Source organism: Martes martes (assembly GCF_963455335.1).
Source record: "Martes martes genome assembly, chromosome: 1".
In the NCBI taxonomy this organism is placed as follows: Eukaryota; Metazoa; Chordata; class Mammalia; order Carnivora; family Mustelidae; genus Martes; species Martes martes.
In genome coordinates, this window is record NC_137888.1 from 17109542 (window position 1) to 17253720 (window position 144179).

The 144179-nt window shown below is 39.0% G+C and overlaps 1 protein-coding gene across 1 annotated transcript; it reads left to right on the top strand.

The window, feature by feature from the left end:
• Window positions 1-54384: 54384 nt before the first annotated feature.
• ADAMTS5 (ADAM metallopeptidase with thrombospondin type 1 motif 5) lies at window positions 54385-97866 on the top strand. Its single transcript, XM_080818184.1, has 8 exons — window positions 54385-55713; window positions 66803-66935; window positions 78318-78485; window positions 87282-87565; window positions 88785-88968; window positions 89348-89523; window positions 91746-91921; window positions 96038-97866. Exons 1-8 carry the CDS (start codon window positions 54610-54612, stop codon window positions 96603-96605), a joined length of 2793 nt encoding a protein of 930 aa, XP_080674310.1. The 5' UTR covers window positions 54385-54609; the 3' UTR covers window positions 96606-97866.
• Window positions 97867-144179: the final 46313 nt, after the last annotated feature.

Below are 144179 nucleotides of genomic sequence, written 5' to 3' on the forward strand. Positions count from 1 at the left end.
TAGATATTTTTGGTATAACATAACATTACCTCAAGGAATTCCACAAGCTGTCCCTCCCCACATCTGTTAGCAAAGTTTTTGTCAAACATGGGTCACGAAATGTAGCTGAGGGCTGCAACCTTAGCTCAATTCATTTGAGTTTAACCTTAGCTCAATGAATTTGTAATTAGCAGAGAATCTGAAAATTCAAGCATAGTAGTAATGGAAAGGGCTGGGAATGTTATATAGCAGTCTTCTTCAAAAAAAAAAAAAAAAAAAGATTTTGTTTATTTATTGAGAGAGAGAGAGAAAAAGTGTAAGTTGGGGGAAGGGAGAAGCAGGCTCCCTCCGGAGTAGGGAGCTCCATGCAGGGCTCCGTTCCAGGATCCTTAGATCATGACCTGAGCTGAAGGCAGAGGCTTAACCAACAGAGCCACCCCAGGTGCCCCGTTATATGGCAGTCTTCTTGCTGTCAGTACTCAGCTGTTCGGAGTTGTCATCACCTGTGGCTTTTTTTTTTTTTAATTTTTTTTTTAAATTTTATTTATTTATTTATTTGTTAGAGAGAGAGAGTGAGCGAGCACAGGCAGAGTGGTAGGCAGAAGCAGAGGGAGAAGCAGGCTCCCTGCCAAGCAAGGAGCCCGATGTGGGACTCGATCCCAGTACGCTGGGATCATGACCTGAGCCGAAGGCAGCCGCTTAACCAACTGAGCCACCCAGGCATCCCCACCTGTGGCTTTTGAGGCTATCTTCTTCCAAGCCAGTTTTCTTACCAAGGTGAGGGGAAAGCCAAAAAGCAGGACTGCCTTGATTTTAGAAAAAAAAATTTTTTAAGGTCTCTGTGTCTCCCCGTATGATTGGCCCCTGCACTCTCAATGCTTGTGAGTCCGAGTTGCCTGCTTCATTGCCCTATAAAGTTTTCTTATGAGACTCTGCTTCCCAGTCCCTTTTGACTAGGTGCTGCTCAAGGTCCAGAGGATGAAAAAGCCCATCTCACTTGGGGAAGAGAATTCTGAGCCAGCTTTCTTCATGCAGTAGTCTGGCTTTGCCTCCAACTTGTCTGTGGAAAATTATCATGGTGCTGTGCCTGGTTCCACTTTTGCAGGCTTTCAACTGCTTACAAAGAATGATAACAATTAATTCTGTTTGTAAGATGGGGGGCAGCTGGGAGGGTTCACTTGATATGATATAAGTTTCCTCTAAGGAGAGGTTATTAATGAAAAAATTGCTGATTTGAGTCCACATGTATTCCTTGAGGAGTTAAGCAATTTCACCTGCTAACTGGCCAATATGGATATGGATAATTAAAAGCAGACAATTCACAAAATATTAACAGCCAGCAATTTGAAACCTATAAGAAGGGTGTTGACCTATCTTCACAATGTTTCCACCCTTTGGATACCCTGGAGAAATTAAGAAATATTGGCTGATACTGATCCTTGCTGTAAAGAGCAACTTTTGTGGGTTATTCTGCCAAGAATCTGTTGTTTTAAGCAATTCACAAAGAGGGCCGGATTGGTATGCATTCTCCCTACTTGAGTATTTCTGGTTTGAATTATTCCTTGCAACAATCAGTTCTGGCGGAAGAGTGAATTTACAGTGTACCGGTATTTAGATGGTGGGAGTAGGGGGCTGTTTTCAATTCCAAGCTATATTGAGGAGTAATTAGTTGCAGTGGAATAGATCTTTCCAGAGATAAGGCCAATGGCTTCCTTTTTAAAATGCTTTTCATCAGCAAGATTGTTTTCTTTTAAATGTGGTCCATCGCCCCTCTCTTCCGTGTAAGTGTGTGTGTGTGTGTGTGTGTTTCATTTTCCAAAGCATAACAAACAACATTCTGAAGGTTACATTAAAATAGAGGTTCATTTACATGTGTGAAAGTACATAGATAACATTGGTAATCTGACATGCCAATGTACAAAAAAAATTTTATCCTGAAATTTTGGGGAAAATCTTATTTTTTACTCTATATTTATACAATGAAGAATTTAAAGCTTTATTTTTCTCTTTATTACTTTAAAATTCTTTGCTATTTGTCTTTCTCTGAAAGATAAATTAGTGACCTACTAACATTCTTACACCATTGCAGGAGTCTTATTTCAAAAAAGTCCAGATCTTATCCAATTAGCAATTACTAAAAATGAAACTATTAAATAGACACTTTTTTTTTAAGACTTGGTGTGTGATAGTATCATTTTCTGGAAATTAAGGCACTTATGTAGAACTGTCAAAAAGAACCAAGTTTTAACCATTCTTTTGAAAACTGGGTTTGCAAAATCCCTAAAATGGTCCAGTAAGTACCTACTCTGAGTTGAAGATTTTGTCACTTTAATCTTGGCCTCTGCTTCACAGAAATTTCATATAAACTGAAATTGGTGCAGTATTGGAGCTCTAACTTATCCACTTGAAATTCTTACTGTTATTGAATTATTTACACTTGAAACATAGGTGTTTTAATTAGCCATGTAAAGGATGTATGTGTTTTCCCAGTACTTTCTGCAGACACCAAACCAACTGAAATCTTCCTTCTCAACGTAGCCTAGCATAAGAGCAAAATTTTTAATTTTGTAAGCTTTGATTTTTCTGTCAACTTTATATTTATCCATTGTAGTTATAATCTAATAACTTCACAGAAATGATGCAGGGATGTGATAAAATATAGGTTGAATTTATCACCTATCTTATCAACAGTCAGATGATTCAAATAATAGTGATTTAAGAATAATGAAAAATATTTATTATTAAACTAACTTCTACCAGGTTTTTTGATAAATATTATACATACACTTAAAAATTTGTACTTCACCTCCAAATAATAAAGGAAAAATAAAGCACAATTTTAGCCTTTTTTCCTCTAGACTGATAGCGATATGTTGCATCAGGGAAGTCTAGGGTCTAGGGAAGTCTATAGTCTATAGTCTAGAATATGTCTAGGGTCTTACAGTGAGTAAGTAGGAAAAGGAATATTTTGGCTATATTCCTTACCACCACACCATTAGATTTTGTATTTATATCATCAGTGAATTCCGGAAAAAAATATACAGAAAATATACAGTGAATTCCAGAAAAAATATACAGAAAAAAAAGAGAAAAGGGCAATGATTGAACAACACAGGGGTTAGGGGCACTGATTGCTTACATAGTCAAAAATCAGGGGCGCCTGGGTGGCTCAGTGGGTTAAAGCCTCTGCCTTTGGCTCCAGTCATGATCTCAGGGTCCTGGGATGGAGCCCCGCATCGGGCTCTCTGCTCAGCGGGAACCTGCTTCCTCCTCTCTCTCTGCCTGCCTCTCTGCCTACTTGTGATCTCTGTCTGTCAAATAAATAAATAAATCTTTAAAAAAAAATCACATATAACTTTTGACTCCCCCAAAACCTCACCTAATAAGAGCCTTGTGTTGGCTGGAAGTCTTACTGATAATATAGATTGTCCATTAACTCATATTTTGTATGTTATGTGTATTATATATTGTATTCTTATAATAAAGTAAGTTAGATAAAGAGTGTTATTAAGAAAATCATAAGGAAAAGAAAATCCACTTAGGGGTTCCTCGATGGCATAGTCAGTTAAGCAGCCACCTCTCAATTTCAGCCCAGGGTCCTGGGATCAAGCCCTGAGTCGGGCTCTGTACTCAGCTCATAGCCTGCTTGAGATTCTCTCCCTCCCTCTGCCCTTTCCCCCACTTGCATAGGCCTTCTCTCTCTCTCTCTCTCTCTCTCTCTCAAACAAATAAATCTTTTTTTTTAAAGAAAATATGTTTACCATACTATAGGTATATTTACTAAAAACAAACACACACACACACACACACACACACACACACACATATATTTAAGTGTGGCACAACCAGGCCTGTGCTGTCCAAGGGTCACCTGTGTATATATAGGCATAAAATATATAACCATATATTAATTCCCTGAATAAAAGAAGTAATTATGGAAGTAGAAAGAGGGTTGGTTCTAAGGAGAGAAACAAAGCAGAAGGTAGGGATAAGGAGGGTCTGGCTTGGGATGGGACTTGCATTTTAAGAAGAGAGGACTAGAGGGGCACCTGGGTGGCTCAGTGGGTTAAAGCCTCTGCCTTTGGCTCAGGTCATGATCCCAGGGTCCCGCATCGGGTTCCCTGCTCAGCAGGGAGCCTTCCTCTCGTCTAGTTGTGATCTCTGTCTGTCAAATAAATAAAATCTTAAAAAAAAAAAAATCCCTGAACCTTAAAAAAAGAAGAAGAAGAAGAAGAAGAGAGGACTAGAGGGGTGCCTGGGTGGCTCAGGGGTTAAGTGCCTGACTTCGGCTCAGGTCATGATCCCAGGGTCCTGGGATTGAGCCCCACATTGGGTTCCCTGATCAGCAGGAAGCCTCCTTCTCCCTCTCCCACTCCCCTGCTTGTATTCCTCTGTTTCTCTATCAAATAAAATCTTGAAGAAGAAGAAGAAGAAGAAGAAGAAGAAGAAGAAGAAGAAGAAGAAGAAGGAGGAGGAGGAGGAGGAGAAAAAGGAAGAGGAGGAGAAGGAGAAGAGAGGACTAGAGCAGCATTATGGAAAGGATGTCCTTGTGACTCAAGTCCTTACGGCATTAGGCCTGGAAGACAGAAAATACCTGAGGGACAGGAAACCTTCAGTGAAAAATCCCTAAGGGAGCAAGATTCCTGGAGTGTTCGAGGAGTAGCAAGAAAGCCGATGTGGCTGAGGGATAATAAATAAGAACTGGATAATGGAAGATAAAACCAGAAAGGTAAGGGCATTCATAGGCCTTCGTAAGTCATTGTTGAGTTTTGGCTTTTATTTGGAATGGAATACAAAGCCATTGGGAGGATTTGAAAAGAGAAATTATATGATGTAACTTACAGCTGAATAATATCACTTAACACATGCGTTGCAAATAGGCGAGGAAATGTGGGTTAGTTAAAAAAAAAAGGGCAATGATTCAGCTAATATAGTTGTTCAGTTGAGAGATGTGAGCGATGTCAATGTCTTGGATCAGAATAAAGGCAGTGAAAATGGAAGAAGGTTATTCTGAAGATGAGCTAATTGTATTTGGAAGTAGCTTGTGCCTGGGATATGAGAAAGAGAAGGTGAGATAGGGTGTGGTCTAGAGCACAAGTGGAGAGTTTGGTGTTAGGTAGGTCTGCCCTTGGGGGTGCAATTTGGTTAAAGTTCTTTTCTGATTGCTTCACTTTTCTCGGTCAAATAGAAGTTCATCAGTTCACTGTGAAAATGTGTTAGGAAGTTCTAGAAGTCGAAGGAGAGAAGAGATATGAAAGGATCATCTGGGAAAGCAGAAAGGCAAATGGACCAGCAGATGCAGTACTCAACAGCTTGAAATTCAGGGTGGTAAACCTAGTATGAGATCAGACAGAACAGTTTTGTGTTTGATTCCAGCCACATCAAGATGCAGGTGCAGATGTAAAGTATTTGCAGGGTTGGGTTTAACCAAGGTTGGGATTTTGCCAAAGTATCAATTATGGGAAAGAGGGACAAGGCGGTTGAAAATTACATGCAAAGAAAAGCTCTTAATTGATTATAGAATTGAGTCTGAGTAAGAAGAAAAGTGAGAACATCAAGTAAAGCGACCATATGAGTTATTGTGTAAACTAGGATGTTTTTCATTCTTATGCTGAGATAACTAGCAGGTTTAACCCAACCCTCTCCTATGCAAACCAGAACATAGGGCCCTTGTAACCTGAAGGGACATGGGACAAGGAAAAGACCTTGGGACTGTTGGAATCAGAGTGTTGGAAGAGATGGGTTAGAAAGGTGGGAGGTGAAGCTCAGAAGGTGTTACTTGAAGTTGATAGTATGGAAGGTTTGCAGCTGCTGTTAGCAGCAAAATCATGCCTACATGGCTGAGCAGCCGAGTAGGTGGAGGGCAAAATACTGTAAAGGAAGTCAAAACTGGAGAGAATAATCTACGGAAAGGTCCACACAGTTGTTTTCAAGCACAAAAACTAGGAAAAGAGTTCTTTGGAGAGAGTGGTATTTACTAGGGGCTGATATTTTCAGAGAATTAAGGGCTCTGTCTTGGGATCAGTAGATACTTGCTGACACTAATAATGTTATAATCTGAAGACTTGATATTTAAAACTGGGATAATTTAGAGAGGAGGAAGGAAGAATTGACTCAAAGAAGCAGAGAAAGCAAAGAGCATGCCTACTCCTCTCCAGGCCCATGAGACCAATTTTGTTGGAACAACACAGCTGCACTTGACACCACAAGAGAAGCTGTGTGCCAATGAGCCAGGTTTCCGAGCAAGAAGGCAAAGAAAACCGTCATAAAATGATTAAGGATATGAGGAATTTGGCTGTGTCATCAAAACGGGGGAAAGGATGAAAATAATCCTGAGTGGGAGGGATGGAAGTCGGGAGTGAGAGGTGGGCTCAGAGTCACAATGTTCACTCTGAAGAGAGAGTAGAGACACAGGAAAATGAGGCGACTGACATCTCAGAGATAAAAGGGGTGATGAGGTTGAGTCTTTTAGTCCCATGGCAGATAATGATGTTCAATCCATTTTTAGCAAAATGAAGTTTGTTTTGTGTTGCATTTTAAGGAGTCTTTAAAGCTCTCATTCTTCTTAATCTAAGAAAATAGTAATACAATTTTAATTTGGGGCCACACTGTTATCTATTTCAATATTTTAATAAATATAAAACCATTGGAAAAATATTTTAATTAGCATAGATTTGAATAAACTATCAAACAAACACTGCTGCGTGACACATTCAAATTTTTAATTAAAAACTCTACCAGTACTTAATAGTGTGTTACTTATTTTAACATATTGAAAGCTATTTAGACTAAAACCCTAAGTCAAGGGGAACGCAAATATTTGGATGACTAATAACAGCAAAGGAAAAATTCAGTTTGGATACCTCTGTTTTTTCATTTAGACAAACAGAATGACAAAAATAAAGTTGTCTGTGTAAATGTATGGTTATTAACACACTTTCAGCGACTCTTCAGAACAACTGATATTTTATCTCTGTGCTGTTTCTCTTTTGAGGAGGGGAAAAAAACAAGAAGGAATTCCAGGTTCTAGAACTGGACAAAGCAAAATAAGTTCACATAATTTTGTAAAAGGAGACTAACTGAATCCGTACATTTGGATGGGCTGTCTCGTCTCTGGTCAATGGCTAAAACCAGTGATTCTGCATTCCTATGGTTTCCACTTTGGCATTGTTATTTACTCTTGATTCCACGTGTACATATTTTTTCTACATTTGTTATTTTCCCAGATTTCTGCTAATAACTTAAGAACTCTTCCGCCGTTATGTTGTTACAGAATTAGTGGGTGCTAGTCTAATATCTGTCTCAATAAAAATGAATATGAAAATAGATTGGTTGCAAATATATGCCTGAATGAGTTAAGCGGAGGGTTATCCCAAAGTACTCACGAATGACCACGCTGTTTTCCAAATATGTGTTTTATTATACTTTGAAGAGTAGAAGGATCTCTTCAGATGCTGTCTTAGTATGAATGCCAACAGGAATTGCCTGTGGCTAAGACATTCCTTCCCACACAAGCCCCAAATGCTAGGGCAGCTGCCTTCATAACAGGTTAAGATGTCCCTTAAAATGTCTCTTTACTCTGAATGGTCAATGTGAAATTTAAAAAGAGCCAGAGTGGGAAGTGGGAAAGCAACAGTAAAAAAAAAAAAAAGGTCATGTAAATAGCTTCCACTCTTCACCAAATTTAATATGCCTAGCTTTGGCTCACTGCTTCTTTCCAATCTTTGATGAAGAGAAGAAAAACTGACGAGCAATGGGGTTCTTTCAAGGAAGTATGGGAAAACTCCCCCCTCAACCACTTCAGGATTTGGCACATGCTGTACTGTTTTATATGTTTTACTGATATGGAGTCAAAGACCCATCTATATCAAAGGTGATAAATTTTGTTCCAGAAATTCACTGTGGAAGCCAATGTAAAATTATTTTACCCTTTATCCTTAGCTTGTATGTTGGGATGGCATTTCTGCTGGACTGTGTGTCTCCTGAGCACTTCCTCAGTCATGAGTTTCCCATCCTATCTTATGATTGCCTGCGGGTAGAAAGGCGAGAAAATAAGACAATATGTATTCCCAATAGTTGATATATCCCGTGTCTTTTATTTTTTTATTTTTTAAAGGTTTATTTATTTATTTATTTATTTATTTATTTGAGAGTCAGAAAAAGCATGGGCAGGGGAAGAGAAGGGAGAAGCAGACTCCCCACTGAACAGGTAGCCTGATGCAGGGCTTTATCCCAGGACTGTGGGATCATGACCTGACCTGAAGGCAGACCTTAACTGACTGAGCCACCCAGGGACCCTAGCCTGTGTCTTTCAGTCTTTCAGGCTAAACTGTTCCCCACTTTTTTTTTTTTTTTTTAGGTTCTTGGACCCCTACTCTTAAGTTGGGTATGAATGTCTCTAACTTTCCATTAAAATTACTAAGAGCCTTGTTTTAATATTAGGGGAGTAGATAAGGGCCTAGAAAAATGTGTCTTGTCACCCATAACTTGATCATGTGAAACATTTGAGTAGGAGCTATTAGGTTCCAGCAATTGGTATCTTCAAAATGGAAACATTTTATGAATTAACTCAACTTTCGTAGGAATACATTCTCTTCCAGAAACTTCCCCTACACTTGTGCACATAGGCACACACACACACATACACACACACACACACACACATATACATCTGTGTTTCAGTAATAAATGTTCTAGACGCCACTCAGATCTTTCTAACTGCAGATGTCAAAACAGAATCTCTTCCCTGTTTTAGTGGAATCTTACTGTGAAGAGATGTTGTCTGAGCTACTGACTTTGCTCAAGAACTTCTACCAACTTTTATAGATCAGATTAGTATTAACAACTCCTGGTTTTCTAGGGCTGCCATACCATAACGAGTACCACAAACTAGATGACTTACACAACAGAAAGTTATTCCTCAGAGTTCTAGAGACTAGAAACTCAAAATCAAGATGCCAGCACCATTGGTTTCTTCCGAGGGCTATGAGGAAGAATACATTCAATGCCTTTCTCTTAGTTCCTGATGATTTTCCAGAAATCTTTGGCCTTCTTTGGTTTGTGGCAGATTATCTCCAATCTTCATATGGTATGTTCCCTGTCTGCCTGACTGTGACTAAATCTCCCTTTTTTATGAAGCCATCAGTCATATTGTACTAGGGGCCAACCCCACTCACCTATAACCTTATCTATAATAATTGCATCTGCAATGACCTATTTTCAAATAAGGTCACACTGTAAAATACCAAAGGTTAGGATTTCAGCATATAAATTTAAGGGAGAAAAAAATTCAACACCTAAAACTGACCAGTAAGTCCTTGGAGATAACAACTCTTCGATTCATCATTTGATATTGCTTCTAGTCTCCCAAATTCAAGTTTCTCCATTCCTGTTACTTATTTATGCTTGGAATACACAGGGCTCCAATGCATTCTCATCTACTCTTTGAAACAGGGCAGTCACTTATTTATTCAATAAACATATTTTTCAAGCCTATAATATCTTCTAGGTACAAGGGACAATGTGTAAAAAAAACACGAAACACCTCCAGCTCCTATAGATGTTCGGTCAAATTAGAAAGTCAAGAAAGCATAGAGAATTTTGTAATTGAGAAATTGTAGATATTAAAGAAACTACATTTGTCTTCTACATACAAAACACTAAAGAAGTCAAGAATTTGAATTTCCATGCCTTCCCCAAAGTTTAATTTTTCATTCTTAATCATCAGTTTAGGGGACAATCTGACATTCCAAAGGGAATAGTTCCTAGCAAGAGGAAACAGACTCAACAAGAGTGTATACAAGAGGGCTCATGAGCATCTGTGGTCCAGCAGCCACAGGAAGTTTTTTGTTTTTTTTGGTTTTTTTTGGCTTGGATTATATTCTCTCTCTTTTTTTAAAAGATTTTATTTATTATTTGATAGAGAAAGACACAACGAGAAAGGGAACACAAGCAGGGAAGTGGAAGAGGGAGAAGCAGGCTTCCCACTGAGCAGGGAGCCCAATGCAGGGCTCCATCCCAGGACCCTGGGATCATGACCTGAGCTGAAGGCAGACGCTTAACCACTGGGCCACCCAGGTGCCCCTTGGATTATACTCTTAAGACTGTGAGCAAATGTTCAAAAATGTGAATAGAGAAGTTTCACTCCAGAAGTGATTTCCCTTTTATGCTTTGTTCTTTGCCACAAGTAGTTTAAGCAAGCCATTCTTCAAGAAGCACACTGGGATAAGATTCAAATGGACCGCAGAGCCCACGGGAATCATGCAAATAAAGCAAATGGAGAAAAATTCATTAAGTACCAAAATAGCAACAAGGATACAGAGAAGCTAGGCAAGACTAGAATCTCTGACTTGATGGTGACTATGACCTCAAGGTAAGAAGGAAGATACTATTCTGAAACCAGGAGTAGGTAACTTAATATCACAATTTGTCATGTATTATTAGGAAATATCTATATCTATAACTTAATATCACTATTTGTCATGTATTATTAGGAAATATCTATATTTTTGTTTACAACAAAAAATGACATCTTAAAAAAATCAACTGCAAAAGAAAAATGTTTCATTCTTTAATAAAGATCAAAAAAGTTTTAAGTATCTCACTTCATTGGTATTGGTAGTACTAAAGCAAGGATATTTTTTTTCAGTTTCTAAGAGGGTCTAATTTACATTAGATGGGTATACTAGGTTACAAAACTGAGACCCTACAGCATTTCAGGCTGAAAGTAATTAAGAGATGTTTGTCTTCAGTCTGAAAGGCAGAAACATTAAAAAGTCACTAATCTTGGGAAGAGAATGGAGCTATAACTTACTTGGCTAGATATTGTCATGTTATTCTGCAAAATGAATACAGCTGTCTTGACTTCCACCAGAAATGCATGAAGGTTCCTTTGATTCCATGTGACTGGGGACATATGACTACTTCTGACCAATAATTAGGGTAGAAATGTCATATGTAATTTACTTGCCAGTCCAAATGCCCACCTCCTTCCAAATCCGAGCTCTATTCCTACCCACGCTCTCTGCGCAGAGGGATCTCCTTTTCCCACTGACATGACCAACAATTTTTACTGTGCCTTATCAGCCTGGGTCTCTGAGTACAGTGACCAGAGGACTGCTGTTGACTCTGTAGTATACATGTAGCATGAGCAATAAATAAACCCTCAGTGAATCAGCCTCCAACTCTTTGCTGTCATTCACCTTCACACCTTACACTCGTCCATCCAGACAGACTTCATAACCATGTCAAAACTTGACGTTAGCTGGATTTGTAATTTTTTCCAGTCTTGGATGTATAAATGTATATTCCTATTGTTGTTTTAATGTGAATTTCTCAGATGCAAAATATTCTGTGTATCTTATACGATTATGAGATTTTTGTGTTTCCTCTTCAGCTTTACTATTCATTGACACTACCCATTTTATATTGCTCTCTTTACATACCATGGATTTTCATGAGTTTTACTAATTTTTTTTATTAACCTCTTTTTAGTTTTAGGCATTGCAAATATCTTCTTCCACTCTGGCAACTTGTCTTTAACTTTGTAGGTACTGTCCTTTTTGGAAAAGAAATCCTTAATTTTTATAGCATCAAATTGTTATTTTGCCATCAGTGTTTTAAGAAATCCTTTTTAATCTCTATGCCAAATAGATAAGTTCCTAAAAAAAAAAAAGAATTCTTATTTTTTCTTTTAATAACTTTATAATTTTCTGCTTTTCATATTTACTTCTTTAAACAGTCTAAAGTTTTATTTTCTTTCATAAAAGTAGTTTTCTCAATACAGTGTATTTAAGCAACCTGCCCTTTAACCATTGATTTGTAAAATCAGATTTCTTGTATTCTAAGTTCTCATATATTTGCAATGTGATCACTGACTCAAGTTTGTTAAGTATTTCCACTTGGGGATCTCATTTGGCAAGCAAGTTCATCTCCTTCCTCTGTTTCTTGTTGTTTTTTTGTTTGTTTGTTTGTTTGTTTTTGTGGCTGGCGGTGCCCACCTATAAGAATTAGAACAAGACAGGTGAACACAAACACTTTCATCACTGTATAAACAACAACCTCAGTTGATAACCTTTCATACTGGGTTAATTAGGTTAGCTGAACACCAAAATTGCATGAATATTCTACACCACGTTAGGAAGAGGTAAAGTTAAGGTGTTTGATTTGGGTTCCTTAGAAGCAAAACCAGTGATAAGAATTTATATAGAAGACATTTATTTTTGGAGGTAAAAGAGTCCTGGTAGGAAAATTGGGAAGTAAGAGAGAGGAGGCAGGTAACAAAGGGTAGCTACCTGTGTTGGGACTAGCGCTTAACCCCTTTGGGAAAACTCTGGGATTCAATGCAGAACACAGGCTTTGCAGTTATCACACATGAGTTCAAGGGGCTTGGGGTATTTCCAAACAAAAAATCATTTTGAGGACTGCATTCCTGTACTTCACTGGGCAGAAAAGAAGTTCTAGCACAAGGAGAAAGCTCTTAGGACCAGATGCTGGTAGTTGACAGTATGCAGGTACATGGTGTGCACTGAGGAAGCAAGGGTGGGTGTAGATCATAACTGGATAACCCGGTTTCATAAGAAGGGAAACACAGGACCTTAGAGCAGGGTTTCTCAAGTTTAATTAATAAGTGTACCCCTTGGAAATCCTAACAAAACCCTACAAAGTGGATACTATTAATATTCCTCTTTTACACATGAAAACGCTAAGGTGCCGAGGTGTTGGGGATATTTCCCCAGATTTCAGAGCCAGCATTGGTTTTTACTCCCCTCCACTCCAGAGATGCAGGTCACTGAGATATTGAGACTCTTGGTATAAATATTTCATCATTTGTCTTGATTCCCCCACTGCATTTGCAAAATACTCTGTGGGGAAAAAATACTACATATATGTACACGTCAATAATGAAAATATTTTGTTTCTACAAAATGAAAGAAACAAATAGGTAAGATGTGAAATCCAAATGCCAAATTATTTTATGGTTGAAATGTACTAACACAAACAGGAAATATTATCCAAGCAGTGAGTGGACCTCATATTTAATGTTCTCTCTTCTTATTTCCTCATATTACCCACAAAGAAAATAGTACTCCAAAGCTCTGACCTAAGAGGCTATTTACCATACTTTGTCCTCAAAATCTCTCAAATCAAATCTTGGCTTTAGATATTTTAAAACATAAACACAATGACAGCTTTCAAAAACTAATTTCCCCACTCTAATGTTTAGTTACAATCATTCACTGCTCTTTATTAAAAAGAATAATGTAGTGTGGCAGACTATCGCCCTATTTTTGAGGTTTTAGATCCATCGCCAGCCTGTTTGCAACATAGTCTATGTTAGACTGTTCTGGCTGTTCTCCGCCTATATATTTTTTCCCCCTTGGTTTGATGGTAGGTTCTGAAATTCTTCTCTAGGATCTACTATCTAAAAGCTAATAAAAGAAGACAGAGCGCCTGGGTGGCTTAGTAAAGTAAACATCCAAGTCTTGATTTTGGCTCAAGTCATGATCTTGAGATGGTGGGATTGAGCCCTGCATCAGGCTCTGTGCTCAGCATGGAGTCCACTTGTTCCTCTCCCTCCCCCTGCTTGCTCTCTCTCTCTCCCCCTCACAACCTCTAAAATAAATAAATAATATCTTGAAAAAGAAAAAAGAAGACATATATCTTGGTCATAAAAAGCTTGAATAGAACACTCTAAAATTTCATAGATTTTTTTTTTCAATTTCCCCCAGGGAAAGTGATGTTTAGTTGTCAGTTTTCACATATTGCTATCTACACTCACGCAGCATGACCTCTGAGCTGAAATACCATATAATGACATCCTTGGGTTAGGCAATGTATCTTTGTTTATGTGTATTTTGGTGTACCAAAGATATTTTGAAAAAGAGCATTGTATTTCATTACTGAAAAATGTATTCCATGTTGTAGACTTTTACAAAAGAGAAGATTGAGGTTGCTATTCCAGAATCAAAGAAAACCAGCAATTGCCAGATATGTAAGTTGAATTCAGGATTGCTCATTCTACCATGAATGTAACATCAGTGTTCTTCCCAATAAGTCGTGTTTCAGGACTATGTTTCTAAGTGAAGCATGGGACACTATTACTTTAAAATCGAGCCTGCATATGTAATCTCATAGAAGTTCCTCCCAATGCCTGTAAGTGATCATTCATTTCTGGATATTTGCTTTTCAAGTATGTCTGCCAAGTGAAGTATGAGATAACATTTAACAAAGATGAGATGTTTGTATGATAATTACCACAAGGAATCTCTCTTGGTAATTCTTACCAATGAGGCGGAAAAGGAAAAATGTGCCATAAAGTGTGCCAGATAGAGAATATATTGAAAAATAATTTACTCTCAGAAAGTAAGTGGCAATGGGGGTAAATGAAGGGACTGTTATTTCTTGTGCATGCTGTTACTTATGTGTTGCTTTAAGCAGGATTCTGTTAGGGTATGGCACATACCTACATACAAAAAGCAAAAAGATGTCATCTCTGGTATCATGAAACATGCACACACACACAGACACACACACACGGGAACACATATATTCACTGGTCATTAGTGAATAATTGGTGCAGATATGTTTTAGAAACTGAGATGAGATATTCCTGTGGCCTGATAAACAGTGGTGGCAATTCAACAGATTCCCAAAATGAGATTTCTTGAGAAAGCAGCAGAAATAAGATATAGATTCTTAATAAATTCATTCATGGTTCAGAGAGCAACAGGATTCTCAGCTAAGAAAAGGTGCCAATAAACACTGCTTAATAAACACAACCTGCCAGTAAATATTTTTTAATAACAAGGCTTTATTTCATGCTGAATACTCCCTGAAATCCAAGGACATAATGCTGGCAGGGCCATCAAAGAAGAGGCTTAACATCATTGGATTATACTGCAAAAGCCTGTAGTTATGCCACAGACTTGCGTTGAAGGGACAAGATGAACATTTCATGGGGTATGCAATGAAATTAACCCATCTAAAGTCTGCCTGTAATTTTCAGATGGTGTTCCTTTATTAGCAATTAGGACTCCTTTAGTTTTCACTTGGCTTTTTCTTTTTCAGGTAAAGCTGTGTACTGGTTAAAATAATATGCTTTGCTCAACGAAAACGATATCATTTGCCTCCTTACTTTAGACATCTAAATTTGATGAGAGTAGAGTGAATTGAACCCTAAGTGAGTATTATTCTGGAGGCATGCATTATATATTCTTACCTTTTATATACTCTTGGACTAATTTAATCTATATTCAAATGATTTCCTAAATTTCTTTTTCTTATGTCAAAACTTCTTTGCTCTTAGCCATACAAAGCCATACTTCTTAGCCACACAAATAGCTAACAGACACATGAAAAAATGTTCATCATCATTAGCCATCAGGGAGATTCCTATCAAAACCACATTGAGATACCACTTTACACCAGTTAGAATGGCCAAAATTAACAAGACTAGAAACAAGTGTTGAAGAGGATATGGGGAAAGGGGAACCCTCTTACACTGCTGGTGGGAATGCAAGTTGGTGTAGCCACGTTGGAAAACAATGTGGAGATACCTTAAGAAATTAAAAATAGACCTACCCTGTGACCCTACAAATGCACTACTGGGTATTTACCCCAAAGATACTGATGTAGTGAAAAGGGCCATACATACCCCAATTTTCATAGCCACTATGGCCACAGTTGCCAAACTGTGGAAAGAGCCAAGATGCCCTTCAACAGACGATTGGATAAGGAAGATGTGACCCATATATACAATGGAGTATTATGCCTCCATCAGAAAGGATGAATACCCAACTTTTGTATCAACATGGATGGGACTAGAGGAGATTATGCTGAGTGAAATAAGTCAAGCAGAGAGAGTCAATTATCATACAGTATCACTTACTTGTGGAGCATAAGGAATAACACGGAGGACATTAGGAGAAGGAAAGGAAAAGTGAATTGTGGGAAATTGGAAGGGGGAGATAAAGCATGAGAGACGGTGGACTCTGAGAAACAAACTGAGGGTTTTGGAGGGGAGTAGAGTGGGGGGATAGGTGAGCCTGGTGGTGGGTATTAAGGAGGGCACATATTGGATGGAGCAATGGGTGTGGTGCATAAACAATGAATCTTGGGACACTGAAAAATTTAAATTAAATTAAAACAAAACAAAACAAACAAACAAAAAAAACTTCTTCGCTTGGCTGTTTGCTCTCTCAATGAAACTTGGTAATATGTAACTTGATCATGGTAGGACAGGCTCAATAATTGTTTAAGTAAGTTGAAACATCCCATTATCTAAACAAATTAATCCAGATTTTTCCCAGAAAGAGTAATCATTCATCCAACTTTGGAAGAAATTAGCTGTTTTCCACTCTTTCTTACACTCAACCATGCATGGAAAGTGCATCCTAGACAAATGATATTATTTGTTCTGGACAAACTTAAATCAAAGATCACTCATGTATCTCACAAATAATCACTGATTATTTGTGTTTATTAGATGTGTGTTTCACATTCTCATAGGAACTGTGGAGAAAAGCAAAAGTCCTCACCATCCTGAAATTTGTAACATAGGACAGGAAACTAAGTCAGATATATAACTCATTTTCTGTGATCAATAAAATTTTAGCTCATGTAGTCTCATCAGACCTTGTAATCTAATTCATTGTGATATAATTCATCATGACAACCAGAAGAATCTATGAAAATAAGACACAAGAATCTTGCAGGGATCTAAGGCTTGGTCCATGGCAACCCCTACAGCATTATAATTGCACCTTCCACGTCCCCAGAATTAAAATCGGTATCACAATTTCTATGGTGAGAATTTTTTTTAATTGAGAAATATTAATATGTTCCTCCCAAAGAGTGATCCAAGTTTTGAAGGTCTTTTCCTTATATCATCGTGGGGGTCTGCTTGAAAAAAATAAGAAGACACACATGAATACGAAATTCGATAAAGAGATTTGGAAAGTGCTAATGCTAGGGAAGCTCTGAAAGCCGAGTTTTGTCAGCTTCCCAATAAATGTTTCCATTAGTAAATGAGAATAGAGCACACAATCCCTCTCCTAGACACCTTCATACACACACACGATTGAGTGTAGGACTCTCTCCCCTATAAATAAGGCTATGAAAATCCCATGGCAATATTTGCAGATTTAGTCCAGTTGTATATTAGAATCACACTATGGGAAACTGCCAAACTGTCTTCCAAAGTGGCTGTACCATTTTGCATTTCCACCAGCAGTGAATGTGACTTCCTGTTGTTCCACATCCTCACCAGCATTTAGTGTTGTCAGTATTACAGGTTTTGGCCATTCTGATGGGTGTGTAGCTGTAATGTCATTGTCATTTTAATCTGTGTATCCATGTTATATGATGTTGAACATCCTTTTGTATATTTATTTGCCTTCTCTTTATCTGCTTTGAGTATGTGTCTGTTAAGGTCCTTGGCCCATTTTTTATGGGGTTGTTTGTTTTCTTATTACTGAGTTTGAACACTTCTTTGCATATTTTGGACATAGTCCTTTATCAGTTATTTCTTTTGAAAATATTTTTTCTCAGTATGTGGTTTGCATTTTCTTGACAGTGTCCTTCAGAGGGCAGAAATTTTAAATTTTATAGAAGTCTAGCTCATCAATTCTTTCTCTCATAGATCATACCATAGGTTTGTATCTAAAAGTCATCACTATTTGCAGAGGGAAGGAAACCACCAACAAAACAAAAAGACAATTTACTGACTGGATGAAGATATTTTCAAATAATATATCCAGTAAGGGTTAATATCTAAAATGTATAAAGAATTATACAACTCAATACCCCCAAAAAACACAATTCAATTAAAAAATTAACAGAGGACCTGAACAGACATTTTTCAAAGAAGACATACAAATGGCCAAAAGATACATGAAAAGATGCTGAGCATCACTAATCATTAGGGAAATGCAAATGAAGACCACAAGGAAACATCACCTCACTCCTGTTAAACTGACTAGTATCAAAGACAAAAAATAACAAGTATTGGTGAGGATGTGGAGAAAAGAATACCTTTGTGCACTGTTTGTAGAAATGTGGGGGCACCTGGGTGGCTCAGTCAGTTAAGCATCTGCCTTTGGCTCAGGTCATGATCCCACTGGGATGGAGCCCTACATCAGGCTCCCTGCTCAATGAGAGGTTTTGTCCTCTCCCTCTGTCCCTCCAACCCCACCAGCTCTATATTTGCTATATCTGCCGTCTCTCTCTCAAATAAAGAAATAAAATATATTTTTTTTAAAAAGTAAATTGGTGCAGCTACTGTGAAACACAGTATGGAGTTTCCTCAAAAATTTAAATTAGAAATACTATGTGCTCCAGTAATTTTACTACTGGGTGTTTACCCAAGGAAAACAAAAACAATCAAAAAGATAAATGCACCCTATGTTTATCCCAGCATTGTTTACAACAGCCAAACTATGGAAGCAGCCCAAGTGTCCATCGAATAACGAATGGATACAGAAGATGTGGTGTGTATGTACAATCGGAATAATACTCAGCCATAAAAAGAATGAGATCTTGCACTTTGTGACAAGATGCATGGACCTAGAGGGTATTATGTGAGGGGAAATAAGTCAGACAGAAAAAGCTAAACCCCATATGATTTCACTTATATGTGGAATCTGAAAAGCAAAACAAATGAACAATCAAAGAAGTAAACAAAAAACAGACCCTTAAATACAGAGAACAAACTGCGGGTTGTCAGAGGGTAAGTGAATGGGGGGATGGGCAAAATAGGTGAAGGGGATTTAGAGATACAAACGTCCAGTTATAAAATAAATACGTCACAGAGATGAAAAGTATGGCATAGGGAATATAGTTGATAGGATCGTGGTAACATCGTACGGTTACAGATGGTGAACGTGTGGATTATAGTGAGCGTGAATGATGTGCAGAATTGTCAAATGTAGAAAATTGTCGAATATGTTGTGTACCTAAAAGTAATATAACATTGTATGTTGATTATATGTCAATAAAAAATAAATAAAAATAAAAATGATTGTTATTATTTTTAACCAAATCAAGATATTTTCAAAATAGCCCTACCTATGAATGTTTTTATTAAATCTGTCAATTGGGAGTTCTTTCAATCTAAAAGCAAAGAGCACTATTATCAAAGTAGTTTAGTTTTAAAGTCTAATTCTCTTTCAAAATGTTTGGCTACTAGTGAGAGTTTCTCTCACCATCCATCACGGAGGCTAATAATTCACTTGAAATACAATTGAGTTTATGTATTAGGAATATCTATGTATGAAAGAATTTGGGATTAAAACAATTGCCTCTTTATCTTGAAAGAGCTGTGTGTTTGAAGTAAAAGTGCCACTTTATTTTTTAAATTTTTTTATTATGTTCAGTTAGCCAGCATATAATACATCATTAGTTTTGAGGTAGTATTCAATGATTCATTAGTTACGTATAACACCCAGTGCTCATCACTTTACTAGAACCATCCAAATAATTTGTTTCTGCTCCCCTTCTATTTTGTCAGTGTATCTGGAAAATTTGTAAATAAAATTATTTTATTCAGATTCCAAACACATACTGACACACACACATGAATACACACATTCATATACATCCATAACCCCTACAATTAAAATAAGACCATTCCTTTCAAAATAATTCCAGCCTTTAAGGTAAACCACCAGAACGCTAATGTGTTTGTGGATGAGTTAGAGAAAGAGCAGCTTCCCAAACTCATGTGTGGTGTTTACAAGCCAGTGCCATCTGTTTACCCCTAAACGTTTCCTGAGGCCACTTCCCACCACTTTTAAGACACTCCATCAAAGGGAATATCCAACTACCATTCTAAAATGTGAATGTTACAAATCATTCCATTCTAGCAAAATATTTTGCTCTTCAAATTCATGTTTGAAAAGCCACATAGCAAGGGCAGAAACAACAACCCAAAAGACATAATTTCTAAATAGCAAAAGTAACAAATTCTCATTGTTGCTCTCATTAAGTCATTCAGCATAATTCTTTCTTCTGCTTCACAAAAGCTCTGGCCAGCCATTCACCAATAATTGTCAAGATGTCAGCTAATAAAATTTATTTTAACTTTAAGTGCAGTTGGATTTTAGTGTGAGATTCTAAATGAATTAAAATCCCTTAAGAATCACAGAAATAAATATCCTTTGGGGAAATTTCAAGCATCATAATCATTGGTGAAAGAATATTTGGAGTAGGAACCTTCCCAGAAACCACTTTCTGAAAACATTCACCTGCTTGACTCCATTTCACTGAGCTGGGGGCAGCAGGGTGGTGGAAAAAGAACCCTGTATTAGCATCAGAAATAACTGGATTCCAACAGCAATTCAAGTGTTGATTACAAACAGGACTACTACGGATAAATGATAAAACCTTTCTAATCATTGGTTGGATTAAATGCATAATAAGAATAAGAATATTTATGCCTTAAGGATATTGTAACAGTTGAATGTTTAAATGCATATGAAGTGTCTGGAGGATAGTAGGTGCTTAATAAATGAAAATTAATAGCCATAGCATTTACCCATTTGCTTCTTCAAGTAAACATCAAAATGTGATCTGTATTGTCATAATTTTGGCTCTTTTTCATAACTATAGTTTAACATTCCGTTATTTAGTATTTATAAATTTGAAGTGAACATAACAGAAACTGGTTGCAGATGTTGCTCTGTTTTGTTTTTTTTTTTTATTTTTTAGAGATTTCACCTATTTATTTGGCGGGGGAGGGACCAAGGGAGAGGGACAAGCAGGGTCCCCACTGAGCAGGGAACCAGACAAGGAACTCCATCCCAGAACCCTGAAATCATGACCCGAGCTGAAGACAGACGCTTACCCAACTGAACCACCCCTGTGTCTCCCATTGTTGCTTTGTTATTGTGGAACTTTTTCTCAGTGATTAAAAACATATCCGTTGCCCTCACACCTATCGGAATGGCTAAAATAAAAAACACAAGAAAAACAAATGTTGGTGTGGATGTGGAGAAAAAGGAACCTTCTCGTGTTGTTGGTGGGATTGCAAACTGGTGCAGCTCCTGTGGAAGAGTATGGAGGCTTCTCAGAACTACCCTATGATCCAGTAATACCACTAATGGGTATTTACAAAAAAAAAAAACCAAAACATTAAGTCAAAGGGATACATGTGTAAGGGTCTATTCAGCCAGAGCGGCCCCACTCCGGTTGAACTGCCATTTTGTTGTAAAACTTAAATTGACTCTGCCCCCTCCAGGGGAACTTACTTAAAAACAAGTCCAGGAGACCAGTCCCAGGTAACAAAGTCCAAATACAAGGGTGGGTCAAGCCAGGTGGAGGTATTCAATCAGTGGGGGTGCATACTGTCTCCTAGCTACCAAGGAGTATGGGCCCAGCCCTTTGGGCACCTTTTGGGCACCAATTCTGACCGAGATGATAGGCTGGTTCAAATGTCTACTAGGGTAAATTGTAATTCAATTGGTCACCTAGCATGACTGCAGCTTTCTCTGTGTGTTAAAATTTCATTGGCCACCTGTGCGTGGCCAGGCCCAACCACATGGCCTTTGCTCTATAAAAGTTAGTCTGTGAAACAGAGATGGGTCGCCCTCTCTGTAAGAGGTGTGGCCCCGAATGTTTAGTTTGATTCTTGATGCTTGGCACGAAATAAAGCTTTGCTTTACCTTCATTTTGTATCAGTCTCGCTCCTTTAATCATGGACCCATTATTGGGGGACCCAACATTGGGGACCCAACACATGCACTTCGATGTTTATTGCAGCATTATTTACAATAGCCAAACTATGAAACCAGCCCAAGTGTCCACTGATAGTTGAATGGATAAAGAAGATGTGGGATATGTCCCACATCTGAGATATATATATATATATAGATAGATATATCTATCTATCTATATATATATATATAGATATATCTATCTCACATCTTCTTTATCTTTATAATATATATTAATATATATTTTATATATATATGAATAGATGTAAATGATATATAAATATATATTTTATCTTTATTATATATATATTAGAATATTAATATACAATAAGAAAGAATGAAATCTTGTCATTTCCAACAACACGGACAGTGCTAGAGAGTATAATGCTAAGCAAAATAAGTCAGTCAGGGAAAGACAAATATCACATAATCTCACTCATATGTGGAATTTAAGAAACAAAACAAACAAGCAAAGGAAAAAAGAGAAGTGAGACAAAGGAAAAAGGGAGTGAGACAAACCAAGAAACAGAGTCTTAACTATAGAGAACAAACTGATGGTTACCACAGGGGAGGCAGGTTAAATAAGTGATGGGTATTAGAGAGTACGCTTATCATGATGAAACAAATAAAATAAAAATAATTTTAGAAAACACGTTCTTGCTAAGCCCTTTCAATTTCTACTCTGTAGTGGCATTTTGGATAAAAATGGAACAATATCATTTACTACTTGGATTTGAGTATAAGCGGTATGGCAATTCTACATGCTTCTGAAATCAGTTTTTTTTGTTTTTTTTTTTTTGTATAATCTGAGAGCTAAGTGAAAAAGGAAATGCACACAAAGAGGATTTTATGTTGTTGATAAATTCAACATCATAAAAGTATGCCTCTATTCTATAAAATATCCATGTTCAGTATCTAAACAACACTTTTTTTTTTAATAACTGGACAGTCCAAAAAAGGGAGACAATGGAAAAAGAAATTATTTTTGTTTGCTTTTTAAAATTTCTATTTGGAAGTAGCATTGTCACCAAAATAATAAATAAACAATTTACTATTTCATGAAGGGATAACTTAGCAGGAATTTTTTCATAAGCCATTTATGTACAAATTATGGATATCTGGTTATGATATCACAATATGAGCCAAATTTGCATATATATAAGTTATTCTCCAAAAAATGAATTATTCCTAATGAGTCTATTGTTTTGTTTGTTCTACGTTATTTTCCTAGTAAGTCTATTATAAAGTTTGTGAACTTTTGGGAGTCTGGTTGATATAATTTCTGTGAATAATTTTTTATGGGGTAAGAACAAAAATTCTTATGATTTCAAGTTTTTTCCATGTACTAGATACTGTTCTAAGCACCTCATTTAATCCTTAGAACAATCTGTAAGACAAGTATTACTATTCTCATTTTTAAAAGGAGCAACTGATTATTTTTAGAGACAAAAGAGATCCATTTTTCCAATATCACAAATGTAGGGCCAGAACCCAAACCTGTTTAATCTGATTCCAAAGCTTTCATTCTCCTTAGATAGCCATGAGCTTATACCAGTGATCCCATTCATCTTCTGTATAGGATAGCTTTTATAGGGTTCTCACCTTCTTTGGGAAGCTGTTGGTAGAGCTGCCAGCCTTGGTCATGGTCAAAGTGAGAAAAGTCTCTTAACGTCCAAAACAGCTCTCATAATAGCCTGCCATGGCTTACCATGTGCAAATCACCAGAAAATTAGGAAACAAAGTAAGAGCTCTACCTGAAAAGAAAAAAGAAAAAGAAAAAAAAGTCATATAGGTGACAGCTAGGGTGAGCTGACAGTAGGTGTGAACAATTATGTGTGTTTGGTTTACAACAGAGAGACTGGTGTGCGTGTCAGTGCTGAGGGGAAATTAGGTGAGCATAATGGATAGATGTTGATTTTTTTCAATCATTATAGCTTTCATTGGCATCCCATTATACTTTCCAGGTGTTTCCCCATGGCCATCCTGTAATGCAGATAGAGCCAGAATGACCCCTTGTGACAAATTAAACATCAAACTTAGATTGATCATTTGACTTACCTAAGGTTTTATCACCGTGTGATAACGATAAGATAGGGTAGAAGTGCTCAAACGTTTGGTGTGACTAAAATTAAGAGGAGATCTGCTAAAATTCAGATTCCTAGGTGCCACCCTAGAGATTCAGCTTCCTAGACGACGCCCCAGGAGCTACATTTTTAATGTTACCTCAGCTATTTTTGTGGTAAATGACCCAGTCTGTGTTTGAGAAACAGAGCCTGTCGATGAGCTGCTTCGTCTGCAAATGTTAAGCTGATTAAGGACAGTCTCTTTTTTTTTAACATTCTTTTTTTTTTTTAAGATTTTATTTATTTATTTGACAAAGAGAGATCACAAGTAGGCAGAGAGAGAAGGGGAGGGGGGAAGCAGGCTCCCTGCTGAGCAGAGAGCCCGATGTGGGGCTCGATCCCAGGACCCTGGGATCATGACCTGACCCGAAGGCAGAGGCTTTAACTCAATGAGCCATCCAGGCACCCCGATTAAGGACAGTCTTGAGGAAGAATTGTGGCCTGGAGTTTCCTGGAGTGTCGGACTCCCATTGGAGATATTACTTAAAGTATTTAACAAACTGTTTATAACGGCTTAAATCAAGCCATCTAGCAAGGAACTAGCTATCCAGGACAGTGGACAAAGAAAGGCGTCTCAGATACCAGGTCCTAGGGACATCACAGGCAAGCTCTGTCCACAAAGGAAAAGGGATTAACTGATCACACAGCTAAGTTCTCCAGACAGACCAGCCTACCTGCTTGGTCACTATCAGGTGGTGGGTATACCTACAGCCAAGTCCTCCGTCTGGTCTCCCTCATTCTTCTGTCTTAGGGATGGCTAACTCTTTAATGAGAATTGTTCTAAGGGAAATTTTTGGTGTTCATAAGAAACAGAGAATTAAACCAAAACACCTTCTAAAAATTTTTTGACATATTTTCTTATAAAGACTTTCCTGATCCTGCCTGCTGAAAGCAATCATTTTTCCCCTCATTTCCTATTGCACTGGATGCTCAACCCAATCATCACTATGATTGCTCTATGAGGCATGTTAATTTATGTGTCTTTCCTATCCCTGCATATAACTATGGGCACATTATGGACAAGACCCATTGTGGATTCACTGTTTTATCCCCCAAGTATGTGTGGCACATACCTGGAACTTCTATGCTATTGTGTTCTGGGGATTTGAGTTAGTGAAGTTTTCATTTCTTAGAGACCAACTTCTTGCAGAACTGTTATCAACAGCCCTGAAAAGATAATTGGAGATTCTTGCCAAGCATGTGATATTCCAAAACTTCTTGCCAAAGAAAGAACAGAGTGAAAATCTCATGTACCAGATATCTCATGTACCAGATATGTTTTTCCTCTGATCTGAGACTTAAGATACTGCAATTTTTGAAAACAGTGAATCCAACTTGAAGTCCTTAGAAAGAAAATCATTATCATTAAGGAGAGTAGGATTCTAGGATTTTTAACTCTCTCCAAGAGACAAGAAGCAGAGTTTCCATGGACATGGACTTGGCAAGAAGAAATTGGTTAAAGGTCTTAGCTTACTTGCCAAACCTTAACCTGAGCTTGGATTGAGGGGAAGGCAGTGCACATACCATTGCAAGGCTAAGTGCATTCATTTAGTCTAAGGGTCAATCATCAGGCAAAGAGGAAGAGGAATCTTTTTCAGCTATTGCAACAACAAAGACTTGTGGGTTGGGTGTGGTGGTCAGAATGGACTTATCCCCTTGTGCATTTATAGAAGGTTCATGGAATCTAGTGTTGTTTAACAACTGGTGAGCCCTCTGACTTCTGTTTGTGGCCAGTTTGGCATAGGAATGTCATGGTCGATGCTAAAGAATTGTGGTTTGGTCTCAGTGACACCTTGGTCCAATAGTGTATCTTGGCCCAATATGATGCATCTTAGACAATTTGGTTAATTCCCCTAGTATGCTGCTCCAGAGGCAAGAATTTGTGGTGCCTTAGCAGTGCTTGAAACCTGATAACATTTTCCCCTTGTACTTCAGTCGGGATGAAGTTTTAGCTGGATAGTCAGGTCATAGTAAAAGCTTGTAAAGCTCTCACTGAAATGTGTTCTAGTATCCCAGTTATGATAACTTTTAGACTATTGATTTGGGTCAATATGTAGGATTTAGAAACAACTCCACAATGTGATTTGTTTGAGTGAGGGGGGCAACATTAGCTTTCTGGTCAGTTTTTCCTACAGTTGGTAACCAACGCCCCCCTTAGGAGCTCTTTTTTCCCCTGCGGGTGATGCCTACCTAGGGGGATCCTAGGCCTGGTAATCAAAGTCTAATGAAGCCCTGGTTCTACGGCCCTTAAATTATGAGGCCTCTCTCTGGTAATGGGATAATAGTACAATGACAAATTTAGAAGGTCTTCAAATATATTGATAAAGCCTGTAGAGTCATCAAAAAGCCAACAATTCCTAAAGAATTCTCAGTGTCTACTATTGTATGCACCTGGACACTTGCATTTGAAATGTGAGAAGAGATACCAAAAACGCTTGCCACTTTTAGAACTTGTGTTATTTCAGAAACTGTAACAATGGAAAGTTTGCCACAGTGACTCCATTACTCTCTAATCATTACTGGTGGCTGATAATAGTCATGTGGGTCCCACATTTGGAACCTGGTAATAATATCCCAGTAATCACACATCGATGTTACTGTGTGTAATGGAGTAATGGTAGAGCTTGTCAGTTAGGTAGTCAAATATAGCCATAGCTCTGGACACCTGAATCATCTTGGTGTTGTAGCTGTATAATTTTATGATGAAGATATAGTACGGGCTACATTTTATATAGATGGTAACGTGTTTAGGAGGTGACTAAATATGAGAAGCTTATGTTTTTCCTATGTTAAGACTTATCTGGGAGCCCAAATTTCAAATGCTTTGTTAAATGACAGGTATATTTTGGTTTCTACCAATTACCTATCCTTCTCAAATATCACATTCCTATTATGGAGCGAAATTTATCCACTTCCCAGAATATATACATAACATAAGTTTTTGGTGTCCTACCAAGATTCCTTTCACTGAGGCACTGTATTTACCCCTCCGAAGCTGGAGAAGTTTTCTGTTAACAGTTCACACCAGCACCCTTCTCCAGAAGAGCACCACTGGAGAATGGGAGAAGACTCATCTGGAGACGCATAGGGTTACTCCAGAACCAATGACGAATAGAACAGGGGTCTAATAATCCAGTCTCCCTTGCCTCTGGGCAGGGCGACCTCTGTGTGAATCATGCTCCAGAGTGTCCTATGGGTCAGTCCAGACTTTTGTGGGACAACATGCTTGCCTAGTTTCTTCCCTGATCCATCCAATTTTCCTGATTCCTTCAAAGTTCTTCCTAAGACCACTCCATCAGTAAGCCACTCGTACAGGAATCTCAATCTCAGTTCTCTTTCTAAACACCTGAAATAGGGATGCCTGGGTGACTCAGTGGGTTAAGCACCAGACTCTTGGCTTTGGCTCAGGTCATGATCTCATTGTTGTGAAATCAGCCCCTTGAGGATCTCAACTCTTAGCACGGTGTCTGCTTGGGATTCCTTCCCTCTTCCTCTCCCTCCCCCTCTGACCTCACCCACCACCTCCCACAAGCACATTCCCTCTCTCTCTCTCCCTCAAATAAATAAAATAAACATGTGAAATAAAACAGGTTAGAAGCCAGGCAGACTGAGACAGAAATGAAAAAAATAGAGAATTTATTTTAAAAGAGAAAGATGCAATTGTGGCCACCAAGGCATAACTAGCCAACTCATCATATACATTTATCCTTTTTTGGCCTATTAAACAATGCCTTCTCCATGGAAACAAATCTATAAGATCTATATTTAGAAAAATTTTGTTTTTTAGCAAAGAGAATTGCCTACTAAATAAAATCACACTCATACACTCACTGAAATTCACAATCAGTAAAAAAGAATATTGGTGTGAATTTATCTGCTAAGTTAAAACTTATGGCAGAGTTATGGGCACCTGAGTGGCTCAGTGGGTTAAGCCTCTGCCTTCTGCTCAGGTCATGATCTCAGGGTCCTGGAATCGGGCCCCTCATAGGGCTCTCTGCTCAGCAGGGAGCCTGCTTCCTTCTCTCTCTCCCTCTACCTACTTGTGATATCTCTCTGTCAAATAAATAAATAAAATCTTAAAAAAAAAAAAAACTTATGGCAGAGTTAATCAATAAGAAAATGGAACTGTGTTAACTAAAAAAAAAAATAAAAATAAAAAAATAAGTGTGGATTTCGCATGTTTGTTTCTATCTCATATGAACCAAAGTATTTTATTTATTTTTCCATAGTGCTTTTGAGAAAATATGGACACACACAAATAAGCAGTTGTAATGTCACCAGTTTTTATTGACTCACTTTGTAATCCCAGCACACTCTTAAACTAACTCGAAATCTTGAAAAAACTCCTAGTAAAAAATCCCTGTTTCAAAGTTGAATCATTTAAAGTCTAAATTGGTATACTTTACCTATAACAAACATCGACGATCACTACCAAACTGTAATAATGAGAGGTTATTAGAATACCTGTTATTTCACAAGGGAAATTAAGCTGTGATCCAATCATCCATGGAATAAGTGCCCTTAGTATTTTTTCTCTGGTCATAAATATGGAAGAAGTGTTTTTTGTTATTTGTTGTTGTTGTTGTTTTTGTTTCCCTTACCAAGTATGTATTAAACTTTTTTGTTCAAAAACAGTATAATAGTAAAGCTTATTTAATCAATGTTACATTTATTAGACATTTAAATTTTTATAAAGATGCTACAGAAAAGGGCACCTGGGTGGCTCAGTCAGTAAGCATCTGCCTTCGGCTCAGGTCATGATCTCAGCGTCCTGGGATGGAGTCCCACAGGACTCCCTGCTCACCCAGGAGTCTGCTTCTCCCTCCACCTGCCGCTGCCTCTGCTTGTGCTCTTTTCTTTCTCTCTGTCAAATAAGAAAAGAAGAAAAGATACTACAGAAAAAAAAAAAAAAATTCCAATGCTCTTTCCATCAGAAGTGGTTCTCTTAAGGGCTGTGCAGGGTCAGGGGGTGAATGATGCCTTTAAGAATCAGATCTGAGGATCTCGATCCAAGGAAATTTGATGCAACCCAGGGTAAAACCCGAGTATATTCTTCCATGGCCATGACCTCCCGCCGGATAGTCCTTCTCAGCCTTATATTCATACTGAGCATTATGTTCCCCATTCCTGATTAGAGACCTGACGTTACCCTGGTATTACACAGGCCCATTGCCCATGTACAGTACATGTCAACCAACAAGACCTGAGAAACAGCGAAAGTAAATGAATTGCATAGGTGTTGAAGTTACCTAGAGCCATTCAGCGTAGGAATTCTGGTCAACACTCTTTGTATCTACACTGAACAGGAGACGTGGATGGCCCTTTCAGTATGTCCCAGATTATTTTCTGATTATCCTTCCAAATCTCTTTCTCAATCTTTTTCTCTCAACTTTCTATATTTGGAGGCTAACCTGTATGGACTATATTAGTAGGCATCATTGCCTTCTGGCTTTTGTTGGATTCGGTCAACAAGAGGAGGTAAGGTATTTACCTCCACAGCTATCTTCTGTTGTGGTTGCCTCAGACTGGCTGCATTTCTCAACCAAAGGGCAAAGGTCATGGCTCCTTTCTGCCAGGTAACCCTGTCTATAGGCTCTTTCCTCCCCAGCTTCTAGAAACTGATCTCACCTCTTTTCTGCACATGCAGGCTCCACGGTTACCACTGTCATTATGCCATTACCACGCCCTATCTTTTGATTCCTCACATCTTTCCCATTCATTTGCAAACAGTCCCTTATTAAAGCTTCCTGGAATAATCGCCATTAAAATGTGTCATTTATTTCAGGCTGCCTGGCCTGATTGATAAATAGTACCATGCTCACTTTCTATGGAATTTTTAACATAGCTGAAGTTTCTCCCTGAGCTCAGGGTCTAGGATTATATTTGTATATTGTCATAGTTAAGTGGATTTGATTTCATTCATTAGAAATTTTAATATCTATGCAAGCTAAAATTGAGCAATGATTTCCGGATACCAATTACTTTCCTAATCTTGTGGGGATTTAAATCTATATATCTGTTTTTGGAATTGAGATAATTTCAATGAGGTCTGAATAAAGAACCCAACACAATTCTTAGTGCTGTGGCTGGCTGGGGGAGGTGTGGAGGCTGGCTGGGGGAGGTGTGGAGGAGATGGACATAAGACTCATGTTGAAAGAGACCCACTGAGTGATGATGAGGAACGTGGTCACAATGCGGTGATGGTGGTAGGGGTACATTCAGGAAAACACACTGGACAAAAGTTAATTTGAATGGCGATAGGACAAATTAATATGAAAGAGGAAAAAAAAAGTCAATACTTAGTACAAGAACTAGTGATCCTAGACCTCAAGATTGAACTTCAAGTAAAAGCTTCTATTTTATGTGGAAAAAAATGAAAAGAATCTCAATGAATGCTACTTGAAGGGCTGGTATTGTGTTCTTTCCTGGAAAAAAGTTTCTCTTGGGGAGTGGAAAGGGAAGTGAATTCCAAAACAAATGGGTCTAGCAATTAAGGACACAATATAAAGAATTTATTCTCCATTGATTTCTAACATACTATTTTCATGTGTTACTTGTTATTGGAACAGACTATTTTGTTGAATTAGGCAAAAGAGGCAACATTCATTTCTATTAAGGGTAATAAGACAAATGAAAACTACATTTTGCCAACGTTCCAACCCCTTGGCCAATATGAGTGTCAAATGTGGCTCAAAATTTTTCATCTAAGTTCAAGTACAAAAGGGGAAATAGTTCTGGATTGACCAAGGCATTGGTGTAGAGTAGCATACAGATATTGTGGCTATAAAATAATTATTAGAAACTATTTTATGAGTTATGTATAAATAAATAAATAAATAAATAAATAAATAAGAAACATATGGCCTGCATTTCCCTGGAAATACAGTTGGATTTGAAAATTAAAAAGAAAAAATAACCACTTTGGCAAAAAGCTAACAAGAGTTTGCCAAACCCCAACAGTTGGAAAAATAGCTTGAAACATTTGAGGAACCCAAACATGGATGAGTTTGCCCTAGTTAGAAGGCCTTTTACGGTCAGATGAATGTGGGTAACAGTGGAGGAGGTAGGATGGAAAAACAAATCACGAACAACACACAGTTTGGCATTTGTTCAGCCAATTTAATGGGAACCCAGATTAAAATATTCCACAGTACCTGACTCAAACTTTAACACCAAACAAGATCGAGAATTTCCCGGGTGGATGACCTAATTCGAAATTACAAGTGTTAACAGCTTGGTATACTCACATCGCCTGGCATCCTACTCTTTCAACCGTACACTCTGAGACTTAGTGACCAGGATTTCAAAAAGCTCAGGGAAAAGTATATGAATGACCACATGAACAAGCTCTCTGCAGGGGAGGAAGGACTGAGAGGACAGGTGATACATCACAAGTAATTAAAAATTCTGTCCATGGAGAAGAAAAGAATGATGTCCCCAAGGCATTTCACAAATCTGGACAGAGAGCCCTTGGTTACCTGAGTATTTGCCAAGCAGAAACATAGAAGGGAGCATGCTGGTTACTAGGAAAAAAATTATAATGGAAAAAATTAATGAAGAGACAGAGCACAAAAATTTCTCTTTTGAGAAAAGCTAAGAATCATAAAAATTTATCATTCCCTCAACAACTATTTATACTCCGAGTAAGAACCAAACAGATGAGATACAGAACAAATTTGTGTAAATTTCAGAACTGGGTAGAATAAACTACCATCACTACTATAATAAACTGCTATTCACAGGGTAGAATAAACTACCATCTTATATATTGTTTTCATTTTCCCTATCAGAGGAAATGATTATCATACTCAAGTGAATTCATTTCATTAAAATTTGAGCATCAAATTAGCAAAAAAATTAAATATATATATATTTATATATGCCATATATATATGCATGGCATATATATAATATGTGGCATATATATATGCATGACAGATAGATAGATGGATAGATAGATAACAAAGGACATTAGCTTTTCGACATGTTACAGTGTCTAAGCCTGGCAAATTGTGTTGTAAGGACCTGAACAAAACTGCAAGAAGAAAAGCCAAGTCCCCGTAGGTAACCTTTGGTAATTCGTGGGAAAGAGGAGAACTGACAGAGAATAATATGTTTATTTTCATGTCCAAAGTGCTTGAGAATGCAGAGTGAGGATTTCAACACTTATAAACCGGTCACCTTCAGGACGTATTTGCAATACCTTAGAATATTAACTCAAGAATAGTTTCCATCTTGAGAAATTTAAAGATTCAACTTCAGTTTGACGTATTAGAAGTTTTCTAGAAGAACCTGGAAAAGCATGTGTAGGAAGTAACAATCACTAGATAATGTCTCTGATTCACGGTTCTGGGAGGGAGTTTGGAAGAGAAGAAATAGACATGGAAAGAGATGTAGAATAGTAACTGATAAGAATAAACTAATTTCAAAAAAAAATGATATGGGAAAATTCAAATAAATTTTTAATGAGCGAAAAATAAAAATAATGTGATGATATTATTTATGAAACAAACCATAAAATTCAAGCTCTACAGAAAGTCAAGTATACCAGAAATATAATTCCTAGAGTGAGACATCATGCATTTGTTTATTCAGCATAAGGAAAATGAGAGCCTACTGTATGTTAGAACCTGTCCTAACTACTAGAGCACTCTGATTCTTAGTTTTATGTGTTCACTAGGCTATATTCCCCCATTCTTCAAAGAGTGATCTAGGTATTTCTGTGAAGGTATTTTATATAAGTGATTAACTTCTATAATCATTGACTCCAAGTAAAGGAGATCATCTTTGGTAATCTGGTGGGCCTGATTCAATCAGTTGAAGGGCCTGAAGAGTAGAACTGAGGCATTTCTGAAGCACACAAACTTTGGACTTCAGCTTCAGAGGGTGCTTGAGAAGTCCAGCCTGACTTCTAAAAGCCTGCATTAGGGATTTTTAGAGTGATATAGCCAGCCGCCACAATTGGACAAGCTGGTTCCTTGGCAATAAACATCTCAACGTATATGTCCTATTCATTCTGTTTCTCTGGGGCAACGTTAACTGATACAGATTTTAGTTCCAGAAAGTAAGATACTGCTGTAACAAATAAGTAAATCCATGGAAGTGGCTTGGCAATTGGGTAATTGAATATAATGTGGAAGAATTTTGAGACACTTAATAGAAAAAGCCTAGCCTGCCTTTACCAAACTGCTGGTAATAGATGTTAAAGCACTTCTGGTAAAACTCAGAAGGAAATAAGGAGCATGTTATTGGAAATTGGAGGAAATGTGATTCTTGCTATGTAGTGGCAATAAATACAGCTCAAATGTGCCCTACAGTTCTGCAGAAAGCAGAACTTGTAAGCCATGCCCTTGGCTATTTACCTGAGGAGATTTCAAGCAAAATGTTGTAGATGCATCTTGGTTTCTTCTTTCTACTTCTAGTAAGATATGAGTGAAAAGAGGTAATTTGAGGAAAAAAATCATTAAACAAAAAGGAAACCAGTACTTGATCATTGAGGACATTCTCAGCCTATAAGATTACAGGTTTTAATTAGCAGGTTCATTGTTAGGAAACTGTGTTCTGAAGAGAAGGCACAAGTGTGGCTGGACAACTTTCTGCTCATGCAAAGAGATGAGGCATAGGACTCACAGATCTCCTTAGCCTTCTCAGGAGAACATAGGGAAAAACATTGGATTGCACAGGCAAGATGTTTGGAGGACAATTTTGCCTAACGGGGTGAATCCACATGACATACACCAGACAGCCACAACATTTTTTAAGAATGTTATTTCAGGGGTGCCTGGGTGGCTCAGTTGTTTAGACATCTGCCTTCAGCTCAGGTCATGATCCAGGGGTCCTGAAATGAGCTCCACATTGGGCTCCCTGCTCAGTGGAGAGTCTGCTTCTCCCTCTCCCTCTGCAGCTCCTCCCGCTTGTGTGCACTCTCTCTCTCTCTGTCAAATAAGTAAATAAAATCCTGAGGAAGAAGAAGAAGGAGGAGGAGAAGGAGAAGAAAAAGGAGGAGGAGGGAGAAGAATGTTGTATCAGAAAAACAACAGCAACAAACTGTCAAGACAAAATGAAAGAGGGTTGCCAGACTCCCAAAATTCTAGAAGCAGGAAATAGGCTGATAATATGATTCAGACATGTGCTACCATTCAAGAAAAATAAAATACAACTCCAAAAGCATAGACTTTGTCCCAGAAGCTACAGCCACAGTTGGGAAGGCTGGAACAATGGGCACAGATGCTGGAACCATAGATCCAGGGATTGGAGCCATAGACCCAGAGGCCAGAGACTCCAAATCCACAGGGGATTATTCCCAGGCCTTGAAACCCAAGGGAACATGACTTTGGTTTTCATAATTGCATAAGACCAGAAACCCCTGTCTTCCTTTCATTTTCTCCATTTAGGGATAGGAAGTTTTATATCTAGCATACTAAGTCTGGCCCACCATCATATTTTGTGAACAGATTACTTCTTTTCTGGCTTCACGGTTGACAGAGAAGATCAGGTTGGATCATACCCAGAGTCTCATCTATTCCTGATTTAGATGATTTGGGTGATGACATTTGGGACTTTTAATCTGATGATATTTAAATAAGATTTTTGGACTTGAGTTGATGCTGTAATGAGGTGAGACTTTTGGAAATGAGGGCATGATGTGACCGTATTTTGTGTCAAGATGGACATGACACTTCGGGACCAGAGCAGACATAGTGAATTGAATAGTGATCCCTTAATCCCTAGAACCAGTAAGTGTTACCTTATTTAGAAAAGGAAAAAAAAAAGTTACTTGCAGATGTGATCAAATTAAGAATTTTGAGATGAAGATTATCCAGGATTATGTGGACAGGCCCCTAAATCCTATCACACGTGTCCTTATAAGAGGGAGTCAAAGAGAGCTGACACAAACAAGAAAAGGGAAAGTCACCAGAAAGGCAACAGATTGGATGGTAGGGCTACAAGGCAAAAAATGCTAAATGGCAGAGACACAGAACAGATGCCCCTCTAAAGCCTATCAAGAAAGCACATCCCTACTGTCACTTTGATTTTGGTCTCGTGATCCTGATTTTGGACTTCTGGCCCTCAGAACTATGAGAAAACAAATTTCTGTTGTTAAAGACACCAAATTGCGATCAGTTGTTGAAGAAGCCACAGGAAACTACTACAGGTAAAAATGAAAGTAGAGAAGGTTTCTTCCACAGCGATTATCACGGTTTTACGGAGGCCAGACACAGGTCAAGCCCTTGCAACAAGGGCAGGTGCACAAAAGAGGTTTCTCCTTGGGCTAAGGAGCAGATCACAGCAATGCTTTTAGCCGTAATTACAGGTTAAATTCATCTTCTCCAGATAAATAAGAGAAAGGAGGTCATTAATGTAGCAGAAATAAGAAGTAAAAGGGTGTAGGGGCAGTGAAAGTGTAAGAGGTGTTTGAAAAGCGGAAAGCAATCCTATTCAATCAAAATGTGAAATGAATGTAAGGAAAGCCAGCAATGAGTATCAGAGGCAATCTGGGGGCTTCTAGTTGATGGTCTTTGATTTGGTACTGAAGATTTTGGACTTACTCTTGTAAAAAACTCTGACACAGTTAGTCAATAGGAGTTATGATACATATATATATATATATATATATATATATATATATATATATCTCATTCCGTGTTCTCCCTAGAAGCTATACAGAGAAGAAGCTAAAGTGAGGGCTGACAGATGAGATCACTTAAAAAACAATTGTGACACACCAGCTGGGATAATATGACAAAGGTGACAGGGAGGAAGAGATAAATTTCATTATTTTTTAGAGTGCAGATTACCTGGACTTTCTGACCAAATTAAATGTCTGGAATGAGGAGGAATCCAAGGTTTTGTTTTGTTTTGCTTTGTCTTGCCTTTTTTCTGCCATGGATTGAATGGATGCCAATGTTGTGAACAGAAAAAGGAAAGATGGGGGAACTTGCAGACTGTTTACTCAACTCATTCATTCATTTAATAAATATTTACTGTCCACCTACTTTGTCCAGGCTCTGGGCTGGTGACGTTCAGCTTGGGGTGATTCCAGGACCTTAAGAAGGTCAAGCAGCACAAGAAGAGTGAAGAAGGAAACAAGTCACTCAGGCAATGTTTAATTTTTTGTGTTTGTTTTATTTCATTTTGGATTTTGAGTGGGTTGGTAGTGTAGAAAGTGAAAGATAGTAGGTGAAGAGGTTGTAGATTAGACAGGGGAGGTAGTAAATATGCCATTAAGAAGGTGAAAGTTTGCTCAAACAAGAGGTGAATTGGCTGTCAATAAAAATGTTCTATCTCCTTGAGCACAAATGCAACGTAGTAACTTTTTAATGATTGATTGACTTTGAAATGTTTTGGCTTTAAATATACCTGGCATTCCATATGAGTCTCCTCCTCCTTTTATATGAATTTCTTAGACTGTAGCACTCTATAACAATGTACAGTGATCTATGGATATGGACATCCTAGGATGTGTACATCAACTAGATAATGAGGCACTCTCAGTCTTGAGCTTCATTAAAATTCCAGGAGCAAACTTAACAAAGAAGTTCAAATGAAACTGCATTTGTAATTTAGTAATTCTTACACAGTAAAATGGTACATATAAAATGATATACATTTATATATAGTGAGATGCTGATTACATTTATATGCCGTCCAAACACATTTAAAAATATATAATGGTCTAGGAAATAAACCAGAATATTCCTCTTTTTTTCCCCACCCATGATGCAATGATACAGGATCACAAAAATAAACAATGATTTTTTTCTTATTTTCTTTTCTGTTTGAAAGCCAGGGTCATTCTTTGTATATGGGCGTGGTAATTCTTTTCGATTGATAATCAATCAGTGTGCAAAGCTTCACAGGCTAATGACCACATACAAACATCTCACAAGTTTGATGTCTTTGTTCAAAAGAAAGTGAATTGAAATAACAGAGAAACTTTCCATAGCAAGAATTATGTACATGGACTTGGCATCCTTTTTGTTTGGTGAATGGTTCCTTTTCATGAATGTAAAAACGGTCCCATTCATATCCTGAGCTGAGTTCTAACTCTATCATATCCTTTTGGGAGGCACTCCACAGCATTACTTTCTATAATTCTGCAGCAGAGAAATTTCTTTCTTTTTCTTTTTCTTTTCTTTTCTTTCTCTCTCTCTCTCTCTCTCTCTTTTTTTTTTTTTTTTTTTTTTTTGAAAGAGAGGGAGAGAGAGCATGCAAATAGAGTGGGGGCACAGAGAGGAAGGGAGAGAATCCCAAGCAGTCCACACCCATCACAAGCCTGGCGGGGGCCTCCAACCCAAGACCCTGAGATCATGACCTGAGCCGAAATCAAGAGTCTAACTGAGCCACCCAGGTGCCCAGAGCAATTTCTAATTATTAAAGGCTCCAAAGTATCTATAAAAATAACTTCTATTTCACCCAACATTGCTGAAGAGAAATGTTATTGTAATAGATATGGAAACTGGTAATTTTCTCATTTTAATGGATGAAGAAAATGTTATTTTGGACATTTTAATAGATGAGGAAATTTACCCGGCAGAATGGACTTTCAAACCAAACACGTGATTCTTCAACCCCAACGCCAAGCTATTCCTAGCACAGCAAACTACTTCATAAACACACTATTTAAAATAACCAAATAATTAAAGCACATGTTTTGGGGTATGTTTGACCCAGATTTTGTTCTTTGAGAAAAAAATATAATTTTTCTATTACAAACAAACTTCAGCATATTTATGAATGTTGCTTTTAGTTTGTTTAAAGAACATAAGTAAAAATCGTGCTCATTTCAACTACAGATGCTATATCTTTGGAGTTCAAAAATGTACCAATTTATTGATTTTTTTTTATGTTATGTCACCATACAGTACATCATTAGTATTTGGTGTAGTGTTCCATGATTCATTATTTATGTATAACACCCAGTGCTCCATGCAATACATGCTCTCCAAATACCCACCACCAGGCTCACCCATCTCCTCATCACCCTCCCTTCTAAAACCCTCAGTTTGTTTCTTGGAGTCCAGTCTCTTGCAGTTCGTCTCCCCTTCTGATGTTCCCCACTTCACTTTTCCCTTCCTTCTAATGTCCTCCATGTTATTCCTTATGTTCTACAAGTAAATGAAACCATATGACAATTGACTCTCTCTGCTTGACTTATTTCACTCAGCATGATCACTTTCAGTCCTATCCATGTTGATGCTAAAGTTGGGTATTCATCCTTTCTGATGGCTGAGTAATATTACATTGTATGTATAGGCTACATCTTCTTTATCCATTTGTCTGTTGAAGGGCATCTTGGCTCTTTCCACAGTTTGGCTATTGTGGACATTGCAGCTATGAACATTGGGGTGCATATGGCCCTTCTTTTTTTTTTTAAGATTTTATTTATTTTATTTATTTGACAGACAGAAATCACAAGTCGGCAGAGAGGCAGGCAGAAAGGCTGAGCAGAGAGCCTGATGCGGGGCTCGATCCCAGGACCCTGGGATCATGACCTGAGCCGAAGGCAGAGGCTTTAACCCACTGAGCCACTCAGGCGCCCCAGCATATGGCTCTTCTTTTCACTACATCTGTGTCTTTGGGTTAAATACCCAGTGGTGCAATTGCCAAGTCATAGGGTAGCTCTATTTTTAATTTTTTTGAGGAATCTCCACATTCCTTTCCAAAGTGGCTGCGCCAACTTGCATTCCCACCAACAGTGTAAGAGGGTTCCCTTTTCTCCACATCCAAAATATACAAATTACCATAATATTTCATCTAAATAAAACTCACAGTATAGTGAGTTAGATGCATTTTTTAGATAATGTTTTCATTTAAAAATTATTATTGTTGTTCTTCAACCATGCAAGATTGACAACATGTATTTACAGCCTCTCCCTTACCTTCTCAAGAACACACTGAAATAAAAAGACTAAGCAATTTATTCTCCTACTTTCCTGCCTCATATGTTCCTCCCTCCTCCAACCTCTGACACCTCCTTCCCTTTCTTCGCTCAGCCAAAAAACTTGCTTCCTGCAAATTAAGAAAATGGGACTTTTCACAAACTATTGATTGTATCCAAGCTTTTATTTAACTCTTAGGTATGGATAGGAAGGCTATTTAAGAGATCAATCTTTCGCTACTATAAGAAGTCATTGGTAAGAAGTCACTATACTATAAGAAGTCACTGGTAAATCATTATCAGCCTACCACCAATCAATATGGACACCAGTATCAAAAGAAATAACTAACCATTTTAAAATAGTTGCTTCTGAAAGGCAGAACTAGTAGGCATGGACGCATGGGAATACTCTTTTTTTACTCTAAGACCTGTAGTATTCACTTAAAAATCTATATACTAAAAAATAAAATTGATAAAATTGTAAAACTAAAGGTTGGAATAAAATACACAAAAATTATAGTTGCCTTACTATTAAGATGTTATTCTGGGTGATAATTTTGCCATGTTTTTCTCAATATTTCTAAATGTTACATAATTCTTAAAATTTTCCAACAATTCCTTATACCGAATAAATTCTGTTTTTTATTCTATTTTAGAAAACATTTTAAGGGTTTGCAAAAGAACTAAGTCAGTAGTAGAAGAGGAGAGAGTACATAAATTTGTACATATTAAATCATACTCCCGTAGCCAGGACAAGAGATTACTCTCTTCTGGACCCGTTATTGGACAGAACACATGATGAGAGGGGAAAGAAACATTTTCCACGATTAACAGAGCTGCTGGCTTTATCAGTAAATGTAATATGCCAAAGAAATTACATATCAAGGAGGGTTTCCAGATCTGAAAAGTGAGTGTGCCAGGAAATGAAAGATCCAGTTTCTTATCTGCAAAGCTAATGATCCAATCTTAGACCAGGAAAATTCATGAAGGCAGTTAAGAGTCTCCCAAGGTTTCTTGGTAGATAGTAAGCTGGTTTCAGAAGACAGTCCATTCACACCTCAGGATGATATATAAACCATCAGAATCATCAACAAGAATTGTTCTTGACAAGGACAATGTCAAGGCATAAGGAATTGGTTAGATTTCTGAATCTCTGATTTTAGGTCAGTATCACATCATCTACACCCAAGAATCAAAAATGAAGATGATTGAAAAAAATGAAGATGAAATTTCTCTTTCAAAGACTTGCCTTCTACTCGATCCTTTTCCTCAACCGCTGTAAGATACTCGTTAAATGTATAGCTAACCACATGGGTTGTAAATGAAATGATTCCAGTTCCTTTTTGTTTTGTCATGGATGCCATGTTGTAATAAGAGGATATTTCCTAATCAATATCCCGATGCTCAATTTTTTTCATAAAATTATCAGTTTCTCTATTAAAACTGTTTCTCATTAAATCACAAATTTCTATGCTGCACAGTATAGAAGTTGAGCAGTATAGAGAAGTTAATATACTTGAGTAATGCACTAACCAGACACACAAAAATACTTAGTTTACTGAAGGTATAACTCATAAATACTTCGTGGATAAAAGTAAGCAACCAAGGACCTCCAAGGAAATAACAAAATTGTCTCTTAAGGATCAAGATCTGGAATCAGGAAACTTGGACTAGTCTCCCCTCTGCCACATAACACTCTTTGGCTTTGCCCAAGTCACACATCATTTTCAAGTTTTAACATACCTGTAAGCAAAATAGAATTTATAAGGTCCCTGTCCTAAATTTCTTAAAGGATTAAATAAATACACTCATCTAAGTAAAATGACGGCTATCATGACTGTCACATGGAAAGTGCTCAGTTATTTGACTCTTGGTATCACTTGGTTAAAAAATGAAAGAATATGTTCACAAAGGTAAGTAGTAAAGCTTTACAGCATGTATCCTCCATGATTTTTATTGATTGTTGGTAAGGAATACTTAAGGCCAGGAGTCAAAGAGAACCCAGGCAGAGGGAGCTGTATAGGTTGTGAGGAGGCCATCTGAAGTCTTAAGTGTTGGTTCGTGTCAGAAAACAGACATTCTCAATTACATAACCATGCGTGGCCTCCTGCCAGAGCTCTGAGTAGTTGGCAGAACACTGAGCATGGGGCTTATCATAAGTCAAATCAATGTAAGTGAGGAACCACCTGTTGTTTAAAACAAGTGCCTCATTGAACTTGTTAGAGCATGAGAAAACTCAGGGAAAAAGTGGGATCTCTGAAGTAAAGTGCACAGTCCTCCCCTCTACTTTCTAAGAAATCCCTTTGCCACACCTGTATCTGGTCAAAGTATCTCTTCTAAGCTTCCTCTTTGGAGAAGACTGGGAAGTGGGAGCTGAGGCTTCCTATGGCAACGTTTCCCCAGCCTCTGCCTTCTTGTGCATCACTCTACAAAATAAAACAGGAAAGTGTTTCTCCTCAGTTTCATGTATAAACTATACTAGAAAGCCCTTTCCTACTTACTTAGCCTGAGTGCTGTCCCACATATAGGCATTCAAACTTCAGTTCAGTTTCCTAAACCAAACACCATCCCCATCCGAAAACCTGTTTATTTTTCTCTTTCCCTTCAGCTTAGCTAAGGGAAATCTCTCTCCCCTTCTCTCTCTCCTCTGTCCATCTCTCTCTCTCCCTCTCCCTCCGCCACTCCAGTTTTATTGAGAAATAACTGATGTACATCATTCCTTAAGTTTAAGGTATACAGCATGATGGTCTGATTTACGGATACTGTGAAATGATAACTATAAGAGGTTTTGTTACTGGCCATCGTCTTGTATAGATGCAATAAAAAGAAAAGAAAAAAATTCTCCTTGTGACGAGAACTTTTAGGATTTAATCTCTTAACACCTTCCCTGTATATCATACAGCAGTGTTAGCTATGATCCTTACGCTGTACCTGATATCCCTAGTGCTTAGTTATTTGATAAAGGAAAGTTTGTACCTGTTGCCCATTTTCCTCCAATTCCCCCCAATTGAAAATGCTTTGCTTTTTAATGTTAAAGCTAAATCCTGCTTGGATATTGCCACACATTAGCTGGTATTTTTCTTTCTTCTCTCCTCACTACTGAAGCTCACTAATTCTATCTCCCTCTGAGTCTGAATTAGCCTTCCTTTTTTTTTCTCTCTCTCTCTTTTTTTTTTATTTATACTTAATTTCTGTTTCACTAAGAAGCCTTCTGCACTTCTTATAAACTCCCCTTCCTTTCAGCGACTGAATAGAGGACCCCTAGACCGTATGGGCACCCTGATCTTGGACATCCAGTTTCCAGAACTGTGAGAAATAAGGGTTTGCTGTTTACAAGACGCCCAGTCTGTGGTATTTTTTGTCATAGCAGCTGAAAGGCACTAATACAGAGGCACACTAGGTGGATTAAATCTTTAGTACCTTCTTCCAAGTCACTATCTTCAGCTGCACGCAGAGTATATGGGTCTATTGTATATAACTTTATTTTCTGTGTATTGTTATGTTCTGACATCCTAAAACAAACAAACAAGCAAGCAAACAAAAACTTTCTGACGAGGGAGGCACTGGGCACTGTCCATCCCAGGACTAGGCTTTGATAAGCAAGCTGACCAAACCAGAGCCATACCTCCTCTATCTCACTCATGTACTGCAGAAAACAGTATTCCTCTGCCTTAACCATCCCATGGCCATGAATCAGGCCACCAGGGACCTCACCTATGGCTCAAAACCTGATGAAATGATCCTAGTTAGATAATCCTAAACTCTTTACCCTGCCTTGCCTTGCTGTGGAAACACCAGTAAAGGTCTCAGTGCTCGCCATCTCCTGCTTCTGGGTCCTGACCAGCACCTGGGGTTCCCCCACACCACCCCTGTGAGGCAGGCTGTGCCTGTCATTCCCGGGGCAACTGGATTGCTAATTTTTTTTCCAGTGGCATGGACCTCTCAGTATCCTCAGTCAGCACAAGGCACAGAATATTAGTTTTATATATATTTTTATAGGTCTGTTTTTTGTGTTTTTTTTAAATTTTATTTATTTGACAGAGAGAAATCAGAGCTAGGCAGAGAGGCAGACAGAGAGAGGGGGAAACAGGCTCCTGCTGAGCAGAGAGCCCGATGCAGGGCTCGATCCCAGGACCCTGAGATCATGACCTGAGCCGAAGGCAGAGGCTTAAACCACTGAGCCACCCAGGTGCCCCTATTAGTTTTATATTTTAAAAATGTGTTTTTATTTCCCATATTTCTAATGTGTTCCTTTTTACACTCCCCTCTTGTTCTTTTTTATTATACCTTCATGCTGTTTTATAATATCCTATTCTTTCAAGTAAAAACTATTTATTCACAGACCTCCATGTATTATTGAGCATTGTAGTTTTACCCCTAGTCCCTCATAGAACCGGAGTCCTAGTGCCATTGTCCACCTGCCCCAGAGTCCAGAAAACCTATGCCTTTATGACTCTGAATTTGTTTCTGGTCCAAAGAAACACCCTTTACAAAAACTTATTCCTATTTTTCTACTTTACCTTATCCATCTCTGTTACATTTTTGAGCAGAGGGATGTAAACATGTCCAAGTGTAAACTTAGTATAAATTTATGTACTCAACATGTAACTCACATAAGCTTTTTGAGTTTTTGATCATAAGTCTCAACACCTTGTTAAAAATAACACCCTCTAAATCAATAAGAATACAGCATATTGTTGTCAAAAAAAGCATAATTGAGCAAATACTAAGTTCTGGACTATCACTTCGTCTCCAGTAACAACAGCATAAATACTGGGCTCACATACTGGACTAAGCTTTGGACAGAAGACTCGACATCTGCTGTGTTTAGAGAAATGGGAGGGTAGTAAATTATCACAACCATCCCCTTCTGAGCAAGCTGAGAAATAGGCCATAGATCCTGGTAAGGACCAAAATATAGCTGTCACGTGGGACACCCGTGTGGTGCAGTCTGTTAAGTATCCGACTCTGGGTTCTAGCTCATTTCATGATCTCACTGTCATGAGGTCAAGTCCCAGGATGGGCTTTGCACTCAGTGCGAGGTCTTCTTGGGATTCTCTCTCCCTCTCCCTCTGCCCCACACACACTCTCTCTTAAATAAATAAATCTTAAATACATATTAGATACATATTTACTTTGTGTATGTATACACACACACACACACACACACACACACACACACTTGATTCTCCTTCCTTTTGACTTCCTTGTTTAGTCTTTTGGACCTACTTTTAGGAAGAATTATAAACAAGGTATTTACCAACCTTGCTCCATACAACTTTGAGCACAGAGAACTCACCCCACCAAACAAACAAACAAACAAACAAACAAAATGGTTCATCTAAGCATACTGATATTTACCATATTAATTATTTCCAATGGGGAACTCTGACCAATCTCAAATTGGTCAAGCCAGTTTTCTTTTTCATTTACCTATTAGCTGATCCTCTCTTTTTGTCTGGGGAGACGTCAGTAAGAGATGCAAAGCAAGCAACAGTGTCCTTTGATTTGTATCCTAAAACAGCACATTTTCTCAATTTAATGAGTGTGTGACATATGTAGAGAGCTTCTGAAAATGCAGGTCCAATGGGTCTGGGGCAAGGCCTGAGATTCTGGATTTCTATAAGCTCCCAAGGCATGAAGACACTGGTTTCCAGTACCAAGTTCCTAGAGCAGTGTTTTTCAATCCCTTTCAGGAGATCCCTGAGATCAAAATAATTTTTATAATAATATAAAGGCATCACACTGGAAGGTACATAACGTATGATATCACAGTGATTGAATACAGAAGCAGATATGAGAATCCAAATTAGAGAGATTTGCAAAAGTATAAAACAATACCAATCACTTTACTAAATGTTTTTCATTTTGGAGAATATAGTTGTTTTTTGAAAACAATATATAACCTAAATTAGCATTGAATAGGTTTATTGTTGTTATTAGTAAATGAATCAACAAATATTTATTTTTAAGGTCTCATTTCTATTATTGTAACTATTAGTACATATAACCATATATAGAGGACTGCTCATAAACCAAATTTTTAGAGGTTCTCAGTAACTTTTAAAGGGATAGAAGACTCCAAAATAGATGAGATTCCTGCTTTACAGAGGTTGGAAATTTATTTTCCCTGTTTCAGCAGAAAAATTAAGAAAGAGAAAGCATCCCACTCTGTCCTATGAAGAAAACATTGAGAACCCACACATTTTAAAATCCTACCTTAGCACAAAGTACTTGTGGACATTTTTGAAGGAAAAAATAAAAAAATCTGGCCATGGCTTATACTCTTTTTAATGGAATGTCAATAAACATTCAAGGAGTTCTTATTCAAGTCCCTTAAGGTTGGGAAATGACAGAACAGGAAAACAAGTGAGTCTTAATCCCAAAATATGTTACCCTGCCACAAAAGTAGATGAGTCATTTTATCCTTGGCCTCTTTAAATTCCCATGTTTTCTTACCCATCTCATGGATGAGCATTTGGGAAGGTGTGTTCCTTATTGAACATATTATTTCTTCTTACAAGCTTCTCTTCAAAACATCTGTGGGGCAATGAGGGAAATAATGCATTTGTTGACTTCACATGTGGCAAAAAAATACAATGATTCTGGAAGTTTCCAACCAATATTTTACTCCAGGCATGCTTAACCCAATTGCCTGTGTCTCGTCTTCGCCATCTTCAGCTTCGTAGAAAACTTTGCACTCTCTCACCTTTCAGCCTCACTTTATTGGCAATTCACTGTGCCATCTTGCAACTTTCTTCAAATGTTTACCTCCCTGGTGAGTAAACTGCATTGCACTAACCACCTCGAGGTTCCGTCCCATCTACCTCCTTTCCTTATCCTTCCAGAGGTGAAAACGTTCACGGGGTAGATCTAAGCCAACACTGGGTTCTCCTTTCAACTGTTTCCATCTTTTCTCTCTTAAAGCACAGGCTTATTTATGTTCTTGTCACTCCCACCACCACCAATAGCAGTTAACCTCCTTTGAACAAAAAGTTGTAGGTGTGTTTCGTTGGTTTTGACTTCAAGCAACAGACATGAGTTCTCTCACCTTCTGGAAGGTAGAAGTCCAAGATCAAAGGGCCAGCCAGGCCACACTCTCTCTGGAGGCACTAGAGGAGAATCCCTCCTTGCCTCTTCCAGAAGGTTCCCAGCAATCCTTGGCCTTCCTTGCCTTGAGCTGCTACGTCTCTCCAGCCTCTGTATCATCTCCACATGGCCATCTTCCCTCTGTGTGTGTGTGTGTGTATGTGTGTGTGTGTGTCTGTATCTGTGATTATTTAGGACACCAGTTATTGGATTTAAGGCCTCGCCTCATCCCAGTATGACCTCATCTTATTAATTATATCTGCAACATCCCAATTTCCGGATAAGGTCACGTTGTGAGGCTTTAGGAGGTTTCTTTGGAAGAAACAAAGAGTTGTGGTTTTAGGTTTTGCTCAATCTCTTTACGTTATTTGATTGTTACGTGATAATGAGTATTCAAAATGAAATAAACAAAACCCAGAACCAGAAATGCCAGACAGCTGCTAGGCTGACCACATTTCAAATCATGAATCGCTGTGTACTATATACACAAGTTCTTCAAGGAACCACCCAGTGATTGGAAATGTGAATACCATATCCACTAATCCTAAGGGTCTGATATATTACATCGTGTGGTGGGAAAGACAAGGATCACTGAGTCTTTCCTTAAGTACTGACAACTGCCGGAATTCTCTTCTGGATGTAAGGGTCTAGAATCCAAAAGCATCTATTAAACTGAGTTAGAGTCATGGTTCTTTTCATGACCTGTATTTCTTTCTCTTTTCCTTCAAGTCAGGCCAAGATTATAAAGAATAAGCAGTTACTATTATTATTATTACTATTACTATTATTATTTTGCTTTGTCTCTCCTCACTTAAATCCTGTGGGATTTAACTGAAATCAGTTAAACACAGGTCTGTTTTGGTGGTGCCGGAGGTATATGTGGATGAGGGTAGCAGTCCTCATGCTCTGTGATGTCAGGAGGGACAGAGAGACAAGCACATTAACAACTTTCATATTGTCAGGAGCATAAACACAGGAGGACACGAATGAGAGATACAGTGGTTGTTTTCTGAAAGTTCTGTCGGGTTTATCTGTGAAATACAGGGGAGAGACTTTCTCTCTGCAATACATGACGGTTTCCCTCTGTGAACGCCTCCACCTTTAGTCTAAATCTTCACTATTTTCTGAAAGAAAGCCACTTTATCTGTTAACGGATGAAACGAAATGATGCCAAATGAAATAATGATAATGCAACTAATGCTTTGGCAGAAATAAATGAAAAAGTGAAATGCAGAAAACAATGATAAAGTTTATTTAATTACTTGTAAATGTGTGTTTAGTAATTCACATCTAACTACTGTAATTAATTCTAAAGTTATGCATCAAAAGAACCCTTTCAGGTACCATTCAACAGAGTTACCTAAACGTTTTGGACTTAAACTGACATGGGCCATCAAAGACCTGATAACCTTTGTGGGAAAATCTGGTGAGTGATGTGGGAAACAAAGGCAAAAGAGAAATTAAATTTCCTTACCACTTACAGCCCATTGACAAGTCCCTGAAACAGCCTGAAACAGGCAGAGTGACCTTCCTCTAGAAACTCAGTTGCCTTGATGTTAATACTTTGCTAAGGGCAAAAGGCAGTCCTTAGCCCAACCCCCAGGATCCTGTAAATCTACTTTAACATATAAAAATTCCTTTGGAAACTTCCTTTTTCTCTACCCCCCACCCCCAAGATACGTGTTAGCAATCATCCCCCAAGCATGTGACTTACCAATGTACATCAGAAGTGTCTCAAGACCAAGGTCTTATTAGACAGTAATAAGTGACCTTTTCCCAACAATAGCTAGACCCCTCAAGGTCCTGGAAAACTTGCTTCCAAAACTCCTTAGAACTTAAGCTATCTCTAACCCCCTCCCAATTTGAAAGTATATAATGGGCCACTCCTTGTGATCCCAGTGCAGCTCTTTCTACCCATGTGTTCTGTCCCTTTTAATAAAATCACCTTTGTCCACCAAAGATGTCTCAAGCATTCTTTCTTGGCTGTTGGCTTCAAACCTTAACATCTTTCTTCCATCAGTGAGGACTCCCTATAGGGGATGATTTTGAACACAGATTTGAGTCTTATGAGTGACAAGTCCATCCTTTCTTACCCAGATCTGTTCTCGAAAAATTCGATGTCCTGCACGTGTGAGGGTCAAGAGGAATCTTGGTTTTATCATGTACCCAGACTAGAAAGGGTGTGGATGGATTGGAAGATCATCCCAAAATGAGGAAAAGAGAGAAACAAAAGCAAGAGTCTGGCTTTGGGAATGCAGGAAAATGCGGTCAAAGATGAGTTCCCTGAACCGGAAATCAATCGAATTTTACTTCTCTGTCTCTTCCGGCTGCCTCAAGCTCATCTGCTCATATTTTCAAAGATCAGAGATAGCAATCACGTTGGGACTCTGGGGTGTTCCAGCTACTGGGGAAAGGAAGTTTCCCACAGGCTCAAGTCTGACTGGTTGGAAAGAGGAAAGGGAGAGAGTTGATGGTGATCGACATGGAAGAAGAGTCCTCCCTGAGACATAGAATCGCATCTTCATTCAGGCAGTAAGTAATGGTGGCATTCTCCCTTGGTGTTTCCAAAATGATCCTGGGGACAGGAAGAGGGGTATAGGAAGAAGGACACCTCCTGAGTAAAAGAAAGTAAGTAAAAACCTCAAAGCCTTTACCTGAATCCCTGTCTTCATGGAGAATCATCTGTTCTTCCATCTGTTAGTGCCTAACTGGGAAAGATGTGTGTTAGAGAGATACGTATTAATCCATGGACAGTCATGAACAAATGATACTGGGTATCTTTCTTAAACCATCGAAGGGACTTGCAGTGACCCCAGCATTGTGGATGGGAGGTAGGCCGATCGACTACATGGTTCCTGTTTCTATTTCCTGCCTGCCCAGCGGGGAGGGAGACAGTAACTGATTGGTGTTTATCAACTTTGTTTTGATTAACAGGTCAGCATCTTATTTCACTGACCAGAGTAAGACAAAAACATTTAACACGGAGAGATTGAAGAGCGTCAACAAAGACTGTGATACTCGGGAGCTTGTGTAAGGTGTTGTTTCCATGAAACTTTAACTTAAAAAAAAAAAAAAAAACAATTAATTGTTGCTATGAAACAACTTTTACCCATTGCAATTACTACTCATTACAGAACTTGAAATCTTTGCTTACATTTGCTATCGTGAAGGAAAAAATAAAAACCTCAAGTGTTTCAAATTACTTTAGGCTGGAAATTCCTGATTTTCCATGTGTTTCCAGTAAGGTTTGATTTTGAGATGATTTCCGGAAAATAAAGGAGAAAAAAAAAAGAAACTGGGTAACTCATAAAAGCAAGTAATATGCGCATAATTGTGTGAGAAAAGCTAAAACAACATTTCACAGCTGGTCAGCATAAAAACTGACTTGTCGGTTTTACTTTACAGATAGCACCTGTATGTCTTAAATAATACACATGTACATTATTCATTTGAAGACTTTTATACAGTATAAAATTTCTGTGTGTAAGAAAAATTAAAATCTATCTTTTCAAAAATTTATTTTCCATAATATTAAGTAAAATTGATTCTGAAGTATATGCTATCCATCACAACAGATAGAATGTTGTGTAATACATCTTAGGCAGATAGCAGAGGCGATAGTTTTATGTATTATCAGGAATTCCAGTAAGTTTCGCTAAAAATAAATTTCTACTATGTCTGTCTCAAGAAAGTTTTCTTTGCAAAGGGTGAAGAGAAATTGGTGCGAAACCCTCTCTTATTATTGCAACTCTATTCTCATGACTTTCTGTGCACGGGTCAGTGCAGCCTAGAGGGGAAACTGAGTTAGGGGTGACAGTGTGTGTGTGCATGCATATGCTGCTGTGTTGTGCGTCCAATGTGTGCGAGATGGTGCATGTGGATTGGCGTGTCCAGATGCATGTAAGACCATTGTGGGATATAAGGGGATTTGGAGAAGGAGGTAAAGGATTGGGAAAAGAGAGAAGGACTGATCAGGTAGAGTTTCATCCTCTAAAATTTAGGATTCATATCAAAGCTAGCATAGTAAATACACTCCTTTCCATATTCCCAAAGTGTACTCTTTGGTTTTGTTTTGCTTTGCGGTAAGAACGTTTAACACAAAATGTACCCTCAATACATTTTTAAGTATACAATACAGTATGGTGGTGTAGAGCAGATCTCTGGAACTTATCCATGTGGCAGAACTGAAACTCTGTACTCTTTGAATACCAACTCCTGTCTCCCCCTCTCCCTAGGCCCTGGCAGCCACCCCTCTCCTCTCCACTTCTATGAGTTCGATTATTTTATAAGCAATAACATGGCTGAACGTGGAGAACATTCTGCTAACAGAAATAAGCCCGTCACAAAAGGACAGGCTCTGCATAATTGCCCTGCACAAGGTGACTGAAATAACCTCTCCTTTTGAAGCAAGTCAGCTGAGAACTAGAACTGGCAAAGCTGCGTGGTGCCTGAGGAAGGGGCTGGCCCAGAGTCTGTAAGGCATTCCTGAAAGGCCAGGGAGAGGTGCTCCCTGCACCCACCATCAGGCCGCAGAAAGAGAGGATACTAAGGAAGCTCAGAATTCAGCAAGGCCTGGGGTAGGGGTCTTGAAGCAGGAAAGGAAGATTACTGCACCAGTTGAGAGGCTGTGATTCTCCTCCATGGGAGGTAAGGAGCAGGTGTTTGGCTAGAGGGGACTATTTTATTGTCTTACTTCCTCACCCTTCCCAGTAAAATCATAGGTGGGGAAGGGGAGGAAATGACACTTTAGCAAATGGAAATTTGAGAAAATACTGCTTGGGAAGATATACAAATCCTGTGGACTAAAAGTGTCCTGGAAATACATAGCTGGGAGCACCAGGAGGAGGTCTTCTCTTGCTCTCTTCCCTCCCCATTTGCATTTTCCCACTTGTACTCCTGAGTATCTTCTGGTATGATTGGTTCCACCTCTGAACTGTGATCTGCACTAAATGTTAATCACGGCTTATTCATGTCTATGTGCCTCCAGAGAACCTCACACAGCAGTTGGCAGCCAGCCCTCAACAAATATTTTTTAAACTGGATAGATTTTAAGAGGTGTGGTAATTTGAACACCAATGGAGGGAGTAAAGACTTTAGGATTCAGGAGAGCTGGCCACTAGTGGACTTTTTATCCACAGGCAGTCACTTTGGTCTCTATTCTCAGTTTCGCATTGGTAGATGGAGGAAGTTGCCTTACATGATCTCTGAGATAACTTCCAACTGTAACCGTCTGGCGTAGAAAGTCTCACTTCCTTTTGGGAAATGTTAGATTATGTATCAGGTGTGATCACATCTTCCATAAATGCAGGAGAAAGTTCTCAGGAAAAATGCTCAAATAAAACTGCTTTTTGGAATAATGAAAGACTGAAGTGGCAATCACCTAAACATGATTGCTAATATATTTTAGCTTTCTACTGTAAAAAGAAAATAAAAACTTGGACGACTCTCATCCAGTGCAAATTACTTCCTTGGACTGACAAGACATTCATTGTTCTGGAACATAGCACTTCATCCTAATCCACTAGGGTAATATTTGAAAAGTATTACCAAATGAACTTCCTAAAGTATCCAAGCTACTTTCACAGAAAAATAAAAATTATACCCAACTAGAAATTTTCTGGATATGTAAGAATTTACTCATTATATTTTTATGCTGTATGAGTGCCTTTCTTTGTGAGTATGTGGTTCTAATACTTAGTACCTGATACTCAAGTTTGGAGCTTTATCTGCTTCTGCCTTGTTCTCCAACACATTTCTAAATATTCAAATAATCTGAGTACAAATGACATGTAATTAAATTTATAAGCATAAAATTCAGAGGCATGATTCACTGAGAAATACAGTGTTTTTGAAAAAGGAGAAAAACTTTCACTAAGAAGAAAATTCACCTGGAATTCCCATAAGTGCTAAAGAAGACACCTCCTGTCTATGAATACAAATAATCATAATTAATAAGTTTAAACCACTGTCATTCAAAATGCTTACCCCTCAGAATGATCCTTTGAAGTTAACAATGGTGACTTAACAATGTGGTTAAAATTATTAAATCACAGTTGCTTTAGAGAGGGTGTTTAGTGCCAAATATTGAACTACTTTTCAGTGAACTTGGTAGAACTAATAATAATAATAATGAAGTTTGCTCTCCATAGACATAAGGACCACAAGCCTTTAAGGTTATTGGAAGGACAGAGAAGACTAATGGAATCGAGGTTCTCTTTCTTTAAATCCTGATCCTGAACATCTCTGGTTCCTCACAACATTCAACTAGTAGAACTGGCTTAGGGCAACGGACCACTTGGAGACGGAGGGATTGTGGAATGAGAAGGGGATGATGGCCTTAAGCAACAGCAATTCCCTGCCAAGTCTGGAGGTAGTTCAGAATCTACTAGGGGTTGTTGGGTGGTCCCAGGTCTCAACAATCATTTCATTTATACAAGTGAACTAATTCTCAGGATACGCTTTTCTCTGCCTCCGGGGTGACTGACTCCAGAGCGTTCTCTAGGCACTGGCCAAAGGGCTTGATTGCTGGACAATTCTGAGATTCCCACCTGGAGCTCACTGCTACTCTTAGAACCTCGAATCACCCCAGGATCCTCTGATGCGCACCCTGAAAAAAGTGACCAGGTGTCTTAGCAAGGATCTGGGGAAATCACCTGCAGCTTAGGGTCCACAGAAGCACCCTTGCTCTCCTCCACATCTCCGTAAATTCAAGGTAGGACAGAACTGTGCTAATCCTTCCAGATTCAATTTTACTGATGTATTCACTAATGAGCCCTGAAGACTGAAGGGAGGTGGGAGGGGCTCCTGTCCTTTCAGTAGATCTTCTAACCACTGCCAGATAAATGGCTAGAAAGCCCTGGGATTTTCCTTCTCTGTGAGAGTTAATAATTAGAGGAAAGAAAGGGGAAACCTAGTTCCTGTGAAAATGCCACTCGCCTACTAATATGCACCTACCTGCACTCCCTTGTGCCCCACTTTTTTTTTCCCCCCTAACAGGAATTTCTGAGAATGACAATAAGTCAAGCCCTGGAGTGATGAGTGCTTGTTTTCGGGCAGATAAATACAAATCAGGGTATCTAATTTTTACTTAAGCAGGAGAAAGAAGAGAAAGTGTGGGCACAAATTTTTTTTAAATCTTAGGAAGAAAAGAGAAAAAAAAAAAAAAGCCGCATTTTCTGCCACGGTTAACACTTACTCGCCCTGCCTTCTTAAAGCAAAGCGGAGGAAGTTCCAATCACCCGGAATTAAGGAGCGGATTGCGGGCATCGATGAAAGGCGCGCGGAGAAAGGGAGAGCCCTGGGCTCGCACACAAAGGAGCAGAGTTCCCAGGCGGCGGGCGGCCCTGCCCGGGGCACAGCAGCTCTCAGGGCGCAGCGACGCGCCAGGAACCGCCTGAGGCTCCCCGGCTGCCCGGCCCCTCTGCTGGTGGCTGGGAGAAGTTAGTCACCCGGAGCCCGAACCCGACCAGCGTCCCAGCGCCGAGAGGCCGGGGAAAGAGAAGGGAGGAAACCCAGTACCCGGGCGGCTGGGAGGAGGCGAGAAGAGCGCGGGGCGAGGGGGCGCACGGGAAGACCGAAGCCCAAGGCTGCTGGATGGAGTTGCAAGGTCTTCCAGACCGGAGCGCACGGGCGTGCGAAGAGGAAAAACTTGCGGCAGGAACTTCCTACCGGGGGGGGGGGGGGGAAGGCAGGAGAGAGGGAGGCAGGGAGAGACTTGAAATGTCTCAGTAACTTTAAAAACACAGCAAAACACCCCTTTCAGAAGATGAGGTAAGCCGGGGTTAGCCAACCCCGATTGGTTGTGAAATATCAGACAAACCCGGAGCCACTGTGGCTTTAACTGGGGCCAAGGAAATCTGTTTTTCTTACCCCAATACTTTTTCCCCCTCGCCCTGGCTCCCTCCCTCGTCCCTCCTTCCACCTCGCTGGGTCCTTCTCGGTCTCCCTTTCCTCGATCACCCCCCCCCTCCCGCCCTCCCCCATCTGATTAGGCGCGGACCGGGAAGGGTGGGAGGGGTGGGGGAAGCTCTCCCTTTAAGAGGCAGCTTGCAGTGACGAATTGTTGAAATTGCCATTGCAGGATGGCATGCCGCTATAAATTCATTGTTCCACCTCCTCGCATCTTCACAGCGCTCGCGCTGCTCTCCGCGCTCGCAGCGGCCGACTGGGGATGACGGCCGGCGGGAAGACACTGCATCCGAAGGGACACGGACGCGCCGCTTCACGGGCTCCCCGCAGGCCGCCCCTTGCATTTTTTGTTTTAATTTTTATGGCTTTTTTTCTCTCTTTCTTCCTTTCCTCCTGGTTCTAGTACAGTCGAGGAAACCCACAAAATAAAGGAAGTGGGCTCCGGAGCTTGGAACCCCCGCCGCCGGCGGGTACAGAGCAGCAAGGGGGCGGGAGGCAGCGCGCACCAGTTGCCCGCCTGGTGCGCGGCACCATCCTTACTTTTCTTCGTGCGGCGATAGTGACTGCACTTGGGGTTTAATCTGGGGTAGTTTGGGGGGTCTTTTTTGTTGTCGTTGTTTTTCCCCTTTCCTTGTATTTGCGGAACCTCCACAACCCGGCTTTTCTCTTCTTAATTTTCCCCCCTTTTTCCGGAGCACGAATCCAAACATTTTCCAAACCAACAAAGAAAAGTTCGCACGCTGGCACTGAAGCTGGGGCAGGCTGGCGCTGACGCCGGGTCCCCCTCCTTCCGACACTTGACTCAACCTTGCAAGCAAGTGTGTGTGTGCCCCCATCTCCCGCCCCGGTAACTTCCATAGCGAATAACAAATACCCATAAAGTCCCCGTCGCGCAGCCCCTCCCTGCGGGCAGCGCACTATGCTGCTCGGGTGGGCGTCCCTGCTGCTGTGCGCGCTCCGCCTGCCCCTGGTCGCGGTCAGCCCCGCCGCGGCACCTGCCCAGGATAAAGCCGGGCAGCCTCGGGCTGCTGCAGCGGCCGCCCAGCCCCGCCGGCCGCAGGGGGAGGAGGCGCAGGAGCGGGCCGAGCCTCCGGGCCACCCGCACCCCCTGGCGCCGCAGCGCAGGAGCAGCGGGCTGGTGCAGAACATCGACCAGATCTACTCCGGCGGCGGCAAGGTGGGCTACCTCGTCTACGCGGGCGGCCGGAGGTTCCTCCTGGACCTGGAGCGGGATGGTTCCGTGGGCGCCGCTGGCTTTGTGCCTGCAGGAAGCGGGCTGAGTGCGACCCGGCACCACCGGGACCACTGCTTCTACCGCGGTACGGTGGACGGCAGCCCCCGCTCCCTGGCTGTCTTTGACCTCTGTGGTGGTCTCGACGGCTTCTTCGCCGTTAAGCACGCGCGCTACACCCTGAAGCCGCTGTTGCGCGGGCCCTGGGCCGAGGCCGAGGCCGGGCGAGTGTACGGGGTTGGGTCCTCGCGGATCCTGCACGTCTATACCCGCGAGGGCTTCAGCTTTGAGGCCTTGCCGCCGCGCACCAGCTGCGAGACTCCCGGGTCCCCGCCAGGGCCTCGAGAGCGCCCCCCGGCGCACAGCAGCCCAGACCGACGCTGGGCGCTGGCCCCGCAGTTCCTGGACCAGTCGGCTCCCTCTTCCGATGGGGCCCAGGAACCCCAAACGTGGTGGCGGCGGCGGCGCCGCTCCATCTCCCGGGCGCGCCAGGTGGAGCTTCTCCTGGTGGCTGACGCGTCCATGGCGCGCATGTATGGCCGGGGCCTGCAGCATTACCTGCTGACCCTGGCCTCCATCGCCAACAGGCTGTACAGCCATGCCAGCATCGAGAACCACATCCGCCTGGCCGTGGTGAAGGTGGTAGTGCTGGGTGACAAGGACAAGAGCCTGGAGGTGAGCAAGAACGCGGCCACCACGCTCAAGAACTTTTGCAAGTGGCAGCACCAGCACAACCAGCTAGGGGATGACCACGAGGAGCACTACGACGCGGCCATCCTGTTTACGCGAGAGGTAAGTTCACCCTGCGCGGGTGGTCCAAGCGCTGGTGGAAAGAGGTAGGTGGAGGTTCAGCCTTGCCAAGGGCCTTGCTTCTCCCACAAACCTCCTGCCACTGCAGATGTGCTTAACTGCTCCTCGCAGGAAACCCAGTCAGCCTCCAGCTTTGCTCCTGCAGTCAGGGGTTCCCCAGCAGCAGTCCCTGCCTTAAATGAGTAAACGCGCCTCCACGATCCATCAGTCAGGCTGAATGTGTCCAGTCGGAGACGTGGTGTCCTAGATGCATAAGTAGGATAACAAGGGACTGGAATGCCTGGGGAAAATGTGCATAGCCAAGTGGAAAGGGGGGGAAAGCAAGTTTGTCTTTGGAATGCAAGATATTTCTCTCTCTCTCTCTCTCTCTCCCCACCTTCCCTTCTTTCTTGTTTTGGTGCGGGAGAGCCTCTACCTCCCAGTGAACCTCAGTATAAACTTTGTTCAACCTAATGGGAAGGGTTTTATTCGTTCATCCATTATAGTCACCTTTATCCACACCTTTCCCTTGGAAAGGTCCATACCTTCTTCATTGAACCACTTCTGTGACATAAGTTGAGGAAAGACTCTCCAGAGGAAAGACTCTTCCCCCCCACCCCCCATATGGCTCTTTAATGGAGTTCTTACACGTCCACCTGGTGGAATTTCAGTTTCCGGGAAGGAAGGAATTCAGGAGGGCAGGGAGGCAGGGAAGATACAGAAACCTAATGCTGTCAGGTTCCTTAGCAACTCCTCTCCCAAGTCCTCCAATGCCCCACAAGCACCGCCTATCCCTCCAGAGCTTCCAGGGAAGGGGCACATCCAACTTGCATGTTTGGGATTTGGATGAATATGTTTCTGAAGCCCCAGTGTGGAAAGATCTGGGCAAAGAGTCAAGACACGAGGAAGGAATGTTTGCCCAGGATTTCCCTCTTTTAAGGAAGATGGTCACAGAAAGGGAAAGAAAGTGATCTTTGTAGGTCCAGAAGTTCTGGGAAGCACACAGTATCTATTTGCTCAATCGTTCCATCACCATGTTAAGTGTGACTTTCAGACACAGAGTCTGGGCTGTTCCGGAGCCTCGCTTGCTCAGAGCTCTGAGTCTACTTCATCACTCTCCTCTGATTGGCAGCTTTAAGTCATGCCTCTCGGGTGCCTGATAGAACCTGCCTTTTAAAGCTCATTCTTTAAGTGTTTGGGATCCACCCAGGGTAGCTGAAGGATTCAAAATTTTGAAATATCATGCAAAAGCTTGGTATGAAATGGGGCATCCCAGCTAGGATAGGAAATGCACTGATGATGGCTTGCAGGAAGTTTCGGAATCACACAGCTCCACTACCTAATTCTCTGTTTTTACTGAGGCAGCGCTGGTATGAAGGAAAAGTGTCGATAAATTTGGAATGGAGAAACACTTGTGGTGCATGGGGTGGACACAAATGTAAACCACATGTAAACAAGGGTGCCAGAGGGTAACAGCTTAGGAAGAACCTGGCAGCCCACAATGCTATGCACGATGGAACATCTGCCTTCTCATTAAGTGATGTAAAAACCATCCTTTAATTTCTCTGCACTACATAAATCTTTGACACGGAAGAACATTTGTTTTGTAGCCTTCCATATGAAGTGGAGTTCTCCTGTAAAACTAGCCCTTTCTTTATTTGGTCTCTAAGCCTTTTTTTTTTTTGGTAAGCAATTTTCCACGTCTGGATTTCTTGCTTTGCTGCATCACAAGAAGCTGCCAAGAAGAAGGCTTCAGAGAGTTTGTGGAAGGAAGTTCTCTAAAGACAGGAAAAAAATACTTTTGTAGGCACACTACTCCAAAGACTAGGTCATTTTAATAGTTCAGTTTCATTTTTTAATACAAATGCACATTCCACAACTCTTAAGACAAATAAAAATTAATAGAAAACCCCATTCCTCCCTACCTCCTGCCCCATCATTTTCCTAATTGCTTCCCAGAAAAAAAGAAAGGAAAAAAGAAAGAAAAAAAGAAAGAAAGAAAACTAGTCCATGGTTCTGAATGATCTGTCTGTTGCTTTTTCTGGATTTGTGTTTTATTTGGGAAGTTAGCAATTCCTATGTTCCAAGCTCTGAAACATATCAGAAACATTTTAAGTAGATAGAAGCAAGGGAGAGAGAAATTAGCGGTCTATCTTAATGTTAATAAGTATTATAATAACATACATTTTCCAAACTAGTCTGCACATGGAAAATATTATACATGGGCCCTCCCTGGCCTCCCTGCCAAGCAGAAGCATACTTTTGGTGAAGCAAATCTCATTTAGCTTGCGGTTGGCCCTCTGGTATATACATCTAACTTGAGGGGAACCAAATATTTGAAAAAGTATGTGTATGGTGAATATACATACTTAATTTAAAAGAATGCCGTTAATTTGGGGACTGAGAAAAATATTACAAGATCCTTTTGCGGCATTCATTAAGAGTACTTCAAAATGTGAAATTAAGCTCCATCTAATACTTCAGAATGTGGAAAATGAGAGGACTAGAGCAGAAATAATCTGAGCTCTTCTTCCATAGAAATCAGATATCTTACGACCTAAAAAAAAATGTTCATGACTATTTTTTTTTTCAATGAGAAATGCCCTGAGTTGGCACCAGGATCCAACTTTTACAACTCTGTTTTGAATGTAAGAACCGCGTTGCTTAGCAGCCAGACGCCAAGCCATCAAATCCATGTTTTGATGGGCTCTGAGCACTGTTCAAATTTTGTGTCCAGATGTCTTCTCTTAAATTGCTTGTTTTTCGGGCTTGAAGCAAATGTGTGAGGATATGTTTTCCACTCCTGTTTACTAGCCCAGGCCACCTTGAACGTTGTGTCTGGGAGTCAGCAGAATAGTGCTAGTAATTCTTTTATCAAACTAGCACACTTCACTGAACCCCGGCACTCTAATTAGAGAAACTTTGCACCAGGCAATTCTCTGGCATAGGAGCCGTTTTCATTCTGGAATAGCACTCATGCTGGAATTCACACCACTTCTGCCATCAAACAGTAGAAATCTGATCTCCCCAGGATTTAATTTTGCTTTCCAGATTCCTTTTCTTGTCCCTGGCTTCCTCTTTTATATTTAAATAGGTTCTTTAAAACCCACTTTGGAGATCATGTATTCTTCTCTAGAAACAAAAACCCTACCTGGTGAATGACAAAATCAGAGATTGTTTAAGGTCCCCCCATCCCAAACCTCACATGGGTCAAAAGCATTAGACTGAAAATGAACCAGCTACAGACCTTGCAATATACAAAGTCCATTTACTTTCGTTAACTATGACTGTGCCAATTAATGGGCAGTCGTCTCTCAGCTACACCTCTCTTTATGTTGTTCTGCCTTGCAGTGCTCTCCTCTACCAGCCAACCCCTTGTTAGGTTGTGACAGTAGGGAGCCCTGAAGGGCGAGACCGGAAGCTAGGAAGAGGAAGGTGGATGTACCCTTTATTTTCTTGCTTCTGGGATTGACTAATTCAATTGCATATTTGAGTTCAAATCCCGTTTGAAGTCTGAAGTGAACTCCAGTCCAGGGTTCCCAGCCTATAGATCAATTCCAATCGACAAAAATCTAAATAAAAGAAAGAAAGAAAAAAAATATGTTAAGGAATCTAATGTCCATTGCAGACAATATACCACAACACACAGGACGTGTGTCATTTTTGTCTTTCTCTCTCACTTTTGATGCATATCTAGGAGTGCCTTCTATGTGTGAGGCATGCATTTATGCAGCTGAAGGCAGCAAGATGGGATATACCTGCTCCCTACCCACCTGGGCTTATCACCCAGGGGAAAGAAAGCGAGTGCATGCATGAATCTCTCTAGTGTTAGGAACTAACTTGGGTAAATGTGACCGGAGTTATAACAAAGTCTGTGAAAAGAGAGGGGAGAAGTAATCAATTCTGCCTGTGGATCATTATATAGACTTTGATACAAATGTATGATTGAATTAGAACCCAAAGGATGGATACATTTGGATTCAGCCAGATTTATTGAGCATTTCTTAGGTACTCTCCATCATCATAAGCCATTCTACAGTTAATTCTTTCTATAATCTGCACCCATGCTATCATCGTAATTGAACAGGTAAGGTCATTCATGAAAAGAGAGAGTCTTCTACGAGTAATAACTACCAAATGGCAGGTAGAGAAGCTAGCCCTGTCTAGTGCCCTTTAAACAAGATATTGTAACTAGTTTATTCAGTCGGTATGTTCCTAATAAGCAGAGAGGGATTCAGAAATTTTAATGTGACCCCTTTCCTAAGAGTCTATTCCAGGAAACAGACAAGGAAGTGGGTAATTGTTATGTAGCATGATGATTTTTATGATACATGTGGTCATTAGATATCTTGGAAATACATTAGAAGGTTGCCTAACCCATCTGAGTTCAATTTGGAAGAAGGCCTAGGAGTTAGCCATAAAGAGGAGATAGGCGTTGCAGACATGCCCAGCTATCTTGTGCAATGGCCCAAGGGCAACATATGAAATGTAGGGGGTTAGAAGTGATATGATAGACAATATAAGAACAGAAGGGTGACAGAGTGTAGAGAAGATGGTAACAACTAGATTATAGAAGAAATTATGCGTCCTGAGAGAGAGACAGAGGGAGAGATCTCAAGTTCTCTTCATTTAAGGACATTAACTAATTCTATTGGATCGGGACCCCACCCTTATGATCTCATTTAACCTTAATTAGCTTCTTAAGGGCTCTGTCTCCAAATACAGTCACATTGGGGATTAAGGTCTTAATATATGAATTTGAGTTTTGGGGAGGGAGATGCAAGTCAGTCCAGAGCACCACGTTGAAGAGTTTAAATTGTAAATTAAATCCAGTGGGAATCTATGGAAAGGAAACAGCAGTGACCAGAAGTATGTTCCGGTATGAGTCTTCCAACATGAGTAGTTGAACTCAACCCAGGGGGAGCCTTTTGCAGGCTATTTCAGTAATCTGCAGGAGGAGACTTTAGATAACCAAAATTAAAGCATTAGCATTAGAAATTAAGAAGCAGGGACCAAATCAAGAAATTTTAAAATGAGGTGAATGCAAGTTCATTAAGCCTTTCCAGCAAAAGGAATGTTTGGGCTAAGGTTTGGCACCAAAGAGTTGATAAGATATGTAGGAAACTGTGGACAAGAGGGGACAGAACAGTGCAGTGGAGGCTGATAGGAAGCCTGGGTTGCATTGTGGAAGGCAGACTGCGTGGTGCAGCCTAATCAGATCTGGGCCCTAGAAGGTAACTGACTGCAGCATACAGGCAGGAATGTTATAGGAGAAAAAGGGACCACTTAGAAGCCTCAGATGACAGTGCAGGCAGGAAGGAAGAATGGAGGGAAACGAGAAGGAGTAGGCAGTTATCTGAAACATTTGGTAGATGGAATCAGTGACTTACACATCAGATATGGCAGGAGAGAAAGAGAATTGCAAAGAAAAGATGTCCAGGTTTCGTACCCAACACTCCATTTTCTTCTTTTTTGGAATATCTTTCTCAGCACATTTTGTAAATTTAGTAGGCTTCTAAATATATATGCAGAGAGGGATTCAGAAATTTTAATGTGACCCCTTTCCTAAGAGTCTATTCCAGAAAACAGACAAGGAAGTGGATAATTGTTATGTAGCATGATGATTTTTATGATACATGTGGTCATTAGATATCTATACCATAGATATAAAGACCACACCATAGTATTTGTCACAGGAAAAGAATTTATTTGACCAGATCATAAATGTAAAAGATAACAGTAATGTCAAGAAAAACATGTGTGATGGTTTACCAGTAACCTAGTGAAGGTGGTTCAGGAATTGGGATGTTTAGCTATAGGTTTGAATTTTGACTTCACCAGTCTCAAGTTTGCAACTTTGGAGCTTTGCAAGCCCTGAGCTCTTATTTCTCCACCTATAAATTGGAGTGTTTTCATTTAATAACAATACAGGGAGAACTAGACAGATGTAGAGATCACCTGGTCCAAATTCCTTATGTTAATGATGAAGGAACTTTGTCTCAAAGCATATGAACATATTAGGCAATGAGTCTTACTAATCGCATTAGAATTAAAAAGTGATCTACTTAAAAAAAAAAAAAGTGATCTACTTTGTATTCACTGTGTCTAATCAGCTTCCATTCCCATTCTCCAAAATGACGTCCAAGCATCTCCTCTCTGCAGTCTGTAACTTGCTGCCTCCCTCTTCCTTTCTTCTTCCTTCACATTTACAGACAGAATGTCCCATGTTGGATCTCTGGGCGCAGACTGTCTTTCCAGCTTCCCTTCATTGGTTTCCACCCAATTCTCCAGTCATGACAAACTCCCTGTCATTTGGCCAAATAGAGCCTGCCTTTTACCATCCCCTGATGTATTGACCAGTCTTTCCTACCTAGGATACTCTTCCTCTAAGACTGTCATGCTTCTATTCCGCCCTCAATATCTAGTTACTCTTTTGAGACACTTTTATTGATTCACTCCAGGAGAGCATGGCAGTTCCCTTCAGCATCCCCTCAGAAATCTGTTCATAATAGCATGTCATAATCTGCTTTCCTCTTGGCATATCTGTTCTATCACTAGACCGTGATGTCTCTCTTTTTTTTTTTTAAGATATTTTATTTATTTATTTTGAGAGAGAATGAATGAGAGGGAGTGTGAGAGAGGAGAAGGTCAGAGGGAGAAGCAGACTCCCCAAGGAGCTGGGAGCCCGATGCAGGACTCGATCCTGGAAGTCCGGGATCATGACCTGAGCCGAAGGCAGTCGCTCAACCAGCTGAGCCACCCAGGCGCCCCAAGACCGTGATGTCTCTTAAGGTCAAGATCAGATCATATTTATTTATCACAGTGTCAGCAGATTGTGGGCACATGGTAATTGTGTTAGGGATAAGTGAATCTGGACCCCTTGGTCCCTAATCCAGTTGGACTGTGTATGTTTGATATTACCTACTTGTACCCATAAGCGATAGAGATTGTGTAACATGGGTCATTATAACAGTCAGACTAGCTACCAGGCCTGATTAATGTAGTTTCTCTTGAGATCTAAATCAAAACCTCTACTATTGGGGATTATAGGTAGCCCAAAAGACAGATGCCACCTCAAGAATTAGATGCACAGGATAAATGTAAATTATGGCATGCGTGTATTTTTTGTTTGTTTTTAATATTTTAATGCAATCCCAATTTTTTTAAGATTTTATTTATTTATTTGACAGATAGAGATCACAAGTAGGCAGAGAGGCAGGCAGAGAGAGAGGGGGAAGCAGGCTCCCCACTGAGCAGAGAGCCTGATGTGGGGCTTGATCCCAGGACGCTGGGATCATGACCTGAGCCGAAGGCAGAGGCTAAACCACTGAGCCACCCAGGCGCCCCACAATCCCAATTTTTTAAAAGATTTTATTTACTTATTAGAGAGAGAGAGGATGAGAGAGAGAGATTGAGCAGGAGTAGAGTGAGGGGCGGGGGAAGAAGTGGACTGCCAGTTGAGCAGGGAGCCCTGTACACGGCTCAGTCCGGGGACTCCAGGATCATGACCTGAGCAGAAGGCAGATGCTTAACCAACTGAGCCACTGTATGTTTGTATAATACATGTAACTTAAATATGTGCTACACCAGATTAATTCTTCTATTACTAATCCCTCTTCATAGGAATTGGGAAGAGAGACAGACATTTAAGGCTGGTTAAACCCTCTTCCATGTCCTTCTCTTGAGCTCCATGCTTTACCGTGTTTACAAGATCATAATATCTCTAGAAACAGAAGTTGCTGTTATTTAACTCCAGATTTCATTGTACAAGGTATTCTTGGATTAATATGGGCTTTTATCACTGCAATTATGATGACATCTGCTTTTCTCCCCTTGTGCTTCTTTTGGCTCTTTCCCTCAGCATGTTTATGCTGCTTGAAAAACCAGCCTCCCAGTCAAGGCTAGAAATCCTACAGCTTCTCTTACTCATTCCACTTTGTGCATTCTCATGTCTGTTTGGTTCGTTTTCCCAACCCAGTACCAACCATTGGGATTTGTTAAATTGTACTATCTTCTGGGCATCTGCTTCTCAAGGCCGCATATTTCACTAGATCCCTGCCCCTGCCCCCTTCTCCATCCGAAGGAATAGATCTAGATGCTACTAGGCCTTCTAAATTCCACAATGAATCAAAGATATTGACATATTCATAGTCCTCTAAATGGCCACACCTGGTGAAAAGCCACCATGTCAGTGATGTCCTTGTCAAGTCTTCATTGGTCTTGCTGACCATCTCAGCTGTATTTTTGAGTCACATACAATGTTCCAGTCATATTTCCTGGCCAACATCACAAGCCCACCTAGTAGCCTCCGCATACTTTAGCAACCCTTCCATTTCACTAAATCTTTCTTTGCATTGTCGTCTACACCACAGTGATAAGAAATTGCTCTTGCATGAAGAGAACCATCTTTAGCATAACAAAGATGTAGCTTACCTTCAGATCTACACTGACCAAGCAGAAAATCTCTGGTCAGCACTTGTAATTTAATTACCTTTTATGTGGACAGTGTATGTGATTCACATTTTTCCAGTAACCCCTGTCTCCAGACCCATAAGATGGGTAGATGGATGGATGGATGGATGGTAGATGGATAGATAGATAGAGAGATAGATGCTATTGCCCCTTTAGTATCCTTACTCCTGTTCTGAATTAAAAAAAAAAAAATCCTACAAACTCCAAATAAGGTTTGCAACTGTAAATGTTGTTATAAATCTCCACCAGTAAATAGACATCAGTGTGATGTGCTGTATTCTTAATAAATTTGATGCACAAGCTGAGGTTTAATACATTGGAATAAACATTGGATAGCAAAAAAACACAGGCATTCATTGCAAGTCTTGGGAATGAAACCATGGCGGGGTGTCAAGGTTTGAAATTGTGTGAATGAAATTGAGAGGTTACTAGTTTACATAATTATAGTTACAAAAATATATAGAGTATGGCCGTGTCATCAAGGGGTTTAATCAGTGTGGTTTAAAAAAAAAAAATTGTTTCTGTTGATAATTTTGTCACAGGCACACATTTCTATGGCAAAGGGCCAAATGCACTTAATGCAATTCAAGGATAACAAGGGGAGTTGATAGCCTCTAATGAGCAATTGCTACAGCAAACAGAGAGATACGAAGAATCCAGTTTAAACTCTATTGACGAGGGCCATTTCCATTCGCTGTGGCTCTTCATCTGAGCTTATTCATGACATGTAGAATAAGAAGGGAAAATGATTCTTGCATTTTATTATTTAGATATAATGAACTTCAATTTGTGAAAATAAACATAGATCTTATTTTTTTAAAATGTGTGCAGAAATAACCCATGGTGTCTAGCAATGACAACTAAGTCTTTCGTCTTAAAGTTACTGAAAGGATTGGAGAAAAACAGGATTAAAAATGTATTGTACTATATTATTATCTCAAAGACTGATTATTATGCAAAAGTGTGTTCCAATTTCAATTTTAAAAACTACTAATTTGTTCTCAACAGCTGTAATTTGAGATCCCACGGGATGACATATGAGGATACACAGGAAAGTTGGGGAGGCTATCGCTGGTTTAGGGACTTGATTCACCAAGACTACTTGGTCTAAATTTCCACTGTCTGAAGCTATAATAACATGGTGGCAGCAATGTAATTCATCACAGCTGGGATCTCATAATATATGGAACACAATAAGGACCTGAAAATCTACTAGAAAGAAGATAATAGGGTATATCTTTTAGATATTCTTTACCTTGGCTGGATTTGTGTGCAGCAACATAGGGAAGATTTAGAAGAGTATGTTGACATTGAGTAGGTGACTTTGGTTATGTAGTAATAATATCTTACACTGACTTCCAGGAATCTGTTGAGATCTTGCTAGCATGTTGCATATCAAGGTGTGTGAGCTCTGCATTGCATCTGACTGTATGTCACAATTCACCTCAATTAAGCAAGTGTTGGTTGAGTTTGTAGCATAAGCCAGATGTGGTGATAGTTGGGGATGCAAACATGGTAGCTGTAATAGAAACAACACTTATTATTGCAACTGGTAAATAGTCATCTTTCATAATAATTGATGTTTTTTAAAAAATCCTTTCCTTCTATGATTATTCACTCATGGCTTACTAGGATATCGTCTTGCTTTTGTGGATGTAAATGTACATGATGTTAATTAATTTTCATTGAAAACAGTAGTCAAGCACAAGAAGTTCTAATGTCTTTTAAAGCTCAAATAGCATTTAAATGGATGCTTATTACAGATCTATCATGTCAACAATTTTGGTTTATATTTTCTCTTAAAGTTGTCTTCTGATGTCTCTTTCAACCAAACAGATCATTCCTAATGATCATTCTAAGGGGGTGTGATCATGTTTTCCTTTGAGAATCTCTTAAGAGCTATACAACTTCTCACTAGAAAAAAATGCACACACTCACTTGTATAAACACAATATATTACATATATCTTCTGAAGATTGATCAGATTGAGAAATCTACATGAAATATACATCTTCAATATACATGAAATGCTATGAGTACGACTGTATACATTTTTGAAGACACAACCCACGATGTTACAGCTCCATTTAGAAATCAGGAGATGCTCTTCCAAGGAATTATGCTCTTGAATTACAATTCAGTTTCCCATTCGAATTACCAACACACTGACATTGTGCCACAAATAGGTGGTTGCAGTTTGCCCCAATGATAGAAGATAAATTATTAGGCCGGGCTTCTGATAAATTTAGCATGAATTTAAGCCAGAAGAGCAGGGCTTTAGTAAGCCTGACTATATGTGAAAGAGATCCCAGACAAATGTGCCTGCATATATGCTCCGGAGCATTAGGAAAGCTACCGAGGCTGTTGTAAGGGACAAACCACAATCCTAGGACATCTTTTTAAATGTAATTGAGTCCCATCATCCTTCTGTGCCTCTGGGGCCCAGAGAAGCTCGGAAGAGCCGATGCTGTTCATTTGTCATTGGAACATTTCCAGAGCTGAACAGGTGATACCATAAACATATCCCGCTCTTGCTGTCTGGAGTGAGCGAGAGGCTCTACAAGGTGGCTCCTTCTGGATGGCAATTGATTTTAATGATTTCTTTCTTTCTCCGGGGCAGGATTTATGTGGGCATCATTCATGTGACACCCTGGGAATGGCAGACGTCGGGACCATATGTTCTCCGGAGCGCAGCTGTGCTGTGATTGAAGATGATGGCCTCCATGCGGCATTCACCGTGGCTCACGAAATTGGTATGCAGTGCCTTTTCCCTTCCCTCGCCAAATCAAACACTCATAACAGCTGCAACAGGAACCCAAATACTTGGCAGTTAATCCCAGATTTCTCCAGGTTCAGACGTTCTGTTGGGGATTACATTTGTTTATATTTGCACTCTCAGGGTTAACTAGTTAAGGAGGAGGATGGCAAATCAGGCACCCAGTGGACGATTCCTTTTTGACAGTGTCATTGAAGAGTTTAAGAGAAATTTGCTACTGCTCCTGTCTTCTAAAGCATCCAGCAATGACTCTTAGATGGAATTTGTCACAGTTGATTATGGAATGCAGGAATGCCCCCTCTTAAAAGTTACTGAGGCTCTACCGACTCATCCAGGGCTAATCAGTTTACACAGAAATTTGTCATGTTTATTCCATTGTGAGTGATCAGAGCTCCTGTCAAAGGGGAACAATAGCTCATGATAAACAGTCCTATCTCCTTTTTAATAGCAAAGACAGAGAAACCAAGACCAGCAATCAACAGGGTTTGTCTTCATATGTCACCCGATTTGTGTGTCATAAGAAACACACCTAAATCTTAAAATTAGAATTTTAGGACCAAGCTCATTGTCAAAAAATATCCCGCCAGTTGGGAAATGTGTTTTCCAGGTGATGACCCAGGTTCCTAGGTATATGAATACTTTAGTACTTAGAATTAGACATTGGAATCAGACACATCTGGGCTCAATTCTTGCTAGAGTACTTTCTACCAGTCTTATTATTGGTCTTATTATTTAAACTCTCGAAGCTTGTTTTCATATCTGAAATACAGGAACAATGGTGCCGATTTCATGGGGTTATTTCAGGGACCAGATTGGGTAGGTTGTAGATACCAGCTGTTATTTACACCCGCGTACACTTCTGTTTTTGCTTTTAGTTAACTAGTTCATTTTGTTTTAAATGTATGTATCACCTTTAGCATCATCCTTTTGGGAGCAAAGTATGGCTTGATACTTTTTTGTTGCTGTATTTTTATTAAACGGATTTAGCTTTTAACCTAAAACCATATTTTTTAAAAAGAAACTAAAGCTTCTTTTTCACATTCCTAGTAGTAGGCAGAGAACATTTCACAAGGGGTAGATTTCTAGCTGCTATGTTTTCTTTGGAAAGTTAAAGTAACTTCAAAGCAAAGATGTCATTGTATAAGTCAATATATTGCAGCAGTGAAAATAGAAATCAGTAGTTAAATTTCAATTCCTAAGTATTAATCGTGACCTTAATTTTCTTAACTGACACTCTTCTTACCCTCTAAGGAAAAAAAATAAAAAGACACAAAAACATAAACCCTTAACACGAATAACCATCCAACGGCAACACTGATAATAATTTACACGTTATTAATTAGACTACTTTAGCTTCGAGATGGAGTCCCCTCTCTGCCTCAGGGGTCTCTGTTTTGTCTCATGCAAGAGATTCAGGTCCCCAGTCTCCGTCTCTTGTATGTAAGGCAGGCTAACAATGAGGTGTGACTCTCTGGTGTGCTTCTCTAGAAGACCTGGTATATCCGAAAAGCTTTTTAAAACACGTATGCCGTCTGAGCTTCTGGCCCCTGGGAATATGTTTTCACCTATCTCTCATTCGTACCTATTAAACTGATAATAATACAGCCGAATATAGATCCTTAATCAGTATTTCTTACCTATCTCTATCAGTGCACGAGGGGGTCAGTGGGAGAAACACAAGAGCTGCCCAGAGCAACATTTAGAATGTGCAGTGGAAGCTAAGAAGAATTGGACCAAATCCTTAAGAGGATTGTGATTGAGCAGAGATGATTTCAAAAGTACACCAGTAATCAGTCACCATTATTCAGAGTGATGGAACATCCAAAAGAAAGGTTCTAAATCCCTGGGTAGGCAAAGACTGGTTCGTTTTGGACTGGGGAAGCAACACCGCTGATCTGCGACATCATCCGTCCATAAGATTACGAGCCCTAAATCCTGATCTTCTCAGAAAAGGATTACAGAGTTCTTGAGGGAAGGGCTGTTGCTTCCTCCAGTCCTGCAGTGAACCGCTCTCACAGGTTGATAGAATTGGGGAGGTTTCCTGTAAGAGTATCACTGTGGAAGTAAATGCAACTTCTTTGGGGCTGCAGTGATTCTCAAGGCAACTGGGCCGGAATGTAGAACCTTCCAGCATCACCTTTCCTGGCCCTCCCGAATTCCTAAACCAAGGGTTGACACTGGCCGACCTGGGAGTCTGAGAGGTAGGAAGACAGGTACTGATGAAAACAAATGTTTTATTAAAACTGTACATGTACGATAAGAACTTTTCTTAACAGTGCAAGATTGGACACAGTTTCATAAGGGAATGGTGAAAGAGAAATGTAGGCTTCTATGTGAAAAATCAAACCTGAATCTTTGCTCCATGACTACGCCCTGACTTCCCTTTAATTTCTTGGTTGAGCCAGCTCTATTTCCTTCTTTAGAATTCTCTATGATCCATCCTTCAGTCAAACACTGCCTGTTTAATTTGTCTTTCTGCATTGCATATAGCCAAATCGGGGAAATTTAAGATCTGGGGATGGGGGATATGGACTTAATTTCCCTTTCATAAGGGGATCTGGCTTTCATTTGCTCTATTTTCTAATTGCTTTATTATTCTTTAATTTCACTTTTTGCCTAAATATTGTGAGCATGTGTTACAAAGTACAAGCCTTAAAGAAATTAGAGACGATAACCTCACAAAATATTTCCTAATCATCTGTCTGTGATTACAATCTTGCCTCCACAGCCAGTGTGATCTTTGGTAACGCCGCTGGCAGATCTGTTTCCAGTGCTTTATTTTTAGATCGTTGCATGAAAACATGGGTCTGAGCTAACCATGCTCGTGTCTCCGTACTTGCTCTTCCACTCCATTCTTATGTAATTTCCTCCCTCCCCTTTTATTAGACACTTATGTATATGTAAACACTTTCCAGATTGGGAGGTTATATATACAGACCATGGATGGTGACAAAGTGACCTCCGTTTTGCCCAAGTGCTTTGAATCTTCTTGAGCCCCTTCCCAAATGTGCGATCCGCGTCGTGTACCCAGCGTAAATACATGACTGTGCTCAAAGCATAAGCAATGGAAAAAGTTTCCGGACTATTCCTGTAATTGTTCTACTTTATTTCTCCCGTACGGAGTACGAGGATATATTTGATTAAGATTAAAGCTTTTGGGGTGCCTGGGTGGCTCAGTGGGTTAAAGCCTCTGCCTTCGGCTCTGGTCATGATCCCAGGGTCCTGGGATCAAGCTCTGCATCGGGCTCTCTGCTCAGCATTCTTCGACTCTCTGCCTACCTCTCTGCCTACTTGTGATCTCTGTCAAATAAATAAATAAATAATCTTTAAAAAAAAAAAAAAAAAGATTAAAGCTTTCATGAGGCGCCTCAGTGGCGAAGTCATTGAGCGTCTGCCTTCAGTTCAAGTCATGGTCCTGGGGTCCTGGGATCAAGCCCTACATCGGGCTCCTGCTCAGCGGGAAGCCTGCTTCTCCCTCACCCACTCTCCCTGCTTGTGTTCCCTCTCTCGATGTGTCTCTCTCTGTCAAATAAGCAAATAAAATAAAAAGCTTAAAAAAAAAAAAGAAGAAGAAGGCTTTCGTCAATGGACTTACACTCTCTCGTGCAATGCCCTACCGCTGCTTCCTCGAGCAGATAGTGGTTTAAAATACAAAGTCGTTCTGTCTGCATCAAAATTTTCCTTTGGCCTTTTATGCCCTCTATCTGAAAAATGTCCTAACTTGAAAAAGAACATGTAAGATAAATAGCGGCAAGTCTGAAATACCTATCTTACCCCTTTTCTACCCATCATGTAAAAGTCAGGATGGTTTCAATGAACAGTTCTGAAAAGTGACTCTTCCTGGATCACATGTTAATGTGGATACATCTCTTTTCCTGCTAATTGTTTCTTTAGAAAGTTGGGGTGCCTTGGTGGCTCAGTCGGTTAAGCATCTGCCTTCGGCTCAGGTCATAATTCCAGGGTCCCGGGACTGAGTCCCATGTTGGCTCCCTTCTCAGCGAGGAGTCTGCTTCTCCCCCTCCCTCTGCCGCTCCCCCTGTCGCTCCCCCTGCTTATGCTTGCTCTCTTTATCTGTCAAATAAATAAATAAAATCTTAAAAAAATTAAAAATTAAAAATTAGAAAAGAGCTAGACTCTGGAGTTATATCATCAACTGATGCCAGCACAGGCTTCTGGAAAACAGATTTTGATATGGATAGACTCTATAGAGGCAGTAATAATTTGTCTTCCCCATGGCTCTTATGTATATGTAAACATTAACTTAAATCATTAGGACATTTTAAAAAGTTGCTTTAAACCATCAAGAACACGGTCCCCATCCCTGTGCCTTGACTGGAGGCAAGAATGTGGTTATGGCCATTTTACAACCCAAGTGTGAACTGTAGAAAGTTTTCAAATGAATGTAAGTTTACATTTTGAGTTTATATTTTTAACTTGTCAAACTTTTATTATTGGCTTGTAATACTAAAGATTTCACCTGCTGCCCACATGGTTCTTCAGAATAATAATTTTATTGATGTTGTGCCAGCTTCTAATATGCTAGGGGGAACAATCTGATTTTATTTAGGCTAATGAAATCCATAATTTGTGAACTTGCTGAAGCTTGGCTTTATAGTAGTTCATTATAAAATGTGCTAAGTGAATCTCTCCACCATGAAAGACTCCGAAATGCTTCCTAAGCCAAAGTCAGTCAACTTAAAAAATCAAAGCCAAAGGCGCCTGGGTGGCTCAGTCAGTTAAGTGACTTTGGCTCAGGTCATGATCTCAGGGTCCAGGGATCGAGACCTATATTGCACTCCCCACTCAGTGGGAAATCTGCTTCTCCCTCGCCTTCTGCTTCTTCCCCCCCTTAAGCCACCACTCCCACTACTCGCTCTCTCACTTGTGTTTTCTCTCTCTCTAAAATAAATACATAAAATCTTTTTTTAAAAAAAGTCAAAGCCAAATATTCAGCTGGAGGCTGAGGAAGTGGCTAAGAGGCAACAGCATGGCTGCCCGTGTTTTGCTGTGGTTAGACGGAGTTCTCTGGTTGTGCTGATCTGCGTGTGACTGAGCTCCCATGGATGATTAGATTAAACAAGGCTGGGTTTTGAAAGGCTGCAGAGGCCCTAGAAATACCGTAGACCGAAGCCAATTCCCAGAGTCAGATGTCAAGACTGACTGTGAGATGTGAAGTGAAAGAAAACTGGATTAAACTTGGTATTTACCCCCAAACCTATAGCTTTAAGCAACATGAATTGAGCCATTTTTTTTTTTTTTTTTCTGTCCAGCCTGGAGCAGTGCCACACTGTATCTTTCTCAGCCTCCAGATGAAAGGTGGGAATGGGTCTATACTAATATGTCCAGCAGCACTGAGAGATTGAGTGTTTAGTATCAGTTCTGTATTTTGTAAATCCTATCCCAATTTCCATTCCTCTTGGGGAGGCCTAGAGATTGTCCGTCACATGAGTGGAATCCAAGTTGAAGGTCGCATAAAAAGTAAATACATCACAAACGTAATGCATTGATTTTTTTCACTCTAATGAGTAGCCAATTTCCCCCTTCTCTCCTAAATCAGAAGTGTCTAGTAATATCAAAATGTATCAAGTAAGTAAAAACTGACACACAGAGATACAAGTGTTTTTAAGACGTTTCCAAACCTGTCTGAGGCCAACAACTAGGATACAACAAGGGTAAGATTTGAACCTAATTCACCTGGCTCTAAAGCCCAGGATTTTGCTGCTTTCCTATAATGGTCTGTTAGTGTTCATTTTTCAGGAGGTAATCCTGAATTTGATTGAAAAGGAGATGGACACAGCTAGCTGTAAGGTGAAAAAATTGAGTTTTCTTCCTTCCAGATTATATAATTGATACAACATGTACTTATCCTTTATGTTTAATGTTTTGAAATGGGACTTTGAGAATGTTATCACTTCTATATAAAGATTTGCATTTGAGTAGACATGTATAATCCAATTATTAGAGCTCCCGAATCTCTTCTTCAAGGATTCTGGATTCTGATCCCATGTGAGTTGTTGGCTCACTCTTCAACCCCTGGCAAGACCTTCTTACACCTCAATAATCCCAGCTGGAAAATTAGGTAAAATAAAAACATGACCTCATTAAGAAACAGATGCTTCATCTGAGCAGTGCTTTCTTAAGTAAACACATTATAGAGCTTGTGACTTTTTTTTTTAGGATGTGGTTCTATGTCCCCTTGTTCGTTGGTCAGTTTTGGGTCAAGAGACAAGAGTTTGAAATTCTGTTTAATTTTCAGACCAAAGTTTAGAAAAACAAACAAGTTTCCTTCCTGAGGTTAATGTGATAAGTCAGCCCTCATGGTACAGTAACACCTGAGCTGAATAAAAAGTTGGACCAATGTTATCCTTTGTCGTAACCTGTCTTCACCCAGTGTACATGATCTCAGATTTTCTAACATCAGATTCATTTGTGAATTGAAGGAGGCAAAATACATTTTTTTTAAAGATTTTATTTATTTATTTGACAGAGATCACAAGTAGGCAGAGAGGCAAGCAGAGAGAGAGAGGAGGAAGCAGGCTCCCGCTGAGCAGAGAGCCCGATGCGGGGCTCGATCCCAGGACCCTGAGATCATGACCTGAGCCGAAGGCAGAGGCTTTAACCCACTTAGCCACCCAGGCGCCCCGGCAAAATACTTTTTAAGTCTATATTGTATTTAATGAAATGTTGCCTTTAATTTAATTTAATGTTGCCATTTGCCTTTAAAAAGACGATTATCATACTAGAGAAATTACCAGTGACTAATTATTTGCTAATTCCGAGATAACAATATAATTCAGACTCTTATCCTAGAGACCTTGCTTTGACATAATTTACTGTGAAATTCATTTCCTTAATGTAATCCAAATAAACTCGTTCCTGATGTCACCTTGTGTGATGGGCACTCGTTAGCAAGATTGTTGTATTTGCGATATGATTTAGTATCTATTAAGAATAGATCAGTATTTTCTCCAAAAGCATTTTCAACTTACATCTTGATTTTTACTAAGGATTTCAAAAAGCAAGATAGAGTTCTGAGGTCTGCATCACGTGGGAAAGTACTGGATTATACGGTTGCATTATTCTCTGAGTTTCCCTCTGACTCCTGTAATACCTTTTATTTTCTTCTTTTGTATATAAATACAAATGCCATTAACTAGTGCATCCACTACTCAAGTGTGTTTGTTCCTTCGTCTCCTCAGGATTTGAGATGAGAGGTTACCAATTACATCGATCAAGAACTAATGATTGACTAAGAAAGATAGCATCATGAGCGAGATTACTTTAAGCCAACAAACTGCTCTTCAATCTTTTGCATGTTTACTCATTACAAAATACTAATACCTCCAAATAAAAATACAAATAAAAATACAAATACTAATTCGTCCCTAGAGCAAGACCTTAGGGCCTCTACTTGAAACCCTGACAGAGAATTGCCTCCTTAAATTTAGTATCTGCATTGTTGCTTCTCAGGACAGTTCTACTGCCTGAGTTTGGTTGAGCTTCTTCAAAACTCTTACCTTCAAAATTGCTCTGACTCCTCTTCACTCCTCTTTTCTACATGGACTCAAGAAAGAAATATCTATATTGCCTTTCTCTGTGGGTTTCTTGGCCCTGTCACCCCGCCTCCTCCAAGGACCTCACGCCTCAACTAACTCTGCTCTGTGTTGTTCCAAAAACTCATCGTGAGATAAAGCTCAATAAAACAACCAGTTACTTTAGGGGTTGTAAACATTTTCTCCAACAATTCTTTATATTCTTCCTGTGCTGTCTTATTCTCTGGGACATATTTGTTGTAAATCCCAGCTGTGCTAATCCTACTAGAGGCTGCTTAGTGGAGAAATGCTTAGTCTCCAACCCACACCTGTGATTTGAAACATCTCTGTGGGTGATTGATGGACAAACTCTCACCGGAAAAGGCAGATGTCCTAGGAGATCGGTGACATCCTGATACATTCCGATTAAGCCTTTCACAACACCAGCTTGAACTGTATCATTGTCAGCTACAACATTATAGTTTGAATTTCTTGGATTTCTGGATTTTCTGTTCATAATCTTTTAGCACCATGGTGTGCTTTCTCTAATGTGAATGTCCTTTGAAAACAGTTTGTGCCTTTGTGTCTTGCCATGTCTTGCTCAAAGAGATGGGCAAATTTCAGACCAACATTAGATGTCTTAGCATCATGATTGGGGGATCACATTTGAAAATAACCACCTCTTTTGCTGTTCCCAGCCCTTAGTATGGCTGTCACGTCTCTCCTGAAGAGCATCCAAACACCCTCCCATTGATCTTCCATTTTAATTCCTGTCCAGCTCCTGAAGGGAAGTCACATGGGTCTCTCTCACCGTGTCCTGGTTCCAGTTATTGGAACCGGCTGCCTGTTTCCATGGGTGCTTAAATGTTCTTCACGTGGACCATGACTCCTGTTGTCCTTGAGAGAGCATGCCTTTCCCCGCAAGCTGACAGACTTTCTTCATGGAAGACAAAACATTCCTCCAAAGAGTCTGTCTCTCAGTGGACCTTCAAGCAGCCCATTCCCGACTCACGTTTGCAGAACTGACAAAATTCACATCTTCTTTTAGCTCTTGCTGAAGTGGAACTAAGGTTTGTTCATGCTCAGAATGGCAATCTTTTTGGTTGTCATATAAAAATACCTCATATGTATCTTTGGCAGCAATTAAGTTACACTGATAAATTAGCAAATTTAGGGAGTATAAATTTCACAATATTATGCCAAGTCACATGCCAAAAGATTCATAAAACTGTACCAAAATATTTTTAAATAAACGGCTTTCCTTATATAATTGAAATCTTTATAAAATTAGATGCCTCGTCTTTCTGTATGAAAGAAAAATTTGAGGTACTCTGCTGGATTTCTCAAAGAGAATTTGGTGTTTGCTACACGGCCTGTATTTTATTTATTTATTTATTTTTAAAGATTTTATTCATTTATTTGACAGACAGAGATCACAAGTAGGCAGAGAGGGAGGCAGAGAGAGAGGAAGAAGCAGGCTCCCTGCCAAGCAGAGAGGCCGATGCAGGACTCGATCCCAAGACCCTGAGATCATGACCTGAGCCGAAGGCAGAGGCTTAATCCACTGAGCCATCCAGGTGCCTATACATGGCCTGTATTTTAAAACAGAAATCTGAAACTTACCCTCCAAATGAAGTGAAAATCACTCGGATGCTATAATAAAAATTCATCTAGGGACACCTGATGGTTCAGTTGGTTAAGCATCTGCCTTCAGCTCAGGTCATAATCCCAGCCCCATGTTAGGCTCCCTGCTCTGAGGGGAGTCTGCTTCTCCCTCTGTTTCTGTACCTCCCCCTGCTCATGTTTTCTCTCTCTCTCTCTCTCAAATAAATAAAATCCTAAAAATATTCATCTAGAAAGTGCTAATTGTTTAGATACATTTGGAGGAAAAGACTATTGCTTTGTTAAGTAAATATGACTATCTTATGAACTAGAATGAAAAGTCACATGTTTTTCTAAAATACAAAACCTGGATTCAAAAAAATGTTATGTGGCAGAGGTCACCTTAGGCCACTTTCCCTCTTTCTTTTCTATGCCAGGGAAAAAAACCCAAGTGTGAAACTTCCACACAAATCCCATAATGTTAACTGATAAAGATTCTACGGTGGAAAAGTTCAAGAAGCACAGAGTGCCTTCTCAATAAGTGTTAGGTGTACCAAGTAACTTTAAGCCATTTTAAGCCAGGCATGATGAAATGTTCGGGTTTTTTCTGAGCTGTGGGTTGCAGGAAAAAAATCAACGTACCACCCAAAACTTGGACAAAGCCCTGCCAGTCTGTTGCATGTGACTTGGGCCATACTTCACAGACTCTGATGCACATTCGTGCTACTGAGCAAATAAAACGTGAGAGCAGGAGGGTTTCCCACCGAAAACTTGCTAGGCTGGCAAATGCTATTGAAGTAAATAACTGCATAAATACCATAAAAATGTGGAGCTTCGGAAGGTCACCGAGCCCTAGCCACTTAACTTTAGCCACAGCAGCAAGCAGCTGCTTCAGTGGACAATTTTGTTACGAGGTGTTGGTGATTTAACAAGTTGGCCAAAAGTACTTGGAATGTGGCATGAAAGATTTCATCTCTGTTGGGTTTTACTGTTGCATGCTGGACTTTTTTTTTTTTTTTTTGGCAGAATGGCCAAAAGTCCCTGCCTTTGGCATACAGGAGCCCAAAAAGAATGCATTAATCACTTTTCTGTAGTATTTTATACACCCTTTTTAATGCCATGTGTATGATTCTATAAAGCTTTACTAAAAAACAAGAGAAACTGAGGTCTACTTGTCTGCTTTTTTAGAGTCTATACAAACCACTGTCTTGGAATTTTTTTAAAACAGTATTTTAGATTTACTGGTGAGTGTCATTTTATCCTTAGACGATGTGAAAATTAATCTTATATAATAAGAAAACAATTTTGATGATAAGAATGTGGTTAGGATACCTAGCTTGATAGACTGGAAATGCAGTGTGGGATTGCAGAGACCATGTGTGGTGGACCGAGGCAGAATGATAAACTGATACATTTGGACAATGACTTATCTTTCTAGTATTTGTTTTCTCTTTAAGCTTTAACACTCCATGATGGGCATCTTGGTATTTTAGACATTTCTTCAATGTAAATGGGTGTGTTTTCAAAATATATCATTCATTTGTGGGATTAGTAAACATGCAGAACTTTGCAAATGAAAGAATTGAAAGAATTGGAAGGGTGAAGGCAAGCTTATCTTTGCCTGGAATCGGCAAGTTCATAATTTCTCTTTCTTTTCCCCCCACTCGTCTCTCAGATTGCTGGCTACCTATTAACTTGGCCAAGAAAATAGAAGTCACTGATATTCAAAAACGATCTATTAAGTGCTTGCAACTTGCAGAACATTGAGTTAAATACAGAGATTTCAACAGTAGATGGAGGAGATGCTCCCTGATCTCATGGGGCTCATGGTTGATCGGAGAAGGCGGAAAATTAGACAAGTAATCAAAATAATATGTAGTGAGGGCTATGACATAATCCCACCGTTGCCAATTCTGGCTTCTAAATAAGGCCTGTTTCTTCATGTCATTGAGCATGTGTGATCCAGATGGATTATGGGAACATCCACTCCTTAATGTAATTTTTCAGTTTTCCCCTGAATGTTCACCCAAAGTGACTGCTCTGACTATATGCAGCTTTAATTTCCCTGGGGGTCCAGCCTGTGCATGAGAAGGCAGTTAAAATGAACTCATGTACATTTGGGGGAGGGGGGTGGGAGGTGGGAAACCAAGTGCTCGTGTAATTGTCATAGAAAAGTAGAAATGCAAAATCACCCATTATTGCACTCCTTCTCTTTTCTGCTTTAGGACATCTCCTTGGCCTCTCCCATGATGATTCCAAATTCTGTGAAGAAAACTTTGGTTCCATGGAAGATAAGCGCTTAATGTCGTCCATCCTAACTAGCATTGATGCATCCAAGCCCTGGTCCAAGTGCACCTCAGCCACCATCACAGAATTCCTGGATGATGGCCATGGTATGTGTCATTTAAGACAACACAGGCTCAATAACAACACTGAGGGGAGATTATTACCAGTGTTACTTTATGACATCCTCATGAAGCCCACCATGCCTTCTGAGACAATGGTTGTTTAGATCGGGTCAGGAAAGGAGCAGAGGGATGGTCTGTTGGTGTATAATGCCAACGTCCTTGGTGGCATTGTAGCTATGGTATTTTTGCTTTGGAATTGAAAAGTTCAAAAGAGAAGCAGTGTGGGAGACCACACAGAATGCCTCGCCAGTGCCCTGAAAGCCTGGCTTCTATTCCGTCTTTCACCACTAGCTTCCTGTGAGAATGTTGGCAGACATCTTGTTTCCCTGCTATTAATATGACTCTCAGAATTATTTGTTACATGCCTATTATAGGGGTGTGGTTAAAACGTAGGTGACAATTCTGTCGGATCCTCTTTATGGCAACAGAAAACCAAAAAGGAAGCTCTTTAGATTTGCATTCACTGGAAGAATCTGGCTTTATCCTGACAGCAGAGTCTCCGCGAAGTAGAGTGAAAACTGCAGAACAGAAAGAGAAGAATCAATCTGAATGGTGGGAAAACACTTTAAGAACTTCGAAGCAAAATCTTTGACTTTACCCGCTAGATACAGTTCAAGAGCATAGCCTATTTTATTAAATTCTGCAAATCGGGGATTGGTCCTTTAAATTACATAAAAATACCAAAGAAGTCGAGGTTTTTAGAAATAATAAATTCTGACCCTTAAGTAGTCTTCAAAACAAGCTGTTGCTAATTTCCTAGCATCCCTTAGGACTTGAAACTACTAGAGGCACAGGAGGATAGATGCTTTAGAGTCAAGTGATTCAACTACAGACGTCAATGTAGTTCAAGTTTCTCATGTTATAAAAATGGACTTATTCTCATTCCTTCTTTTTTTCTCTTAAAATTTGTCTCTTTCCAAAAGACTGAGTATGGACTGAATATGACAGAAATTTTTTGATCATAATAACTGTCCATAAAATTATCTCATGATGTGTGGTTCAGAGTTAGCTAAGGAGAGTCTGTGATAGTTGTTTTTCCTAGTTCCACAAAGTTTATGGCCCATTTCATAATATTAAGATATTATGGCATGCTGGCCACTTTGAACTTTGGCCGTGTAATGTCAAAACAATTGATGAATTCAACTCTTTTTAGACAAAAAGGAATTCTGCCACACTGTTCTTTAGTCTCTCGGAGGAAAAATCTGTTCATTAACTCAGTTTTGCTGCAATAGTGGTGAACCAGTAGTGTTTTAGTTACTTTAAACTTTTAAAAATATCCTATTCCTGAAAACAGTCCACATGCCTAGCCTGGTTTAAAATTTCCCTTAATACAGTCTGTTCTCTGCTCGTTAGAAGGACATCCCAATAACACAAAGATTTAGGGGAAAAAAATACTAGGAATCAATGTATTAAGCTTTTCCTTTAGACTAATACTAAGTGATAATTTTCTGTGTAGCTCAGTTTACAATGCTGATTTAATGCTGGTAAAGTCCTGCAGTGAATGTTTACCTAATTATCTCCCTGACCACACTGACCAAGTCAGTATCTAATAAAGTCCTTCTTGGGTAGAACCCTAGTCTCCACTTTTAATATTGCTTTTGCTGCCTTCTTTTTCAGGTTTTCTGAAAATGAAATAACATTAATATTTTATTTCAGAATCACACATTACACATTCCAAAAGTTTGAGCTAAATTTTGAATCCCTAAGTGAATGGATTTAGTTGCTAAGGCAGCAAATAGTTATGGCTAAAATGGGACCAATTCTTTTTTTCCTGTGCAAGTATTAGGTCAGCTAATTACAATGCTGTGCAGAATTTTGTTCCTTATTGCCATAATTTTGGAATGATTCGTTTATTTCATGTTTGTGGAATTCATGATCTTACGTTCTGTGCAGTAAATATGCTTTCAGTATTGTCTTCATTTCTTAACATTACTTCTGTATTTAAGTCTCCACACTCAGCTTTTTAAAACTTTTCCAACAAATGACATATTTTATAGAGCTCACTGTGTCCATTCCAGAGATCCTTATGGTAGATAACAACCAAGGAACATACATCTAGTAGAGGTAGATTTTATTTACTGGCACTGATACAATCTTTTCTGAATTTCCCATGTGGGTATGTTGAATAAACTGATTAAGTTAGCAAAATTCTTGGAACAATAAATACCTGATAAACCTACTTATTAATTAACTCATTTCATCAACCTTAGACTCTCATTTTTTAATACATTGCTTAGGCAGTCTTGTGTTATAACCAAAACACACACGCACACACGCACACACGCATGCACGCACACACGCACGCACACACTGATTTTATCAGTAGCCTGTAATGAATGAAGTCATTTCAGAATATGGAGAGCCAAAGAAGGCAGTGGTACCATGGTTAGGGTTAGCAAACCTCAACTATGCTCATTTGAAAACAGTTCTCACAGATATCGAAACAGCGGTATTCTCTAAGCACTGTCATTTAAACATGAATTCAAATAATTTAGTAACTTTTACCCTGTCACCAAAAAACTGACTTAAGTCAGTTTAAGTGAAAGTGTGATGATGGGAACTAGTAAGCACAATTTTGAGATATTTGAGGCTCTGACATTTCAACTTCAGAGCTTACGAGAGAACCAGGGAGAGCATCAAAGTCCTAGAGGAAAGGAAAAACACACAAACACATCTTTCTTAGAAGACTCCACTGATACCAAAAAACCATATGGTAAAACCATTTTACATTGCTCGTAGGAAATGACTCAGACTTCCATCCCAAGCCATTCATTCCGAGTTAATAGAAATAGTTCTACTCTTTTTCTGAACTAATTTTATAGGCCATAACAATTTTAAGCAATGAAATAGTCATGGTAGGGAGCCCGGGGGTGCACTTCAGACAGATAGACCAAGAGTGAAAAGGGATATCATTTGACAATAAGGGAGAAACCAGAAAAGCTGTAAAGGCTAGCCCTGAATCATTGACAGTTCAGAGGTCTGGCTCCTTTTCCCAAAAGGTCAAAAACAGTATCACACCACCATGATCCCCGAAGGTATCCCCCATATTTCGCATGTTACCATTGTTGATACTCAGAAAAAAAGTGATTTGCAATTACTGAGGAAAATTGAATTGTGACACTAATATAGAGGCTGCAAAACCATTGCTATGTTGAAGGAGATATTCTCCCAAGACTTACACAATTTTTCAATGGGACCTAAAGTGTTCTTTTTCTGGAAAATCCATTTATAGATAACAACCCATCTCTCCCTCTCACCTCCAGTGGCTCTAGAGAAATGAGGTCTTAAAGCACAATTAAATTCAAATCATTTGATTTGTTTTTAAAATTATTAGCCATAAGTAGCTGGACATTTGTAGCACTCTCCCACTGCCAAATTTAAATTCATTAATCCTGAGTGTTTCCTGATTTAGTTCCAAGAACTATGTAGCAATTCAGTTATGGTTGAAAAGTCTACATGCACACGCTAAAATAACTGTGCCTGCAGATTTGTGATTCAGAAAAGGAGAAGCCATGTCTCAGGCGAACCCCCCCTCCCCAACCAGCTTTGCCAAGATCCTTGTAGACATTCTGCAGTGTTTACACAAGTTAGCTCTAGGCAAGCTGGCAAGGCCTCAGAAATAAAGGTAAGCACTGGCAAGGAAATTATGCAGTGAAAGCAGGTTATTGAATTTCCTTTCTCAAATGCTAATAACCTTGAAGCCAAGAAAGATAGCCGCCTCTGCTCTCTCCCTAAGTCCACGGTGCCAGGTGATGAAAAAGGCCACCTCCCAAACAGGCACAGCTCAGGAACCCTCTTGACAACAGACTGCAAAGGAAAATCTAGAAAGAACTGTGAAATATTAACATGCAGCATGTTTAAAGAGCTAAGTTTACAGCATCTACTAAACTCAGAACTTTGGAGATAAAATGCTATTAGAAACCTGGTTCTCCCAGCTCTCTGAATTCTTTGTCCATGGAGACTATAGGCTAGTAATAAATAAGATCTTAATGTTCAGTTTTTAAGGTAGTACTCATACATTTCAAGGTCCGTCATGATAGGATCTCAATTTTCACAATAAATATGTTCTTTGAAAGAGTCTGCACATAAGACATATATTTTAAGGACACGGTGACCTGTGTTTAAAAAAAAAAATACGACTATGCTTCATTCTTTAACAAGGACACTTTTCCATCTAATTTCCTTGGCATCACCTCTGCTAAACAGAGCCCTTAAAGCTTGTGGCAGTTTCACAAACAGACCCCCAGGATGGCTTTTGGTCAGCAACCAAGCTTTGTACATTTCAGTGCCTTTAAACGTTCTCTGTCACCTCTCATCTGCCACTGATGCCCATAATACACCAGTTTCTCTTTCACGTTAGCCATTCAAATAAAGACCTAAAAGAACTTTGAGTTGCCAGGCCAGGGAGATGCGCTTGGAAGTCAAAGGGGACAGTCTGCAACGGATGAGTTTCATTAGGAATATTGATTTCTGATATGCCGTGGATATCTGGGCTGATGCCTAATTTCATGCCTGTGTATTAGAAAGGAAGAGAGGACAGAAATAACCATAGCATTAGAAACAGAGAAGAAAATACGAAAAGACTAGAGAAGAGCTAACTTTGAGCTGATAATTTTCATTAATCATTAAAATGAAGGACAAACAGTGCTGGCTGTCAGGTACAAAAAAAGCCACGATTTTTCTGCTCTGTTTCCCGGAGGTCTGGCACACCTTCCATCACCGGTAGTATACTCTGTGGCCATGGACAGACTTCCACTTTCTTTCCTTTGTTTGCCCATCACAAATCACTGCCTTTTACTTTTTAATTTTTTTACCTTTAAGCATTTAACTGAACATGGATGGTAAAAAAAAAAAAATGCAATATGGACACATTTGTATTGTCTTTCTTTTGGAAGCTATCCATCTTTATACATAGGAAATGCTAAAAAAAAAAAAGAAAAGGACACAGGGAGGAAAAGAAAAAAACAAGTTTGCAATTCGTGGAAAAGAACAAACAGGCAAAATGTTGGCAACAAAGCCCAGATAGGATTTCAGACTGGGATAAAGTGAAATATTTGCGAACTGGATAGGAAGGAGTGGTTGAGAATAAAAGCCAAGCAGATTCAGAAAAGTCAGCAGTAGATTGGCTGCTTTTAGAGCTCAATGTAAATGATACTGAAAGATTGGCAGATAAAAAAAATGGACAATGTACATCCAATCCAGCATTAGATTTTAAATTTTCATACCATGAGATTCAGAATCAGGCTCTAGATTATTTTTTGTTGTTGTTCCGTAATACAACAATGGAAAGCATTCCATTTGCGAGAGATGTCTATACCTATTTTATTGCAAATGGACAAAATTCAATGTATAGGGTAAACAGAAACTAATGCAGCAACAAATCCTGATGAGAACATTGGAATAATACATTAATGGCAATTCTGGAATAAATCATTTGATTATAAGCAGAAAGTCCACCCCAGTTCCCTTTCTCTAAGGGAAAACCATAGAGCTGAGATACGGTATCTTTCATAGCAAAGCAAAAGTGTGATTCATTTTTTAAAATTTATACTTTGGACCTAAAACTAATGTATCATTATCTGTCAGCTATATTCAAATCAACAAAAACAGAACAAAACTTTTACTTTGGCATTAAGCTTTTTTTTTTTTAAGATTTTATTTATTTATTTGACAGAGAGATCACAGGTAGGCAGAGAGGCAGGCGGAGAGAGAGGGGGAAGCAGGCTCCCCGCTGAGCAGAGAGCCCGACGTGGGGCTCGATCCCAGGACCCTGGGATCATGACCTGAGCCAAAGGCAGAGGCTTTAACCCACTGAGCCACCCAGGTGCCCCTGGCATTAAGCTTTTTAAAGAGATGGCCGCATCTTGAAGTCTCCTTGTTATTAAGTTGATTTCGAATTGAATTCTACATTTCTTTCTGCTCATCATGTCCTACGGAGGTAGAAAGAGGCAGTGACTGCAAGTCCACAAAGAGGTGGTGAGTTATTTTGGCTTGAGACAAACAAGGTGGATCCATGCCACGTGTACCCACACATGTCGAAGACTTCCCAGCTAATCCTTGGTAGTGCAGTCTTAACGGTTCTGTGCTTTTTAGTAAAATAAGAGCTTCTTAAAACAGCACTTTTGAAGAATTGGAGAGCATTCTTGCTGTCTCAGAAATTTGTTGACAGTCTTGTAACATCAGCAATCTGTGGGGCATTCCCTGGTTTACACAATCTTCTTCCCTTTTTTTTTTTCTTTTTAATGTAACAATGAAGATAACGCTTCTTTTGGAGTTCTCGGTGCCTAATCTTACTAAACAAAGTTTAGTGAGGGTTTACTATCATTCTTTCCTATTGACTCTGTGTTGATGTTTTTCTTTTAACTGGATGTTTTTCTCCCAAAGTTCTCTTTGGCTGGTTACTTATTTTTCATGCTTTTTCTGGCTTGCCTTCAGAAGCTTTACCTCTTCAAACGTTCTGGCTCAGAAATTAAATAGGAACTCTGCTCCGTATTCGTTTTCATATAATGCTTCCATCACAGATTCACAAATTCTAAGGTATTCACTTTGAAGAAACTTGAATGGAGTTGCGAAAATCTTTGCAGTATACTTAAAACATGCTGACTCTTCCATGTGTCAGTGGAAAGTAGGATTGAAATGTGATTTTCTTTTGTTAAGTAAAAAGAATGACTCGAATATATCTAAAATTGTTAAATATGTTGAGCATAGTATCAACTGTCATTGCTTTGTATTTTTCTGGTCACCCTTTACATCTGTTAGTTATCTACCCTTACAGTGTCACAATGAGGAGAGAGACATTTCCCAGAACTTGAAAATCCTTTAAGGAGATGTTAATTAACTTGGTCAAGAACACTCAGCCACTTAGTATTTGGCCAGAATTAGACTTTAGACTGGGTATTTCCACCGTTAGACACAGTATCTGCTATTTGAAGGATTCCTACACACACCTGCCAGGTCCACAATAAAACAGGAAATCTATCCACATGCAGAGGCTAGATGGTACGTGATGAAGAAGGCAGGCTCTGAGCATAAACCCCTAATAGCTATGTGACCTTGGCTCAGTGACCAATTTTTTTCATTTCTTAATTTCCTTATCTGTAAGAAAAGGAAATACTAGAATCTGCTCTGTGGAGTTCTTGTCAGGATTAAACAAGTGAATACATTTTTTAAAAGATTTTATTTATTTATTTGACAGATAGAGACCACAAGTAGGCAGAGAGGCGGGGGGGGGGGGGAAGCAGGCTCCCCATGGAGCAGAGAGCCCAATGTGGGGCTCGATCCCAGGATCCTGAGATCATGACCTGAGCCAAAGGCAGAGGCTGTAACCCACTGAGCCACCCAGGCGCCCCAACAAGTGAATACATTTAAGAAAGGGAGAATGGTAGGGTGCCTGGGTGGCTCAGTGGGTTTAAGCCTCTGCCTTCAGCTCAGGTCATGATCTCAGGGTCCCTGGGATCGGGCCCCGCATCGGGCTCTCTGCTCCGGAGGGAGCTGCTTCCCTCTCTCTCTCTCTGCCTGCCTCTCTGCCAACCTGTGATCTCTGTCTGTCAAATAAGTAAATACAATCTTAAAAAAAAAAAAGAAAAAGAAAAGAAAAGAAAGGGAGAATGGTGTAAATGTGTAACAAATTTTTTTTTTATTTTTAGTACTATGAATAGTTGATGAGAAAATCCCAAAATCTTAAGTAGACAAAAGTGGGCAGAAACTGATGGGTGATGTGCGTGATCCCATAGACCCAGAGACAATTCATGGTGTTAACCACAGCTCAGGGAGTCTTAGGGAAGCTTCTGAGGGGAGGGGAAGAAGGTATCATCTTCTGAATTTGTATTGCCCGAGTGTGTGCCCACTTCTATTGATTCCCCCAAACTTACTCCTTTATATCCCCCATATTATGTAAGGAGAGCACCAACTTCTTTGTGCAACATACTTCGAGCACCCAACAACTACTAGTTGTGTTAAAGAACAGACCCAAACAGTGACAAAGAAGAAGGATTAAAAGATGGGTTTCATTCCAAATTATCAAAGATAATGTCTTTTCTTTGCCCACTGCTCCTTTATTCTTGAATTCTTTATTAAATAAATAAATAAATAAATAAATTTATTAAAATTTATTAAAATTCACATACGTCTAGAAGAAATACTTTATTTCTTCTGTTTTCTCCACCTTAGTGGGAAACCGCGGGGGTGGGGGTGGGGGGTGGATCTGGGTCTTTTTTGTGTTTTCCCAATATCTAGTATGTTTGCTAGAACATTGTATGTGCCGACCCAGTGCTTGTTGAGGGCAAGAATGAATCAGGTCTCACCTTGTTATTGTTTATGAAATTAATGGGGAGGAGACTTGGGTGGGCACATGAGGAAGAGAAAAGCTGAAAGTGGACCAAATATAGAGCACATGGATAAACTCTTTCTCAGAGTTCTAAATGCTTATTTACTATGATTGTTGTTGTTGTTGTTACATCCATTATATTATTTCCTGTAGGTCTGTCCCAATTTCTCCTGGTCCCTCAGCACAATGGCTATTTTCACAGCTAATTATTACAAAATAATTTTATTTGATCATCCCACTGCCATTATTAGAGATGTCCCAGAGCACACAGCTAGCCCCCTGAAAATCCTGGAGGGGGTTCAGGAATGCAAAGAGGTGCGCTCTACCGGCCCCGAAGGAGTCCCTCCTCCAGGGCCTCAGCCTGCAGATCTGCGAGCACTGCATTTTCAGAAGCGGGATTTTAGTAGCTTGAAACCCAAACACAGAGCAGTGGTCAATCTTGGTTATTCTTTTAGGTAACTGTTTGCTAGATCTACCCCGCAAGCAGATCCTGGGCCCGGAAGAACTCCCCGGACAGACGTACGACGCCACGCAGCAGTGCAACCTGACTTTTGGGCCCGAGTACTCCGTGTGCCCCGGCATGGACGTCTGCGCCCGCCTCTGGTGCGCCGTGGTGCGCCAAGGCCAGATGGTGTGTCTCACCAAGAAGCTGCCAGCCGTGGAGGGGACACCATGTGGGAAAGGGAGGATCTGCCTGCAGGGCAAGTGTGTGGACAAAACCAAGAAAAAATATTATTCAGTAAGTGATTTGCTTGTCACGCAATGCCTGGGGACACAGGATCTGAAGTCCATTCCTGTGACATGTCTGGGCACAGTCACGAGAAGGCTTTCTTTCCCAGTTAAAATATTTTTCCTTGAGATGCCCAGGCAGAGCATTTGCGGGCTCATCTCTGAGTTTCGAAGTCCCGAGGAGAGCACTGACAGAGGGCACAATGCTTCTGTCTTTTTTTTTTTTTTTTTAATTTATTTGTTTGACAGACAGAGATCACAAGTAGGCAGAGAAGCAGGCAGAGAGAGAGGAAGGGAAGCAGGCTCCCTGCTGAGCAGAGAGCCCGATGTGGGGCTCGATCCCAGGACCCTGAGATCATGACCTGAGCCGAAGGCAGAGGCTTTAACTCACTGAGCCACCCAGGCGCCCCAATGCTTCTGTCTTTTAAGACTGTCCTACAACTGTGCATTCTTACATACTCTGACAGCAGCCAGAAGAAATTCTTCACCCAGTCCTAAGCAAAGGGGTTTATAATAGTCTTCCCTCTGCAAGCCTCTCCGCCTCCTGCTACCATGTTTGCAGAATGATAGACCCGGAGTCTATTACTCCCCTGTGGTGTGGGCGCAGGTGGCGTGTGCGTGGGGGGTGGGTGCATTTCAATATCTGTCATATTCCCTCTCTACAGAGAAGGACTCTAGTCTAATGAGGACTGAAGCCGAACTCAGGTCAAATGCATTATGCATGTGAGGGAGGGTCTGTCTCCAATGGGATGTGTGATATCAACAAGGGAATGCAGAATGTCAGTGCTAAACAGGGAGAAAAATGTAAATGCAACCAACCATTCCAGGCATCATGCACAATCTTTAGCATCATATATTTTGTCAAAGATGCAGGATCAGAGTTGACAGAAAGTTAGCTATGGTTCAAGTGATTATTAACAGCAATGCACCATATCAGAAGGCACAGAGAAACCCGGGAGTCCTTCTTGTAGTGTGCTTCATTCTACCAGGGAAACATCCAGATCCTAGTGCCAGGGGGCAGCAGGGAGCAGAAGCAATGACCTGCTTGGAATTGGAATTGCACTATAATTCCAGAATGTCCAATATCTGTGGCCATGTTCAAGTCTGTGAAAATTTATACCTGTGATGGGGTTTCCACTATGGCATTGAATGCAAGTGATTCCTAAATGTACATTTTGAATATCTTTTTCTCCCTTCTGCATTAAAATGCCTTCTATTTTCTGTTTCAGACATCAAGCCATGGCAACTGGGGGTCCTGGGGGCCTTGGGGCCAGTGTTCTCGCTCATGTGGGGGAGGAGTACAGTTCGCCTATCGGCACTGCAATAATCCCGCACCCAGAAACAGTGGCCGCTACTGCACGGGGAAGAGGGCCATCTACCGCTCCTGCAACGTCATGCCCTGCCCACCTAATGGTACGCTGCTCCCAAGTGTCAGCAACCACCATGTGCCACGTGTAATTTGTATTCTAGCAGTAATAGAGAAAGAAGGCTGGAGAAATCCCCTGTTCTTCTTGTACTTCACAGTTCCACCGGTGTGCGAATCAATATTTGTTATTGTAACAAATACACGAGCGATTTTTAAACCACTAATAAAAGAAATTAGATATTTAGAGAGTAGTAAGAAAATAATTGTTGCTTTCAACTCCCGTGTACAGATAAAACCCAGCGCTGGTGTGTAGAGAAGCTCTGAAAAGAAAGTTTGCATCTTCACGTTAAAATTACTTAAATGCACGAGACTATGGCTGAGTTTCAGAAGAGACAAAGTAATAACGCAACGTGTTTGTTTTTTTAGGTAAATCTTTTCGTCACGAGCAGTGTGAGGCCAAAAATGGGTATCAGTCTGACGCAAAAGGAGTCAAAACGTTTGTGGAATGGGTCCCCAAATATGCAGGCGTCCTGCTGGGAGACGTGTGCAAACTGACCTGCAGAGCCAAGGGCACCGGTTACTACGTGGTGTTTTCTCCAAAGGTACCTGCACACCAACTGTCCAGAAACAGCAGGCGTCCTCGCCGGAAATTATTTGGTAGAATAAAGCCTAGAGATACCAAATACCAACCGTCATTATTTATTGGGTGACTAGGTTTTGGAAGGTTTCATTTTTATCTCTGTAGTGTCTATATTTGCAAACCTTATACAAAGAACAAAAACAATTCTGTAAACAAAACAAGTTAATGTTTTAAAAGCTATTTTGGAAAATTTTAACTCTCTGTCAGGGAAGGTGAGATGTGACCTGCACTTCAGAATTGCCATGAAAACAACTACAATTTCCTTGGTCCGTTGGTATAGGAAACTGAAAGCAAGAAAGCTTTCTATTTTTCTATCATTTAATTAAGAATTTCTTTGGTGACTTATGAAGATAGATCAGATAGATAAGATAGGTAGGATCATCATCTCTGACCCAGACCTTTAGATGTCTTGCACCCTTAATATGAACCAATGTCCTTATAGGTATTGACATCATAATGTATGCACATGAAATTATCCCTTATTTTTCAGGACAGCATTTTCTAAATTACCAAATTTTATTTCTCACAATTGGTGTTACGAAACAACATAAAATAATGTTTTTCTAATTTATAATTTATAAACATTTTATAATTTATAAATTTATGATTTATAATTATAAATTTATATAATTTAATATATAAATTAATGATTTAATTTATATAATAAATATATAATTATAATTTATAATTATAAATTTACAATTTCTAATTTATAATTTATAAACATTTTATAATTTATAATTTATAAACATTTAAATCTCCATGAGAGGGGATTTATAAAAATCCCCTCTCAATTTGGCCTCCAGATTTGTGTGAAATGTGACTGAAAAATAAGTTAAGTTAACATCCAACTTAAGTAATTTTTAAAATACTTTGTCCTTTTATCACAAGATAATATATTTTTCACTTGAAAGATAGGACAAAGAATAAGAGCAGAACTATCAGCTGGCATTGTCACCACCTGGAGAGCCGGGAGCCTGTTGAAGTGTATCCTGCTCCAGTTCACACACATACACACACTCACATACTCACACGCACATGAAAGGAGTTGTATATACACAAAGCACGTCTGTTTATTTACATACATGACTGTATATATTTCTTATATATACTCACATGTACAAACCAGAGAGTCTATATATGGACTATTTTACAACTAGCTTTTTTTTTTTTTTTTTAAGATTTTACTTATTTACTTGATGGACAGAGATCACAAGTAGGCAGAGAGGCAGGAAGAGAGAGGGGGAAGCAGGCTCCCCGCTGAGCAGAGAGCCAGATGCGGGGCTCGATCCCAGGACCCTGGGATCATGACCTGAGCCGAAGGCAGCGGCTTTAACCCACTGAGCCACCCAGGTGCCCCTACAACTAGCTTTTTTTAAAAGATTTTATTTATTTAATTGACAGAGAGAGAGACTGAGAGCACAAGTAGGAGGAGCAGCAGGCAGAGGCAGAGGCAGAGGGAGAAGCAGGTTCCTTGCTGAGCAGGGAGCCCGATGCAGGGTCCCATCCCAGGACTCTGGGATGATGACTTGAGCCGAAGGCAGCTGCTTCACGGTCTGAGCCGCCCAGGCGCCCCCATAACTAGCTTTTTAAGAACATACTGATTCCTTTACTCAACATACAGTCAGTGTCTGCCAGCAAGTACTTTCCTCTGACTTCCCCAGACTCTTTCTACGCTAATTTGTTGGTCTCTATTTCAGCATCTGACAGTTCAGCACATGATAGGGAATGTTTTCCAGCCATTAACAAGGTTTTGAATGTCAATTTCAGATTTTCAAATCTTTTTCTATAGTAATAATTATGCCACAAAGAATCTGGAGCGTGTTCATTTTATGCTCTCCACACAAGTGACAAGTCCCCCAGGCTAAGGGAAATCCTACTGGGGACTGTGCTCTGCATGCAGAAAGGGAAATGGGTACCTTAGGTCTCCTGGCATATTTGGAATTAAGCTAAGAGAAAAAGGGCATAACCCAGATTTATCCCAAATCTGCTTTCTGGCAAGACATCAGGATTTTTCAGTTAGATACTCCAGGCCACTAGGGTTTGGGATTGGTTGGTTATTTTTTGATGCACTATCCGTGTTAAACAAAAAACTCCACAAATTGGAACTTGCTGTTTTACCATGGAAACCAAGTACCTGCGCTCAGGTACCTTCCCATTGCTAATGCGGTCCTTTTTATTCAGGTGACAGATGGGACCGAATGCAGGCCGTATAGTAACTCCGTCTGCGTCCGGGGCAAGTGTGTACGCACCGGCTGTGATGGCATCATCGGCTCAAAGCTGCAGTATGACAAGTGTGCCGTGTGTGGGGGAGACAACTCCAGCTGCACAAAGGTGGTTGGAACTTTCAATAAAAAAAGGTAAGGTGAGAGAATCATTGCCCTGACAGGCATCAAGCGAGGCTTTAGACTTGCACAACTGAGAAAAGGCGACTTGTGTTACACCCTAAGGTGTCTATGGGAGGAGGTCCGGCATGGCCCTAGTAACATATCATACGTATGACAACCAAGGAGGGCGTGAGAAAGTTCTGGTTGCAGAGTGCAAACTCCCCCTGCTTCTGGAAGCAGAGAAACTGCAGTGGCTCTGAGGTCAAAATCTTGCAGTGTGCAAGTACCGAAAACAAAAATGCTGTGACATCCCCACTAGTGATCTCCGGCAGATCTGTTATTCCTGAAACCGCATTTAGGAAAGGACGGCTGGTTTCCATCATAATCATTTCATGTTACAGACACATTTTCGCTAGGCTGTATTTTTCTTGAGAAGACATCTCTCGTTGCAAACGTAAGTTAACTGCAGGGATGGAGACAACAGTGTCATTTTATAGTGAACTTTCCTGGTTTATATCTACTCTATAAAGAACATATAATAATGTCTGCTTCCTCTTACGGTCTTTGATTATGCTTTCGTTTTAAATATGTAAGTTTATAAAGTACCAATTTCTGGAATTAAACATTTTTTAAGGTTTATTTACTTATTTTAGAAAGAGTGAGAGCGTGCACACACACACGTGGTGGGAGGGGCAAAGGGAGAGAATGTTCGAGCAGACTCCCCACTGCCCTGATCCAGTGCTCCACAAGGGGCTCAACCCCGTGACCCATGAGATCATGCCCTGAGCCGAAACCAAGAATTGGTCACTTAAGTAACCGAGCCACCCAGGCATCCCTCCATTAAGTATTATGTTACCAGTGAGGATGAGGGAGAGGCTAAAGGGTCTGCTGGAATGCAGGATTGTCTTTCTTCTCCACCAAACCGCTCTGAGGCTGAGTGGTATTGGTCCAGTGCATCTGTATTTTTCTTGATGTGTGTGCTCTGTTCTCTTTAGCTGGAGGGTAATATGCAAACCAATTAGCCATAAGGATTTATTAAAACAATCACGTGCCATGTTAGTATGGAAAACTGGAAATTATCTTTGATACAATAAAAAAAAGTGGCATGGCTAAAGAATTTATTCTGACTTTAAATACGCATTACTAATCCTATTTGCTAGTGAGTTAGTAATTATTCATCCAGTTCTATTGAATTCTATTTATAAAATATCCCACATGTCGACCATATGCTGCATTTTTATATATTGCAAAGGTGCAAGACACCTTAGAAATGATGAAGTCTAGGAAACTGGGACTCTGAAAGTTTAGGGCTCATCTCATTTTGCATGGCTGATTAACGCCAAAGCAAAGTCTATATCTTAGGGCAGAAAAAAAGGAAAGAAGGAAGGAAGAAGAAGAAATTCAGGAATCAAGTAGGAAATAAAATACCTTATGTAGGGGCACCTGGGTGGCTCAGTGGGTTAAGCCTCTGCCTTCTGCTCAGGTCATGATCTCAGGGTCCTGGGATCGAGCCCCACATCGGGCTCTCTGCTCAGTGGGAAGCCTGCTTCCCCCTCTCTCTGTGCCTGCCTCTCTGCCTACTTGTGATCTCTGTCAAATAAATAAATACAATCTTTAAAAAAAAATACCTTATGTACTAGGTACTATGTAGTCTTCCTACATAAACTTAGAAGCCACTTTTTCTAAATAGTAAATTTGGCATTTTGTTTTTTGGATTGGCAACCAGTGTCTGCACATTTGTTGTCCCATGAAAAGATGAAGAAATTCATGATAGCGATAAGTGGTGGGCAACCTGACAACTTGCAAATTGATTTGACCAAGATTATATTATGTGATACAAATGGTCTGTTTAACGTTTCCAGATAAATTACCTTGGCCTAGTGTAGTGTATAAAGAAGGACATTGATCTTGGAGCTGAAATCTTTGTAATCAAGCTCCGGTTCAGTGATTTACAAAGAGTGTGTGATCTCTCAAGAGTCACTTCATTTTTATTTATTTATTTATTTATTTTTTTACTATCAGGATTCTTGAGAGCCAAATGGAATTAATAGTAATGTTCTTGCAAGTTCATATTGCTGCGAGGATCCAACGAGATCATGCATATTAAAATATTTCATCAAGTTAAAACCACTTCACAAATACGATCGTAACCTCAATTCACCCCTCTCTCAATGTTTTTCGTCTCAGTAAATGGCAACTCGGTCCTTCTGTTGCTCGGTCCCAGGAGAATAAGAGAATCATATTTTACTAAGGCACTAAGGATCAAGGCACCAGTCCTCCCACTGGCCGTGGCCTTGCGAAGCTCGTCTGAAGGCCCCGGCAGTGCAGCCAATCCCAGCTGTTTCTCATGAATCTGAGACAGGCTCTCAGGAATAAGCATTAAAAAAATGCCCTCCTAGCAGATCCCCTTACCCTGCATTCTTCATTTTCTCTACACTCTGATAGGTATCATTGAAACTCTGAATATAACCAGAACATATTTTCACATAACTGTTAGAAAGTATGACTGGCAGAGGTGGCTTTGGGGAAGATTTCGGGGAAGGAGTAAACTAGGAGTAAGGGGTCATGGCTTTAGAGCCTCACACTGCCACTGGTTTTAGAGTGCACTTGTTCAAACACTTTATATGTTTAATATATGTACCTACACTTTGTATGTTTTCTATGTAAGATGAGATATTCTCTCCAACATCTCTCCTGGTTTTTTTCCAAGCCACTGTAGGTTTGCATATGATCGCTTGCTATTAGATATTTCAAATAAATAAATAAATAAATAAATAAGTCCTGTAACAAATCCTAATCTAAAATGTATTACAAAACTAAAAATAATGAGTCACGTTGAATGGATAAGCAAGATCAGTATTGTATTTTCTCTCTTCCCAGCAGTAGGAAACTCCGACCCCCATGTAGCCATCAGTCCCTGTCCATCAGATGCCCAGTAGACAGCGAGCTTCCCTCGGGAGGAGCCTCCCCTCTAATTCAGAGGGAATGCCTAATTCAGAGGGAAATACACTTGGATTTTCAGGGTATGAATCAGTTGCCCTATCACCTCTAAACCTGAATAAGAATTTAGTGGTAGTTAATTAAATTTCACACACATCAAACTTCACAATTTATTTCTTTATATTCAAATAACTAAGAAAGCAAAACATGGGGTGACCTCATTATAAAATTACATACAGAGGCAAAGAGTTTCACAAATGACTCCTTACCGGTATAGTCCCTTGGCACTAAATTGGCATTTCTGCCCTAGCCTTCTTCCAAAGCTCTGGATACTAGAGATATTGATGCCTTTGCCCATTTTCCTGAGCAGATGATGGCTCATTAGAGACCTACTTTATTTGTCACCCATCATAAAACCTCACTCAATCTATCATAATGTTCATGGACACAAAGTATCCAAGGAAATTTACTATGGCATTAAAGGTTCTTTATTTTTTTTCTTTTGATGATACTGGTAAGTTATGGTTACATACTTATAGAATTTTATATTTCATTTTTTTTCTGCTCAAGAAATCCGGTGTTCTAGTTGAAATAGAGGCAGAGCTTCTACTCTGTCTCTAGTTCAACAGTGAAACCCATGGTTCCCCAACTGCTCTGCTCATTTGGAAGGACTCCCAAAGTCCTGCTGCCTATGCCCCATCCCGACAGATGGGGTTTAATTGGCCTGGGGTCTGGGGATTAAAATGTTTAAAAGCTCTCCACATGATTTTAATATGCAAATGAGTTTGAGACACATTAATTTAAAAATTTCTGTGAGAGGGAGGACAGATTTTTGTTTGTGTCTATATGTATCCTATTTGATTTGATAAGGATGTATAATGTTTTTGTAAATCTTTAAGTGAAGTTGGTGTACATTTTTAAAACAAAGGTTGCTAACATCATCTTAATTTTGAACATCGTAATAAAATGTATACAATATCATAGTCTAATTGCAATTTTATTTTGTTATAAGAAAGCTAATCTTTGAAGGCAATTTTAAATGAATCTCTTAACTACATTAAAACTTTGTGTTAAGGTAAGATTTTTAGAGAACTTTGATTTGTTTGTCGATTTATTAAGGGTTTACTTATTTTTTTTCCTTTTCTCCCTCTCCCTCTTTCCTCTCTCTTTCTGTCCCCCTCTCTCCTCTGGGGACATTTTTGCTTCCAGTAAGGGTTACACTGATGTGGTGAGGATCCCGGAAGGGGCAACCCACATAAAAGTCCGACAGTTCAAAGCCAAAGACCAGACTCGATTCACTGCCTACTTAGCCCTGAAGAAGAAAAACGGTGAGTACCTTATCAATGGGAAGTACATGATCTCCACCTCAGAAACCATCATCGACATCAATGGAACCGTCATGAACTACAGCGGTTGGAGCCACAGGGATGACTTTTTGCACGGGATGGGCTACTCAGCTACGAAGGAAATTCTCATAGTGCAGATTCTTGCAACTGATCCAACTAAAGCATTAGATGTCCGTTACAGTTTTTTTGTTCCCAAGAAGTCCACCCAAAAAGTCAACTCTGTCACCAACCACGGGAGCAATAAAGTGGGCTTGTCCACTCCACAGCTGCAGTGGGTGACAGGCCCGTGGCTCGCCTGTTCTAGAACCTGTGACACGGGCTGGCACACCAGAACGGTGCAGTGCCAGGATGCAAACCGCAAGTTAGCGAAGGGATGTCTTCTCTCTCAGAGGCCTTCTGCGTTTAAGCAATGTTTGCTCAAGAAATGTTAGCCTGTGGTGATGATCTTCCGCAGAGATAACTGGATGTTTCATCACGGATCAGTCCTGGCCAATGGTGGTGATCAGTCGTGGTGAACAAGAGGTCTACCTGACGCACAGAAAGTCACGCTTCGATGGCATTGTCAACAGGAGTCTAATTATGGGCAGAATCTGCTCTCGGTGACCAAAGGAAGATGTGCACTGTTTCGTGTGAACAGCGGTGACCTTGGAATCTAGAAACACTTGGGAGTTATCGAACATCCCCTGGGCTACAAGAATGAAAAAAACACTGATGAATGTAGAATCAGGGGACATTTGAAGATGACAGAACAACAGTCTCCCCCTTGTCACCTACCTCTTCTAGAATGTCTTCAAAGGCATCATAATCATTATCATCCACAATACACCATAGCTTATTTTTACTGTTTGTAAATACATTCTCCCTTGGTATGTCACTTTATATCACTTGGTTCTATCAAAAAATATGTGTGTGTGTGTGTGTGTGTGTACCCCCCACACACACATACATATATATATTTCTATAAAAAATGTTTGACCAAAGTAGGTCTGCAGCTATTTCAACTCCTAGTTTCCAGAAAGAGCTGTGGATGTTTTACTGGAAATTAAGAACTTGCTGCTGTTTTAATAAGATTTCACATACTTTCAGACTACAGGAGATCAAATTTTCATCAAAAACAATTTTGACAGCAAGCATCTTCTGAGAAATTCTAAACAGAAAAAGGATCTCAGTGTATCTAGTCATTTAAATACATACACGGGTCCATTTCCTTAAACTTTCGACTGCCTGCATTTTTCCAGGCAGCAGCCAAACTGATGCATAATTAGGAAGTAGTAATAGTGTTTGTGTGTGTGTTCTGAGTACTCATGAGTCTGAAAACTAGTTTCTCACTCTAAAAACTAGTTTTCTTGTGTTAGAATTTAAAAGGAAAAAAAGAGCATATTTCACCATAGTCATTTATATTTTCACACCACCTTCCCCATTCAGAAGCTTTCATCTGATACCTTATATTGTGTAATATTCATGCAAAACACACTGCAGAGTTTTCTGTTCACATCCGACACCTTCAACACTGGTATACCTCTTACCAGCAAGCCTTTAAAATGCGTTTGTTTTCGCTTATCTGTTTGTTCAAGGGTTCTGTAAGACCGTCAGTGTTTTTTACTTCTTGCTGACTTAGTTTGATAGGAGTATTAAAGATCACTTTGTAGTTAGCCACATCTAGAAGTGGTAATCATTAATGTGGCTCTTGCTAAAAAAAAAAAAAAAAAAAAAAGTGGTTAATATTAATAAGACTGTTTCCACACCGTACAGGCAATAATTCCTTGCATTTTCTTTTTAAATCCAAGTATACTGATACCGTACTTAAGATTTTTCCCAATTGGAAAGCATTTGGTTGTACCCATAAGTGTTTGAGTGATGAAATGTGATGATTTTTGAGAAGTTTGTTGCTTCTATTTCCATAGTCTGTCTAGGTAGGTTGTTAAGTTTGGATGTTAGATACGGAAAAGTTTTACAATCATATGCATAAAAATATTTTTTTTAAACAGTAAACTGCACCCCTGCACCTCATAGCTCAGAAAATCCAAGGTGTTCAATTTCATTGGGATTTCTTTTTCTTTATGAAATATTACAAAGCCAATTGTTTGTTATAAAATTTTATAATAATCATACCAAATGTGCCTACTATTAAAGGTTTGCATATAAAGGTGTTAAGGGACCATTGTTTGAGTTCCCTTAAGCTCATAAGAGTTTATTTTTATTAGAAGATATTTTTAATATAAAAGAATTATGTAATTGATCTAGCTATATCACATTCATTTCAGTGGGCGTGAAGAATGGATGTCTCACTGTTTTAAATATTTTCTTAGGAAATTATTTGGTAAAACAAATAACTGTTTTACAAAACTGATAATCATCCTTTGGCTTTCCATAGACTCTCTTTGCTTTAGACTTGGTCATTTATTCTTAATAAATTATTAATTAGAGAAATGAGGCCCATATAGAACTTTTGGTCTCCAGATATTTGATGGAATTCAGCAGATGTCAGGGAGAGGTAACAAAGCTATCCAAATCAGTCAGAAAAAAATGTTTATATCACACCATTTGACTATTGTGAGAGAATTAGTAGAAGGCCAACATTACTTTTTCCCAATTTCAAAATAATTTTAATCAATTAACTCAATCCTGACAAAGTTTATTTTTATCTTTTGTGGTTATGTTCATGGCAACATTAAGAAGTAATAGAAGGGCAAACATGCTTGTCTCCTACTCTGCTTCTCTATACTGTATTCATAGAGTTTTTTTAGCATGGTTTATCATTTATTTTTCCCCCATATAATGAAGTTTTATACTTCTCAATGAAACGATCCAAGAGAGCTTAAAAGGAATAAACCACTATTCTATGCTTTCAAGGAGTTTTCTTTAGTTTTTCATATGAGTATCACTAGATTGACTGAGGAATGTATGTCTATCTAAACTCCTGAGAAAAACGATATGGACTGGAAACTGAAATTCAGAGAAATGGAGTGTTCAGTAGATATAAGGAATGGTAAGGGAAAATCCTCCGTCATGAAATTTAGTTCAGACCAGTTGGATCCTGGACTATGCACTTCACCTTTCCAGACTTACATCGTGAAAAAGGAGTCTGTGATTTGTGAGGCTGAGGCTCCTTCCTTGGGGGGGAAAAAAAGTTTGTCTGAAAATGCTCAGGTTAGTAAGAATCTAATCCCACAAAACTAAACACTTCAGATTAAGTTTCACTGAATAAAAGGAGCACAGAAGAAAACAGCATTTCTTTCTTCCGGAACAGAAAAGGCCAAATTAAGCCCTGCCTTGTTAAAAGTTTAAGGGCGTTATTTTAATCGATTCAGTCAATTCAACTTCCTTTGCCTTCCTGTGGAAACAGTTTTATCCCATTAAACTAATAATTAAGGGATTAATCACAAACAAAAATAAAGTTGCAGCACTGAAAAAAAAAGTAATTTATTGTTTTTGCGACTGGTATGTGAATTTGTGTGACAAAAGTATTTATTCTTATTTAACAAAAATATGTGCAAATTCTATATTTAAAATGTTTTGCTGTTGTCCTACTTTTAATTTATGCTTCATGTTTGTGTATAAAGTACACTTTGTGAGTTTACATAATATACAGCACTGGTTGCTTTTGTATTTTTTTGCAGAAGGCTTTCTGCGTGAAACAGGCATATATGTATATATTCCCCATGTATCCTTATTCTAATATTCTAGTTTTCCTTTCTAAGGAAGTTTTAAATTTAATCTTTCTTGACTAGTAGTGTTCATTACTTGTAGTGACATTAATAGCTCTTTTGGGTTTCATTAATACTAATTTTTTCAAGTCACAGATAAGAAAAATCTTATTCAACCAACTAAGGTCTCAGTTCTAAACTTGAGGTATAGATAACCTGGAAGCTTCCATAGAAACCAAGACACAAATGAGAACCAGGTCCATTCATTTCCTACTGATAAAACTTGGGCAAGGAGCTGTTGAGGTATTCCATGAAATTTGTGTACACACAACCTCTGAGAGACATTGATGATAATTAAACCAAATTTTATCCTTTGCTGCTTCCAAAACACTCCTTAAAAGTGAAAATCATTTGGTCGCTAGTATTGGTAAGATTCAAAAGTGAGAGTAAACAAATTGAATTTAAGTTTTTCAAATATTAGTAGTCATGGATATTTCTACAAATACGGGGTCTCCACTGATAGATGTGACTTTGTACTACTACTAATGAATCTCATGGAGTGCAAATAGGACTTGGGACAAGGAGGGACACCTTTGATCCCATCAGCTTGCCTCTGACTAGGATTTCAGTCTGGTCACAGCAATAAAGCAAAACACCCTTGGATATACAACTGACTAGCTCAATCTCTGGTTCCAACGTTTTCCCCCTTTGACTCCTTCCTTAGCAACAAGGTCATTGTAATAGTTTAGGTGAGCATGGCAACCAGATTCAGTGAAGTCCAGAACTTGTGTATGACTTAGAGTTCACTTCTTTTGTGAAATAAGATTGAATTTAATAATGGTCAAATTTTGCTAATAGTTTATGGTTGAGGATTGGTGAATATTACTAATCTATTTATAATTAAACTTGAGGCAATAAAAATCCGTGGTATTTTTTAACATTTCAAAGTTAAGAATAACCATGAGTACGGAAGCTGTCATAGAACCAAGGTCAGGGTCCAGGTGATCTATCACTTAGACACATAAACAAGGAACTGGTATATTTTCTCTATCATTTTTCTTTTTTGCCAACAACCTGTAGTTTCAGACTGTCAAACAGGTAGATCAAGTTAGCTAATTAGTGTACTGAAAAACCAATCTTCCTAATAGTCTTCCTGCCAGCATTAACTAGAGAAATAACTTCTCAAGTTATATGATCACGAAACATATCAGTCTATAATGTATAATCGTCTAGTCCATTAACATATGGGAACATATCGAAATAAGAATTTATTGCATTAGTGAGACAAAAATGGAAATATACATGATGTTCAGATCACAAAAGCATCCGATCTGCCAAATGTCTTTCTGGTACAATGATACCATAATTCTCAATGCAGATTTCGTGGGGAAAAATAAAAGCATATGTTGTTAGAAGCTGTTGATTTTAAAAGAGATTAAGACTGAAATGTACATATTAATTAACCCAGTTAGTTGCACCTTCCTAATCTAGTAGCACTTTAGCAATAAGTTGGCTACCTGTGGTTCTGATCCTGGAGCTCTACCAACTGGTCCATGTGGACTGCCAGAGGTCAAATGAAAAACCAAATGGCCCATCGTTTAAGACTTGGCCACATCAGAGTGATCCAAAGTCTAACACTGTGAGGAGAACTGTGATTTGTAAATAAAGCAGCACTCTTTTTATTTTTTTTTCCATTTTATTTTAGCACATCCAACAAACAATTGTAATTTTTATCAAGGTGCTAATATCTTTAGCGATGAACTGTCAAGTGTGGTATATCTGAGTTACTATTTTATTCTACATGGTTTTTCAATTTGCAAAAGAGAACTCTAAGTTTTGGGTCAAGGCAAGGCACAACTTGATACTCAGTGTTTGGGAAATTGCATCTGAGGGTCAGTCTGATCCGCAGGGTTCAGTGACATAAACTACAGGCACATCAAGGATGTTTAAGGTGACGTCAAAACTTGAAGAGTGTCAGGCTAGAGGAACAGACCTTCAGAAGAGTCATGTTAACATCACTTACTAAGCCATTGGTGTTCCTTTCAAACTTGCCTTTCAAACAAACAAACTTGTTTCTTATACACAAACTTGTGTATTTAGCCTGAATTTTTTAGCTTTGTGATATTTTATGTCCATGGTAAACACTTGGCTACAACTTAGTCTTTCGTTCAGCAATGCACAGCATATTAAAAGCCCTTCAACCCAGACTGAGTATAGGAGAATAGGAGAACAGAATAGGAGATCATGTTGTGTGTGACTTTGTAAGACTAGACTTTCGATTAAGAAAACTACATTGTGTCTGGATGGTGTTTTTGCATTACATGCTCAGGCATAACTTACATGTAAGGAGTTGACAAATACTGATTACATTTTAGTATGATGTATGAGCAGAAATCATACACATGCTTTTTAAATAGACCACAGATAATTAACAGATTGCAGAAATGTATTTAATTTGATGTAACCAGTGGCACAAATATTTGATTTCTGTATTAGAGTCTGGGAGTAAAGACAAGTGATCTACCTAAGTGGGTACAACTGACATTTTTTAAATCATGAAACATGCTTTCAAGGTAGAGTAAAATATTAAAGATTGACATGTTGTTGTATATAAATGGTAAAATGTCAGCTGCTTACTATCTTCAATTTTTTCAGAAGTGATGGTGTTTTTCCATAAATGTAATGTAGTTGAAAAACCAAAAATCTTGGAAAACTAAGACGGGTCTTGTTTAAAATGTCTCTTCAGCTTTGGCAAATTTTGAACGTGAATCAGCTATTGAAAGCATTACTGTGTCTTGTAGCCTGCATTCCACAACAGCTCTGTTATTCAGGTAAACCACTTGAACTGAGTCATTTGGGACCTATACTGTAATATTTTTCATTGAGGAACAATATCCTATTTTGTAAAGCATTTCCCTATGTGTGACTTTAAACTGTAAAATTAAACATTGGCTTTGTGGTTTCAGTGGGCATAATAAATGTTAATTGTAAACTAGGTTAAAGTATGTACTGCATATAATATGTTTTAGAGTTGGAAACTATTGTCCATTTATTTTTAATTTTCTCGTAACAACAGTAGGACTAAGCCAGGTCTTAAGGAAGCCCTAGGCTCTCTGTAATTTCTGCCATTCTTCTCCCATTTGGCATAGACAAATCATACTTCTACATTGGTTATAGGACTTTGGACTTACTGTTTTAAGTTCTTCTTACCAGACTGTCACCCCCTAACGTGTTTCTAGTGTTGAAATTCTGGTGTTAAATTAGGAATAGCAAGCACCCTAATCTACCTGCTTTGTTTTTACTTTTTTAAAGATAAGCTTACGCCACAAAGAAAATGAAAGAGTCAGTACTAATGGATGCATGGAAATTCAAAGAGAACTGGCATTCATTCACTAGGGAAATCCTGGTTTGCTAACAGATTTATGGCATTAAGGTTCCTAAGGACATTGATTCCTTCTAAACCCAAAATCATTAATATTTAGTGTATGCTGCAAACATTGAATTTCTCCCTTATATCAAATAATATTTCAGAATTCCTGTACCTTAAATTCCCTTCTTAGTAGGATATATAGATTTTTAAAAAGTAGTTCTAAACACCTAAACTTTTAAAAGATGGTGCAGAAACTTAATCAGCATGATAATACTGCTAAGATCAGTTGGCCATATCTTCGGGTCACACCCTGTGCTAAACATCTCGCAAACTTTCCCCCACGTGTTTCTCCCCATGACCAGTGTGAGGTTGGTCTTAAGATCGTGGTATTGCAGATGACAATCACGTTGGAGCCACTGTTAGTGGTGACCCAGCTGTGACCAAGTGTCAGGTACTGGGATAAGCACAATAGATATTTCTTATCAATTTCTAGCTTCTTGAAGCACTGAGAGTCTTCCATCCGCATGGATTGTGAGTCTGAGGGAGCGACTGTGTGGTGAATGGATGACTGTGAGAGATGGGAGAAATTCGGGGAGTGTTTCCATGGCCCAATATGGGGTGGGCCCCTTGAGTAAATGCAAGAGAAGTCCTGAAATTCCAGTAAAAACAGCAAGGAAACTATGGAGAGTCAGAAAAGCAGCAAGAACAGAGGCAAGTGCTCCGAGTGTACAAAGGACTATTGTTTAAGGAGTGAGAAGAGGGCATTTGATTTAGAAAACTAGCAAATTGCTGGGAAGAATTAAAAAAAAAAAAAAATCGGTATTTAACCTTGCAAACTCCTTCACAGCTCATAATGAGCTGGTTCAGACAAGGTCAAAGACATAAAAAATGGTCCTGAGGGGAGCTTTGAGATTAGGAATAGAGTGAGCAAAATGGTTAGAAATGGTACTCCAGACACTGGAAAAGTCCAAATCATCTGTGATTCCTAGATTTCGTGGGAATCTTTCTTGATGTCTTTTTGTTTCAGCTGTTCAATTAAACTTGTGTTTTCCCACAGAATGAATGATCACCTGTCTAAATGCAGACACAAGCAAAGGGTGTAACTTCTCTTTCTCTGTTCCCCTACCATGCCAATGTCACAGGTGAAAAGAATAAAATCTCAGGACGATCAACTACCTGGGCTATTCCTGGAAATGGAAGAAGCTATGAAGCAGCCCCAGGACTTCATTTGACATGAATTCATAGACTTTGCTGTAATATTTATTCTTTTTTCACTTCTAGCTTTCCACAGTACCTTGTCTCCCTATTTTAAGCCTTCTCAGGGTTTGCCTTGAATTGGACTTACAGTCATTTTGTTGTTGTTATTCATTACCGAAAGCATCTCAGTCCTGGGGGGCAGGAAAGTGCATGCCTCAATCACTTGGAAGTAGACTCATTCCAAAAACAGGGGCTGAACTAGTTTTAGGTTAAATGAATTCTTCATCTACGAGAGTGTTGGGGGCTGTTAACCCACTCATCTTTTAGATAAGTCTGGTACCTACCAGGCATTGTAAGAATGTACCTACATCGCTTCTTTTCTCTTGAGCCTCTTTACTATCTCTTTGCTTCTTCAAAGGTGTTTGTTTTCTTTCCCTCCTTGAATCTTCATTGTATTGTTTTAGTCAGTTTCAAGATGAGAGCTCAGACTTTAGAGCTGGGTAAGACTGGGCAGAAGATAAGACACAAGGGTCTATACAAGTGGAACCCGGAGGAGGTGTCTGGAGTTGTGACTGCAGTTGGCATGCCAGATGAGATATTAGTGCCCAGGAACAAGCAACAAAGGTCCCTTTCCTCCAGATTATACTAGGAACAGCTCCTTGATAGTTGCTCTGCTGCTGTCCTCCTAGTCCAAGCCACCACCTTTTCTACCCTGAGCAACAGCAAATGCTTCCTGTTTCGTATGTCGCAGCCAGACTGATCACAGAAAGCCATGAGTCAGATCAGTAAGCTCCTTTGCTAAAAATTCTCCAACACCTTCCTATCTTACCCAAAGTATGAAAGATTCATCTTTTCATGGCCTTCAAAGTCTGCAGGGATGTGGTTCATGTCTTCCACCTGACTTTCCCTCTTAGTTCCCTCACCCTGGTGCTCCCCTCCAAGCATGAACCCCATCCAGAGCCTTTTGCCTAGAACATTCTGCCCCAGAGAGACCCTTGTTTCTTCCCTCCCTTCCAGCCTCTGTTTAAGTATTACCTCTCAGACAGGCCATCCCCAACCACCCTAAATCAAATAGAACCATTCTTCCTTCATTTTTCCTCATGACCTTTATTAGTACTTGAAATCACTTTACATAATCATTGCATATATATGTCTGGTATCAGGATACATACATTTATATGTGTACATAATGTACGCATTACGAGGGCTCTTTTTGTTCTTTTCACTGCCATATCACCAGCTTCTAGGAAGATGCCTGGCATATAATAAGTACTCAATTAGTCCTTGCTGAATGGATGGAAAAGAATGGATGAATAAAGAGATGGCAATCCAGGCAAATAATCATCATCAGGGAGGTGTGGGAACCGTCAGCAGAGATGAAGTAAGTGGGCGCAATATGGTAACAGGAATATGTTAAACAGGTCATGCTGACATTATGGACAAAAGGCAGGCCAGTTTTGGCCAGGGAAGCAGAGAAGCCAAGGTAGTTGGGTGGTAGCAAGAACTCAGTTCCTTGATTACAAGACAGATCTTTACTTAATTCCTGAGATGATAGGTTGTAGAAGGAAGAATACTAAAACTCTCCCTCTATATTTCCCATTGCTTGTTTATTCAATCAAACACTAATGCAGAGACTGATGTGAAAGTATTTTGCAGACCCAATTAATGTTACCAACTCACAAAGCTTAAAATCAGGTGATTATTCTGGGTTCACGGGGTTGGGGGGGGAGCTGCTGTAATCACATGAATTCTTAAAAGCAGAAGAGAACGGCAGAAGGGGAAATCAGAGAAATTCCAAGGATGTGAAAGATTCCCTGTGCCATTGCTGGCTTTGAAGATGGAGAAAGGTATCAACCAGTCAAGGAAATGCAGAATCTAGAAGCTGAGAATGCCCCCCGCTGACAGCCAGGGAGGACACAGGGACATCAGTCCTACAACGGCGGCGCATGAGATTCGAGCAACAACATGAAGAAACTTGCAATCAGATTTGTCCCCAGAGCCCCCGGAAGGGGGTATATCCCTGCGATACTATAATTCCAACCTGGTAATACCCAGAGCAGAGACTCACCAGAGCCATGCTGAGCCTCCAGTAAAACTGGGAGATGATAAATTGGTATTGTTTTAAGCTGCTGAATATGTGGCAATACTTATGGTGCCTACAGAAAATGAAAATACAGGTGAAAACAGGAGGGATCCCAATCTAGAACGGAGTATCAGAAAGACGAGCAGATTAGACCCTTAAGCAGAATGACAGGGTTAAGGTCCAGTTACTGGGGCTACAATATAAAGGAGAAACACAAGACAAATACAGTATCTGAGTTGGTAGAACTGGCATGAAGGCATGGGATGAGACCCCCATTTAAGCTAACTTTGATATGGAGTCATGGGGGCTGCTGGATGAGAGATCCATATGTACTTGGGGACCCGGTTAGTGAAAAGCTGGGTGTGGAGTGAGAATCACAGTTATAAAAATAAGCAAAAACAGGCTGAGAAGGGACAGGAGCTGATGGATGGGAAAATCTGTCACCTGCAACAATGGTTTCCAAAATGCAGCTAACAAATCCTTTGTTGCAGTATATAAATGAAGAGAGGTTTTTGTCAAATAAGTTAAAAATTTAACAGGGATGTTTTGATTCTATATTGCTATTAACAAGCCATCCCAAAACTTAGTGGCTTAAGACAGTGGTTTATTGAACCCTCGTGATTCTATGAGTCAGGGCTCCGTTGAACAACATGTCTGCTCCACAGGTCACCCAGGGTCATTTGGTGAGAAGCATCTGGTGGCTGCCTGGAGTGGAGGGGCCAAGATTGGTTCACTCACATGCCTAGTGTCTTGGCAGGGACAGTCAGAGGGCCAGTGTCAGCCCCCCCTTTCCCTTTTTATGTAATCTTGGGCCTTTTTCCAGTGCTATCTTCACCAAGTTATAGTCAGTTGTCTTACAAGGTGGTCCTGGGTTCCAAGAGCAGGTGTTTCTAGAGAACCAGTGGAATCTACAGGGTTCCTCATGGCTGAGACCTGGAAGTCTCAGAACATTCTGTTTTAACACAATGAATTAAAAATTCCATCATGTGTGAACTGGCCACACTCAAAGGTCTTTTCTTGATTCTTCCAAAAGTTGATGTTTTTCTAGTTTGGTTAATCAACTTTTTAAAGTTAATTTTTCTTGCTAACGTGTCATTTCTACACACATAAAAATGGAGGCTTTCATTTCAGAAATGACACTGTTTAGAACTGCAAAGGCATAATAGTTAACAATTAAGTGGAAATCATTACTCTTTATATTTATTTTTGTATAAAACAAGGAAGCTACAGACAATAAGTCACACAGTCGTGTAATTAAATTGTTGTACCGGCCCTGACTCTGGGGAATCTCCCTGGTTGGGTGGGGAAGATGAATTGATTTTTATTGTTTTTTGTTTTGATTTTGTTTTCACAATCCGCATGCCTTTCCCTAAAATAACATTTCAACATGTCTAAAAATTGTTGCCATTCTGTGGACCACAAGTGCCTCACTTAAGAAGGCACCAAATTTAATGTTGTAAAGAAAGACTTTGATATCAGTTGTCCATATGGAGTTGAACACATAATAAATCTTTATTTTCCAGAACATATTAAGCCAGATGTATACAATAGCATAATAAATTGTTCAATCACCTACAAGTCATTCACGAACAAGTAAAAACCCTCTACCTTAAAAGGATGAGGACTCAGTAGATGTGTCGTTTAAGTGATACAAACAGGACCTAATACAACTCTATTTAATGTAATGGTCAGGTTCCAAATCCTTTAAAGTGATGGACCTCACTTCTGATCCCACCAGTTCTTCCACCATTGGTGCTACAGAGGGCCAGTCAGATTATGTAAATCCATGAACACAAATTTTAAAAGGTGTGCACTGTTGAGCTTTTAGAAAGGTCTTTAGAAAGGACTTTTAGAAGGGAGCTTTTAGAAAGGACTCTCATGTATCACATCTTTTTCCTAGTGAAAGAACCAAACCATTTTAGTATTGGAGTAAAGTGTTTCTGGAGCCCATTATTTTGGGTCTATAATCCAATAAAGATAGATTCCTAAAACTCTTGTTTTTGTTTGTTTGTTTGTTTTTTAATTTCACCATTGACTGGTCTCCAGTATGGGAGCTCAGTGACAGAATTTGACATGAAACCCAGGCCTGTCACTGAAGGTGTTTTTGTTTGTTTGTTTGTAACTTTAGGATCATAGGAAGAAACAGAAATCTCCAACAAAGATTCCTTTCTGGTTGTTTTATTTTCCTGAAAATAATCCTTCTCTCAAAGTACTTTTCCTTTGATCTTCCATTTATCCTTTTTTTGGACAAAAATATATATTGTATGAGAAGCTTAAATTTCTTGAACTAAATAACACTTTAAGAAGCTGTTCAAATCTGAGGTTTGCTTAATAAGTGCAATACACACAAAATATTATATATAATATCTAGAGAATTCATGGACTTACAGAAGCTAAACAAGTAATTCCAATGAAACAAAAGGAAAAATAAACATGTTCTAATTGACAATTTTCTAAGAAACAGCTTGCAAGTGAAAATTTCGCTCTTACGTTGAGAGCATATTTAGAACACATTGACAATTTTTAAAAACATATGTACTGATCATTTATGTAATGTGGTCTGTAATAATATTGGAGTATGATAACAAACAACACAGAGTTCCAGGATTCAAAGATGTAAAGACAGGAAGATGCATACGTAGGTGACAAAGAAATCATATTGTAGTAGAATCGTTTCTATAATACACTTAAAAACAATGTCATTTGGGACTCCTGAATGGCTCATTGAGTTAAGCATCTCCCTTCAGCTCAGGTCATGATCCCAGCATCCCGGGATGGAACCCTGCATCAGGCTCCTTGCTCAGCAGGGATCCTGCTTCTCCCTTTGCCTGCTGCTCTATCTGTTTGTGCTCTCTCTGTGTCAAATAAATAAATAAAATCTGAAAAAAAATGTGTCCTTCATGTAATATAGTCATCAAGAAAGGATCTAGACTCTTGAAGTGCATTGATAGAACTCTACACAGTGATCTTCTTCCTCTTCTGCATATTACAAACACTGCTAATGCTAACATCCATTCCACCCTCCTTCCTATGTCCATATGACCCATGGTGGGGCAGATGGTCAGGGAGAGACTGGGTCCTTGAGCAGTTTAACCAATGCCAACAGTCAACCATCTATGAAATTCTTGTTCAATGGGAACTTTTTTAAGGTTTTAAGTCCTTACTAGATTTTCTTTTTCTTGCAGACAAAAGCATTTTTATTTGACTCGAGTTTTCATTCTAATCCTGGAAATCCTAATTTAGGAACTATATCAGCAGACTGAAACTCCGTTATAGAAAAGAAGTGGGAGAGATGTAGGAACTTAAAACTATGTTCTATTTTGTATGATGCAAAAAGTTGGAAAGGAACTTTAGAATGGCATAGTATAGTTTACAGGCTAATCATGAGGAGGAAAAATTATGATTATTTTATATAACCAGGAGGGTAGATTTTAAACCAGTGAGTTGGTCAAAATAGGGACCGGTGTTGAAAAACATCTCTGTTATTCTTACACCCTAATTTTTCTTGCAAACACAGTGGAATCAGAAGTATCATAACTGCGAAGGTTCATTTTTACCCCTCCCATCCCCCCACGAAAGTCTTCTAAAAGTGTCAATGTATGCTGTGTGGGTGTATTATTTTTAAGTATATTTAGTAAATATTTGTCTTAATCTCTTTCATCTTATAAATTGCTGTACACTTCTTGCATTCATTCATTAGGCAGTGCTGCCCATTGTGAAAGCTTCGTTTTACTTTTTCCCAAGCACAGTGGTTCTCATTCAGGGGACATTTTACCCACCCCACCCCCTATATTTGAAATCCCCCAACATTTGAAAATGTTTAGAGATATTTTTGATTGTCACAATGGGGGGAGGGGAGATGCTATTGGCTTCTAATGAATAAAATCAAGGGATACTGCAATGTACAGGATAGCCCCCCCATGACAAAGAATTACCCCATCCAAATGTCAGTAGTATTGAGGCTGAAAAACACTACTTTAGGGGCACCTGGGTGGCTCAGTTGGTTAAGTGACTGCCTCCAGCTCAGGGAACTCCAGGATCATGTCCTGCATCAGTCTCTCTGCTCAGAGGAAAGGCTGCTTCTCCCCCCACCCCGACCCTCCCCTCATCATGCTCTCTCTCATTCTCTCTCTCAAATAAATAAAATATGTAAAACAAACCAAAAAACCACACTGATTTAATGGACCCCCTCCTGTCTTACTCTGCCTGTGTGATCCACATTCTCAGGGGACTACTTCTTACCTTCCAACAAGACAGTCAACATGTCTGTGACTGTTTTCTCCTCCCTGTTATGGAAGTTGGAGCAGCAGAGGCTGGGGTCCAGTGCTTCATTCTTGGAACATTGGCACTTGGTGTGCATTTTGTCACATTAAGAACCAAACAATCTCAGGTAGGTTAGGAGCCTGGGCATCGTCAGGACAATCGATGGATTATGCAGGTGAACATGGCATAGACTGATGACAGGCAATTGCTATAAATCACTGTTAGTCTTACTTCTAACCACATGCAACTGATTGCAAGAAATGCATAGAAACCAGCCCTTGTCTGTCCATTTTAGAAAATTAGTCTTGTGCCTAAAGCCAGGTTTGCACATTTTTCTGAATGAGCCAAGCGGAATATTTTCCATATAGCCAAGTAAAAAGAATTGAGAATAATGAAAGTTTTGTTCCTTCAGGGGTACTTTTACACACTATTTTATTTTAGGTGCAAATAGTATTTATTTTTAAATAGTATGGGCTACAAATGAGCATTTTTAGTTTCTAGGGAGTGTTTGAAATATGAAAACATTAGAAAATACAAAAATACAATACTACAACAGACAATCCCGAGTCAGTTTTCAATGTAAGCCACTAACTATAAATATTGGGGTTTTTTTGTTTGTTTGTTTGCTTGCTTGTTTGTTTTCAAGATTTTATTTATTTGTTTGACAGAGAGAGAGAGAGAGCGCGCACACCAAACAAGCAGGGGGAGCAGCAGGCAGAGGGAGAGGGAGAAGCAGGCTTCCCACTGAGCAGGGAGCCTAACTTGGGACTCCATCCCAGCACCCTGGGATCATGACCTGAGCTGAAGGCAGATGCTTAACAGACTGAGCCACCCAGGAGTCCCTAGATATTAGGTTTATGGCTTTTTTTTAAAGAATCTTTTTTAAGGATGACAGTTGTATAAAGGCTTGTATAGGAAGATTTATGCCAAAATACATATTCTCAAACTTGACTGTTTAGAATAGCCCTAATGTTATTATAATTGACTGAAGACAGGAGAAAATGGGGTTTTGTTTTCTTTTTCTCTCTTTTTTTAAAAAAAAAAACCACAATTTTGAAAGGAAATCACCAGCAGTAAAAAAGCTGGAAATTTGGTCAAAACCAAAAAGAAGCCACAAACATGGCATCTTAAAGATAGAAGAAGAACGTGAGACAGAGTGGGGTGGGGCAGAGAGAAGGTCACAGGCATTGTGGTTAAAGAGCAGGTAAGATCAGGGGATCAGGGGCAGACACGCTATGAAATTCTGCTTACATTTTCATGAGGCTATTATTCATTTTCAGATATATACAGTGTACTTGCCACTGGATTCCATCAGCCAAACCAGAAGGATTCCTGAGGTTCTCGTTTATTTCTGCTGTCTAAAGCCATTACCTTCCACCTCCTAAAAGACTCAACACCACAGCTTTCAAGTCAAGGCCAAGGACACTACATCTCTAGAAGCGAGTGTACCACTTGAAAGATGATTGCACTTTGATGTGCTTTTTCTCTCACAGAAATGATTTTCAGTCATAAAGGCCCATCTTGGCTCCATTCGAAACCTGACACACAGTGACTGGTATGCTCACACAAGTCATCAAAACTGAGAACCATCTCTGAAAACATATTACCTTGCTTCTGAGTCACTGTGCATGTGATATAGATGGGGGTGACTAATTCCCTTTGTCAGTTCAAAGCCAAATACTGAAAGCAGCATGTTTTCCTGGATATTTAACTCAATCTTTTCGGCTCCGTTTACCAGGCTAGAGCCACAAACTTCCAAAGTGCTATTGCATTCAGAAACACCGTGGGTTCTCATTCGTGGGGATTCCACACTTTGAAGAGTATTTACAGGTCCATTCTTCACCCGAGAGGGTCTGGCTCTGGAATCTAGTAAATGACGGTTGGTGGGTCCTCAGAGCGTTTAAATCCCAACCGGCTTTTCCAGCCACACATCCGACTCTCATATCTGATCGTGCTACTCTGTATATCATTATGTGAATTTGAATGGGAAGTTGGAAAGAGCTATATTATTAAGCATTCCTAGTGTGCTAATCCAGAAATCTTACAAACTTGAAAAATCAGAAGAAAAAAATGAATCTAGCATTCTGGTGTTGGGTCTACATTGTGCAACATTACATATCAATTTAGGAACTCTCTGTGGATTTCTAGGACCTCTGACCCTGGTGTCTTTGCCTTATGCCCAGATCTCTAGTCCTGAAGCATTCTTCCGCCTTGTCCCTATGGAAGCTCAGGCTTTGTTCATTCAACAAACCTGGCTCTGAATATTCAGTCCACAGTGCTAGGCAAGTTTTCAACCTCTCAGCCCTACTTGCCCAGTCTGTTTAATGGGGTATTTAGCATGCTTATGTAATGCATAACACAGAGGAATGGCTCCATAAACATTGGTCGTTCTTCGTTTCTCCTTCCTAGCATACCCACTTTAGCTTCATGGGGCTCCTCTTAAAATTGTCAATGTCTACCAAGTATCAATTATTCAAACAAAACTCCTAGTGCTGGCAGTCTACGGCATATGCAAGCCTAATTTTCCCACTTTCACCACCCCCCCATTTGCCTTTGTCCTGTACCATAAGGTCACTCTCACTCGTCTAATAAGAGTTGGTCCTCCACCCCTGTCCTAACATTCAAGGACCCCATCCCTTCTGAAGGGAAGACTCTACCCCATCATTTTGTTGCTGAAAGTGTACTCCTTTTCTAAGGGCCAATTTAACTGCCACTTCCTCCAGGAAGCTAGGAGAACCTCACTCCAAATGCATTCTTCCAAATTTAGAGACTGAAATTCACCCTTTGCCTTTTAAAATCAAGTCAAATAAACCAAGAACACACGGAGAACTTATTTAAATTCACAGTAGAGTCAACAAATGTAATAGAAAACAAATATGCCTGAAAAAATAATAAAAAAAAAAACATTTGTTTCATTTTAGCTTAACCTTTTGTCACTCTAAAAGATGAGTTTGTGTTTACATTAATTCTCAATGTAGATGAAATTCTTAGATCCTTGAGGGGTCTGGTATACATCCTGTTTGCAAACTAAGGTTTTTTCATGAATGGAGAATAAAATGTGAATACACAGGCCTGAAACAGAAACCTTGCTTTGGGGCACTGCTATTAGTTTCAATCTTTTTAATCGGCATCTCTGAAACGTTCCACTTTTCCAAAGTACAAAGCCGGTTTTCATAGTTCTCTCTTAACTTGTTTTCCTAATGCACTCCAATCAGTTTGATGCCAGTGAATTTCTGTTGTGTTTATTATATTTTGTCTTCTCTCCACCCAGCCCTCCCCCACCCTCAGATCCCACATTGTGAGCAAGCCTTTGAGTAACCAAAAGCTTATTAGCAAATTTTCCAGCAAATAGAATTTTTTGGAATTTTTTCCACCTTTGGTTGATGGGCTTACACTGAAATAAACCAGTCATGTTTGTGCTAGACTTCTATTGGAACTTTGCTTCCAGTCATATTTAATGAATGAATGACAGACTGAATATACCAATAAAATCAAGCCACGAGTAAAAATAGAGAAAGGCAGAGAGACATTGAGTAAAAGAGAAAGAATATGAGAAGCAAAAGTTGGGAGAGAGAATGAATGTGTACTCTGGACTCCTGTAACAAAAACTTAAAAAATATAGTTTTTCCTACATTTAATATGAGTATGTGCATGTCCCAGAGAACTAATTTAAGTAGCGAATTATTTTCTTTTCATGTAGATCTATTCTGTGACTATGACATCAAAATATTGACAAACCTACTGATAATGTAAATGTTAAAAGTCACAAAATGAGCATGAGATCACAATTAACTGACTTTAAGTACTAACGAGACATATTTAGGTGAGTAGAGAGCCACATGAACATCAAACAAAATTGGGGGGGGGGGTGGATCTAAACTTCTTTACTTCTGAAAAGTTTCCAACCCACAACTAAATTCACTGCCTTAGTATTGGGTCACACGTTAAACACTCATTTAATTTTTTTTCATTTGATTTCTCTGTAACTTTCTTATTACCTTTCAAAATGTACCAAAGAACAGTTTCAAACTAAGATGAATAATTTAATACCAATGGGAAAATGTGAAGAAAAAAAAAAGAGCTACAAAAGAAATAACATCTTGTAAGTGGAAAACTTTGAAAATGGCCATCCTTTAAATCACAGTTTCATATCTTTTTATTTATTTATTTATTTATTTATTTTTATTTTTTTAATTTTTTTTAAGATTTTATTTATTTATTTGAGAGACAGAGATCACAGGCAGGCAGAGAAGCAGGCGGGGGGGGGGGGGAAGCAGGCTCCCTGCTGAGCAGAGAGCCCGATGTGGGGCTCAATCCCAGGACCCCGGGATCATGACCTGAGCCGAAGGCAGAGGCCTTAACCCACTGAGCCACCCAGGTGCCCCCACAGTTTCATATCTTGACTCAACCTACAACATGTATTGTTAATTTCACTGAAATTTGTTTCAAGGATCTGAGAAGACCCAAGGTGATGATCAACATCTACATCCTTACCTTAAGTCATGCTAACACCTAACACTTTCTAAATACCCCAAGATCCTTCTAAAACCTCCAACTACTAGATAAATAATAATAATTCCTCATACATAAAACAGTACTGTGTATTGTTTAATAATTGATTTCAAATATTGCATCATACTTTGATTCCAGATGAGTGCTGACTCAATGCTTGCTTCATTGGATTAAAATATATAGAAATTGTGAGATAGAAATCATGAGAGAAATTCAAGAGTATTATGGACCTGGGAATGAGAAGTCAAAGCAAATATTAAGTTGGAGACAGAACTAGGTTTGTATGCAGCCAACTCAGAGCTAGGGGCCAACCTCGTTGGAAGAGTTGACACGGCAGTGCACCTGGAGTTAGTTTATTTACCTGTGAAAGAAAACACGTACACAGAGAGATGACCAGAAGCTGATGATGCCAAAACTAATTAGAAAATGTGTGGTCACCTACCCTTTTGCATTTTTACAGAAAAGATCAATAATTCATGACTAGAACTCAAATTAGCTGCCAACACTGTTAATAACATCCTTTCATCTACTGACTCAAAAGGATCAGGTCTATATTCATGTCCTCAAATACCTCACATTTCCATGTCATGTCAGGATGCTCTTCTGTGGCAAGCATGGTGTCATGCCCAACCTCGCTCATTGTTCCCCACTCCACCACAAACATTGACCCAAACCAACACCTGTTTGAGCTTCAGGGATTCAGGAAGTACATAGGACTTCTGGTCCTCACTAGGAATTTGAAATTGTCCTACTTACAAATCCTGCCTCTGTGATGTGTCAGTCTGATTTAGAGCAAGAGCAGACAGGATGTAAGAAGGGAGAGTAGATAAGGGGATCAAAGTGAGATTGTAACCAGAGTTGGAAGCATTGGGTAGACATGATTGTGAATAGAAAGGAGCCTCTTTAAAGTCCTGTTTGGGGGCAGAATACTATTTAAACTTCCGAAGAAAAACCCTAAAGCTCATCTTTATATATTATATGCCAGGGGGTACTAATGTTTTCTTGTCTCTTTTGGAAATGTTTATTTGCACGGCAAAATGATCCAAGAAAAAAGAGCAAAGAAGTTTGTGTTCAATACATGATTTTATGTGTGTGTATGCTGATATTCTAATTTTTTTCTTGTCTTTTTGTTTTTTTGCTTTGAAACTTAATGCAAGAATATGATTCTAATATGTAAAATAAGATAAAGGAATGAAAATCTTACAGCAACACTAATTTATTCTAAACATGAATTTTACTTTGAAACTTGTAAACGCAAAAGTGAAAGAAACAAACACATTTTGCTGCTTTGGGGGATTGGTTTGTTAAAAGGTTTTGGTCTTGGATGTTGTCATCAAAATTTAAGTCATATGATTCAGACAGAAATATCTAAGAAATTCCATAATAAAATCATCTAATACTACTTCCACTTAAGACCAGTGTGTATGACAAATGAGGATTTTGAAAGTATACAATCACAAATTATTGTTTTGACACAGATGTAAATTTAAAAAAAATTTTAAAAGATTACAATTTTAACAAAGCACTGTCTCTTCTGCATGTAACCAGTCATAGGATTTGGAGTCACCCTCCCATTATAAACAACAAGAAAACTGAAAAAGTATGCAAAACACCTATTTTAAGGTACCAGACAGCTAGCAGTCTAGGACCCTGTTAATGGAAAGAAGGGAAACACATGAGGTGAGCCGTGTGATCACTGCAACTTTCCTCCTGGAAGCACTTGCTCAATTTCAAAATAGGGAAGGGGAGTCCAAGCAATATGTGGCAGTCCCACTGAGTTGATTAGATTAGAATTAGAATTTGGAGATGAAGGCGGGTGGATCTGACGGCAGAGTACTGATGATGAGGAAGCTCAGAGAAATAGCCCTAGAAATCTGCATGGGACACCTTGAGACCTTAACTGAACAGTAAGTAATGTGTGTGGGGGGTAAAACTAAACATGGTGCACAGTAAAACACAATAAAACTGGCAGAGATTAAAAAAAAAAAACTGGCAGAGATAAAAAGACACAAAGGAACTATAAACTGAATAAATCCCAAACTCACACAGGGGTGGGAGACTATTTTGTCTGACCACTCCATCTGGAGAAAGGTTGTTGAGTGCCTGAGGCATTCAATAGACACCCCAGAAAAATGTCCTTATGGTAGAGCTACTCCTTGCTACCCCAAAAAAGTTAAAATATAATCTCAAAATAATCCATAGGTATCTACATTTCCTGTCAAAATAGACTTCAGAACTCTTGAACTGAAGACTGCAAAACCCATACACCTATAACCATAACATATGCAATGTCTATAATTATATAAAGAAGTACTGAACAGTGGGCACCTGGGTGGCTCAGATGGTTATGCATCTGCCTTCAGCTCAGTCATGATCCCGAGATTCTGGGATGGAGGCCCTGCGTTGGGTTCCCTGCTCAACAGGGAGCCTGCTTGTGCTCTCTCACTCTGTCAAATAAATAAAATCTTTTAAAAAAATACTGAACAGGAAAAGAAGCAGGAAAATGTAGCTCATAATCAGAAGAAAAGTTGGTTAATAGAAATAAACTGAGAAGTGACAGATGATGGAATTAGCAGACAAGCATATTAAAACATTTATCATAAATATTCTCAAAGATTTAAATGAAAATAAAAACATAATGACAAAAGATAGGGAAGATTTTTTTTAATGTGATTTATGGAGTTGACAAGCATATTTGAGAGGAAAAATTAACAGGATGGGCTTAATAGCAAATTAGAGACTAGACGGTGAAAGATTAATGAACTTGAAGACATAGCAGTGGGAATGCAAGGGAAGTGCTAAGGAGAAAAAGGTTGAAAATAAATAAATAGAACCTCCATTATCTGTGGAACAACTTAACTGTCAGAAAAAAGAAAAAGAAGTTAAAAGGCAAAATTTAAAAAAAAAGAAAGAAAGAATGGCCAATTTCTCCATAAAACTGCAGTAATCAAGACAGTATTTACAAATCAAGTGGTATTTCCAAATGCATAAATGTATCACTCAAGAGAATATGATAAAAATCTTAGAAATAGCTCCCCATATCTATGATCATTTAATTTTCAATGTATATGCTAAGGAAATAAAATGGGGAGAGGAGTTCATTCAACAAATGGTGGTAGAACAACTAGATATCTATGTGGCAAAAAAGAATGTCAACACTTACTACCATGGAGACAATTTTCTCAAAATGGATCATCAAGCTAAATGTAAAATCTGAAACTACAAACCTTCCAAAAGAAAACACGGGAAAAAGCCTTGAAGAAATTTGTTGAAGACAAGGATGTTTTAAGATAGAAACAAATTGTTGTATACCTATACAATGGACTCAGCAACAGAAAGCAATGAACTTACATGATGCACACACAACACAGTTGAGTGTCAAAAATATTCTCCTAAGTTTCAGAAGGTACAAACCATACTGGTGACGGGTGCATGACACAAGGACATACAGCCTACACTTGTCTGCTCAGAAAAATCCACCAATCTTCAGATTTGCAGCTTGTAAAATAGAGAAACAGAGATGATAGGGAATCCCTTCTAATGTTGGCTGCAACCACATATATTTTCCAGACCCCAGTAGAAGTGCTGCCTATGAAATCTGATCTGCAAGTGAAGGCTGTATAAGCTGAGACACCCTCTATGCCACTATCCTTGTCTGTGCTGTTATGGCTGTCTCCCAGCTTCCTTGGCTCATGACAATTTCCTGTGCCTTGTTCTTAGCCTTCCTGTGAATTCCGTGAGTTACCCGACATCCATTCAATATTCTTTTCTTCTTGAAATGGTCGGTGTTCATTTTTGTTTGCTACTAAGAATTCTGATTAATACAAATTGTGTCAAATACCATGCATAGAGTGATGATTTGAAATTGTATATGTCTAGCTCTGATTCCATTTACAGACACATTAACACCTCCTTGAAATGTCCCTTGGACACACACTCAACATCTATAAAACAGAAACAGAATCCTCAATCTTCTCTCCCATGAAACAGTAATTGGCTAAGGTATACTATTTCTTTTCCATAGTACGTCAATTCTCAGCAACCAAACAGTTCCTTCTTTCTTTCCATTATCCTAATTATCAAATTATACAGATTTCGTACAATCCAGTATACCCCTTTCTATTTGTTTCCCATCCCAATTCACCACAGATAAAAGCATCCACAGAATCCACCAGCAGGCCAGAGGTTATCACCCCTTGACTTTATCACAAACAACAGGAACTCTGTTGCCACCTGGCCATTGCGTGATCCAATTCTTGATTCTCATTCTGAGTCAGCTTCCTAGAACCACTTTCATACCTAGGATTACCGGCATAGGGTTGGACTCCCCAGAAGCAAATACTGAGATAAGGATATTTGAGAAAGAGATGCATTTCAAATATGTCTAGCAAGCAAGTAAAAGAGTAAGGATGTAGGACCAGAAAAGGAAGGAGGACAAAAAACAGTGGGGTAGCAGCAAAGCCCCACAGAGTACAACTTCAGTTCAAGAATTCAAAGACACCCTGCCCTCCTTGTAGATCTCACCTCAGAGTCGGCCCCTTAGGGGACAGAGTATTTATATTCCCTCATGCATCAGCCAATGGCTAAGAGCTGTTTCTAAGAAAACAAAATTCGCAGGCATTTCCCCTCTCTGTGCTTGCAGGCAAGGCGGGTTCCAGCAGCCTGGCCCAAAACCCACAAGTGTTTGTTTTTGTGCCTCTCCCATTAGACTGTGGGTCACAGGAGGTCACAAGCCAGGTCTTCCCAAACAGTGCTGTATCAATACCAAGCAGGGTGCAAAACAGCAACAGCGCCTTTTGCCCCCAGCCTGGCACTGGTCTGGGTGCCTAGAGTTGGGGTGTGGAAGTAGGAAGATATTGCTTAGGAAGCAGCATTCTGAGGAAGGCCACGTGAAGTCATTTAGATCAGGATTAACAAGTGCCTCTGGGATGTGACAAGGAGAGAGTGCAGAGGTTTAAGGCCAAGTTCCGAAATCTGCAGGAATCAGCATATTATCGGGACTGAAGCACATAGAATTAAGAGAACCTGAAAGCATTCCCGAATCCAAAATATTAGCACAAAATATTTTTAATGCCATGTTCATGGCTGTTGGCACAAGTTAGCCTGGAGAATTAAGGGGCTCAAGGAAGAAAGGTAACTTTGCCTATCTGTTAACAGTGCTCAGAAAAGACAAGCTACTCTCCACGGAACTGGGAAATTGCGTGGAAGAATCAGAGTCATTTCTCCCTAAACCAGTTATTAAATCAATTCATGAAAAAGAGATATATAGCTATCTTTTTTACAGGGGAGAAAAGGGGGTGAGTTTAAGTAATTTAGACATCTTTGAGCTACTACCGAGTACAAGCGCTGTCCAATAGAAATATAATGCAAGCCATAAAGTAATTTTAATTTTTTTGGTAGTTGCATTAACAATAAAGTATGAAGCTATGGGTAACATTATTATTAATAATATACATAATATACTGTATTTAACCCAATATATGAAAAGGTTATCATCTTTACACAGAGACAATATAAAATATTAATGACATTTTATATTCAGTTTTTAAATTTAAAGAAATCTAAAAATCCAACTGAATTGAAAATTCAAATCTCACTAGCTATATTTCAAGTATTCAATGATTAACTATAGCTAAGAGCTATTACATTGGACAAAGTAGACTACAACCAAATATAATGACAATATGAGACTATCTGAAAAACACTTCATTTAATGATTTTATCTATTGTTTATATCAGTGAAATTCTTACTCTTCTTTCAGGAGAGCAAATTTTTAGAAAATTCACGTATTGAAAGCTTCTTGATAGCAGATTATCAGTGAGGCTACTATAAAAGCCAAAACAATCATCACTTACTGAAGACCATTCTGAGTTAAATCTGCTTTTATTTATAACTTGGGGCTCTCTGAAATGATCCATGACTTCAACTTGACCTTTCCACTCAGTTTCCAAATGTGTTGCCATATAGTGGTCATGTGCTTACTGTGATCAACCCATGAGAGGAATGTAGCATTCTAAATAGTTCTGATGTAAGTATTACTGAAAATTTTGGTGTAAGCTTCTCAGACTCCAAATAAATATTATCAGTACTATCTTACCCAAATCAAGACACAGCAACACAGGAAATATATATTCTAAAAATAAGGTCAACTATTAAAACTTTCTCTTTTTTTCCAAAGATTTATTTATGGGGGAGAAGGGCAGGCAGAGGAAAAGATTCAGACTCCCCCATTGAGCATGGAGCACAACACAAGGCAGGGACGGATCTTATGACCCATGAGATCATGACCTGAGATGAAACCAAGAGTGGGACACTCAACGGACTGAGCCACCCAGTCACCCCTAAAACTCTCTTATAACAACTTATTAAGATCTTTCTCCCACTTCCCCTCTCATTCCTTCTCCCACTCCCAGGGTAGGGAGGAGAGAATCAAGCAAAGTCAACTTACTGCACACTGGAACACAACTGGATTTGAAAACTCCAAATTGGGAATTTATTCTTATAAAATCAAGCATACCTCCTATTCATGAAAAATGATGAGGAAATATAATCATGAATACAATGTAATTTTTGTAGACATTTCTCAGGGAATACAATTTTTTTTTTTATTTTGATAGATAGCTCAAAATGCCTTCTGGTCCAGTAACTTCCATTTCGAACCTCTCTTGAAAGAATCCCCCAAGTGAACAGTCTCACAATTTTGTTGCCAATAGTAGCCTAGATTAATTTAGTTCAAGGAATTTCTCCAAATTGTCATACATGTTTCATCACTCTCAATAAATGATGACCTGAAAGGAATGTAGAGATGACCAAGGAAATTCTGGGAAAAATTTGACCAAGATTTACTGGGTTTTCATCCCCAACATGCCCCTCCATATTCCATATCAGAAACTATCTTGATTGTCACATCTGGGACAATATTTGAACATTCACATCAATCATACTCTCCCCTCCAGACTGAAAAGGAGAAGGATCTATCTTGAATTCTGTTTGATCTCCACCTACCTTCTTGTCTCACCTGTATTATAAAATGTAGAGTATGCTAGACAAAGGAACTAGTGCAAAGGGATTTAACCCTGCTATAACCCTACTCCACATGAAATGGGTTAGAAAAGCAGTATTACAATAATCAGTCACTGGTGGCTGAGTTGGTTAAGCTTCTGCCTTCAGTTCAGGTCATGATCCCAGGATCCTGGGATTGAGCCCCGCATTGGGCTCCCTGTTTAGTGCGGAGCCCACTTCTCCCTCTCTCTTTCTCTCCCTGCTTGTGCTCTCTCTCTCTCTCCCTGTCTCTGTCATATAAATAAATAAAATCTTAAAAAAAAAATGATCAGTCAAGTATCCCTCTTAGGATAGCTTGGTGGTATCAAGAGCTGTCTTCATCAGAGCTCTCAGCTCTTTATCAGTGACACATAAAATTCATTAAATACATATTTATATGTACACATACATGTATATGTGTATACATCATTTATCATCATACATATATGTATATAAACAAAAACACACAGACACACACTTTTTTAACTCTCTCCAGAACAATCAGATTTGAAAGCAACTGATAAAGTGAAAGTTCCAGGACTTTTTGGATCAGCTAATATGTATACTTAGAGCTCTACGCAAGACCACCTGTTTGTAACTCACAGATGGTATCTAATTCCATAGTTGAGAGCTGATATTCAGATCCAAGCAGTCTGGATCACATCCTTGACCACAAGAGCAACATAAATATTCATTTTTGGAATTTAAGAGGCTCCCTTGTCCAACTCACAAATCAATGTTTAATGTGTTCAATATCATCCCTGACAGCGTATTAATAATTCTGCTAGCAGTAGGGATAGGAAAATGTTTCTGAAGCAGAAGGGGTGTATAAAGGTGTGTTTTGTTTTGTTTTTCCCTGTGCGACAAATTAAAATAATCTACCTACTCCTTAGGCAGTTCTGTTCTCTGATTTACAAATTTTGAAGAATTATCCCTCCCATCTGCTGTTCCATAATCTTTTTTTTTTTATTTAAAGAAAGGAAAAACTCACATCCAGGAGAAGTGAAATAAAAAATGTAAGTCAATGAACTATCATTCATTATATATTTTCTAAGATGTCTCTGTATCTTGGTGGGGGGAAGAAAAACTGAAAAGTGCTAGAGTGAGTTATAACATTAACTGGGCAGATGTGTTAAGTCCATCTGTATAACATGTCTAATACAACCACATTGGTCTCAGAAAATGCTAATTAGGTTTTCAAAATTATTTTTCACACATTATGACATCTAAAAGAATGGATTAGATGGGGCACCTGGGTGGCTCAGTCATTAAGTACCTGCCTTCAGCTCAGGTCATGATCCTGGGGTCCTGGGATCAAGCTCTGCATCAGGCTCTCTGCTTGCAACTTCTTCTCTTTTTCCCACTCCCCACTCTTCCTGCTTGTGTTCCCTCTCGCTATGTCTCTCTGTCAAATAAATAAATAACATCTTTTAAAAAATAAATAAATAAAAGAATGTATTAGAAATGAAAGAAAATACAAACATCACCAAAATTGTGGTTTCAAATACAGACCAACTTAAAATCCTTCCATAGTTTTTGGAATCAACCCTAAAAGCAGCCCTATCAACAAAAGAGATGGGGTTAGGCACTTCATCGTGATCTCCAAGCAAAACTTCCAACAGGACTATGGTCTCGCTTCCCACTTTTATATAAACATCCTTCATGGTGGTTCAACGGCAGCACCAGGACAGTCTGGCATCCCAAACAAAGCCATAGTTGGCACAGGTATCTCCCCAGCTCTGGAGTGAGATTAGAGATGGAAGAAATATCAACATCTCCCAAGGCCAGTGGAAGCAAATTTAAACTCTCTCCTACCACCAAACAAACAACCACAATGGCATCTTAAAAGCTGCCATCAGATTGATGGTTCTGGCCCCGCAAGCCTGAAGTGGCTTCTATCATATCTGCGTCCTGTAATTAGTGGCGGGTGTTTCCTCCAGACACTCAAGAGTTCGAGATTTGGTTTGAATGTTGTTCTGAAGTCAATCCAAATCAGGCTGGATTTTTTCTTCTGCGGGTGTTCTTCCCTTCCCTTGCATATTTTCTGCTCCCCCACAACTCCCTCCTTATTTCAATTTTCTCCTGCAAAATCCATACATTTCCTTTGAAGTCCAGAATTTCCTATTGTGTCTCATGAGTTTAGTGCTTGTATTTTATTTTCTAAATGTTCGTTTTACTTTCCACAGACGAAATAAGAGATTAAATTGTTTGTCAGAGCGTGGCCACACTGAAAAAGATCCAAATTTCTTTTAGCCAGAAGACGAATTACTCATGCCCATACTTCACAAGCATCATTTTTGTTTTCAAAAAAAAATTTTTTTTTGAAACAGAAGACGATAAAGGCAAAAATCAGCATTGTCTGTATTTGCCTGGCTAGCCACCTCCTTCTCTTCGTAAGAACACCACGATTCCCAAATGTTAGAGGAGTTCCCCACTTCCTCTCTTGTGGACTCTAATTAGGGCCCCAAACCTCTTGTAGTTAAGGAATGGAAATGTTCCTCAAGGTTGGCAATAATTTAGAGCCCTCTGGAACTGGAATCTTGAACACAGACACATAGGGACAGGAAGTTGTAGTTCATCTATTTCTACTTTGGCTTCCCGACTGGATCCTTCATGTTATAGAACACTTCCCAGGGTCCTTGCTTGATTCTCTGCATCTGTTTTTCTTCCTGCCTTGTTCATGTTAGAGTCAGTTTCCACTGCCCGTAACCAGTGAATCCCAAGTAACACTCAGTTAAGACCTAACACTCATTCTTAGGTGGGTAACACATATACTGGATTCACGGGGTTATGTGTAATCAGTACTGTTCTTGGTGTTGGAAAAACTGCAAAAGAAAAGGACTGACTTATTCTCAGGGGGGTTGCTGTATAGTTAAGATTACTCCCCATGCAACAGTTACTGTTCCCAGGTGCACAGAGACCTCGGGAGGAATGTGTTCCTGTTCTGAGCAGTGACTTTTCTTGTCACCCACTTAGTTTCACAAGCCTAAACCTGTACCTCATCCTTGAGTTCTCCCTCCTCCTCACCCCACACATCTAATTAGTCACAATTCACTCAGTGAGAAAATATTTATTAGCAAACCATGTGAACTGTGCTGATTTGATGTCTCCTACTTCTTTCCACGGACAAAGCCTCTGCTTTAATTCAACACCTCATGATGCGTTTCTCACCGAAATCCAGTAACCGCCAAACTAACACCTCTGATCTCTGTCTTCTCTCCTTATGGCTCCTTCTCTTCTAAAAAAAAAAAACCAGCATTTTCTTCCTAAAGGACAAATCTTATCAGGTTGCTCTCCTGAGGCTTGCCAGCATCTCAGGAAAAGCTCCAAATCTCTAAGTATGGTGTTCACAGCCCTTCAAGGCACTTGAAAACCCTCCTGGAACAAAGGGGGTTGTAACTGAACAATTGAAAAGGCAAAGTTATCATGATGTTGGCTCTACTTATCCTTCCGGCTTCCTCCCTTATCACTCCGTTCCACAGGCATATGGAGCTACTTACAGGTCTTCCCAGAACAATCATCTCATCTCCTGGCTTGAGCACCTGCTACTCCTCTACCCGCAGTGCCCTTCCTGCTCCCTGCCCTCATGTCACCTGACTCCCACTCTCCCACCCTCTGAGCCTAGGAGAGCTACGCTTCCTTCATTACCCCTTTTGTCACTCTGTGACACCTCCCACACACCGCAGCTCCCTATATCATAATATACACACTAGCGCTCTATAGTATAATGTTCTATTCCTTTGTATGCCTTTCTTTCTAGAAGGCAGATTCTATTCTTCGAGTTTGGAAACACTGTCAGATTCATCTTTGTATTCTCTGTGCTTAATAGAACACCTAACATGTGAAACCATTCAATAAATGTTTCATTGACTGACTAGATACACATAAGATGTTTTCAGAAATAATGCCCGCAGAACCTTTTTTATAAACCCACATAACAGAGAAGACCTGGGTAGAATACGTTTTCAGGCATTCTATTTATAAACCCAGGAAACATCCTAATACCTAGATGTTGTTTTTCAAGACTCTAAAAATGCCAACCCTGAATCATAACAAATGTATTACCTCAACAAACAAAGAAATTTTCTAGAGTCATGCAAATTTCCCATTGACTGAGTGCTCCATGAACTCTCATAAAAACATCTTTAAAAACTATAGATTTTCATAAAGCTCGGGATTTTGTGGTTTAATATTTCATACATTGTGCATCACGCATACTTGGAAGTATAAGCCAGTCCGGCAGGATTGGCTTTATAGAAGAAAAAGGATGAATTAAGCCAATCTGTTATAGCCAAAGAGGAAATATGCAAAAATTTTTGGGCAATATTCTCTGATTAAATGAGTCAAGACAAAAGAAATGGAGAGCTGCACAAGAAACAAGAAACAAGAAAGCTGTTATTATGATAGATACTCACCTAGCATAAAGTCAAAAAAGCTACAAAACAGGGTGCCTGGGTGGCTCCGTGGGTTAAGCCTCTGCCTTCGGCTCAGATCATGACCTCAGGGTCCGGGGATTGAGCCCCACATTGGGCTCTCTGCTCAGTGGGGAGCCTGCATCCCCCACCCTTGCTCTGCCTGCCTCTCGGACTACTTGTGATCTCTGTCTGTCAAATAAATAAATAAAATCTTTAAAAAGCAAATTAAAAAAATTAAAAACTTGCTCTAATCTCAAATTTATGAAGATTTGCACAAGTCCACCATTAAATCCTTTCCGGTAATATAATAGTACCTCCAGTGACCCACGCAAACTAACTTGGATTCTTATCATACATAAAGCTCTGGATAACTCTATTGGGCAAGATAGACTCATTTATGTTGTACTAACCAAAAAAAAAAAAAATCCCTGAATTTCCGCAACTTAACAAAAGTTTATTTCTCATTTATGCTGTATATCCCACATGAGTCATCAGAAACCTCTACTGTGTGATCACTCAGGTATCCCAGCAAATAGAGACTCTAATATTTGGTACTATGCTATCCTCAGTTATCATGGCAGGGAAGAAGGAAACTAGAGAATGATGTAGAGGATTTTCTTTGCCTCTGATCAGAAGTGGCATAATTCATTTCAGCTCACATGGTGTCACTGATCTTCAAGTGGGCCATGAAATGCAGAGGAACAATAGAATACTTAGTAAGCCCTGCTATTTCTGTCCCAATGTATTTATATTAATAATATCAGCTTAGCTTGTGTAAAAAGGGAAGGTCTCAACCCAAGCATCGCAACATTTTACATTGGAATGTTACTATCTACAGGAAAATAATTGAAGACTATGACTGCCTCTCCCAGCAGACCCTGTATGTCTCCTGCTGTCAGAGACCAAATGGAAAGCAACATGGATAGGAGCATAATCTTAAAATCCCAAACCCAGCATCCCAGGCACATTAGTAGTTCCCTAGTCAAAGCAGCTCCTTACAAAACACTGCCACTTACTGATGTGGAGTTATGCTGACAAGAGATGGCCTTGAACATATCTGATGTAATACAGCCAAATGCCCTCCAACGTCCAGAAATATATGAAAGTTAGAAGTTAGCAATTGTTTTGTTTTACTGTTTCAAGTGTCTATGTGTTCTCTGTATTTAGAGAGAATTCTATGATCATAGGAATTTCTTAAGATAAATTCCACCTTGTGCTCCAGTACCCTATTATCAAGAAATACTCAAGGCTGCTTCATAGTGGACAAGAACCACTTCATTAGAAAGACCGTTTGAGGAGGGGCAGGAAAGATTTCTTCACTCCTTGCCTTCCCTTCTGTATGGAGAGCGTTCCATGGTTGGCGTACTCCCAGCTCCCCTGACTCACGCTCCTTCCCTCACAGCTTATCTAACTGGGGACTTCGGAAAAGGAGCCCAGGCTAGTGAAACCAGCATCTTCTCTTTTTCTGTTGAGAAACAGCTGCCTGTATGTTCTACTTTACTTCTCTGTGGGTCAGCTGTATTTTTGGAGGCGGTGCCCAATCATGCATGCCCATGAGTAAGGTGAGTAAGGCTACATATAACTCTATATAGCTCCATATACAGAAGCCTACATCCTCCCAGATGAAAAAAAAACAAAAAACTCTCCAGTTTCAGTTTGAACTGTAATAAGGATGATATTTTTGTTCTCCATATGTTGGCTCATGTACTGTATTTATTGTATTTATTAATCAATAAAGACTTTAAGTGGGAAGTAAGGTACAATTTGTTACATCCCCCAAATAACCTCTAAAGGTAGCATATTGCTTTATATTATTTACTTAAATACATTTGTCATAAACATTTATAGTAGGCTTTTTTTCTACTGTTAACATACTACAACTACTACTTTAGCATTCAGCGATACTAACACATCTTTGTCAGTTATTAGAATGTTCAGCTATCATGAATTTTTCATAGAAATTTGTCATTGAATATTGAATAATATTTGAAATAAATATTTGCAAATTTAATTTGTAATATACACACATTATATTCTTAATCTGCTTGTATCATGACTTGGTTATTTACATAGAGGCAAAAAAAAGAAGCAAATAATAAAAATCAACTTTAACATAACATTTTTTACTGGCATTTTCTATAACCCATAGATATGTAATAATGTATTCATTTGGATTCAGATAAGAGCATCTCTTCACTCGAAGTTTACAGTAGAGGCAAAACTTCAGAGAAAATCAAATTAGCCAACAAATGTCAATGTTTTCTGATGAAAAAAAAAACTGGTCTTAAAAGATATTAAACACAGCTACAATTCAAATCAACTTCCAATGTCTCATGTTGGATTGAAAATAGAAGTCATTTCTTCAGTACGTACAGTCTACAAGCTGCTAAGAAGATAACGTATACATTGAAACATAAAAAAAACCGAAGTTTGTCAACCATCTCTCTCTCTTTTTTCCCCCCCTCATTAAATTACATTTACTGGAAGGTCACATAGTGACTATCTGTTTTTTAGTGCCACCTTTTGGGGGGGTCTTGTTATTACATAACATCAAAATCGAAAAACTAGAAATTCGTGTGTGTTAATTAAACTCTATCATATTAACTTTATACTTTTTATTTTTCCCATTAACTGTACACTTTGTCAGTATAAGCAGATATGTAGTTTAATGAATATCTGCTCCGTTATATTCTGCAATGAAACAGGAACCGAAAGGTTTCCTTAGAGCCTTCTGATTGAAAGGATTCAATCCCCGTCCATCCCCGAAAAAAAAACCCTAGCGCTTACATCCATATAAACTCTGATCCAAGCCATGTCTACTCTTCCCCTTGTAGGGAACTTAAAATTCAGTGGACAACCATGGACACTGTGTCATCGATTGACAGACACAGCCAGAGAAAACTCCGTGACTTTTCTAATGCCTCATGATTTGCAGGTGGTGGAGATAAAATCAAACCCAAGTCCATCACTGTACTTCCATGAATCACATTCCCCCACTTCAAAGAAAATATTGACTCTAACAAACATCCTCTGGTACTCCTGTCCTGGTGGAGTGGGTTGAACTCCAAGAAAGGTGAGAAGACGGTTTTCAAAATTCCACAACCAAATAACAGAAATGCTGGCTGATGTCTGGTATTTTTAAAATCACAGTTCTGAATCTGGCCAATGACAAAGACTGCTTTGCTCTAAGTTGGAAATGGGAAACATTGTTGACTGACCCAACAGTACCTTCCACTGACTCCCAGAAGTCGTTCACGAGTCTGCTTGCCATATTACCTACCTATTCATCTAGACTCCCAGAGTCCTATCCTATGACAAATTAGATCATTGAAAAATAGGAACCCTAAAAAATGTTAACTTAGTTGACACAGAAAATATTTCACAGATTTATAATATGATTTTCCCAGCCTTCAGGTCAGTAAAAACATGATCTCTTTACACATGATTTTAGAGTGTGTTGTAAAACCAGAGTAGTTTGCCACTGAAGTCTAACGTTCTTTATACAAGTACTTCTTTTACATTTGACTCTTGGAAAAAAAAACCGGTTGCAGGTGAGTTTGTATCATTTAAATTATTATGACTATAAAACAAAATTAGCCTAAATCTCTTTGCCTCCAGGCAAATCAAACTTTGTGCCCGATTATGGTAACTAAATTATCTCAAGTACTAGATCCCATTCACTTTTCCTCTCTTTGCCATTGACCTTTGTTCTATTTTGTTTTCATTCCCAATTGTTCTACCTTATGCTAAGTTTACTTTTACAAATTGTCTTAAATCTTGTCAGATTTAACTCAAGTGCCAAAATGAAGGAGTTAATTCAGGAATCCAATCCCAGCAAGGAGGTCCTTGTTCCCAGAGCTTAGTATCATTTAGGAGAAGCATGGAAGAGCCAGCCACTCCTGAGCCTTCCAAGACATCGCGGGTCTTAGCGGAGGCCATGAATAATCGTGGCCCACGGAGAGGTAAACCGAAAGAAAATGATAGCAAATGCAAGTACACGAGAGATATGCATCCAACACAGTGGGATGATAGGCAAGAAGACTAGCAATCTGTTTAAACAGAGCTAATGATTTTTAAAAGAAGGCTTATGAAGGCCCCCTGGGTCTGAACAAAAAGCTGGGTTAGCAAGAGTTTAATTACTAATGAGAAGTCAGGGTGTCGTATCAGAAGCAACACCATGGTAGTCAAGTATTTAGTTCATGATGAACTACAGAGGTCGAGGTAACACTTGAGAAAGGGTCCAGTGCTTCCCTCCTGGACCCATCCATTCTGAAAAAACATTGCCTCCGTGTGAGCAATGAGGGATAAGATAAAGGAACAGTACAAATCAATGAATTGTGTAAATGAATATATTCCATACAAGAAAGAGTACGGAATTGCATGATGTTCACTGGTTTTTCTAAACTTTGGATCTAGTTTCCATATGTCACATGGTGAGATGAAACACAACTTTGCTTCAAAGTCTTTGTCTTCAGGAAGTGTAGTTTGCCCACTTTGGGTTTGTGCATTGACAAAAATTAAAGCCAATCAACTATGTGCTATACACTAGAGTGGAGGAGAACATTGTTTAGGAATCCATGTAAGTGTCCACAAACATAGGAAAAACAACTTTTCAGATTTTTTTTTAAGATTTTTTAAAATTTATTTGACAGACAAAGATCACAAGTAGGCAGAGAGGCAGGCAAAGAGTGACAGGACGGCTTGATCCCAGGACCCCGGATCATGACCTGAGTCGAAGGCAGAGGCTTTAACCCACTGAGCCACTCAGGCGCCCTAACTTTTCAGATTCTTATTTGCTTTAAATTCAGGGTAGTATTTAAAAGTAAACACATTAGGGGCACCTGGGTGGCTTAGTTCATTAAGTGAGGTCATGATCTCAGGGTCCTGGGATCAAGGCCCAGGTCAGGCTCCCTGCTCAGTGGGGAGCCTGCTTCTCCCTCTCCCTCTGCCTGCTGCTCCCCTTGCTTGTGCTCTCTCTCTTCTCTGTCAAATAAAAAAATAAATAAAATCTTCATTTTTTTTATTTTTTAAAGATTTAATTTATTTATTTGAGAAAGAGCCAGAGATAGTGAGAGAGCATGGTGGGGAGGAAAGGGAGAAGTGGACTCCCCACTGAGCAGGGAGACTGACAAGGGACTTGAACCTGGGACCATCATGAGCTTAGCCAAAGGCAGACACTTAACCAACTGAGCCACCGAGGCACCCCAAATAAAATATTTAAAATAAATAAATAAACACATTAACCCATGCAAATCTTATTGTCCTCTCTTTGTTAGTACATCAGGAAACGATTACTTCTAATAGTAGGAAAGAAATATAATATCTGTGATAAAGTATTATTTCTCTTCTATTTACAAATTCTACAAATCAGCTGGTTTGTTGTTTACTTAATAGAATCCTCACATAGGGGCGCCTGGGTGGCTCAGTGGGTTAAAGCCTCTGCCTTCAGCTCAGGTCATGATCCCGGGATCCTGGGATGGAGTCCCGCATCATCGGGCTCTCTGCTCAGCAGGGAACCTGCTTCCTCCTCTCTCTCTCGCTCTGCCTGCCTCTCTGCCTACTTGAGATCTCTGTCTGTCAAATAAATAAATAATAAAAATCTCAAAAAAAAAATAAAAAAAAAAAAGAATCCTCACATAATGCTTACACACACCCCATAGACTTGTCTTCATATTTGAGAATTTCAATATGTTGATTGTTCCTCTTTCACAAACTGGAAATATAGCCTCAGGAATTACTTGATTTTTACCAAGTTCATTCAAATTTGACTTGCTCATTGAACTCTAGGAAATGTATTAATTTAATGTTGCTTTTGTGTTTTATATATTTATGTGTTAAAACCCTAAGGAATGTCCACAGTTATCTGTTCTGCCCATTTGACTCCCAACAGAAGATCTGGTTGACACTTAGAGACCTTTATCTGAAATTTATACCTGGACTCATCTAAAAGAAATGTTTTCTAATGTGGATTTATATCTTCTGTAGGCAACTATATGTTTTATATTGCTCAAATAAGGAACATTTATGTTATATGACTTTTAATTATAAAATTACATTAAATGCAACCCAATTTTCAGGAAACACAGTTTAAAACATTAGTTCAAAACTAAAAATGATATTCATTATTGCATACCACATATAATAAGCTTACATGATAGAAAAGTACTAAAAACTACCATTAATCTATAAAAGGCTTACTATTAACTGAGGTACCTAGAAACTAAATTTCTAGGAGTTTTTTGATTTGTTTTGTTTTGTTTTTAGAGAGTGAGGGATAAGATGGGGAGGGGAAAAGGGGGAGGCAGAGGGTGAATCTGAAGCAGGCTCTACTAGGTTTTATAAAACTTAGAAAAAAATTTAAAATATGTCTCTGATTTTAGTCCTTTTGTTACCTCTAGTATAATTATTATTTTCATTTGCTCTCAGTTTTTATTAATTTACATGAGTCTATTGTAGAAGCATAAAATTATACAAAAATATTGAAATAATTTCACATAAGCTCTGAAAAAGTGGGATTTATATTTTCACGTGTTTATTATGGTGTTATCTGCACACTATATAGAAGGAGGCAGGGAGATAGGGTAACTGGGTGATGGACATTAAGGAGGGCAAATGATGGAATGAGCACTGGGTGTTACAGGCAGCTGATCAATCACTGAACTCTACCTGTGAAACTAATGATTCATTATATGTTAATTAATTGTATTTAAATAAAATTAAATTTAAAGAAATAAAGATGGGTTTCCATGACCACAAACCAACTGGGTTAGGAAAAGGACCATTTACATAGAGATTGTAAATAACATATCTGAGAAAGTGGAGAGAGAGAAAGAGGATGAGACTTTAGCCATATAGCTTGGCTATATCTAAGGAATTGTGAATAGAGAGCTATCTTACAAAGACTTTCCGGAAATTGAATCTAGAACCACAACCTATGGACTTGTAACTGATGTCATAGTGGGTATAGCAGGCAGGAATCAAGAGGTCATTAGTCCATTGCACTCAGTTGTCATCAATTATACCGAACAAGGTTTTCAAGCCAAAAAGTTAAGAAAAACTCAAAAACCAGAGGAATCATGCAAATACAGTTAAATGATTAGAGAACACGATCTTTATGACGTGAAATTATTTACTCTAAAGAAAGAAAGCTAAAATCAATCTTCAGTTTGAAGCTTGGCTACTACCCAAAGGACGCAATTACTACATCCAATTCACCCATAACAGATGGAATTAATTGTAACAATGGAAAGATGTATGTGAGATAAAAAAAGAAAAACTCTTCCTGATTGTGGAAGTTATTAAACTGTTGAAAGTTCAACAGTGTTTTGGTCTTAGTAAATACAATGAAATAGCAATTTTAGCGGAATTGAATATTTACCATGTCCTTGATTTTCTTTAGACTGTCACCACTCAAGGCTCCCATTCTTTAACAATGTGCTCACTTCTGGGTATTTCTAAACGTCATACAAATAGAATGATACTGTATATATTCCACAATATATATACATTATATACACACTATATTATTATATATACCCAATATGTATATTGTGGGATATCCCACAATATCCACAATAGTCCACAATATATGATACTGTATATATTCCACAATATATTTGTTTGATTGAAATTATACTTATATAAATTAATCCATCTTATGGTGGGGTTTTTAGGTTTTGGTTTTTTGGGGGTTTTTGTTTTTGTTTTTTCTTTTTTTTTATAGCGATCATATTTTCTGCCACCATAAGGTATTCCAAGCACATCTTATATTTCCTTTTCCTAGCCAATCACTTCACAAGGAGCCCTGGTTCCTTCTATTGCAAAATAATATTTAGGAATCAAGATCTGGGCTCCAAATGTGCTTATTTCTACTGGGTTGTCATTACTTTTAGACCTGTTCAGCACATAGAATATAAAGATATGTTTATGTGTACTAACCCATGCATACATACACATTCTATTTATTTCTGTATCTACTCATTTGTGTATTGAAAACATAAGTAAATATTTGATAGAAAATGAGATGTAAGTATACACATTAAGAATATTGAAAATATTAAGTATTATTCAAATATATATATCACAAGTTCATACAGATATTTCCAATTCCTATCCAACACCTCAGGGTTCCCTCTTGCCTTTCCCCTTTGCCTGTTTGTAAAGTTTTCCTCAGACAATAAGAAAAAAATAGGCTCCCATTTTCTACAATATATTTATTTATTCAATCATAATATAAATCATACTACGTAAATGGTTTCATAATTACTAACCCATACCTCTGTGAGAAACAAATTTACCCCCTTCATGCATTATTTGTGTAATGCATTTTTTTTTGTATTTGGCTTTAGATTGTCTACTTATTTTTTGTGGTGTACAGTTCTATTGATTTTTTAAAAATGCAAAAAGTCATGTATCCGCCATTATCGTTGTGACACCAAACAGTTTCAACTCCCCCCAAATCCTCTGAGAGGATTGTTGTGAACATCTCCCTTCACTTCTTACCCTAGCAACTATGGATCTGTTTTCCAGCCCTATAATTTTGCTTTTTCCGTAGTAGCATGTAAATGGAATCAAGCAATACATAGTCTTTTGCAGTTGGCTTCTTCTACTTAGCAAAATACATGTAAGATTTACCTATATTGAATAAATTGATAGCTCCTTCCCTTATATTGCTAAATAAATATTCTATTTTACGATTGTATAACAGTGTCTTCATTCACTAGTTAAAGGACAGCAGAGTTGTTTCTAGTTTTGAGCAATCAAGAATAAGCTGTCGTACACATTCATGGAAAGGTTTTTGTTACTATAGGCTTTTATTTATCATGTGAAAATACTGAGGAAAAAGATTATTGAGTTATGTGGTAGGTATATGTTTAAATGTATAAGAATAAAGAGTTCAGGGACGCCTGGGTGGCTCAGTTGGTTAAGCAGCTGCCTTCGGCTCAGGTCATGATCCCAGCGTCCTGGGATCGAGTCCCACATCAGGCTCCTTGCTCAGCGGGAAGCCTGCTTCTCCCTCTGCCTCCGTCTGCCAGTGCTCGCGCGTTCTCTCTCTCTCTCTGACAAATAAATAAATAAAATCTTTAAAAAAAAAAGAATAAAGAGTTCAATGATATTCATTCAAATTATTAACATGGTGTTAATGTAATCCAATGGGGAAAGAATGCTCTTATCAGTGTGATGTCATGATGGAGAAAGGATGGCCACAAATTTGTAGATATCCCTTCCACTGAGACATAGTCAGTCTCCCTTCCCTTGAATCTGAGCTTCTTGTGAATTTTCTCCCCAAAAGAGTCTGAAGGAATTGACACTATACCGATTTTTAGACCATAAGTGGGCTAGCAGTTTCCACCTTGTTCTCTTGATGCCACGAGCTGCCATGTAAGAAGTCACCAGACTCAGGTCACCAGACAATGAGAATCCTAAGGCACATTAAGAAGCCCTCATTGAGGATGAGCCACCATGTGAGGTAGAGAGCAAGAGAGAGTGGTCAAGGAGACTGATCACCACACATTTGAGCAAAGAAGCCATTTTAGAAATAGATCCATTAGCACCAGGTGCCTCCGCTAATAACAGAAATCAGAAATGAACCACCTTACCAAGGCCTCCCAGAATTCCTGATCCAAAAAGTTTTTATGGGGAAAAATGTAAAAGTTGTCTCCTCTTTCATTTTACATATTCAAACATTATTTTGAAATGGATTATGACTCTAAATGTAAAAGGTGAAGTTAGAAAACATGTAAGTAAAACGTTGGAGAAAATCTTTATGACCTAGGATTAGACAAAATTTCTTAAACAAGATTAAGAAAACACTAAACATAAAAGCAAAAGTTGATAAACAGTACTTCAATAAAATTATGAGTGCTTGGGTGGCTCAGTTAGTTAAGCATCTGCCTTTAGCTCAGGTCATGATCCCAGGGTCTTGGGATTGAGCACCTTCTGTTCTCTGCTCATCAGGGAGTCCGCTTCTCCCTCTCCCTCTGTCTCTCCCCTACCACTCATGCACATGCTCCCGCTCTGTCAAATAAATAAATACAATCTTTTAAACAAATTATAATTTCTGTTTTTCTAAAGACACCATTTAGAATTTCAAAAGATTTACCAACAGATTGGGACAAGATACTTATAAAACATTCATTTTTTTTTTAAAGATTGTATTTATTTATTTGTCAGAGAGAGAGGGAGAGAGCACAAGCAAGGGGAGCGGCAGGCAGAGGGAGAAACTGGCTCCCCGCTGAGCAAGGATACCAATATAGGACTTGATCCCAGGACCCTGGGATCATGACCTGAGCTAAAGGCAAATGCTAAACTGACTTAGACATCTAGACATTCCTAACACATATGTATATATTTTTAAATTTTTCATTGCATATCTTTTTCCAATCTTTATTTTCAATCTATATCTATTTTATGCTTCTTAATTAAGGCATAAAAATATGGAGATGGTTCTTTTTTATTATTTTAATCTGCTAATTTGTCTTTTAACTGGAATATTCAGTAGACTCACATTTAATTATCTACTCATATAGTTACTTTATTTTCTATTTGTCCCATGTTGCTATTCATTTTTTACATATGAGCTATATATCCATAGCTCTCTAATGTGTTTCAAAAAATATTTTATTTTAATTTTTATCCAGTTTTTGTGGTTAGTACAATAGAAACAATGGTCTTCTCTTACCTTCTGTATCTTATCAGAAGTTCTCCATATTAATTTTTCTTATCAGATAAGATTTTTCCTTTGCAGGCATGTGATGTGTCCCTCTCTTCTTTCTTGTAAATTTTAGAATCAGTTTGTCAAATCCAATAATAAACTTTTGAGGTTTTTATTTTAATTGCATTTCATTTATTGATCAATTCAAGTGCCAACTATTTTCTTTAGATATGTTTTTCAATCCATAATTGTATTATATCTGTCCATTTGTCTTCTTTAACGTCTTTCAGTAAGATTTTATATTTGCAGGAGAATTGTTTGTTTGTTTACTTACTGGGGGAGAGAGATTGCAAGCGGGGTGGGGGGAACAGAGAGAGAGGGACAAGCCAAATCCATGCTGAGCATGTAGCACAGAGCCTTATGAAGGGCTCAGTCCTATGACCTTGAGATCATGACCCTAGCAGAAACCAAGAGATGGTTGCTTTAACTGACTCAGCACCCAGGTGTCCCCAGACTTGTGTATCTCTTATGAAATTTACTCCTACATACATTTTGTTTCCAGTATAATTAAAAATGGCTTATTTTATTTGATTTCATTCTGTTTATTAGTATTGAAATGCAAATTAGTGTTGTATATTAATCTCATATGCAAAAATTTGATATATTTTCTCGTTAATTCCAATTGCCTACAAATTATTTTGATTAGATCTTCTATAATGACCATCACATAATTTATGAGTAAGGGTATCTTTCTTACTCTCCAAAAAGAATGTTTATTAAAAATGGCTACAGCAGGTATCCCTGATTAGTTCATATGTGTAATATTTCCAACTCTTCTCAATTAAGTATGATTTTTACTATAGAATTTTTATAGAAACCTTTGGTTAGGTCATAAAATTTCCTTCTATCCTTGGTTTCCTATGAATTTATTTACAGTGAATGGATGCTAAGTTATACTTAGTATTTTCCTGTATCTTTTAATACAATTGTCACTTTCCCCCCCTTCACACTGTTAATTGTAGTAAATTGCATTCACTAGTTTTCTTGTATTAAACTTCTATTGCACTTGGACACCAGGGCAAACAGTATTTATCTTATTTTTTATACATTGCTCAGTCAGGTTCGCTAATATTTGGCTAAACATTTTTGCATCATTGTCACAGAAAGATAGCCAGAACTCTTCCTCATTCACTCTTTTGGTCTAAAACTTACACTATTCTTATTTCATGAGCTGGAATGTTGTCTCTTAGTCTATACTCAAATCACATTTAAGTTGTTGACGAGTCCCCCAGTGCCCTCTCCCCAGAAAAAAATTTCCATTTGGAATGATGTGCCTTTTTTCATGTACATATTTTAGATTTTCCTTAGAGTTTATTGCAGGCAAATTCTTTTAGGTTTTCTTTATCTTAAAATGCCACTATTTTGCCTCATTCTTGTCATATATCTAGTACACTATTCTGCACTGATAGCTATTTTTTCTCAGTATATTAAATGCATTATTGCATTTTCTCAGTATATTAAATATATTATTGTACTTTCTTTCACTGTTGTTGTTAATAAATCATCTCAGAATAATTGTAGTTAACTCTAAGGGTTACTATCTATCCTGCTGGCGGAGGTTTTTAAACCATATCTTCTGATTTTCTGAAGCTATATTCATCTGTTTTCTACCCTATGGACTCTCATACATTCATGGAAATTTCTCCATTATTTCTCTCCAGTTCACAGATTTGCTCTTCATCTTTGTCTAATAAACTGATAAACTCATTTTATTTAAATTTTATGTGCATTTTTATGGACACTTACTTATATTTTGTATCTGTTAATTCTAATATCTAATGGTTTTGCAGGTTTGATGCTGTAATTTGTTTGTCTGGTTTTTGTTTTAGTTTTGATTTGTTGTGTTTTTTTCCCCCTGCTGGTTCTCACTTAACATGGTTTGCTTAGTTTGTTTTATTTTGTTTTGCTTTGCATTGTTTTTATTTTTACTGTGAGCTCATATTACTGAAGATGTTATCTGAGCCCTGAGTTGAGATGTTTTTGTTTTTTGTTTTTTAATGAGAGAAAGCATTTGTTCTGCCACATCCCAAAGGCACTGCTAATCAGGGACCACTTTACATTGAATATTTGTATGTTTAGCATTGAGACCACCCAGGAAGTATGAAGTCAGTCCTTTAAACTAAAGTCAGTTGGCTGTGGTTACTAGGTAGAAAAGAAAGATTTTATTCTTCTCCATACAGTATCAGAGTTCAAGGTGTTAATTTTGTTGTCCTCTTTCAATAGGTGAAGGTATGGTGTACGGAGATGCAGTTCCCTGTGAGCATCCCATCTTGTATATACTTAGGGTTTAGCTGCATTGCCCACTTCCAAACAGTTGCAGAAAACAAACTTCATCCATACAGAAAATTCCTTTAAGGGGAATTGATACAGAAGTTTGTTTTCCTCTGTTGATTCCCTGACTTCTAAGAATTCCTTACTTTCTTAACTATTCACAGATGCATTCATAAAGATTTTATTTTTAATATTTCCTCCCTTTCTCTTTAGTTGTTTTCAGCAGCAGGGGTCTTAAGAAAATCTAGTTCATAACACTGCCTAAAATAGAAATAAAATCCTGTTCACATTTAAATCCTATATTATAAATTGACATACCAACTCTCAGTTATTAACTCTTATATTAGAAAGTTCTTGTCTAAATTGAGGGTCACCAGGGGGGAGCCGGGGGATGGGAAAAATAGGTGATGAGGATTAAGGAACATACCTGTGATAAGCACTAGGTGTTGTATGGAAATGTTGAATCACTGTATTGAACACCTGAAACTAATATTACCCTGTATATTAACAACTGGAATTTAAAGAAAAACTTAAAAAAAAAAAAAAGAACAGACCAACAATTCAAAAACTAAAAAAAGTAGAGTTCTTGTCTACAACAATTGAACAGTAACTTAATGTTGTTTTAAATTGTAAAAGATCAAGGAAAACATTAAAAAATCTGGCTCCAAGTAATTCCCTCATCATACAAGAATTCATTTAAAATATGCCCCTCTTTGCCTCCCATCATGGGCAAGCATCATTTGTATATCAGTCTTAAGAGTTTTCAGTTCAGTTCACCTGAAAGAAACATTTGTTGGCTAACTGTCTATAATTTTAAAAGAAAGAAAGAAGGAAAGAAAGAAAGAAAGAAAGAAAGAAAGTCAGTTGCAGGGGAAGATAATCCAATCCCTTCCTTCAAGGACTTTACCCTCCAGTGGGAGAATTGTATAAGCAGCCAATTATCAAAATTTGATACATATAAAGAGTAACAAAAGAACTATGGATACAGTCACAAAAATAGAAGAAGGGTGCTTGTTATTACCTCAGTGTGTCTTTTTGGATGTGGGGGAGGAACTGGCATCATCCAGCATTTTTTCACCATGGAGTCGTCATAGAAGCATACTGAAAGTAAACAAAATTGCTCCAGCTCAGAAGAGGCTAAAGGGTGTTTGGGAATTCAGGAGAGTCAAATAGAACAGAGAAAGGTACAGAGATAGAAAGCAGCTTTGTGTATGCAGAAAACAACAAATAGTGTTTACCCTGAGGATTCAAACGGCAAGGAGGCCTGTGAGAGGTGAGATTGTACGCATTGCCATGGGTCATGGGAAGGAATGTGAATTTTATCTGCCACATGAGTAGGAAGCATTGTTTGAAGCAGCAAAGGGGCAAAACAATTTTGTAAAACAGGTATGTTAATTAGGAAATTTACGGAGGATGGAATATGTAGGACATGCCTACGTGGTTTTTTCTTCATTCTTTATTGTATTTCTTTATTTTTGGTTTAGCATTTTCTACAGATTCTTCTATGTATTTCTGTAGCATTTATTTATCATTATAATGGAAGTATATCATTTTATCACCCAGAAAATTGATTTGATACACACATACACACACACATCAGAAGTTTTATATATGTATATGTATATCTATATACACACATATATATATATCCTATCTACCTATACATATCTATAGATAGATGGATAGATAGATGGATATTAACATATAAATTTTCTTTTACGCATGTGTACACAATTTTTTAAAGTATACAGTATAAAACACACACTTCACAATGTTTTGTAAAGTTTTTATTAGCTTAAAAAAGATACCATGAAAGGGACATCTGGGTGGCTCAACGCATCTGACTCTTAATTTCAGCTCAGGTCATGATCTTGGGGTCATGAGGTTGACCGCCACATTGGGCTCCACGCTCAGTGTGGAGTCTGCTTAAGATTCGCTCTCTCCCTCTCTCACTGCCCTCTCCCCAACTCACACTCTCTTGAATAAATAAATAAGTAAATAAGTAAATAAGTAAATAAAATCTTTTAAAAAAAGGTACCATAAAAATTTGCCAGATCTTTAAGGTTTTTTTTTTTCCACAATATTTTAATGCTGCATAGCACAAACTCATATGTCACTATTCTAATTTATTTAAAATTACTTTTATTGGGATGCCTGGCTGGCTCAGTCAGTGGAGATTGTGACTCTTAATCTTGAGGTTGTGAGCTTGAGCCCCACATTGGGTATATCTAAAAATAATTTTTTAATTACTTCATCTAATTTTATTACTTAAAATAATTTTAAAATCTTATAAAATAAAATAAAAATAAAATTGCTTATATTGGAATACATTTTGATTTTTCATGTTTAGTAAAAAAAAATCACACAGGGAAACACTATTATATATAAATGCTTTAGCATACCTATAGGTATCTCTTTAAATTACATAAATAAAAATGGAATATTTCCCAGCTAAAGGTGAAGAACATGTGGAAAACATTTGTGGCACATTTCTAAATTAACTTCCAAAATGTTATGCTCATTTCACTATTCCGAAGAGTGCCAGTTTCTTCGTACTCTCTTCAATACGGGAATGTAATTTGAGATTTAATTTAAATTTATTTGGTTATTAATAAAGGGTTTCTTGATATTTATTCTGAGGTCAACTATGTTTCTTCTTTGGTGAATTGTTTATGTCTTTTTTTTTTTTAAAGATTTTATTTACTTATTTGACAGAGAGAGCGCACAAGTAGGCAAAGAGGGAAGCAGAGAGAGTGGGGGAAGCAGGGTCCCTGCTGAGCAGAGAGCCCAATGCGGGGCTGGATCCCAGGACCCCGGGATCATGACCTGAGCTGACAGCAGAGGCTTAACCCACTGAGCCACCAAGGCACCCCTGCTTATGTCATTTTAATTTTTTTATTGCAACGCCCGAATTTTAGTCATTGTTTGTAAACGTGCTTTGTGTTCTAAAAACATAGATACTTTGTCACACATGTGTTAAAGAAAAAAATATGATTCAACTGATAAAGAACAGTGAGTCAGCCTTTATTCAGGGGACCATAGCGAGAGGTGTAGGGACCCCTACAATCAGGTTTTGTGCTGGTGAGAGAGATGGGGCTCTACTGCAAACACAGCAAGGTAAAGTAAGAATTAAAGCCAAGGAGCACTGTAGGGCTACGTGGATGGAAAATTACCCAGAGGAAACAGCAGGGGCGAAAGGAGATTTGGTGTAACTAGCCCAACAGGTTCATTGCTGAAGGCAGGGTGGTCAGACATCCCCTGGGGGGTAGTGAGGAATGAGGAATCTGATCACATATGGAGGATAGGGGATTTCTAGCTAAACTGACTTAGCAGGGTTCTTGCTAAAATTGGGCATTCCAGAGATAAACATGGAAGCCCCCTAATGAAGGATTAAAGAGAATTCAGAGAAACTTGTGTAGAGTTTGGTCAAAGAGGGACATTTGTCACATGGATTTTTTTTTATATTATCTCAATTATGATCAATTTAATTTTTTCTTACATTTTTAACATATGACAATTTTTTAAAGATTTTATTTATTTTTTTGAGTGAGAGAGCACAAGCAGGGGGAGGGGCAGAGGGAGAGGGAGGAGCAGACTACCTGCTGAGTAGAGAACCCAATGTGGGGCTGGATCCCAGGACCCTGGGATCATGACTTGAGCCAAAGGCAGATGCTTAACCAACTGAGCCACCCAGGTGCTCCAACACATGACAACTTTTAAGTTAAATCTATCGATGTTTTCTTTTTAATAATTTATTTTCTGTTATGCTTTAAAACACTTTCCTTTCTCAATGATAAAACAGGTATATATGTCCATGTTCTTGTTCTCTTCTTATTTCAATTTTTAACTTTAGTTGTTAAAATTCCACTAGGATATGCTTGGTATGTGGTATTAGAAAACCAACTTATTTCTTGACAATTTAGCAAATTTACTAAAGTGCAATAGTAATATAGTCTCTACTTGAACAAAATATCACTTTTGTCATAAACTGATTTTACAAGTAATCATAAGTTGTTCATAGACTTTTATTTTGTGGAATAACTATTCATGAACTAGTTGTTTGAACAAGAGTAGCATTATGACTTTGAATGTCTACGTTCTCCTTCACTGTTGTCAAAGATTACTTGCCTCTTCTTATCTATTAATTCTTGTATACAAAATGCAAAATGATTTTGTCATATTACAAAAGAAATATCATTTAGCCCCTTCCAAGGGTCAAAACGTTATTACTTTTTGTCCACATAGTTAAAAAATAAAAGGGATGGGCACCAGGGTGGCCCAGTTGGTTAAGCATCTGCCTTCAGCTCAGGTCATGGTCCCAGGATCCTGGGATCAAGCCCCATATTGGGCTCCCTGCTCAGCAGGAAGTCTGCTTCTGCTTCTCCCTCTTCCTCTGCCACTCCCCCTCCCTTTGTGCTCCCTGGAGCAGGCACGTGCATGCTTGCTCTCTGTCTCTCTCTCAAATGAATAAAAATCTTAAAAATAAGTAAA

Coding starts and splice junctions, on each gene's coding strand:
- ADAMTS5 (XM_080818184.1), top strand. CDS start 54,610: ATGCTGCTCGGGTGGGCGTCCCTGCTGCTGTGCGCGCTCCGCCTGCCC. Junction 55,714..66,802: donor CCATCCTGTTTACGCGAGAG/GTAAGTTCACCC, acceptor TCTCCGGGGCAG/GATTTATGTGGGCATCATTC. Junction 87,566..88,784: donor CCAAGAAAAAATATTATTCA/GTAAGTGATTTG, acceptor TTTCTGTTTCAG/ACATCAAGCCATGGCAACTG.